Consider the following 144,179-nt stretch of genomic DNA (forward strand, 5'->3'; position numbering starts at 1 on the left):
TGGTAGAACAAGGAAACAAAGCCCCAGTTCTTGTGTTATAGTCCGCAAAACCTTTCTTCTGCTCATACATGTCCCCGCCCCACTGAACTGGACATGTCCCCCTCATTTTCCCATCACAGAAACTACATTTTTTAAAAATGAGAATTTATTTGTATCCCATGGCTGGAGAACAGGCCCCATTCTCCCATGAATATATCATATTTTATTTTTTCAGTAATAGCTATACCATGTCTATTGTCTGTCACAGTAAATATAATATTTTGGGATCAGATTCTTGTAACACAAAATTACTATTTTCTTTATAGCATTTTTTTCAGATAAATTGTAGATCTTTTTGTTTCTCGTGTCAGCTAATCACTCCTTCCACCAAAAAAATAATCACTAGTTTAAGAATTGGGGGCCTTGCCTTGCTCAAGGTTCTCAAAGTCCAGCCAAAAAAAAAAAAGCAACACATTGTCCGTAGAATATTAACATACGGCTTCTCCCTGTGTCATGCTGTTCTTGAAAGAAAACCAGCCTCAGAAGTGAGGTGCTGTAGCAAAGCCATTTCCAAAGTTTTCACTGGTGCAGAGCAGAATGGGGACATGGGTTCTATTTCCAATACCCCACGCATTCTGTGAGGATGGGCATTAATTACTTCCTCATTTATTTACAGGCATTTCTACTGTGCTCATCACCTTCTCTGAGCTTCTCATGAGTGAGAATGAATAGGTGTCCCATCATCACAGGATGTTGTGAAGTATCATTAACCCCATTTTACAGCTAGGGAAAGCGAGGCAGAGAGGTGAATAGACTAAAATGTATTTCTAAAAATGTATAGATACAGTGAGTTTTTCCTTCTGGATTAACTTCCGTAGCCTTTCTAAAATAATTAATTCTGATCCCAAATGAGTTATTTAGTACTTAATGACAAATGAGTTAATTAGTCCTTAATGAACCCCTGCAATGCTTAAAATTAAAGGGTTGGCAGGATCAAAGCCCTAGATTGTGTAGATGGCAACTGCCTCTCATATAACCTGAGAGACAAGGTGGGTGAGATGATATCTTTTAATAGATCAGTCTCTGTTGGTGAGAGAAAAGCTTTTGGGCTATATAACCTGTCACTTCTCCTTGCAGTCCCTCAGTATTTCCTGCCATTTCTGATCATAGCTTCCCACCGTCATTTAAATAAATCAGCAACCTTTTCTGAGCCCCCTTTCTCCCAGCAGGACAGTGGGGTCTTGCCGCCTATTAAATCAGAGCCAAGCCCAGTAGCAATTTTGCTGGAATGGTGGGTCCTACTTTCCCCTGCCCTCTGGAGGCTGCAGGGAGAATTTCCGCCAGTGGGTGGCGCAGCAGAGCTTCTCCCCAAACTTGGAGGTAGGCGCAGGAGGAAGCAGCCACCGCTGTCGCTTTGAAAGCCTTGAAAGCCCGCACAATGCTTCGGCTGGGGAGAGCTGCAGCTGGGTGCAGGGCGCTCGCCGCGCCGCACCCCGGCGGGGCCGGCGGCCACAGCAAGAGATCCTCGTCCGGGGGGAAGGAGATCCTGGTCAACGTGCACGGCGGGGAAAGCAGCGGTGAGTCCAGACCCGCCCCTCCAGTCCCATGGGAGGGAGAAGTAGAAAGTCTGGTGCGGGCCAGGCAACTTCCTCCTCTAGAATGGAGGTAGCTGCAGGGGGGAATCAGCTCTCTTCCCCTCCCTTTCCCCCTGCTCTACTCAAGTCTTGGCCCACAAAAATGACTCCGTTTTCCGAGCTACACGAAATAACTCTGGAGAGGTGCTTTCTCGCCTCCCTACTCCAAAATCGCAGCTGGCAAATACTCTCCTGAAATGTGCAGACTGTGAAACTGCGGCAGGGAAGTTGCAACAACCCAGAAACAGAAAGCCCCCGCCTGAGCTACAGAGCACACAGTGCATCCGATGAAGTGAGCTGTTGCTTATGCTTTGAGCTTATGCTCAAATAAATTCGTGAGTCCAGTTTACCAGCTGATAATAATCATGTGCCCAATCATGATTTGACCCTGCCAGGTCTGTATAGGCAGGAGTAAGCTGTACAATAGCCAGACAATAACGACTAGCATTAGGCCAGCTAGAGACTTGGGCCCTGGAATTTATTTTAAACCCACTTCTAATGCACTCTGGGCGTATCCACACAGTTCATATGGGCAGTATGTTGTTGTGTAACAAAGCAGAACCAGGAATATTGCACCAGAACTGTTGTCAAACTGTATATATGTTTTTAGATATATATAGATGAGATGGGGCAAAAAACAATTCCTATCTACTGCCTGAAAAGCAACCATGTTGGAGGATCTGGTTACAGCTCTGATAGTGTGTATCTACATGTGTATCAAGGATCTACAACCTATCCTGAAGGACGACCCATCACTCTCACAGATCTTGGGAGACAGGCCAGTCCTTACTTACAGACAGCCCCGCAACCTGAAGCAAATACTCACCAGCAACCACACAACAAAACCACTAACCCAGGAACCTATCCTTGCAACAAAGCCTGTTGCCAACTGTGTCCACATATCTATTCAGGGGACACCATCATAGGGCCTAATCACATCAGCCCACTATCAGAGGCTCGTTCACCTGCACATCTACCAATGTGATATATGCCATCATGTGCCAGCAATGCCCCCTGCCATGTACATTGGCCAAACTGGACAGTCTCTACGTAAAAGAATAAATGGACACAAATCAGACGTCAACAATTATAACATTCAAAAACCAGTCGGAGAACACCTCAATCTCTTTGGTCACTCGATTACAGACCTAAAAGTGCCAATTCTTCAACAAAAAAACTTCAAAAACAGACTCCAACGAGAGACTGCTGAATTGGAATTAATTTGCACACTAGATACAATTAACTTAGGCTTGAATAAAGACTGGTAGTGGATGTGTCATTACACAAAGTAAAACTATTTCCCCATTTTTATCCCCCCCCCTACCCCCCACTGTTCCTCACACGTTCTTGTCAACTGCTGGAAATGGCCCACCTTGATTATCACCACAAAAGGTTCCCCTCCCCCACCCCCACTCTCCTGCTGGTAATAGCTCACCTTACCTGATCACTCTCCTTACAGTGTGTATGGTAACACCCATTGGTTCATGTTCTCTGTGTATATAAATCTCCCCACTGTATTTTCCACTGCATGCATCTGATGAAGTGAGCTGTAGCTCACGAAAGCTTATGGACAAATAAATTTGTTAGTCTCTAAGGTGCCACAAGTACTCCTGTTCTTTTTGCAGATACAGACTAACATGGCTACTACTCTGAAACATGATAGGTTAGTTTTTCCATAGTGCAGCTGGAACACGAATGATTTGTGCTTGGGCTGAAACACCTGCTAGGTGATTACTTAGGTTGCAAATTTCATAAAGTTTTCTACAATCGTTTTGTCCTTTATTTGGTCCACATCTGGCTGACAGGTACAACTACAAAGACCCAAAACAGATGGGCACTAGGAAAAAGCTTTGCAGGAAGCATGCAATGAACTTGAATATAAATAATCTGTTCTCTAAATTCACTCTGTTAATTTTTTTTCTGATGTCAGTAATGTACAGTAATAAAAGTAGGATAACCTTAGGGTTGGAGGAGAAGAGTTGCAGGTCAATTTAAGGATAAGGTAAGATTTCCACAAAACAAGCTTTCAAGGAGGTTAACTTATTCTGGGATTTGCAAAACAGGTTCTCTAGCTTCTTCTGCAATTTTTTGGTTTTGTACAATTGTCCTAGTGCTAGCTCCCATTGTAGCCCTATGCCAGCTGTTGTACAAGCCTTTATTGCTAGTTGACTTTTCTCTTCCATTTGGTCGATGGTGATCCCTCACCAGCTAGCCAGTCACAAACCAGTGGTTTAAATGTAAAGATCCTCTAGCAGTAGTAGAAAATACTAACATTGTATATTTTGTTGTGCATCTTCATGTACAACAGCAACAGGATCATAGAGCAAATTTGGAGCTGGACAGGACTAGAGAAATTAGGAGTAAGAGTCCAACCAGGAAAAAAGGAATTTGTACACATTCACAACGGTCAGTCACTTGGAGACAGGAGATCTGGGTTCCATTTCTTGCTCTGCTACAAGTTTCCTGTGTGACCTCGGGCAAGTCAATTCACCTCTCTGCCTCACTTTCCCTAGCTGTAAAATGGGGATAATGATACTTCATAACATCCTGTGATGATGGGACACCTATTCATTCTCACTCAAGAGAAGCTCAGAGAAGGTGATGAGCACAATAGAAATGCATGTAAATAAATGAGGAAGTAATTAATGCCCATCCTCACAGAATGCGTGGGGTATTGGAAATAGAACCCATGTCCCCTTCTGCTTTGCACCAGTGAAAACTTTGGAAATGGCTTCACTACAGCACCTCACTTCTGAGGCTGGATTTCTTTCAAGAACAGCATGACACAGGGAGAAGCCGTATGTTAATATTCTACGGACAATGTGTTGCTTTTTTTTTTTTTTTTGGCTGGACTTTTAGAATCTTGAGCAAGGCAAGGCCCCTGATTCTTAAACTAGTGATTACACAAAAGACTTAGTTGTGAGAAATGGATTTGCAGTTTCCAGATGGCTCTAGACAGTGAATCATTACTGATGTTGTCCAGTTTGCACTGTTCTTCTCCTGTAAGCAGTCGGTGTGGGAAGAAGGTTTTCTCCATTAAGGAAAATACCTGAACAGCTAATCCAAGCAGGAAGACCGTATGAGGAAAACAAAACAGCATGCAAAATGGAACTGTTACATGGATCCATTCTGTTCTTAGGTTTAAAAAAATGCAAAGAACACCTGGAACTGCCAAGTTGGACAAGAGGTCCACTTTTAAGTTAAAGGATTATTTATCTACATTTTTGCAGTATTATGTAACCTCGCAATGATTCTGTAGTGCTGACTTTCACAAATGTGGTCTGGCGTGTTCCATTTAAAACTCACTCACTTAAGCAGCCTACTTTATATTTTAAAAAATCTTTATACAAAGTCTCAAGAAAGAAGAGTTACAGTACTTGGGGCTATTGTTCCAAGAAGACTGGCCATGTCAAATATAAATTGTATCTTTAAACAAAATGTAACTGAAATTCTCTCTTTTTTACTAAAGGAATTGCTGAAATCCTGATGAACAGAGCCCATGCCAAAAATTCACTGGGAAAAGTACTTGTTAATGAAGTAAGTATATCTGCTTCTCTATCTCTAGACTGTAAACATTGTTTAGAATTGTGATCAGTATCTAAATGTATCCTGTAGAAGTAAAATGGCCATAGTAATTGCAGAAGAGAAAACTTAAGCACCCAATCACTTTTATTTTGGCTTTATTTTATTTTTTTAATGTGTAAGACTTTACACATACAAACTAATTCTCACCACTCTAAAGAGGCTGGAAAATAGGTTAAGTATAGTTGCTTCCATTTCAAAGATGGGGACACTGCTACATTTTTGTTGGATGTGCCTTCCAGAGCTGCAGTGTCTCCTTTTCCCCCCATCTTGGGGCACTAGTAGCTCCTGGCCATTCATAATCTGATTTCCACTATCAAAGAGGAAAAACTTAGAGCATATTGTGTTGTCAGCTAGGGAAAATGAACTCACAGATCAGAGATGCACCAAAGAAAGAAGCAAGAATTTATTGTTGTTAATCTCCTAACAGAGGAGAACTTTGAACTATCAAAAATATTCTGGATAGGGAGCATGATTTGACTGGCTTTTATAACAACACTAAATGATTCCACTTAAAGAGGTGTTGCTATGATTGTTACACGAAAAAATACGTGCGCCTTATGAATGGTCCCATCTTGCTTACTTTCAGAAATCTCCCTGGTATTTACTTTTGGCAATCTAATCCTTGTTGTATCCAGTACATTATTTTATTTTAATCAAATTTACAATTTACTGTTAGTGAATGAACCTGTGTAAATTCATTGTTAGACTAACAAGTGTGTTTGGTTTGCTTAATGTCTACCCTGCAGTAGGACTGGGTTTCAAAATCAACAAATGGAAGGGGTCTGGAAGGTATCAGAACTTCACCCCAAAGTAACTCTCCATGTAGATCCATCGTTTGGGCCTAACAACTTGGGCTGGGTTCAGCTTGATGGTCTAGACCTGCTGCAGCGAGGTGCCATGTGTGAGATCCAAGTTTGAGACTAGAGCTATGTCCTTTGTTCCTAGGCCAGCAGGGGCTGGGAGTAGTCAAAAAGCAGCTTAGTCCCTGGGAAAAGGAGACTTTGTGTTGGGCATAAGCAGCCTCTCTGATCAAATTGGGGACTGACCTGTTTCAGCGGAAGCCTTGCTCAACTCTGAAGAGGAAGGACAGTCAGGGATGCAGAAAAACCTCTGTGGATGGGATTGAGAAGAGGGGAATCCTAAGAGTTTCAGGAGGGGGTTGTAGAAACCATGTGTGGAGCATGGGCCATCCTTGAGGCTGGCTTTCTAAGAGATCCCTATGCCCACAGAGAAGAAGGAAATGAAACTTTTACCAAAATATAGGAGTCTTCAGTCATTTAAACATGCATAGTAATTTATATGCTTGACACATTCAGTTTTTCTTAACTCCTCTTCTTGATTAAACTCTTAGCTATTCAGAGCTCTAGAAAGTCTCCGTTGTGATGAAAGGATCCGTGTGGTAGTGTTTAAAAGTGAAGTAAAAGGCGTATTTTGTGCAGGTATGTAACAAATGTTCTGTCACTTGATATTAAATATAGATACCTTCAAATTATGTTGTACAGATTAGACTATGCTGAGCAATAGATGTAAAAACAAACTTAAGAAACCAGTTTGACTTTGCAGGGGTAATAAGGAACAAACCATTCCCTTGTCCTGGCTAGGCATATGTAACTCCCTGCTTTAGAAGTTGAGACCTCAGCAGGCAGAGCAAGCTACACCTGAAGACTAGCCCTTCTCTCTTTATTTTACCATTTCTTTCCACTTAGACCCATGGGCTGCTCACAGCAGGGCCCCACTCTGCAGTTTTGAGATTTAACCTCCTTAGACACAGAAATTGGTGCTGCTCTATGAACTATCTAACAAAGACAGCAACAGAGCAGAGCACTCCACAACCATTCTTAAAGCCTGAATGCTTGAATTCCAGCGATACTGCACCTAAGCTCTGGTAGTTTAGAGTTGGCATCCCAAGATTGCTTTTGAACTTGACTCTCCTGCATAGCCACGTCAAGCACTGCTGCTCAACTGCCTGTGTTACCTTTCTTCTATCACTGAATTCTTTGTTTTCCTCCACGCTTTAGGCGCTGACTTAAAGGAGCGGGCACAAATGAATGATACTGAAGTTGGACACTTTGTTCACAGGCTGAGAAGTTTAATGGATGAAATTGGTAAATGATGAGTTATAAAACATATATCTCTATATATGCCCACACCATGGGGGCAGTCAGTGGTGCTATATCAGGGAAACTTTATAAGGATACCTACCCCAAAAGGGTAAAACTCATCCATGCAAGAGATGGTTCTTGGGGCCTGGTCTGAGACTGCAGAATGAACTTCTGTCTAAGGAACTAAGGACCATCACAGACCTTCTAAGGACCACCTTCTGCTCCAAGTGCAAGGTGCACTTCTTAGAGCTACCTTGCTCTAGGAGAAATGAGCACAGCAAATACACTCTTTAAAAAAAACAACACCACTTCATAGCACACACAATTCTCCCCCTGTGGGAGAGGATATGGAAGAATGAACCAGACATGACAGATGTTAGTCATGTCACTTAATGCGTGATACTGGAAGGTGCTCAGATACTACAGAGATGGGTGTGATACAAGAACCTATATAGAATAGTAAAGGAGCTTGGATCATTGAGTCAATTTCTAGTTGGACTAGCCTCTGAAGATTTTACCTCTTTTTAAGCAAGAAGTGTGAATCTGAACAATCAATTCTATTCTTGTATTAATGAATTGTTCTGTTGTCCCTGGAGGGAGATATTTTAGCTAGATGTTTAAAAGACAAATGAATCTGACTAGAATATCAATCACAGTAACAGTAAGAATAATATAAATGTATTATACAAAGTACGTGTACCCAAATGGGACTTTCATGTTACAAAGCACCAAAGGATGTTTGAGGGAGTGTTGTTTAGTAGTTAGAGCCAGGAACTTCAAGATAACACTTCTGGATTCTGTTCCCAACTTTTCTATTCACTCAATGTGATTTGTTTCAGAGTAACAGCCGTGTTAGTCTGTATTCGCAAAAAGAAAAGGAGGACTTGTGGCACCTTAGAGACTAACCAATTTATTTGCGCATAAGCTTTCGTGAGCTACAGCTCACTTCATCGGATGTCAAATAAATTGGTTAGTCTCTAAGGTGCCACAAGTACTCCTTTTCTTTCAATGTGATTTGTTTGTTTTTTTTCTTTGCAAGAGATGCTTGACAACTAGGTGCCTTGATTTCCCCAGCTTTAAAATGGGAGAGATACTCACCTAGCTCACAAGTGTAGGGAGGCTTATGTAATGTTCATAAACATACTAAATGCAGTATGTAATATTCAGCTGAATTGGACAGCAGTGGGGACTGACCATTTGTAGCCATATAAAATGGAACGTGGAGAGTGCCTCAATGTGTAGAATCTGTTCATTGACTGTTTCATTGTAACAATTGGATGTTCACATTTAATGTATCTCCATTTTTAAAGAGGAGGAAGGAAAAAAAGCACAACTTTTTTTATCATTTGAAATTATTGTAGCATCATACCAAACTTGGAACATTTGAGATGTAATTACATGAAACACTCATTGAAAAACCGCTTCTGTAATTAAACTTTCAAATCTGTTTTGTCTTTAATAGCTGCACTGCCTATGCCCACAATAGCTGCAATAGAAGGCTATGCATTGGGTGGGGGATTGGAATTGGCATTAGCGTGTGATCTTCGAATAGCAGGTATGTGCACTGCCAAATATGGGATATTTAATCACTGGTTTTAGTTAAATAACATTTGAAAGTAAGCTAAAGGCTGTTTGGTTCCCTTTCTGATAAGCTAAGACAGGAACTTGTGTGATGTATGAAATTAATAGACACTTGCCTAAAATTTTGGTGACGTTTAACTATTTGAGAAAGCTGTATGTCCTTTTTTTAAAAAAGGAAAACAATTTTAGATGAGGTGTCAATATGAGTGACACTAAAATTTTTTTGAAGGGGTTAATCTCTGGTTGGTGGTAGGGGTATATGGCTAATGCCCACTAACAGCAGGTGTATTGGGCATTAACCATATGCCCCTTATCAGCCCTGGTTTGGTCTAACCTACTTTTGGCAGTGAGGTCCCTGCACACTGATGAGAGAGAACAGACCCTTTAGAAAGTACATCAACAGAGGGACTGGGCCATCCCTATGAACTTGTAACTTGCACAAGATCAGAGAGCTATTTCTTTTCAGAACAGCTCCATTATCTCAGATCATGCGGCAAGCTGAATTATGACAGTTTTACTTTATCACCTAGTGACCTGGTGTGCACAAGTCTGATCTCAGGCTAATTCCAAGACTAAGTCAGAGAGAACCAAAACCTCCACCCCACTTGCATCCATTTCAGGGGGAGTAAGAATCTCTTCTAGAGGCTCCCAGCCCAGTGAGGTACTGCAACTTCTTCAGTGCACCCTGCCTTTGGAATAAGTGTCCCCACATAACTCTCATAGTGCTACCGGATTTCCTCCTTATTGCTTAATATGAAAATGCTTAATATCTCTAGTAAACATGGCATATAAATTAATGGGTGAGGTTTTTTAAAAAAGTTAGCAAAATGCTTTAATTCCTCCCTCCCTTCTGAATCTTCATATCACACCCTTAGCTCCCTTTTTCCTGGGAAAATAATGCCAGATTTCCTGGAAGCAGTCAGCTACAAAGGATATTTAAGTCCAGGCTCATCTCCACCTAACTTGTAGTTGGGGTTGGTTGATTGTAGCACCCATCCTCTCTGGCTACCTGAAGATAATGTAGTAACCTGGCCCATCTTATTCCTGAAATCTCCCAAGATGGCAGTTTGGTAACTTAATGCTGCTTTAAAAGAGAAATGTTCTGATTGTATAACAGACACCTCAAAGCAATAAGAAATAATATTTGAGGCTAATCTGCAATTGAGAATGGAGTCTAGCTGCAAGATGCCCAGAATGAATGAATGCTAAAGATCCACTCTGCACAGAGGTCACTTTCCAGCTGGTGCTAAGGTGGTAGATAAGCAGAAACACTTTTATTCAGCAAAAGCTGGAATCAATTTACCTTTTCTTTTTGTGGAACAAACGCGTGTGTCAGAAAAGTGTTTACGCCAAGATCCATAGCTCTAGTTTGCTTAGCAAATGGTATGCCCCAGTCATAAGCATGTCCACAGAAATCGCAGAATGTGACTAATCACTGCAGGCACACTCATTTTAGTTACATTTTTGATACCTTTCAATACAAAATGATGTATGTTTAGTGTGAAAGGAATTTAGCCACTTGACACCATTGACTCTAGTGGGATTCAGCCACTGGCATTCTTGGAGAGAAAATGATCTTAGTGTAATGTTAACAGCTATCTTCTGTTGTGAGAAAATAACTTTTTTTAAAAAATTTATTTAAAAATAGCTTCATCAGCTAAAATGGGCCTGATTGAGACCACGAGAGGACTTCTTCCTGGTGCAGGTAACCTAGCTTCATTAAATCTTCTGGTATTTTTACAGCTAACTGTGAATTTTACTGTAGGGCTGTACTTGATGAAAATCCTTTTATAACAAAGGAAGTGTTATCTAGTAGTCAGAGCAAGGAGCTGGGAGTCTCAATTGCAGTTTGTCTGAGCTCTGCTACTGACTTCCAGTGATCTTAGGTAGACCATTTCACCCTTTATACAATGTGTGAATACTTGTTCACTCCACCAAGGTGCTGTGACCTAATGTGTAAAATCTTGAGCTTCTCAGATGACAGGGGCTATAGTGCATGTTACTACTAGTACTATTAAAACACCATGTTTTTCACATGTATAAACAAGTAAAATATATTGGAGTGGTTTTCGCTATTTGTTTCTCAGAAAAGCATAATGTGGTATATTGTCTTAAGGTGGAACCCAACGCCTGCCCCGCTGTATTGGAATAGGTCTTGCTAAGGAACTCATTTTCACTGGCAGACAGATTGATGGACAACAAGCACTCTCAATAGGATTAGTAAACCACACAGTGCCACAGAATGATGAAGGGGATGCTGCTTACCAGAGAGCATTAACCTTAGCTAAAGAAATTGTTCCTCAGGTCAGTATTATTTGGCTCATGTGTTTCATGTATAGAAGGTGTTTTGGCTACTTTGTGGGACATGGCTAGCTTCTTAACTTTTTCCATGAAATACTGAAATCTTGGGGGACTTATTTTTCTTAAAGCATCTTCAGCCCACTCTCTCTCTTAGCAGATTCAATTCGGTGCAAGTGCAAATGATGCAATGTAGACATCTACTAGCTGACTTGTGGGCACAATCAGACCTCTAGGTGTCATCGCTTACAGCAGCAAAAAGGAGGCAAGCTTTGAAAATCAGATCTTTGAAATTCAGTGTGAGAAACGGAACTTATTTTTGTTTCCTCTTCATGAATGGGATCTGAATGACTACATCAAAATAGCCTTAATGTTCTCCCACTGCATTAGCTGTTGTATTTTACTTCTATGAGGAATGGTAGGAGACATAGCTAATGGTTCCTTAGCATTAGGACATTATTGTTCTGTGCATCAAACACGTATGACCATCATACACTGTTTGAAGTAAGTGTACTGGGACTACTCTCTCTAAAGTGGTGGCACTGCACACATCCAGCCCTAAAAGTGATAACTTTCAATCTGCTGATTTTTGTCTTGCTAATTTGTCTTGCGGTGGTACTTAGCACTACCGCTGTTTCAGTGCAAGCTGTGGGTGCTCAGCACCTCTGAAAATCAGGCCATGTATTTAGGCAAGAATGCATATTTAGGCACTGAAGTCTGAAAACTTTGGCTTGAATACTTAAAAGTACATTCTATTATGAACTGTAGACAGTCTTAGCTTTTTTGGCTATATATAGTATTAGCTTTACTGCAAACTCCTGAAGACAAGAGACTGCCTTTGGAAAAAGCTGGGTGAATAACTGACTTTTAAGTTTGTTGACTTCAGTTATCTTTTTTCTTTTAAAGGCTCCCATAGCTGTGAAAATGGGTAAACTGGCAATAAACAGAGGGATAGAGGTAACTTTTTTTTTTTTTGCCAAGAGAATGTTTATGAAATATTCAGTGAAGCAAAAAATTTAACAGCCATTCATAAAACTGCAATAAAAATGTTTAGAACAGTCGAAGAAAGTTCTGTAAACAGATTCTAATCGCTGTTTTCAATAAGGGATCAGTCTCTTTGTAAGGTTGGCTCCTGAGGCCAGAACAAAATTAACAGTGTGGTAGAGCAGGATTCGGACTCTGTGTTCACTGTAAATACTAGAACAGTAATGCTAGGGTTAGAATTAGTAATTTAATACTAACTCTGACATTTAATCATGGAAAATACTCAAAAGTGTACTGCAGTTTGAATGCTGTGTACTTCAGAGATCACTTCTTCCCTTCAGGTGGATATTGCATCGGGGATGGCTATTGAGGGAATGTGTTATGCACAGGTATGTTGTGGTGTTTTTTTTTTTTTACATCACACTGTACGTTTCCTAAGTACTGTAATAGCCTCACAACTTCCATGAGATAAGAAGTTTAATGGCTAAAACTCATACAAACATTTGAAAACTTACTGAAAAGTCCCTTAGCGCTTGTCTATATTGTAGCTATTACAGAATAACTTTCCTGCAATAACCTCATCTATGGACACTTACTCTGAATCAGTTCAACTAATTCAGAAGTGGATTAATCTTAAATCACAAAAAGGCACACACTTACTCTGGAATAAGAGTGTCCACACAGTCTTTGCAGAATAACTGTTCTGTTTTAAATTCACACCCTGACTTATTCCACAATAACTTTCTTGTACAGGCAAGACCTTAAACATGGATCTAAGTTTTACATTCCCATTAACAGGGTTCCTGTGAATGCTAGTTGGACTCCTGCACCTACCTCAGACTGAACTTGATCCACCAAGGCCCTAACTTGATCATCTTACTGAATAAGAATTGCATGTTTAACTAAATTTAGCCATATGTACCCACATATACAATTTCTAGCATGGGCCCTTACATTGTGATGGTTTGGGGCTGGTTGAGTTGGACACTAGATTCCTGTTGCCTGTATGTTTTTTCTGGTTAGGTTGAAAACAATATTTCAGGAGCATGCAAGACTTCTCTTCCAGTGGAATATTTTCTTTGTATCCTCACAATGAGTTATTTTGGGCTTATGGATCTTACTATACGTAATAGAGGACAGTTCCCTTAAATTCAATGGCATTGTCCACTGGACTGCATCCGGTACTCATGTGCTGTGCCCTACACTGAAAGTTATTTAACCTTTTCCTCTTTGTAAGATGTGGCAGTTGACCTCCTTACTTCTGAGATGTTGATTTAATATCCATAAAAGCTTTTACGTCTAAGTATATTGACAGTGATTTTAATTCAGTATTGGCTGCCTACCTTTACAAAAGAAACTGCTTTTTTATTTTAATGCAGAATATTCCTACAAGAGACCGCCAGGAAGGGATGGCTGCCTTCAGAGAGAAACGCCCACCCCAGTTTATTGGGGAATAGCCCTCCAAGGATTTCCTTATTCCAGGGCATGATTCTTTAGGAAGTAAAATGGAGGTGCAGAACCTTAAACTTATTTAAATTGTTAAATATTGAATTCTATAAGCTTAATTCTTTGCCATGGACACTGCTACATTCCTGGACACTCCATAGGAGACAGTTTTACAAGGATAATTAAGGTATTGAATAGTTTCATTAACAAAAAAACAAGGCTTTTTAGACTGGTAAGGCTATGAATGACTAAAGTCATGTGAGAGACTGGGATTGTACACTACACTGTCAGGAGAGAGAGCCCTTTGCTACAGGTCCAAATCCAGAACAGGTACACAGTGAATGAAAGACCAGTACAGTGGTCCAGCTGAAAGAATTTGATCTCCGTTCATTTTAAGTGGGCACTACACCTGCTTGTAATTACAACAGATAAACTTATTTGGCCTAGTACATTAGGTGTTCAGGCCTGAAAGGGAAAGCATATACTGCTATTGGTCATGGGATCTGGCCTAAATTAATTTCAGAACTCATTATCAATTTTTGGAATGCAAAGTTATTTTATGTTTCCTCTTTGTATTGTATGTAAACCATAAATAAACTCTGTGCCTTTATTTGTGTGGTTTGCTGTGACTACTTGGTGCTGGCAAGGACCAGTAACTTGCTGTAATATTATAACCAGAAGTTTCCATGTAAATACTTCCCTTTTTAAAAAAAAAAACGAACAAAATATTTCCACTAACATTTTTCTACTTTAAAAAAATATCAACTTGGCAGGGGCAGGAGTAGTACCTGAAACTACTTTACTCAGTTTGAAGTAGCCAACGAGAAATATAGTGTACACCCATGTCACTAAATTCTAGGAGTACGAGACAAAAGCTGGAATACATAGTTAATAATAGGCAGCTAGCTGCACTGCTTTAAAAAAAGTTCACAAATTGATAGTTCCCTGGTTCCTAGCTAGGTGTTTGAAATTGCTACAGTAGCTTCTAGGAGCAGAGCTCTGGAATTTTAAAAACCATGCCCCCAAATAAATTTAATTAAAGACTCTTAACAATTGAAAGACTTAAATCATTTCAATTAAACCAGTTAAAGAATGTCCTATACTACTAAAGTTGTAATACTTAGATTTCTAACACTCTGAAAATGAAAGTTGACTCACCTGAAATATGAACAGCGGGACAAGTAAATCTGATAAAATTCACTTAACTACCTTGGATAAAGATAAATATGTAAAACATCCAGCATCACCATGTAAGTGTGATGGATTTTTACTGTACTTTGATGTGAATTAAAAAAAAAAGGGGGAGGGGGTGAGATGAGTTGATTAAGGGAAGGGAAACCACACTGGAATTTCCCAGTACTCAAACAGTGCAGAGCAACCTCACCCACATATTCTTTCCAGAAAGTTGACACTTATGGAACAATAAAACAATAGAAACCTGAATTCATGGCACCATTTACTTCAACGATTACACTTAAATCAAGACGCTTGCATGTTGCACAGTCTCCATTTCTTTCAACAGAACTATTTCCATACATGTGTAAGTGCTAGTCTTAGACCTGCTTTTTATATTTTATTATATGAAAACTTAAAAAAGCCTTTGGAAGACTCCCATTATAGTTAAATTTTAAATTTACAATTTCATAGCAATAAGATTTACACAGAACGTTGGTGATATTTTCAACTATAATTCTTTGGGGATATAATTCACTGCACAACACAGTCAAATTCTACCCTCCCATGACCTGTATTTTACTCCCACTAAAGTCAGTGGGAAAGCATGTGCACTGCTAAAGACAGAATTTGGAAACACTAAAGCAATAGTTAGTCTGCCTGTAAACAGACCAAATATTCTGCGTACTATATTAGAAACAGGTAATCTCAGGTATTTTCTTACCACTGAGTTTCATGTTTGGTTTGTTTTTGGTTTTTTGGTGAGGGTGTGCAGAAGCTCTCTACTCCTAACTTTTGATTAATTTTTAAAGTTTTCTCCTGCCGTTCCTATTGCATACCTCTAGTGGAGCTGATCCAGTTATTCCTTTCTACACCACAGATATCATTCCAAACATTGTTGATGCGGCATGGAAAGAATAGGATAGTGGTCCAGTGTTGGCAAGACTAGAAAAGGGACACAGCTTACGAGAAACAGAACAAGTGACTTTGAAGATTCAGTTGGGGATGGCCCTTGGCACACTTTGGTCACAGTGAAAAGTGAGCACAAAGACTTGAGTGTAAAAATGCTGACTTGCAAGCACATAGCATTCTGCTCAAGCCCTGCCTGACTAACCAAATGGGAGCAGTTTCCAAACAGTAACTGAAGGGTGTGAAGGGCCAGATTTTCAAATGTATTTAGGCAACTGAGGATGCAGATAAGCATCTGGTGGGATTTTCAGAAGAATCTACACACCTATCTACATCTTTAGGCACCTAAATACCTTTAAAAATCTATCCCAAAGCCTCATGATGTCCCACCTCAAAAGTCAAGTCACAAAATGAGCCATTCCTAGAGGATTCTGGCTGTACAAGCCCTCAACGCAAGCAGCAGTACTCTTATAGGAATGCCCATCTTAAGCAGTGATCAGCCGTACCAGATATTCTCAGTACAGTTTGTGAAGGATTTTAACAAAGGAAAAAATTAGAGTTATACCTACAACTATCCATTTGATTTGGTTTGTGGCTTCTTTAAACCTTTAGGTCTCCCATAGTACATCATGTGTGTCTCTACAGTGTCTAGTATCTCACTGTTGATTCGCAGGACATCTGGATCAGTCTGATTGTTTTCTTTGATGTCATACAAGTGCTGCAAGCCACCTTCTTCAATTAACATGCTACAGTACCTGGCAGCTGAAATGAAACAGAGTGTGTGCATCTTTATTAGGGACTTTGCCAAGAGAGTGTCAAAATTACATTAGGAGAAAGTGTTAACTAATCCAGTTATCCTGCCTCTGACTTCAGCCAATATTTAGACTACATAATTAGTGATGCAGTTAAATTGACATGCACAATATTAGATAGGATTTTAAATAGTACTCAGCATTGGATTGACTGTTCCCATTTATGATGGCAGAATAATGCTAACAGCAAGTGCTTTTGGAAATACCACCCTTAGAATAATAACATTGTTAAGTATAGAGGGGAGGGTCAACATTTCTCAGATTACCTGGAACAGGATTTTGAATCAAACTAGTTTTATTAAAAACAGCTTGTTACAATGTTTTGAGTCATTGAATGTAATGGGACTACTGTTTAATATCCAAAATGAACCCTATACGAATAAGAGATCAGCAAAGAATGACTTAAACTTTGATGTACTTATCCAACAGGCTTATGAGTGAAAATGAGAACCATCCAATTTCATATTAAAAGATTAAACTGTAAAGTTGAATACATACGAGTTTTACAGCAGACATGCTGCATGGCCCACACTGCCCACAGCTGAACCCCCGATATCGTGAAGCAGTCAAGTAATGGATAGAAAGGACTAAGGGATCTATGGGTTAAAAAGAGAAATATATTTGGCAAAGTCATGGTGATACTGGATACCTTTATTTCAGAGTAACTATGCTGTCTCTGCACATTAAGCTTCAGGTATTCTCATACACATTGTTGGATTCTGCATTAAATATTAAAACACCCCAGAAATCAAGTGTGGCAGTCAAAAAAGTGACTAAAGAGGGAGGCTGTGTATCAAGAGGGATAGGAAAGTACTACTAAAGACACTGTAATACCATTATGGAAGTCAATGGTAGACCCTCCTCTGGAATACTGTGGCTAGTTCTAGTCACTCTCTAATAGCAGCAGCAATAAAAGTATTTCATAAGCAATTATCTTCCAGAACTCATGGAGGATGGGTGAGGACCCAGGGAATTACAGAACAGTCAGCCTAACTTTGACACCTGGAAAGATACTGGAATTAATTATTAAACAATAGATTTGTAAACACAGAGGGAACAACAGGGTAAGTAAATGCCCTGTAAAAGTAAATTTGACAAGAACAAAGTGTGCCAAACCAATCTAATTTCCCTGTTTGACATAATTTCTGGTGTAGCGGATATGGGGCGAAGCAGACATGATACATCTTGATTTTATATTAAGGCTTTTGACACAGTCCCATGTGACATTCTCATAAAAAAAAGCTAAGGAAATGTGATCTAGATGTGGTCACAGTTGCAAAAAAGACTAATATTCTGGGCTGAATTAATGGAAGTGTCACACAGACTCAGACTTTAAGGCCAGAAGGGATTATCATGATCATCTACTCTGACATCCTGCAGGCCACAGAACCTCACCCATCCACTCCTGTAATAGACTTCTAACCTCCGGTTGAGTTACTGAAGTCTTCAAATCATGAGGTAAAGACTGAGTTACAGAGAACGTAGGCCATATGTAGGACACAGGAGGTAACTGTCCTATTACACTTAGGACTGGTGAGGCCTCAGTTGCAGTACTGTGTTCAGTTTTAGGCACCACACTTTAGAAAGATATGGACTATTTGGAGAGTGTCAAGAGAAGAGCAACAAAAATTATGTAAGGTTTAGAAAATCTGACCTATGAGGAAAGGTTAAAAAAAACTGGACATATTTAGTCTTGAGAAAAGAAGACAGAGGAGGGACCTGAGAATAGTCTTCCAATATGTTAAAGGCTGTTATAATGAGGACGGTGATCAGTTGTTCTACATGTCCATGAAGGTAGGATAATAAGTATTGGACTTAATCTACAGTAAAAGATATTTAGGTTAGATAGGAAAAAATTGGATAGTTCAAGCTCTGGAATAGGCTTTCAAGGGAGGTTGTAGAATCCCCATCATCAGAGGTCTTTAAGAACAGATTAGACAAACATCTGTTGGGGTGGTCTAGTTTATTTGGTCCTACCTCAGCACACGGGGCTGGACTAGATGACTGCTCAAGGTCCCTTCTAGCCATACATTTATATGATTCTGTAAATAGGTAAGAAGTGATGATAGGCATGGAAAGACTTCCATACAGAAAGAGATTGGGATTGTTTAGTTTAGATCATAGATGAACAAGAAGGGATAAAGATATATAAAATAATTAATAGAATATGGGAAAAAAAAAAATCACATTCCCATGTATACTCTAAATAAGAAAAAAGGGGACAAAACTGAAAGCCATTAATACTAATTCAAGGAAAATTTAAAAAAAAAACAAACACCTCAACAAGAGTTACCTATGGAACTCATTCATGAGAGGCTAACGCCTTGGCAGGATTTATAAAGCTTTAAGACAGCCTTATGGCTAATGGGAGCAGCCACAATTACATTAGGTTGTGGTTGTTTTTATTATTTTAAAAAGAGAAAACCACATGCTTCAGGATTTAAGCCAATTTCTAACGGACAGAAGTTAGGCAAAAACATCCTTTAACAGCCCAATTATTCTATAAATTTTCAGCTCGGGGGTATCTTGCAACTTCCTCTAAAACATCTGGAAGTACTGGGCACTCTCACAGAGGATACTAGACTATAAACCACCAGTGTAATGCAGCATAGCAATTTATATGCTCCTAAAAAAAAGGCTTGGGATGTTGAAGTCATAGGTGCAGGACCCAAATCTGGTTCCAGTGAATGGTATTTGTTATTTTAGCTGGTTAGAACTACTCAGAACAGTATTTCAGCAGGCTCCAAAATGGCTTTTCTCCCCTACACAAACGTGTCCAAGAGATCTGCCACAAAAGCAGTGTTCCATACAGGAGAACATTTAGGGTGAAGAGGTTGGCGGCAGCAGCAGCAGGAATACAATAAGTACACAAACTTCAGAAACAGTACAAGAGTTAATATCGTCAAGACATTATTCCAAATTCATTACCTGTAGGCAACCAATGCTATCATCTTACATTTTGGTGCTGGCCACTTCAAAATGGTTGAATGCTGTAAAGAGACAAAACTAAATATTATAATATTTACAGTAAACAGTGCAAGCACTGTACTAGAATAAAACTAGGGTATCAGTTTTAGCCAGCGTACCAGTTGTTCAATCAGAGATTTTCTTTGGGTTTGACTCAGTGTCCAGGCCTGCTCTCCTCTAGATAGTAAATTAGCAATAATCCCAGCTGAAAAGAAACTGACTTCTATCTCAGCACTACACAATAATTCACTAAGACAGTCTATGAAGTCCTTCCACATTAGTTTAGACTGAAGCTCTCTCACTTCTGCTACATTGTTCTGTAAGACAGAATAGGTGAAAAAAAATCAGTGTGCACAAGATAAACAGCCTATACAACGTTAATAAGCATTACGATAAGTAAATAAATTTTTTCTGAAGGATTATGGGCCTTATACCTCCCATTTTCTATCACAACACCGTTGTTTCTCTGAAAGCTTCAATACCTGAAAATCAAACTGAAGCAAAAAAACCACGCACCACCAAACCCTGACCTACAGTTCATATTTTATTACATAACTTAATTTTGAGTCCAATCCAGAATTTAAGAAGAGTTTTGCCATCGGGTGCAGGAGTAGCAGAATTGGACCTTTATCTTCTTTTGGGTACTTGTACTCATTTCACTTGCCCCCCTAACCTCTGCGGAAGTATTGAGGGAAATGCCTTGACTACTGAATGGTTGTTCCTATTTTAATCCATGTACTGTAAAATGGTTTTCAGAAAATCAGTGTAATGTAAAAGTGATGCTGAGAAACTTAGTGCCTAAGGATACAAGCTGATACTCTTAAATTTTAAGGGAGAAAATCTCTTTTTACTAAACGAAGTTAACATGCCCTCCAGGTATTTCCTAACTATGTTAAATAGAAGAAAGCAATAGAAAACTAATGTTTCTTTTGAAACAGAGCTTGATTTTGGTCTTACCAGAAGGCCAAGAACTTTATGTTGTATAGCTGAATCAGATGGAAAACACTGTGAAGACAAACAAAGGTAATCATTAAATAGAGTTTCAATGTATGCTAGCAATCTACCACAATCAGTCACACGCTCACCTCTAAAACTCTCATGAAGAGTTCTAACCCTTGGTTGTCAATGAAGTGCCTACACGTGGTAGGGGATTCATCAGTGAGATTCCAAAGCGCACTAAGGGTAAACATGAAAGTAGTATCTACTTCATTCAAATTTGTTTTCTGTTCAACTATTTCAAGAAGTTCCTGTAAAGGAAAAAGCAAAAAATGAGGTGTTAGATTTTGGCTTTGAGTCTCATTGCAGACATTAGTAATTATTCGTATTGATATTGTGAAAGCACCAAAAGACCGTAAGCCCCATCACGCTCTGTGCTGTACAAATGTGGGTTGCTCAGAACTGAGTCATTTCTCACATGATGTTGGTTTAATACCTGGTAATAAAGAATGTCACAGAGATGTGCAACTCACCCCCACAACGACGTAGAGCTCTGCACTAAGTTGGGCTGTTTGCTCAGATGAAAGCTGCAAGTAAATAATGTCACATGAGTATCTGAAATATCTGTTGGAAATTAGGAAACAGAAGTTTTAACATTTCCAAATTTAAGTCACATACCTTCAAAGCTAGAATAGAGCTTATATTCACCGCCATCCTCTGCATATTTTGATTTTCATGGTTACACAGCCACTGCATAACAAGTTTGGCAGCTTCAAACCTAGATTATGACAGCAGAGTGTAAGTTATACAAAATTTAAATTTCATCTTGCATCTCAGACTCTAGGGTTCTCATACTGACCTCTGGAAACTGAAGGAAACATGCTTAGTTTCCAAAGGATAGAAAAGCACAAGCTTGTTTTTTGCATATTTCCCCCCCCCAAAACGGGCAATAACAAAGACTAATTTAGAGCAACCTTTGATCAGGCAACAAGCAAGATGCTAAGAAGGATCCAATAGTTTTAAAAGGTTATCTAAAAAATGAGTAAGTGAGCAACAGTAAATAACTCATTATTAATGCATGAGTGAGGCCTTTTGTTACTAAGAGGAGAACTACCAGCAAACCCCCTCTCCCCATCTGAAGAAAGGTTTCCCTTTCTTCCTGTCAGAGAAAAGAATCCTCCACTTGCACCTTCTGCTTCCTTCACCCATTCCTCCCTCCAGGCAGTCAATTGCCAATGTCATCCATGGAGAGACAAGGTGGGTGAAGTAATATTTTATAGGACCAACTTCTGCTGGTGAGAGACAACAGCTTTCGAGCTACACAGAACTCTTTTTCAGGAAGACATGAGAAAGAGCTCTGTGTAGTTCGAAAGCTGGTCTCTCGCACCAACAGTTGTTCCAATAAAAGATATTACCTCGCTCACCTTGTCTCTCTACTGTCCTGGGACCACCATGGCTACCAAAACGCTGCACACAACGTCATCAATAGTGTATTAACACCATTGCCAGATAAGAAAGATCACTGAAGTCAAATACAAGACAACTGCCTATCATAGAATCATAGAATATCAGGGTTGGAAGGGACCTCAGGAGGTCATCTAGTCCAACCCCCTGCTCAAAGCAGGACCAATCCCCAATTTTTGCCCCAGATCCCTAAATGGCCCCCTCAAGGATTGAACTCACTGGCTTTAGCAGGCCAATGCTCAAACCACTGAGCTATCCCTCCCCCAGCCTCCAGCAGATGAACATGTCCAGGGAGCTAGAAACCTTGAAGTGTTGGCCCTTCCAAAGTCAACAGGATTTTTGCCATTGACGTCAATTGGGCCAAGATTTTACTGCCAGTCTGATCTCTCACCAGCTTTGTACAAATGTAACACCATCAGCTTCAGTGGAGTTACTTGCAGTTTATGAGACTGTAAGCAAAAATCAGGCCCTAGGAAGCAAATCTAAAATTTCTGAATGACAATTCAGAAGTCTAGTTAATTGAGGAGCCCCAAAAGAAAGTTTAAAGATGAAAGTTATGATAAAAAAAAAAAAAGAGAGAAAAATCAAACTTTTGTTCCAAATATTTGATATGCTGCTTGACATCCTATTTCAATTTACTGGGTTGTCAGTTACCTGTTAAATGGAACATCTTGAAGGATCCTGACACTAGATAGTAGAAGGAGGCAATTCTTCTGCAGCTGTTTGTGGGGGGAGGAAAAGATTCTATGAAGTTAAAGAAGCTCTCTCTTATATTTTATTTTATAATAATTTTGCAGTTCACTAATTATTAGGGAACCATGTATTGTATTATTAGACACAAATAATTAAACAAGCAACGGATGGACTTGAGATACCATAAACAAAATCTTAAACAATGTAAAGGCTTCTGCAGTACAGATAATGCAATCTCCCCTACAAGTATGATATTAATGAGTCCAGTTTTGTTTCTTAACTTTATCATATAAGGAGGTTTTTGGAGTGGGGAGGATGTTAATTGTATCTTGCTGTGAAATTTTTTTAATCAGTATTCAAAGAAGTCTAAGAATTGGACCTCTTTGTAAAATCTCAATCCAAGTCCCCACTACCAGCTTTAACCTCTCTCCTCAAGGGTCAGGATCAGCTGCATGAATCAGTGCTGCAAGAAAGGCAGACTATTACCATCCTACAAGATTACAGTTGGCTGTATCACAGCTTTGGATCTAAAGCATTTCCTTAACAGCCTTTGCTATCAGCATGGACTGGATTCAAGGAAAGCACATGAATATTGCTGCCACTAACCATTACTCAGTGTGTGCTATCTCATAATAATGTAAGAGGGGCATACAGGTCAGACCAATTATCCATCTAGCCCAGCATCCTGTCTTCTGACAGTGGCCAATGCCAGTGGCTTCAAAGAGACAACAGAAAAAACAATTATTGCGTGATCCATCCCCTTTCATCCAGTTCCAGCTTCTGGCAGTCAGAGGTTTAGGGATGCCAAGAGCATGAGGTTGTGACCATGATCTTGGCTAATAGCCAGTTATAGACTTATCCTCCATGGACTTATCGAATTCTTTTTTAACCCAATCAGACTTTTGGGTTTCACAATGTCCCCTGGCAATGAGTTCCACAGGTTGACTGCGTGTTATGTGAAGAAGTACTTCCATTTGTTTGTTTTAAAACTACTGCCTATTAATTCATTGGTTATGTGAAAGGGTAAATAATTCCCTATTCAAACCATTTATAGACCTCTACCATATCCCCTCTTAGTCATCTCTTTTCCAAGCTGAACAATCTCAGTCTTTTAAATTTCTCCTCATACGGAAGCTGTTTCATACCTGTAATCATTTTTGTTGCCCTTTTCCACTTCTAATATATCTTTTTTTGAGAGGGGGCAACCAGAACTGCACACAGTACTCAAGGTGTGGGTGTACCATCGATTTATATTGTGGCATTATGATATTTGCTCTCTTATTAGCTATCCCTTTCCTAATGGTTACTAGCATTGTTAGCTTTTTTGACTTCTGAGAGGATAGGAGTAAGTCGGAGATCTCAAGCTACCACAATTCAGTTACCCACACAGAGCGCACTACCCATCAGTCCTGGATGTGGAATGACAAGTATTGGAAACTGCTATTTCTTGTCTCTGAACAGAAACTAAAAAAATCAAATTGCTGTGGAGGAAATAATGACTGAATTTGTGCCAGACCAATTTCACCTGCTTGCTCAAAGACAAGCTTCTAATAATTCTCTTTAAGTTATGCCAATACTAAAATGCATCTCAAGCCTCATGACAGCAAGAATACTGCAAGACTCTTTATACAGCAAGAGAGATTTCTACATTGTACAGAGGACAGCTAGCTTGAAAGGTAACTTTGATTAGTAAATATCTACTAATTATACCTGTTTCCAATACAGTACTTAAAATGCCTGTCACTGCTTCAATATTTCCCTAGCTGTGAATGATGCCCATGTCTCAAAGAGAATTGAGATTTTAGTTATGATGTAGCTCCACATTTGATTGCATAGAAAAGCAGGAGACTTTCAGCGGTGATGCAAGCAGAGTTTTTTGTTGTTTGTTCTTCTTCAAAATTCAGGAGTAATTTTACGGCACTTTACCACTTACACCAATTCACAAATATTGGTTAAGAATAATAGAACATGCTTTATAACACACCTGTCAGTATCCTGACTTTCCCAGGAGTCCAACCTGCATTTCCTGTATTTTCATACAAGCAAGGTGACAGTTTTCTATGTATTTCAGACTACTTATTCTCGATTTACTCTTCTGTGTAATTAAGTGTACTCATTATACTATATTGACATATAAGAAGTCTGCTAATACAGAGCAAAGATGAAACATGTCAAGGCAAGATTAACACTGTAGAGGAATCTGAATGTTAAAATTAATGCCATACATAATTTATAAATAGTAAAACAAAAAAGAAAATTGTTAAGCTGCACGAGAGTAGAGAGAGCACCAGTCGTCCAACCTTAGTGTTGGCCTCTACTGATGCAAACCAGAAGAGAGAAATTAGGGGAAAAACCCCACAGATTCTACAAATCTGGTCTTTTCTGCTAATCATGGCATTTCATTTAATTTGAACAAAACCTTAGTACATCAATACTGATGAAGCCCTCTCAGAGCAGAAACATACTTGTTCTGTCTTCATAATATAGCCCTCCTGGTCAGGAGAAGCGAATTAAAATTGTGCTCCCTGCCCTTTTACCTGTTGTTGTTCAGGAAAGTTTTCCACAGCTTTGAGTAGTAAATGGATCACATCGGACAGCAGACGAACAGGCATGCCAGCAGACAGACCCTGTCTAGTTAAGTTAAGAGAACACGCACTAGCAGTTAACTGCACTGCCAAGTCCAAGGGGTGATTTCTCATTCCAATAATCACAAGCTGAAATAGAAAAGTTATGTTCACGTAATAAGATCTCATATTTCTAATTTTGTAAGCCAGCCACAATACTGCATTGTACAAGTTATGATGCACTTCTGATTATGATTACAGAATCTTTTAAATGGTTTTTAACCAAAAGCAACAAGTATACCCAGCAGTGCACCCTCTTAGCAGCACAGTAGGATTGTAATAGCGATCAACAATTCTATTCTGTAATCATACCATCTAGAGAAGGGTGTGAGTTTTTCCTATTTCATGATATGTCCTACTATCCACAGGATGTGAAAGGACGGTGACCCAAACTAAATTTGGGGGGAGTTGGAGGTGATATTATTGTGAACAGGGGGAACACTTTGGGGAAGAGGCAGAATCTATAACTGCACCTGATAGCATCTGACCTCCAATAGCCAATAGAGAATGAGTATTGGGGATGGCAAGAGGGCAGTCCTTCACTGCTTCTCCAGGACACCTATGAAGTGTCCAGGAATGTCTTCTGTGATCTTTGATTAACCACAAAATTGCACCAGATGCAGTCCCACCCATACTTTCATAGCTACCAGGCTGGACTAGTCAACATGTTCTACCTAGAATTGACTGAAAAAGCTACAGCCAGTCCATCATGTAGCAGTCACAATCCTAAATGGAGGAAACAAACAAAGCATGTCTTCATCAACTCCCCATTTAAATCCAAATCCATGTAAGGGTATTGGCCCTAATCTCTAAAGTTCTGGAAGGGAGAAGCATGAACTCTCTTCAAATCCATCTCTTCCTTTGTTCCCTGCTGCGAAAGTTATGATCAACAGGAAAGGAGATTATGGCACCTGGGTTACTCCTGCAAGTGTACTTCTGAAATAACCCCACTCAGCATACTAGCTAACTCAAGGGAAGGGAGAAGAGTCTGGGATGTGTACCTGATGAGTTACAGGTTTTTATACACATATACCTAGATACAACAAATATGCTGATATTTACTCTCACCAGCAATTCATTTTTACCTTTAAGATTTCAGGCTTAGTTATTCTCATAAAACACGTCTGGGTGAAGAGACGAAAGAAAGCCTCCTTCACAAAGTATGACCGTTCACTGTAACGCTTCAAAGCTTCAGAAATCTGAATCTCATTTGCTCCTCCCGATACCTGGGGGCATAAAACAGTTAATACACTGATGTTTAATTGGAAAATTTCACCTTACCTTTGACAAGTTGGATCTTTTGGATCTTTTGAAATGGTGCAAATAAATTAGTCTTATCCAAAACCCTTCAAAATATAACGTTACAATGAGCAAGCTGTCATCTAGCTATAACAGGGGTGGGTAAACTTTTTGGCCTGAGGGACACATCTGGGTTTGGAGTGCAGGAGGGGGCTCCAGGCTCGATCAGGGGGTTGAGATGCAGGGGGGTGCAGGCTCTGGGATGGGGCTAGGGATGAAGGGTTTGGGGTGCATGACGGTGCTCTGGGCTGGGACTGAGGGGTTCAGAGGGTGGGAGAGGGATCAGGGCTGGGGCAGGGGATTGGGACGCAGGCTCCGGGTGGCACTTATCTCAAGCAGCTGGCACTTGGGCCGGGGGCAGCATATGGAGTCCCTGGTTGCCCCTACACGTAGGAGATGGAGCGGGGACAGGCCACTGCTTCCAGGAGCTGTACAGAGCCTGGCTTCTGGGAGCCGCCCAGCGGGAGCTTGAAGGCCGGATTAAAAGATCTGATGGACCATAGTTTGCCCACCCCCGAGCTATAACTCACATGTAGTAATCTAAGAATATACTTTGAAAATTTTCCAGATAAATTCTTTGCATTGTGACAGTGCCTTCTGTTCAAAGATCTCAATCCTGAGCTCTGTCCAGAGCCAGAGAAATAGTTCAGATACAACACAGCAGTTTGTTAGTGCTCCATATTGGTGACAAATGCATCTAGGCAAGACCACTAAACAAAACTGATCCCACCTCAGCTCAGTTGCCTGTCTCAATTCAATTTTTTACTCATTTTAACTTTGGGTGGCAGAACAGAGCTGGGCAATCACTAGTAATGTTAATCTACAACTTCTTTTGTCTTTTTCATTGAATTAATCAACTTTGTTTTAATTTTTGTTTTTTTCCATCCCTGATATTCAACAAGCTCAACTGTTAACTGCACAAACTGTTTTGACCTTTATTAGATTTAGTCTCAAAGTTACTTTCATTAGGAGGACAGGATTAGTCAGAGAGAAGTGGGGCAAAGAAGAGCCAAATAACGTATCTTTGCTCCTCTTCCTGTACTCTTTCTTTGCCCCAATGGGAGTAGGATTCAGAGTTCCTGGCTCTACTTCCTACACTCAACACAGTAGATCACAGTCCCTTTGCATGCAAATGTGTAATTTTTATTTTTATTTTTTTAAACTCAAACCTTCAAGTTTCCTTCTCCAGAAAGGAAATCAGAGTAGCCAGCATCAGTAGCAAGTAGTCCCACAAACTGCATTGCAGGTCGCTGTTTGACAAATGCTTCTACAGCTTCATCAGTAATGTATTTACTGCCAGAAATGTCCAAAGACACTAGGTGAGGTAGGATGTCTTTCTGCTCTAGTAAAGAGACTGGTATGTCAGATGTAAACTGCTGATCGTCCGAAATATCAAGGTGGTTCAAATACTTTAGTTCTCTTATGACATCCAAGACTTGGGGCGTAGTCATTGTTAAACACTTCAAATAATGCATAGAGAGAGACTTAAGTCGATCCTTACAGGCAAGAAGTGGAGTTATGTCAGTGACAGAAGTGTTGGATATATCCAAACTTTCCAGCCTTGGAAGTGAAGCAATCTCCACTAAATCCTCATTGTGGAAGCGAACATTGGTAATGCTCAAAGTACGAAGACCAGACAATCGATTGAAGCACCTTTCATATGGATTTGTCAGGGAAAGTCTTAAGGAGTCCAGTACAAGGCACTGAAGATTTTGCTGGATCCACTTATTGCTACCAAGTCCGCTTACAATATCCGCAATAGAAATGTCTGCATTCATCCCTGTAGCATCAAGTTCTATTAGCTTATGATGGCAGAATGCTTTTCTGAAAGATAGTGCAGATATTTTTGCTTTCCGGATGCAAGCTTGTTTCAAGCGCATTTGGTTACCTCGGAAAATGCCCACAGTTCCATCATTCAGCAGCTCTATTGGGAAACAGCAATAAGTCTGTTACAGCAGACAGCAACATAATGGAACAATAGAAAGTGCTCCTATTTCGTCCCTCATGTTCAGTACACTTTAGCTAATTGAGAAGAAAAAATGGAAGAAATTGAGAACGTAAAACAATTCTGGAATCCCCACATACTGTACATACGAGCCTCAATTTAAAATTATGCAGCAAGTCCCTGTCACTGCTGCCAGGACACTAGTGAGAACTGACCCAGCCTGTCCTAAATGTAAAGCTGCAGTTGCCAGCTGTGCCCACTGCTGGTGGACTCTTTCTGCATTAGGATTTTGAAAGGAGCCGTTTCTCCTTCCTCATGTTTTTAATCCTCAAACAGGCTTATGGCAGTGAACTGATGAAGTGTTATAGCCTTCCTCACAATAAACACACGTATTACATCCTGAACATGTATGTGGCAAGGAATACATTCTTTTACATTGGACGCAGGGGAGCTCACCTTTGTGGGCTTGGTGGAAACACGGTTATTAAATATATTAAAATGTGCTAAACTCTCTATTCTGACTAAAAATCTTCATTATGTTCTATACTGTTCATTATACAATAAGTATTTCAGAGTAAAAACATACTATAACTTGAAGTACAAACTCCCTGATGCTCTACTTTCACGTTAAATGGTATTTATATACACACTGACATTCCACCTTGTTAGAGACCTAACAGAACCATAAAAATTCCTCCTTAAAGTCACAACTGTGTACTTGTGAGAAGAGCAAGAGAAATGGGAAAGAATAAGATAACGGTCCTTTAGCTGTTCCTCAAATTCAAGCATCCACCGGTGGTTAGCTTTTCAATCACATCTTTCCAAGAGTTCCTTTACAAATACAGCATACGTAGATTTTCAACCCTATACTTATATCCTAGTAAATCAGGACACCATTTCTACAGGAAAACAGATTATGGGTACAGTCAGGACTATGTTAAAAATGTGAGAATTATCATGTATGGTACATATTTTAACATGACCATTTTAAAATGATCAGGCAGCATTTAAATCCACAAGCCTCAGTTATTTGTGAAAGGGGAGAAAAGGTTTGTTAAGATTAGTTTAAGTTGTTCTTTAAATTAGGAAGTACGGTATAACATTTAAACATTTGTTGGAATGCGTTTCTTATCATTTCAACCATGGTGTGCACTTTATCCATGATGTTAACCAATGAAACATCAAGAAAAAACACAACCAGCAAGCAAAAGCAAAGATGAGACAGAATTCTCAGGGTTAGTCTGGAAGAGATGATGTTGGGATTTTTAATTACAGATTTGTTGCGTAAATCCTACTTGATTAGAGTATAAACAGCTAAATACCGGAATGTTTTGTGCACTACTTTTTCCTAGTGCTTTCCTCAATCTAGCTTTAATTGTCCCAACTGAAGGGCCTTCCACCCTTAAAAGATGATTCCACATCCTATGTTTTCATTTTCTTAATTTCATCCTATTACTTCTAAGTATTTAATGTCACAAAACCTATGACAAGAAGTACCTGGGAACTGTATGAAGGTTATTAAATCATACAAAACCCCCCCCCCCGCAATGTCCTCCTTTTGTAAGATAATTGTCTTTCCTAAAACATCTAAACCAAAAATAATTTAACAGTCAAAAATCTCCATCTCAATCAGCAGGCTGACATACACTGTGAACAACGATGACAAGACCGAACCCTGTCGTACATTACACTTTTGTGCTACCTTAAATAATTCCCTTCCATCCTTGGTAGCTGCTGTCTTTAGATGTGTACTGTGACACTCTGGGAGATAAAATGGAATGTACAATTTGACACAAATTTGTTTTGTGAACCCCAATTTGATTATAACCTCACAATAGCATTGTACATTGATAGACTCAAAACCAAGGAGTATGGTTGAGAGACCCAGCGCTAGGAACAATGATCAGTTCCTACCCAAACCCAGAGGCCTTAGAAGCACATGGGACTCACTGACTGGCTCCAGACACCATACACAGGGGTCTGTTCAGAGAGGAGGACTAGGCTAGATTGTGACATATTTTACCTGAACTTTGCCAACAGGGAAAAATATACAAGTGTAACTATAAATTAGTTAACCTGAAATGAACCAGTTCATCAGTAAGTCACAGGGTGACAATATAACTTGCTTTCCTTACTGCAGTCAATATACAATACTTAAATATACCAAATCTGGTAATTATTCCCAAGCTTTTATACATAAATCCTATTCCCATGACTTCTCATTCAAGAGAAATGAGTTTGGGGGCAAGGTAAAAAGAACAAACTTTCTGAAGGTGGTGGTGATTAGATTGCCAGATGAAATATGAGGTGAAAAAGAAAGTGTGAGATGGTATTATTCCAAGATTTCAGATGTTAAAAATACAACTCAAATGACTAAAGTGCCCGACATCCAACTTTTCCACCAGATCTACACTTGCTGATCCCAAGTCTTACCATGAAATGCCATAGTCTGCAGCAATCGATCAGCTACTTCTTGGGGAAGTCTTTCAGATTCTTTCAAGCATAGTGTTCCATCTTGCCTCTCAGTACAAAACTTCTCTAGGTCAGCAGTCAGCGCTTTCAAAGAGATGTCAAGTAAAGAGTATGGAGATGCCTCAGCCTGTTATGAGCAAATAAAAAACCCTGCACGTATTAATAAGACATTAATCAAATTACAACCAACCAAAACACTTTCACAATGATTAACTGAGGTTAAAGCAAAGTATTCCAGCTCCACTATCAACTTGATATAGCTCAATACATATCACAATGGGCGAGCATTACAGAGATTGAGACAGCCACCTATTATGGTAGACCTCAGACTCCAAGGAACCAAACCTGCAAGCCCTCCACACCTTGACATCAATAGAAATTTTATGAAAAGGTCCTGCTCAGACTCCAAACTGAAAATTCTCTTGCTGCGTAGCCATGAAAGCATCCAGTCAGGCGTACGTTGTGATTGTGGATGCTCCTCCAGATAAGTTGTCAGACAGAATAAACTGCATATTAATACAGGCCAGAGACATCCTCATTCCACCCCTATTTCAAATGCATGGATCTTCCATCCTGAACAGTCTACTTCAACTTAGTTTAGTTTGATAGGAATGTGTAAGGCGCAGAAGTCAGGATTTAAAGGGACGGCTGCCGTGGGCACACGTGTAACAGCTCCGACTCACCCCACACTTTAGCAGAGTCAATGATCCCCTTTTTTAAAGGGTGGCAATCAGCGCGGGTGCTTTAGTCCAGCTACACCCCCGAATCTCCCAGAGGCCTGATTCCCAGGGGAGGAGTTTGATTCAGACAGAAACGGACCAGCCTCGAATCCAGTGACTCTGGGGCACGTTCGCGCTCCACAGCCCTACGCAGAGCGACCCCCGCGGGGATCCCCGGCCCCCTCCGCGGGGGGACTCGGACCCGAAAGGAGAGCGCCCCCCTCCCGCAGTGCCCCCCACGCAGCCCCGCACCTGGACGGCGGGGCAGTCGCTGCAGATGGGCGGCGGCGCCCGCTGCCGGTTCTGGACGTGCAGGAACCGCACCATGGCGGGCCGGGCAGGCGGCGGCGCCCGCGCGACGGGCTCGGGCCTGCGCAGCAGAGACACCCGCCGCCCCAGCCCTCTTCGCGCCTCTTCCTCTGCCCAGCGGGGCGCTCGGGGCCGCCAGCCTCGCTGCCGGGAAAGCCGGGAGCCCAGCCGGGCCACAGCGCAGGCGCCGAGCCGCTCGCTTCCGGGGCGGGGCTGCCCGAGCTCGGGGCAGGGAACACGGTCGAGCTCAGAGCTATGGATGGGGCGAACCCAGCAGGGGCTCAGCTCCCCTTCCCGCCCGATGCCGCGTGGCCCCAGGAACTCGCCTCGTCCCTGCCCTTCCCTTCCACTTCCCACGCTCGTACGGGCCTTCTTTTGGGAGGAAGCAGGGGGGTTATGGCCTCCTTGAGTCCTAACTTCCTGGTACCTGTCTGGTCACTTACAGATGCGGAGCGTGGTCTTCACTGAGGGATAACTTCAAACCCCTAACGGCGCTGCGTGCTAAAATACACCACCCAAGCCCTTACCTTTATGACAGGTTTCAGAGTAGCAGCCCTGTTCGTCTGTATCCGCAAAAAGGAGTACTTGTTAGTCGCTAAGGTGCTACAAAAAAAGAAAAGGAGTACTTGTGGCACCTTAGAGACTAACCAGTTTATTTGAGCATGAGCTTTCATGAGCTACAGCTCACTTCATCGGATGCATAGCAGTTACTCCTTTTCTTTGTGCTAACTTTATATTTCTTTCTCCCTGATTTCTGTTTTTCCAACCTAACGAGCTCAGTATTGCCAACGCTCATGATTTTGGCTTGATGGTCATAATTACTGTTTTCCTTAAAATGCCTCAGCTCCTAAAGCCAAGGGGACAGGTGATGATTTCAACTTTTAGTGTTAAAGAAAAGTAAGTTTTGAGCCTGTGTGACTGTAGAGAAAGCTTCAAAATGTGACCCTAGTGCCACAAGGGCTCAAAAAGCAGAAGGCAAATAAAAAGAACACTATTATTTTTACATAATCTTATGATTTTAAAGCCCATTTCATGATTTTGAAGAGCTTGACTCATGATTTTTTAACATACTACGAGCTTAATTTAAAATATAGTTTTATAACGACCACATCTACAAGGGAAGATGGATTCTTCCCATTCTGCACCTGTAACACCTGCCCCGTAAAAAGATTTTACAGATAAAATTATGCCCTTAGTGAGTCATGCATCCTCATTGCCTTGAGGTTGCCTGGACTGGTACAAATAAATAGAACTTCCTAAACAATTCTGTTGATAAAGCACATGAGGGAATAGAATTGAGCTCACTGTACCTTAGCTGTATCAGGTCTAGAGGACTAAATAGGAATAAAAAGAAGAAAAGCTTATCAACACAGTGACTAGATAAAAGTCTCATTACACACAAACAGTAGATGTAGTGGGCTCAAATTCTCCTCCTACATAGACTTGTGTAAAACAAAAGATTACTGTGAGCCCTTAGAGTTAACAGTTTACAAAAAGGAAAAACTCCATTATAAAGAAGTAGAATCAAATCCACAGAGTAAGAAATCCATAATCACTTACCTGAAACATAGCAGAACAGAGTCACACTTAAAATAAGCATACCTTTGGGCACCAGACTAAAAGCTAAATATTTTGGGCATCTGAGAAGGACATATATGAAAACCACACAATCTAGAGCAGGGGTGGTTCTCAAACTTATTTGATTGGGGCCCCCTCTTCATGTCATCACTTTTCATAGCAGATAACATCCCATTGCCACCCTTACTTCTGCACTGCTGCTGCCACCCTGTGGCTGACAGCCAGAGTCCCACCAACTCCAAGTGAGGGACTGAGGGCAGGGAAGAAGGCTGAGCAGCAGGACTCCAGCTGTCCCCATCTCCCAGCTGCGCGTCGCCTTCCTGCACAAGCCCCAGCCACCCAGGGCTGACAGCCAGAGCTCTTTAAAAAACAAACAAAAAAACCCTACACAGCTCAGACCTCCCTTGACACATTCCCGCTCCTCCCTTGGAAACCATTCCCTAGTTTGAGAACCAGTGATCTACAGCATATGGTTATCGTACTTGAAAAACAATTGTTGCAATGTTTGGTTTAGGCTTTTATGGCATCAGCCCCCAGGGCAGCTGGGTGCAGAGGATAAACCAACAGATTCCAGTCTGAGGTCCATATTAACATCGATTCTAAATGACTTTATGAAAATTGAAGACCATCTGAAATTAGGCTTGCACAGTAAGTATGACCAGTCTCTTTACAATGATTCTGTTAAAAGAAAAGGAGTACTTGTGGCACCTTAGAGACTAACAAATTTATTTGAGCATAAGCTTTCGTGAGCTACAGCTCACTTCATCGGATGCATGAAGTGAGCTGTAGCTCCCGAAAGCTTATGCTCAAATAAATTTGTTAGTCTCTAAGGTGCCACAAGTACTCCTTTTCTTTTTGCGAATACAGACCAACACGGCTGCTACTCTGAAACCTGTCATAATGATTCTGTTGTGTCTGTCATCATCATAGTGTTTAAGCATTATGAAAACCAAAGAGCATGACTTTGCTGTCACCCTAAGGTAAGTGAGTAGCCCCTCCGAAATCAGTCTGCCTATCAATGTACAAAGCTACTGTGAGATTAGAATCAGGCCCAAAGTGAGGAATACTGAGAAGGACTCAGTTCTCCATCATTCTTTAGGTATCACTGAAGTTTGAGTGTGAGGGAGGCTGTCCTTCTAGACCATTTCCCCTACATCAGAGCACAGTTCTTCATTCAGTCTCCCAACAGTTGAGTCTCAGTAGAGAAGCTGAAGTTTTACACTGCTATTTAGTACAAGTTGCAGTGGCTTTTGGTAATGGACAAACTGGGGTGGAAGTTGTTCTGAGACCACAAAATTAATTTCACAAAGGCCATAGAGCCAGCCACCACATAGCAATACTTTGATTGCGATCAACCACACAAGTCAAGCTGTGAAAGGCTCGCTATATGTCCCATTTCCAAATACAAACCATCCACTGGGCTTACTCGGTTCATTAGTGTTTGTAAAATGTCTGTTTCTTAATCTGTATCAATTATTTTTCCCCACCTCCTTTCCATATCCTATTTTATATATTACCACAGTGAGAACAAAAGAAACATGGTTTTTCATTTCTGCTTTAACCATTTTTAAAAAGTTGGAAACTGAGCAATCTCCAGTTTAGATACACGTCGACCCCGATATAACGTGACCCAATATAACACGAATTCGGATATAACGCGGTAAAGCAGTGCTCTGGGGGAGCAGGGCTGCATGCACCGGTGGATCAAAGCAAGTTCGATATAAGGTGGTTTCACCTATAATGTGGTAAGATTTTTTCGCTCCCGAGGACAGCGTTATATCGGGGTAGAGGTGTACTTCAGTGTTCATAAGAAAACATGGAAAGAACTTTTACAGAAAGTTTTACTTGTCTAGAACCATTTTCCCGAATAATCAAATTTAGTAAAATCAGAAAAAAAATATCACAAAAGCTCTACAAAAGCAAGAGAAACATTAGCTAAAATTCCCCCTATGGAAGGAAATGGGTCAGGTAGCACATTTCTGGTCTAGTCCAAAGATTTGACAGAGATTATTACTCTGTTAATGGAAACAAAAAAAGTTGTTGACTCACATCGTAACATAAGATTGTAATGCACTTTGTTTTTCATTTTAAGACAGTCACACTGTCAAAGGGAAATAAGTGTTTTGCTACATTCATAGATGGTGGCAACTTGTATTAATATTTACTAGTAAATAATAATACACCTTTAAACAGATATATAGTCCATTTTGTATGGACTCGTTTTGGCTCAATGCAGCCTCTCTCATTTCTGTCAAACAGCATGGATCATATTCATTATTCTAAAAGAAAAAAAGTGTACATACACATTTATTTAGGCAAAGCCTATAGTTAACATACAACATTAACACCCAAATAAAGCACTGGTTAGAAATTTGTGTTACAATCCATATGCAGCATGCCCCACTCATCTGGACCCTGTGGGGAAATAGTGTTTTGTATCTGGATAATTGAAAGTACCTTAAAAACACAACCATTACATTTACTGAACAATTTGTCACATTTTACAGAACTATGCTGCTGTATCACAGTGTAAACAGAAGAAAGGCGGATGATCTTTGACACTTAGCATGCAGTTTAAAAAAAACTATTTTCTGTTTAAAAGGTTGTAGTACACGTAGGGAAACAATTATGGTTTCTTAGTAAATCTTGCATAAGCTTTTGTGCAAGTAAGTAGTGTTGTCCTACTCTTTTCACTGTCCAACAGAATGCATGTTGCAATCTTATGTCCCCCTTTCTTCAGAAATTCACACCATTGTGGCATAAGGACCTGTTGCTCTGTTACTTTGTCCATTACCATAAGCCACCTGCTAACACAAATGCCAGATTTTGCCAATAAAAATAATCATCTTTGTTCATAATTTGAATGAGAACTCAATTTTCCACAAATTAATTCTCATACAATAACCATCTGAGCTGCTGATCCCTATGGTTTGTTTTTTTGTTATCAATCCATCAACGGATTTAGTGCACTGTCATTTTAGTCAGATTGTGCTTTATGGCAACAATATATTTGCTTTGCAAAAAGGTGCCAAAAAACTAAACAGAAAGGCTTTGTAACAGGTTATTTGTGAAGAAGTTGAGTGGTCTCCCTCTTTTTAAATACGACTGACAATCATTTCTCATTGCCTAACTTTGATCCAATAATTTAAGAATGCTTAAGAAGGAATGAATAGCATCATATAAAGACACAAGACTAAATGTACATCATTCATTCAATGAATATTAAAAGAAGTTTTCCTATACAACTCAACTCTGAATGAAGACAGATCTGACACCATTCCCACATGGAACAGTTTTCCTGTTTAAGTACATTTAATCTTGAAAATTACAGTAGTTGGTAAGCGTTGCTGGGGTAACATTCTGAGATTGTTCAGAAAGCTTTTAGGGAGAAAGCTGTGCAATTAAAAGGTTACCTCTGTTTGTATACCATCCTAACAGCCCAGAACCGTCACACAGCAGGAGCCCAGCTGAAATACTGATAGCAAAGGAAAAGCCATGGAAATCATCATAGCTATGGGAAAAGATGGTTTTTAAAACACAGTTCTTTGCATTCTACTCTTCAACTTAAACTTGGACATTTCAAAAAGAAAAAAACAAACCAACAAAAAAACCTCTCACACAATAGTGACAGAAAATAAGTTTTGACTCACCAGTGATGTGAGCTCCAGGCAGAATTTGGCCCAGGAGTTTCACAGACTAAACAAGGTAAATGTATAGCATGAGCTGTATCATTTCATTTAAAACATGTACAGCAGAATATTTAAGTTATATAACTTTCAAAACCTTTTTTAAAACACTTAGAAAGCCTCATCTCACGTTAGAGAAGGCATTAGGGATAAATGCTAAGTATAACTATCACCTTCCCATCACAGCAGTTTCAGAATATTATGAAATCCTATTAGATAGGCAGACAAGCTAATTATTTGTCCTTTAGCTTCTAATAAAGGGTACTTAAAACAGCTGAATGCTGTCAGCTAAACCAGAACTGGTTTCTCTATTAGAAGGAATGTATTTTTTGGTAAACATGTTTTTGTTTTGTTTTATGAATGTAGTTTATAAACTGATAAAACATCTATACTGGAATAAGGAGACACTTCCTCAGGAACAATCAGTCTTTGGGCAAAAAATTCAGTTTCACTATTCTTTAGATTGCTTGAACTACTTAATTGTAAATCATCTCATTTAATTTCAATAAAGGTAACCTCACCAGTTCATACATTTACAGAAACATTTAAGTTAGAGTAGAGGCATTAACCGATTATTCATTCATAATATGGCAAATATCACAAGTGAAATAGACATCTTAGTGTAGTAGTCACCTCCACAATCAATATACCATCAGTGACTTCTGAAGAGTAGCCTGGAATGGGCTATGTTAAAGATCATGAAAGAGTGCATTAGTGACAGCTCTGTGTGGCTGCATTATCCTTGTTCCATAATCTCATGAAGTGGTGTCCTAGCTAGCCAGACTGGTGCCCCAGTTTCCATTTTGGGTCATATACCGTTATAGACTTTGTATAGTTTAATCTAATGTGTTTAGAATAGCCATCTTACTGGGGGGAAAACAGCATTCCAGATGGTTAATATGTTCATTTAAAAACCTCTCAGTACCAAGTGATACAAAGTTTCCATAAACTCTGATATTGGTGGATTGTGTGTTCCATTTCCTGCAATGGACTTTTCACAGCAGACGTCAAGACTTCTCTAGTCTAAAAGGTAAAAGTAACTGCCCATAAAACACAATTCTTCGGAACTTTTTTAAAAAATAAGTCCCATAATTTTACATTTCTGACAATTTTCACTTCTTTTTGGGTCAAGGAAACTACATACATTCAGGTGTATGTAGAGGAATGAAGCTACCCAGATGATACCTTTGTACAAAACAAAGCATTATGCAATGTGGTAATGGTAACATTACTAAAGCAGTCTGTTAATGTTTCTAACACACACACTGTAATGAAACTATTCCAGATTGTAGATGGTGTGTTAACTCTATTATAGTGAAGTAAAGTGGTGTTGCGTCAGCTGTCCCTTCCCATAAGGTAAACAGTACAGTGATTTTCACTTCAGGAATTGGAACTAAAATGCCAATAAAGTTCAACAATAGTAGAATCCTGTTCCATTGTTTGGCAGGGAGATGTGAAGACAGCCATTTGACAGTACAAGAAGAATTAGTAAACAATGCTTTGAAATAAAGGGAATTTGAGCTCACGTTGTAGCTTGCTTCCATCACTTGTATTTAATCAAGCATCTGTATGCTGTGGAATCTCCATTTCATTCAACACCTCTTTTAAACTCAAACAACAGGAAGAAATACGTTTTTACCATTGACAGCTTTATGTAAAATTTCACACTCTGCACAACAATGCAATTTACAAAGGACCTTATATATGATGTTGGGTGATATTTTGTACTGTAATGCATTGGGAATACAAATCACTGCACAATACTGACAAAATATATACAAGAAATGGCAAGGCAATCAATAATCGGTTATAAAAAGATGACCAAATATCTTGGTTCTCCCATCAAGACATGCACCTCCATGTGATGGGAAGGGCTACTCTACTTCAACTAACATTTTGAGCTCTGATGTGGAGTTCCCTCCTTCTCCTACCACTTCTTTTTTTAAAAAAACAACAACTTAGTTTTAAGTTTTGAACCTCAAACTCAGTTTATCCTTTTAGTATTTCAAGCTTTCCCCTGCCCCCACTTCCACCTGTACCTGTTCCTCCAGAGCAGCCAATTCAGTGTTTCCCATTTGCACCCAAGCAGTGCTGATCCTAACCTTGCTGAGGCAGCATAGATGAGTCAAGGGAAGCCAACAGCTGGAAAAGACAACAGTCTAGTGCTGGAGAGACAAAGGACAGAGGTTGCAGGTCCCAAGACGAGGTGTTTTGAAGACTCAGTTGGGCTTATGGAGGGCCCATAAACAATGGGACATTCTGGTTACCTTAGTTACAAGTGGTACAGTGTTTTTAATGTGTGCATGCGTGAATTTTTGTTTAAAGCTGTGATTGTGAGATTCACCACTCTTGCAGACAGTTCTATTGAAACACTGAGTTGGTAAACAGTTCTATATTCAACAATGAGATGGATGAAACAAGCTTTCTGTCCCACAATTAAGTCACAAAACAAGATATTCCTAGAGGTTTGTTTTTGGATGTGCATTCCAAACTATTCAAGTCCCACCTTGCTGTAGTCATCAGTAATCCTACAGGTATGACTAGATCAAGCATTGATCATAGATCCCCTTAGAAGTTGTCATTGAAGTAGACATTTGCCCAAGAGTTACCACAAGTGGTATCCAGTACCACAATTGTTAGCAAATAACTTCACTGGTGACCACTGTAGTACAAGTCACTCCAACTACACGTGTGATAAAGGATTATTACAGAGAGGATGGTTTACACACTTATACCTTCAGCTTTCAGTTTGGTTTGGCTTGGCTTGTGGCTGCTTTTTACATGGAGGCGGTCTCCCATGACGTACAATATGTTTTTCTAAGCTATCTAGAATGGCAATTGCAATTCGCTGGACATCTGGATCAGTTTGGCCATTTTCCTTGATGTTGTATAAGTGCTGCAATCCACCTTCTTCAATTAACATGTTGCAATACCTGGCAGCTGAAATGAGATATAAGAAAAAATGTAACTGTCTATAGAGAAGAAAAACAGTTGTGAAATACACTCAGGTGTTGGAGTTAACTCTGATCTATCTATTATTCCAGTCAACATTTAGGACATTTGAAAAAGTGTCTATAAAATTGCATTGTCATTCCATAAAATTTTATTGTAATAGGAAAGAAGGTTCTTGTGGTTAAGATCTTTGACTAGACCTCATATCATCTGGGTTCAATTCCCAGCTCTGCCGCTGACTTCCTGTGACACCCTATCAAATGTGAATAATACTTTTTTCTCTCTCATTTGTGTTGCAATGATACGCTCTAATATTTTTGGCACTCACATGCCAATGTGATCTAAGTAAGTACCTAAACAGACACACTGCTGTAATTGGTGACTGCAGTATGTATCAGTTAGCATGACATGGTATCAGAGATATCACAATATTAATATTGCCCTATTCAGTGAACAGGAAAAAATTTCACAGAAACCCAATGCACTGACCATTGATAAATGTGACTTTTAAAAATGGTACCTAGTGTAAGTTGCCAGGAATGCACCTCTCCTCTCGATACAAAACTTCACATTTCTGACCATTTGTATTATTGATTTAAAAAGGTATGTAACACACATTTCAACTATACGTGACTTCAGCACTCTTACATACAGGAGCACTGATCATATCTGGAGCCAAGTGTATAATGCAAAAATGCACAATTAAACTGGAGCACAGCTTAGCTTGAGAATCTAAGTTTTCATTTTTAGAAAATTAAGTCTCTCATGGTTGTAAAGATAGCTTTCAAATCATGAGCCTAATGTAACTTAATGGAGTGATAGTTGCCTACAAATATCTGTCAACAAATCTATCCACAAATAACAGCTCGGAGACGTTTGAACTGTCCCCAGTTACCTCAGTGGGGGGACACTGAGGTTAACAATTTAAGCACGGACACTAAATATTTCACTGCTGATCAAATTTAGCAGAATGAAGTCAATATACTTAGTTGTCAATTTTGGATGTTGTGTGGGATATTGGAGCGTGGTTCAGATGGGCAGCTAGTTCTTAACAAGGGTTGTCAATGTGTGTGTGGGGGAATGACAAAAGGGGAACACCTCCCACCCCCAGGAATTTAAACCCTACTCCTCCCAACCTTAAAGTTCTCTGTCCTTGCCCAACAGAGAGTTGGCGAGGAAATAAATGCCTGCCCTCCCCAGTACCAAGAGCCCCACCACCTCCTGCATATCAATAACCAAAAGCTCCCATGCTTCCCCAACTGAACAGTCATGCTTAAGGGCACAGGGAAATCTCTAAATAATGCATTAGGAAGATTCCCCTAAAAGAAGGTTACTCTATAGCTATCTACCATGGGGTTTCCTCACACCTTCCTCTGGGAGCATTTGATACTGGACACTGTTGGAGACAGCATAGAGGAACAGGTGGACCACTGGTCTGATCCTGTATGGTAATTCCAAGGTTTGTTACCTAGCTACCAATTTCTCCAGCTTCCCCTATGCTGACAATTTCTATCAGGCCATTACTCATTGTCAATTCAAATATCTATAGCACGTGTAACATTTAGAATTTAGGTCAGTATAACATATATACCGAAATTAATAAGTTATATAACAGGCACTATACTGATCTGACAGTGGGGGGTCGGGGGAGGGAGAGGGAATACACAAAGGAGAAAAGGGCTTGGGATAGGCTGGAGTCCCTGCTGTGCAATTTCAGTTTAATGTTGCCACATAGGTTACATTGTCCTAGTTATACACACTCCACTATCTTTAGGCTGGTCAATAATACAGCTTTGTCAGCTCATCTCTCAATTTGGGAATGGTCACCCTGGACCTAGGACCAGTATACCCCTAGAAGAAGATCCCTACGGAACATTTATACAGCACTACACATATGACCAAAAAGCTAAGAAATGGAGTTTTCCCTTCCCGTGGTAATCTGTTACGCACTGTTACTGTGTGCTGTTGTATACATGCATTTCTGTTATGGAAGAAGTGATTTGGGCCCTGATATAAGCAGGCACAAAACCATTGCTGTCAATGGCATTACATACCAGCACTGAAAGTAACTCATTGATCTCTGGGAGGAAAGCTGCTATACACATACACTATGGAGAGTAGTGAGGGCACATGCACTTAAATCACGTGAGAAATAGACACAATGAGCATTGAAAGTAGTGAATTTGTTCAGTCATGTTGCATTTATGTACTCTAAAAGGGAATTAATACTTTTCACTTACCGCACCTTTCATCAGATCTCAAATAGGGCATTGAGATTAAGAAACCCACTTCATGTTACACAGCAAGTCATTGCAGAATGGAGATTAGAATAAAATGTTTAGCTACCTTTCATAATTTTTGTTCTTCGAGATGTGTTGCTCATGTCCATTCCATTCTAGATGTGTGTGCACCCACGTCCACAGTCGGAGACTTTTGCCTTAGCAATATCCGTAGGGTCGGCCGCGGCACCCCTTTGAGTGCTGTGCTCATGAGCTGGTATTTCAGGAGCTGCCAACTCTATACTCTCAGTTCCTTCTTGCCGGCAACTCTGACGGGGGGCAGAAGGGTGGTAATGGAATGGACATGAGCAACACATCTCGAAGAACAACAGTTATGAAAGGTAGGTAACTTTTTTTTCTTCTTCGAATCCTTGCTCATGTTGATTCCGTTCTAGGTGACTCACAAATATCCTCGGACGTGAGCTTGGAGTTCACAGCCTACGGGCTTGCAGTACTGTTCTACCGAAGCCAGCATCATCTCGGGCCTGCTGGGTAAGTGCATAATAGGATGTGAACGTGTGGACAGACAACCAGGTGGCCGCCCTACAGACGTCCTGGATAGGCACTTGGCTAGGAAAGCTGCTGAAGAGGCTTGCGCCCTGGTTGAGTAGGCGGCAACACTCACCGGAGGTGGCACCTCTGCCTGGTCTTAGCAGTAGCAAAGAGGGTGGTGATCCAAGAAGAAATGGATTTGAGCAGAAACCAGATGACCTTTCATTCTGTCGGCCACTGCGACGAACAGCTGCGTAGATTTGCGGAATGGCTTGGTCTGTTCGATGTAGAAGGCTAGCACCCTTCTAACATCTAGGGAATGCAGCCAACGCTGGTCCTCCAACTTATGGGGTTCTGAAAAAAGGCGGGCAGATAAATGTCCTGGCCCACATGAAACTGGGAGACCACCTTGGGCAGGAAATCTGGGTGTAGACACAGTTGGACCTTTTCCTTGTAAAAGCTGTATAGGGCGGGTCCAAAGTAAGTACCCTAATCTCAGAGACCCTGCGGGCCAAGGTTATTGCAACCAAGAACACAACCTTCCAAGAAAGGAGGAGGAGAGAACAGAAAGCCAGAGGCTCGAAGGGCAGGGTAGGGTGCCATGAGCCGGGATAACATGAGATTTAGGTCCCACAGTGGTACTGGGTCCCTGATGTGCAGTTAGATGCACTCAAGGCCCTTGACAGTCATTCCGTAGGTGAAAACCAACCTGCCTTCTAATGGCAGGTGGAAAGCCGAAATAGCAGTCAGATGGACCTTAATGGATGACAGGGACAGGCCTTGGAGCTTGAGGTGTAGAAGGTAGTCCAGGATTAACTACAGTGAAGCCTGCTCAGGCCAAATGCCTTTATTAGAGGATCAGCACATAAACCACCTCCACTTGGCCGTGTAGGTCACTCTAGCGGAGGGCTTTCTGCTGCTCAGCAAGACTTACTGGACTCCGGCCAAGCACTCCTGCTCCTCTGCATTTAGCCATGCGGCAGCCAAGCCATCAGGCGCAATGTTACCAGGTTTGGGTGCAGGAGAGTGCCAAGGTTTTGTGGCAGCAAATCCGTCCGGAGCGGTAGCCGAAATGGAGCAGCCACCTAGGTGAGGGGCTGAACTCTCCCTCCATCTCGGACCACTGCCCTTCTGGCTACCAAGGCAGAGCCGTAGATGCCCGAGTCTGGCAGCTGACCCTTGTTGGCGACCGGTAAGGAAAGGGTGAGGAACAGTGCCTGCCTGAATAGTGGTATCGGGGAGTCAGAGACTGGTGCCACGACTAGGAACGATCCCGCACCAAGAGGGATCAATGCCAGCGGGACTGCCTAGGTGATGAGGATCTGCACTGCAGCGATCTCTGGCGGGAGACCTGGTGGTACCGCAGGTACAGGGATGGGCGTCGCAACTCGGACATCACATGTCTCAAAGGTGGCAATCTTGATGTTAGAGACCTGGATCTTCTACCCAGAGATGGAGGCTGCAGCACTGGGACCCTACTCCGTGGTGACAGGGATCAATGTCTGCAGTCCGGGGACCAGGGATGCTCCATTGCTTCGGAGGGAGGTCCCATAACTGGCTTGCCTTTAGAGGTCTGGGCCTTAACTGGGTCCATCGCCTGTCTTGGCATCTGAGGTGCTGGCCGGCCTACTTGGTCCTTGATTGCCAGGGCTGCCTCAGGCACAGGTGGCACTATGAGGGGCCGGGATCCCCTGCTGCTCCCGGGAGTTGGAGGTGGATCCCTAGCTGGGCTTGGGGGTCCAACCACAGCAGCTCCGGGGCGGGCATGTGGCCTAGCACAGATCCTTTGCCCAAAGCCCCCTTGTCCTGCAATGCTGATGGGCCTTTGGGCTTCAGCCACTTCTTGGGCACCGGCGAAGGGGAACGGTGCCAGGCAGGTTCTGGTGCCGGCAGTGTGCTGCACGCTGACACTGAAGTACTCGGCATGGACTCCAATCGGAAGGGCTCCAAGCCAGGATGAAGTGCAGCCTCCATGAGGAGGGCCCTCAAGCGGCTATCCCACTCCTTTTGAGTTCAAAGGTGAAAGTTCTTGCAGATCCTTCACTTGTCTTTTCTGTGTGATTCCCCCAGATGCTTCAAACAGCTATCGTGGGGGTCACTGATAGGCATCGGCTTGGTACACGATGAACATGGCTAAAAGCCTGGGGAACAGGACATGCCCTGCTCTGCAGTGAAGTCCCAGTCGGGACTCTAACTACTAAAACTATCTAACACTTAACTTAATGGTCAAACTAAAGTACCTAAAAACTAACCACAAAGGAGACAGAATAATGGGCTGAAAGAACCGCTAACACTCTTGCAATGCAAGACAAGGCACTTCGACCAACCATCATGGGCGGTAAGAAGGAACTGAGAGGGCGTAGGGTCGGCGACGCCTGATATACCGCCACATGAGCGCGGCACTCAAGGGGGTGCCACAGCCGACCCTCCGGATACCGCTAAGGCAAAAGTCTCCAACGACTGTTCACATGGGTGCACACACACCTAGAATGGAATTGACATGAACAAGCACTCGAAGAACCACCAGGATGACCCCAAAACCCCAGGAGATTACTGCTTGCTATACTCTCTGCTCCTCTTTAAATAGAATGAGAATTTATGTTGTCCATAACTTTGTATTTTATTTATTGCTGAAATTTCTGAACAAAATGCATTTCTAGAAAGCCCAATAAAGTATCTGTTTTTAATTTAATGTGCATATCAAAAATAAAATCCATGTAGACAAAATAGTATAGTTTAAAAAAAAAGAGTTTCTGCCCCTATTTTAAGCAAAACCTTAACATGCCTTTTCCCATCAGAGTTAAAGATGAAGACCATGAGAACTTCCTAGATTCTTTTAGTTATCCTGGTAGACTATATGTTAAGAGAGGTGAATTTAAATGTAGTTTTAATCTTAGTACATACGGTTTTTGCTGCAGACATGCTGCATAGCCCACACTGCCCACAGCTGAACCCCAGGTGTCATGAAGCAGCCAAGTAGGGGGAAAAAAGGGTTGAAAGACCTACAGATAAAAAACAGAAACAGATGCTCTGCAATTCATTTGGATACCATAACTACTGAGACCATACCTTCACTACATATTTAGTTAAGGATATAGGTAAGAAAGACAATTGTGATATGTTAGAGCAGGGGTTCTCAAACTTCATTGCACCACAACCCCCATCTGACAACAAAAATTACTACATGACCCCAGGAAGGGACACCAAAGCCTGAGCCTGCCTGAGCCCCACCGCCCGGGACAGGGATGCCAAAGTCCAAGCTCCACTGCCCAGGCAGGGGGGCCAAAGCCTGAGCCTTGCTATCCAGGGCTGAAGCCCTCAGGCTTTGGCCCTGGGCAGTGGGGGTCGGGCCCTGGGTTCAATCAAGTCTAATGCCAGCCTTGGCAACCCCATTAAAATGGGGTCCCGACCCACAGTTTGAAAACCAGTGTATTAGAGTTTTGGATGCAGTATTTGACTTTTGTTCCCAGTGCTTAAGATAGTTTACATATGTTATTTACCAATAAATCACTACTCTAAGCCATAGCATCTGGTGTCTCATATTACTTACAGGCAGGCGTACCTGGCCTGTGTTACAGAACAGGTCATATAAGATGATCTAATGGTCCCTTCCAGCCTTAAAACCCAGGAATCTATGGCATACAAAACCACCCTATATTACTGTAACTCCAATAGCTAATATGCTGTTTAGTTTCTTCATAGGGTCCTTTGAACATTAATCCGAAAGCCTACCTAAAGAGGTAAGGCTGGTTGTAGGAGGAGACAGGAAAAGAACAGCCCTATATCCGCCTCTGAAAGGAGACCCAGGCTGACTCATTTCTCCCATCACTCCCAAAGGCGAAGCCACCTTGTCCAAGGTAAGATACTAGAGGGTACCGTCCAGAAGCATGGTTTTGTTCATAGGGACAATGTTTGGCAGGCAGCCTACAATGCTTCAGGCAGAGACCTGTAATTTTTAGAGCAAGTTGAAGGGTGCTAGAGTTAGTATGTTCCAAACTTTAAATCAAGGCAGTAGTTACCTGTAGGCAACCATCTCGCACTCTGGCGTTGGCCAATTCAAAATGGCTGAGTGCTGCAAGATAGAGAACCAAGTGCTGTAATTCTTAATGCTAATTACAGGCAATTAACATTAATATAACACAAAAGCAGGGAATAAATTTAGCTATTTCTGTACCAGTTGTTCAAGAAGAGATGTCCTCTGAGTGTGACTCAATGTCCAGGCCTGCTCTCCTCGAGATATCAAATGAGCAATAATCCCAGCTGCAAAGTAACTGACTTCTACCTCAACACTGTGCAATAGTTTACTGATGTGGTCTATGAAGTCCTTCCACATTAGCTCAGAATGTAGCTCTTTCACTTCTGCTATGTTGTTCTGTAGAAAAACAGAATTGAGAAAATATCAATAGAAATAATGATGTATTAGTGGGCGTATAACTTCAACTCAGTCATATGTATGGATATTAGAGGCAAATTTCAAAGTCATAGATGGGAGCTAGCCATCTATTTTGCCTTTGAAAATTTCCCCATTTTACTCTGAATTTGTCTAAAAGTTAACGGCGTTCACTTCCTACCTCAACACATTCCCTTCCATGAAAGACTCCCTCAAACCATTAAGACATATATCACTAAGTTATTTACGCTCTTTTTTTAAAAAAGAATAAAAACTTCTAAACAGATCCTTTTGAGAATTTACCCAGAGTGATGTAGGACCCTAAAGTCCCATTGACTTTTAACCTTTAACCTTCTTTTGAGTCCTTGAAGTCATTTGAGGACTTACTCCCTGCTCTTTCCTGAATGCTCAGACTGTCCATAATAACTATTAAATAGCCACGCCTACATAAGGTCATGCTTTGGAAACGCTGACATCATGATTTTTAAACTACATTGCCAAACGCATAGCTCCCAAGAACCCAATATGTAAGATTAAAGGTTAAGAAAATAAAGTATAATTCACAGTGTACCATCTAAGCCAGGGGTGGGAAAACTTTTTGGCCCGAGGGCCACATCTGGGTGGGGAAATTGTATGCAGGGCCATGAATGTAGGGCTGGGGCAGGGGGCTGGAGGGAGTGTGGGAAAGGGTGCAGTGTGCAGGAAGGGGCTCAGGGCAAGGGGTTGGGGTGCAGGAGGGCTGCGGAATGCAGCAGGGGGCTCAGGGCAGGGCACTGGGGTGCGGGAGGGGGCTCGGGGTGCGGGAGGGGGCTCAGGGCTGGGGGGTTGAGGTGCAGGGGGGATTTGGGGTCCAGGCGCCAGCCCGGCACTACTTACCTCAAGCGGCTCTGGGATGGCAGTGGCACGCAGCGGGACTAAGGCAATGCCTGCCCTGGCCCTGCGCCACTCCTGGAAGTGGCCAGCATGTCTGGCAGTGGCTCCTGGGGGTGGGGTAGGGCAGGCGGCTCCACCGCGTGCTGCCCTCGCCTGCGGTTACCAGCCCCGAAGCTCCCATTGGCCACGGTTCCCCTTTCCCAGCCAATGGGAGCTCCAGGGGGCGCTGCCTGCGGGTGAGGGCGGTGCATGGAGCCCTCTGCTCTCCCACCCCCTCGGACTGCTGGGACATGGTGCCAGCCGCTCCCGGGAGCGGCGTGGGGCCAGGGCACGCAGGGAGCCTGCCTTAGCCCCGCTGCGCCAGAGGCTGGCAATCCTGCGGGCCAAACTGAAAGCCCTGATGGGCCAGATCCAGACCGCGGGCCGTAGTTTGCCCTCCCCTGATCTAAACCAATTCTCAAACAGAAATTAAATATGGACACAATTAAGAACAACTGGTATTTCTGTAAAATTTATAATTTTTCTATTCTTACCAGAAGGCCAAGAACTTTCTGTTGGATAGATGACTCAGATGGGAAGGACTGTAAAGTGAAGCATAGCTTATGTAAGACACAAAATAATTGTTTGTTAATGCAGAAATTTTAGAACCAAGGAATGAAATCCACTGCATAAACCATAGTCCTCACCTCTAAGACTCTCATGAAGAGTTCTAGCCCTTGATTTTCAATAAAGTGCCTACATGTGGTTGGAGATTCATCAGTGAGATTCCAAAGCGCACTCAGTGTAAACTTGAGTGTAGTATCCACTAGATTCTGATTTGTTTTCTGCTTAACTATTTGTAGAAGTTGCTGAAAAAGGAAGAACAAAAAGGAAAATTAACTTTGAAGTTGTGTGCGCTATACCTATATCATCTTTGTTTACTTATGCACAGACTAGGCAATAAGTAACTGCATCTCTGATTAGAATGGAGATTAATATACTTAGCAATTAACACAGTCAGTTTTTCCATATATGTCAACTAATTATTTTTCTATACACCCTCATGCTTGTATTCTTTTATAAGAGAGCAAGTATATTCATAGCATCATAGAAATGTAGTACTGAAAGAGATTTTGATAGGTCATCTACTCCAGTTCCCTCTATTGAGACAGGACTAAGTATTATCTTGACCATCACTGACATGTGTTTGTCTACCATATTCTTAAATGAAAGAACATGTTAGATGATGAAAGAACATCTCCAATGATGGACATTCCACCACCACTTAGGTAATTTTTTCCAGTGCTCAACTATCCTTACTGTTAGGAAGTTTTTGCTAATGTCTAACCTAAATTTCCTTTGCTGCAATTTAAGCCCATTGCTTCTTGTCCTGTCATCACTGGATAGGGAGAACAATTTATCACCCTCCTCTTTGTAACAACCTTTTACATACTCGAAGACTTATGTCCCCTCTCAATCTTCTTTTCTCCAGACTAAACAAACCTACTTTTTTTTTTTCCAATCTTTCCTTGTAGATCATGTTTTCTACACCTATAATGATTTTTGTTGCTCTTCTCTGGACTTTTTCAAATTTGTTCAGATCTTTCCTAAAGTGTGGTGCCCAGAACTGGACATAATACTCCAGAGGAAGCTGTAGCAGTGCTGAGTAGAGTGGAAGAATTCCTTTCATGCCTTGCTTACAACACTTCCGCTAATATATCCCAGAATGAAGTTAGCGTTTTTGGCAATAGTATTACATTGTTGATTCTCATTTAGTTTGTGATCCACTATAACCTCCAGATCCTTTTCTACAACACTCCATCCTACGCAGTCATTTACCATTTTGTATTTATGCAATTGATTATTCCTTCCTAAAAGTAGTACTTTGCATTTGTTCTTATTGAATTTCATCCTATTTCAGACCATTTTTCCAGTTTGCCAAGATCATTTTGAATTCTAATCCTGTCCTCCAAAGTGCTTGCAACCCCTCCCCACTTGGTATTGTCCACAAACTTTGTAAGTGTACTTTCTATGCCATTATCCAAATCATTTATGAAGATATTGAATAGTACCAGTCTCAGGACAGATCCCTGTGGGACCCCCACTCAATATGCCCTTCCAGCTTGACTATGGACCATTAATAACTACTCTCTGAGTTCAGTTTTCCAACCACTTGTGCATCCACTTTATAGTAGGTTCATCTAGGGTATATATTTCCCTAGTTTGCTTATGAGACAGTATCAAAAAACCTTACTGAAGTCGAGATTCACATCTACTACTTTCCTCCCCCATCCACCAGGCTTGCTACCCTGTCAAAAGTAGTATGTTAGGTTGGTTAGACATGATTTTTTTTTTTTTGACAAATCTATGTTGACTGTCACTTATCACCTTATTATCTTCTAGGTGCTTACAAGCTGATTGTTTGATTATTTGCTCTATTATCTTTTCTGGTACCAAAGATAAGATGACTGATCTATAATTCTATGGGTTATCCTTATTCCCTTTTTTATAGATAGGTACTATATGTTCCCTTTTCCAGTCCTCTGGGATCTTTCCCTTCCACCATGAGTTCTCAAAGATAATCACTAGTGGCTCAGAGATCTCTTCAGCCAGTTCCTTAAATATACTGGATGTATTTCATCAGGTCCTGCCAACTTTAAGGTATCTAATTTGCCCAGATAATTCTTAACTTGTTCTTTCCCTATTTTAGCCTCAGATCCTACCCCATTTAAACTGATGTTCACTGTGTTAAACGTCCAATCACTGCTAACCTTTTTGGTGAAAAAGGAGGCAAAAAAGACATTTAATACTTCACTCATTGCTGTGTTTTCTGTTATTGCCTTTCCCTCCTTGTTAAGTGGGAACAAGGGGCCTACCTGTCCTTGATCTTCCTTTTGCTTTTAATGTATTTGTAAAGGGTAACAAGAAAACATTTTATGTTCCTAGCTAGTTTAATCTTGTTTTGTAAGTTGGCCTTTTTAATTTTGTTCCTACATGCTTGTGGGTTGGTTTTTTTCCATCTCTCTACCTCTTAAACCTCTTGCAGGATTGTTATGGGCCAACTGTACAAGACCACCACCTCCGTTTGATTGTTGCAAGCAATGACAATTTTTCCTAAATATTCTATTGTACATTTTTAAAAAGAGAAAAACATTAAACTAAGGTTGGTAGGGGAAAATATTAAATACTAATTTAAGCCTCCATTTGGTTTTAATAGCTAGTACCCACTACTTTTAGTGACTTGCATCAAATAAGCTGGATCAAGATTCTGACTTTTTTGGTTCTGCAATGAACTCCACTAAGACACCTAATTTATTCTGAAGACAATTAAGGTTTATAACTGACCAATAGCTTTCACTTGAACATCTATCCTGCACAGACATTAAGGAAATGTAGTTTGGTATACTGGTTGGCCATAAGTAAGGCCATCAGAGATGTGTTTTGCATCATAGTCTCTCTCCAGAAATTGAGAGAGACATGTCTGAAATCTGTATTTCCACTGCCCTGGAGCTGAAGCCATCAGACTGCTCCTGAAACCAGATCCCACGAACAATGACTTCTGATAGTTTGTTCTGTGTCTCAATTTTATTCCAAACTCCAGTAAAAACATGATGAACTTTTTTAAAAGATGTGAGATACCTAGTTTAACCTCTATGTATTGCTCCAGCCAGCTGACACCACAGTGGCCCCATGTACTGTACCTGCATGCCAATGTAAACATGTCCATGGGAGCTTGTTTTCAAGGTAAAGTTCATTGCAAACAACAAAAAGTTTGAGTCAGAGTTGAGTTTTCCATCCATACTGCAGTCATTTAAGTCCTGACACAATCAAGTTATTTACTTTGGCTTCTATTTACTGGGCCCACAGGCCACCCTCATTAACATGGTGAGTGAGTGCCCTCCTGACAGTCTGGAGTGCCAATCTTTTCCTGGTAGCAGTACTAGCGGAAGGTAAAATATAACTGCTTATTTTTAATTTGATAGAATACACCTAACTGTAGCCAATTTCAAAATGATTTAAAATAGAAGATCCAGGGTAGCAATTTGTAAGAGACAGCACTGGACTTACCCTAACAATGAAGAGCTCTGCACCAAGTTGAGCTGTTTGCTCAGTTGAAAGCTATAAACAAAAATATTAGGGAATATCAGAAAAATCATCAGGACTCAGTAAATTATACTTCAGCACTTCTACATTTGTAAGTCTTGTACCTTTGCAGCTAGAATGGAGATTATAGCCACTGCCATCCTCTGCATATTTTGATCTTCATGGTTACACAGCCACTGCATAACAAGCTTAGCTGCTTCAAACCTGAAAGTTAACAGTTTTTATTTTCAGAACAGAAGTCACATAAGCCTTTAAAAAGGAAAATACACACCACACTTCAGACCAGGATGCCCCCAGGCGGTTGAAATTGGAAGCACTGTGCTTTGTCCCAAGATGGTGGAAGTGAACAGTGGAATTAAGAGCAAGCAAAGCTAGTCTCAAGCCCACTCAATGAGTGAAATTTACAGAGCAACACTCAGAAAAGTTTCAACATCAACTCTTACAACAACCTTTAGGTAAGCCAAGGAAAACCACCAACAGAAATCTGTCTACTGAAAACATGAAGCGCTTACAGTCTGCCAGCCTGCTACAGAAAATATAAAATCTTCAATTAGGCCAAGATCACAGGGATTACTCAGATTTCATGATCTGCTCCCCCAGTGTCTCTTTTACTAGAGGTTTAATATAAAAGCACAAGGTCCTCTTCTGTAAAGAGCTGAAGGAGAATTGGCCTAAAACCAGAGATAACCCCTCACTTTCTCTACCCTTCATCATCTGACCTAGGCATGTTGGATGCAAACCCTCCAAAGCCTTCCAAAGTTTTTAAATAAGGGGACCACTGCAAAATGACAAAACTCACTTCCACAATTCCAGAGAGTCAGCAAACTGGGGATTAAATTCTGATCTCTGTTGCATCAGTGTAGAGCTAGAGTAATTTAACTGAAGTCAATTGCCTTGTCTAGACAAGGATTTTTTCAGACCCATAAGCCATATAATTGTGAATTATGGGCCCAAAAATTTCTCACGTATACACAAGTGAGTTACTATGGGATCCGAGATCAGAATCTAACCCTATGAATCAAAATCAGGTCTCCAAAATGGCAGAGTTCTCTTTTCCTGAGACTAGGCCAACAATTAGCATATTTCAAAGATAAATGCTACTATCCAGGAGATTAAAAAATAACAACCAAACCCCATTGATACGTTATTCTACATCCCATTTTAATTAATAGGATTAAATTTACCTGTTAAATGGAACATCCTGAAGGATCCTGTCACTGCATAGTGAAAGAAGGCAGTTCTTCTGCAGCTGTAGGAGATCAAAAAAGTGTTCAGCAGAAAAATACAAAAATTTCAAAGTGCTTCCTTGTTACACCAGAATTGTGGAAGTTTGGTGGATCATGCACTGTACTGTAAATGGTTATATTTCTAAACAAGAGAAGGGTCAAATCAAAAACACAAATAATTTTTCTAGAACAAAGCAAAGTCCTTTACATAACAACAACACCCTCTTCACTACAGAATGTGCCATACCATACTGGGGAGTCAAGTTTCACATGGTCTCTTTACCCAATACAAAGTATAAAGGCTTTTTGGGGGAAAGTGGTGTCAAATTGTACAATGCCAATTTCTTATTGTTAATTAAGGTTTCTAGAATGACTATTCATAATTGACCTTCAAATGGGTAGGGTCAACAACTTAAGAGCCAGGTAGACATGGCTACAAAGATATAATTGGCTGTACTATAGTCTTGCACCTAGAACATTTCTTCCTCTTATTATTAAGCTCAACGGTCCAATGAAGTGGGAGAAAGAGTTTTTAAAAATCCACAACTTTCTCCAAAGCTATATCCCAATACACAGAGCACTCTAGGCCAGTTAGCCTATCACAATTAATGAAATCTGCAAATCATTCATGATCTCTGAAATCCAGACTACAAAAATGATTAATTTGTTGCCAACGGAGGAAAATACTAGAAAACCTTTGGAAGTGGACTTGGGTAAAGAAATACCCCCAAAATATTTGGAAAAACAGGTCTGTATCAAAACTGTCTAGACCTCAGTGGTTCAGGAGCCAAATTAGCGATCAACATTACCCAAAAGAGCCACAGTAGTGTGAATGACAGGAGAAATATATATATCAACTAAATATTATTCTCACAGCAAATAAGTTAATAACTTAGTGCAAGTTGATATTTTAATTAGTTAATAACATAGTAAAAGAATCCTGACTGGTTAATAATTAAATCAGAGAGTGTTTTAATATCATGTGCTACAAAGAGCCGCAGGAGACACATTAAAGAGCCAGTTGCAGCTTGAAAGCCAGGCTGATTATCACTGCTCTAGACCCATGGTGGAAGAGAAACACTGTACCAGATATTAAAAACAGGACTTATTTGCCCCCAGTACACAGTCTTTAAAGTTGACATTTTAGACTGAGAATTGCCCAAAATATACTGCTGAGAATGGCAGCCTCTATCGTTATATCAGGCATTTGCTAACTTTTGGGAAAAGGTAGGCATTCATTCCTCACAGCCTGTGGAATGTGATATAACCCCCACACCTTTCAACTAGCTTGACCTCTTTGAAACAACTCACAAGCAAATCCTGCCAGGCCTGCTGCTACTTTGCTGCTTATCATCCAAAATGAGTTTTGTAATTAGGGACTACACAAGAAGTTTCCACATTTCTCTTTGGAGGGAAGCTTTCCTCCAATACATTACATTAGTCATGCTTTACTGAGCAATAACCCACAGACAACATGTAGAGAGACGTTGCACCCGAATATCCAAAATTCTCTACCATAAACTTTTGGGCTGTTTTTGTAAAGGACAACATAATCAGTTCTGGACTTTTACTTAACTCAATCCTGCCTGGATAATGATAATATCATGGTGATAATCATTGGGGCATAGCTGTCAGATATCTAATGGTGGTATCTCTCCTGTTTTGTGTCTCTCTTTTCTGTTCTGGTTCTTTGTTTTTTGCTGTGTGAGGAAATGTTTAGCACAGTTACTGAGTTTTGTGCATACAATGGTTGATAGAGATGACAATAGGCATTATTCTTTTATTTACCTCTTATTGTCCTAGTTTGTTGATTAGTTTGATTTCAGTAAAATAAAGGCTTTAAAAAAGCCATGCTAGAGGAACATTGCTTCTACACACTGCACTCCTATGAGGCAGAGAGTTTAACAGGGAAGGGACTCCAGAGAATGCATAGATCAAGGACAGAAAGGCACCAGACATTCCTTGCCCATGTGTTTATCAGTGGGAAAATGCAGCTACTATTAGTGCCTGTTAGGTGGAATCTCACTGTACAGTGATGCCATTCGTAGCAATAGCACAACCACAGATCCTTAACTCTACTAAGTTAACTATCAAACTGCACCGCTACAAGTTTGGTCATGCATCATGATTATATTAATGAACTGCAATCTAAGAATAAAACTGTCACAAAGATGAGCCTTTCAAGTTACAATAGATCAAGTGTGCATACCGTACACAAACATATTTGGGTATATCTGTTCAAAGCCAACGTTGAGGTGGAGTCAAGACCTTGTCTCTTCTCTGTTAAGTTCCTATTGTTTTGCAATATCTACAGGGATGGTTAGACCCCCAGCAAGCTTACAAGATAGCTGAGGCTCTATTTAGCTTACAGTCAATACGTCATAACATTAAAATATTCTGAAAGCAGAAACACTTCACAGCACCTGGGCTGTATTTCTATTATTAGGCCTCCTGTTAGGATGAGAAATCCACAGAAAAACAAAACCTAATATTTTTACCTGTTGATGGTTTGGAAAATGTTCCATGGCCTTAAGGAGTAAGTGAGTGACACCAGCCAGTAGTCGAACAGGCATGCCTGCTGCTAAATCTTGCTTGGTTAAGTTAAACACACATGCACTTGCTGCTAACTGCACAGGCAAGTTCAGAGGGTGATTTCGCATTCCAATAACCACAAGCTGAAAGACAAAAAAAATCATATTCACATTATGTACAAATCCACATACTGAAGAGCAACCCTGGATCCACTGGTGCCAGAAGCAGATGTGATTTTGTGCACCACAGTTCCTCTCTACCTCTCACTCAATTCAGCAACCCAGTGAATGAAATTTCAGCATCCCGAAAGAGCGTCTCTGCTTTTGCTCAGTCATTTAAAGCAAATAACTTACATTGCCCAGAGTGCTTTGCACCAGTTGCAGCAATCTCTCAAAGGAGATGTTGCACAAGATTCTGAGGCAGTTCTGACACCCCAAGCTGCTGCACACACTGCATAGAAACAGAAACACCCTTCACGAGCAGGAATGAGATGGACAAAGTCTGCAGCATAGAAAAGGTACAGTACTGGTCTATTGTAAGTAACCACAGTAATCTTAGTGCTACTACAGCAAGGCGGCTGCCAATTTACCATAGGCCTATAGCCATCCCTTATCAGGTTATGTTTTTGGCTTTGTAAACTTGTCACAAATACTTATACGCAGGGAAATGGAAGAGTAATCTTTGCTGGTGATTGAATATCCAAACTCTCTTTGCAATTGACACTAACATGATCGAGCCGCAATATCTCCTGCTAACACAGTAGGGGTGGAAGAATCATGATGTTTTCTTAAAGTCACTTGTTTAACTTGAACGATGTTGATCAATTATCTTTTTTGTTAGAAAACTGAACCTCTCTGATCTCTCCTTCCATTGGAATGATAAAGATTGAACTACCTCTGGGGCGCCAATGATACAAAGTTAGTGTCCTAGGGACAGGCTTTTAGTCTAATAACTCCTACAGGTAACTCAATAGCCTGTCTATCTTTAAGCAATACTTGTTCAATAGTTAGCATGTCATAATGCAATACTAGGAGACTATTCTAAGCCATATTCAGAAGTATTTATTTGTAAAATGAATTCATACTGCTGCTGAATTAGCCTGGTCCCTCTTTTCAGAGGAAAATCAACTATTTTGCACCTTCCACACCATTACCACATAAATCACTTTCACATGAACATTAACAAAACCTTAATGATTTCTACTAAACCTCTTAAGCAATAATCAAGTAACTAAACAGGCAGAAGAAAGCTACATAACATACACTAAGTTTTCAGTATATTATAAGCTTTCCAGATGTTCATCTGAAGTTAAATTTACAGAACAGAGCAAGATTTTCTCATCTGAAGTGTTTTTTTTTTTACCTTTAAAATTTCAGGCTTCGTTTTTTCCATAATGTGTGTAAGGCTGAATAGATGAAAGAGTGCTTCCCTCACAAAGAATGCCCGCTCACTATACCGCTTCAGTGCTTCAGAAATTTGAGTTTCATTTGCTTCTCCAGACACCTTTGAACAGACAAAGAAGTTTATATTACCATTTTTTAAAAGCTGTCATTACTGTATTTCAGAATTTGATTTTTCTTAATTGTGCAAAACTGTTGTTCCAAAGCTGGCGGCATTTTATCCAAATCCCTGTGTTTTTAACATTTCATCTACCTCATACATGATCTGCCGGCAGTAGCCCAGGACTGTTGTTCCAAAGCTGGCGGCATTTTATCCAAATCCCTGCGTTTTTAACATTTCATCTACCTCGTACATGATCTGCCTGCAGTAGCCCAGGACTAGACACACTAACATTCCCCATCGAAATAAGGTAACATTGTACAATATAAATAGGGCCCTACCAAATTCGCAGTCCATTTTGGTCAATTTCATGGTCATAGGATTTTAAAAAATCGTAAATTTCATGATTTCAGATATTTAAATCTGAAATTTCATGGTGTTGTAACTGTAGGGGTCCTGACCCAACTCTGAAGGCAGCAGGATGGAAGTAAGGGTGGCACTGTATGGTACTGCCACCCTTACTTCTGCACTGCTTCTGGCAGGGTGCTGCCTTCAGAGCTGGATGCCTGGACAGCAGTCACCACTCTCCGGCCACCCAGCTCTGAAGGCGGCACAGAAGTAAGGGTGGTAATACTGCATCCACCCTACAATAACCTTGTGACCCCGCTCCACAGCCCTCTTTTGGGTCAGGACCCCAGTTTGAAAAACGCTGGTTTCCCGCGTGAAATCTGCATAGTATAGGGTAAAAGTAGACAAAAGGGGGAGACCAGGGGGAGACCAGATTTCACGGTCCGTGACGCATTTTTCATGGCTGTGAATTTGGTAAGGCCCTAAGTATAAACCAAAACTCAGCTTCAATCCAATCTTTGACCAGAGCTCCCTGTAACCAATCAGGCAGGAGGCGTGTCACTCCATAACCAATTAATGTTGCTTGTGTCAATTTTTGCCTTATAAGCAAGATTCACAGCTGCATGATCCGTCATAAACGGGCACACACTGCTGCTGAAGCAATATACTTGATGCAATTTTCTCAGCTGGAGGAGGTGCTTTGATTCAGCCACACCAATGAGAGAAAGCTTCCCTGTTTTTTGCAGGTTACTAATTAGTTCAATCAGTAGCTATAGCTTCCCAAAACTCTATTAACGAGAAGTATCATAGGTCCTATATTCACTTAAAAAAAAAAAGAAAGAAATGTATTCTTAAAGCCTAGACTAACTCAACTTGCTAACTCGTGAAAAATTAGGGTGGATAAAAATCAATGATTTAAAAAAAAATTGGATGTTTTTATTTAAATTGGATTCTTTTTTATAAAATGCTTTTTGAGGGAAAAAACCTATCTAAAGATAGTTTTAATTAAGATACATTATAGCTCAAAGATATCTCATCATGGAATAGGGATTATAACTTCTAATTCTATAGTATGAGACAATATATTCATGTAATGTTTAAGAAAAGTTTTGTAAATGAGTTCCAATAGTTCATGGATTAGGGACCCAATTTTATGGGGGTCTACAGGCTTCTGTATAGATTATTTAGGTTAATCTTTCTATCTACCCAATGGGACTCAGTGCTCAGCCTAGGAGATACCACCAGAGATGCTTAGTTTTGCAGTTCTCAAACTGTGGATTTGTGTCTCCAGAGGTAACATGCTTGTTAACAGCAACAATATTTTTAAATAAATAAATATATAAAGGTGAGAAATAACAGACCTCAGCCCTATTGTCCCTCTGCAAATTTGTACACAGAGTCAATCCCTTACCTCTCTCTAAAAGTGCAAAGTTTCAAAAAGTTGAATGAATAGAAGATAGTTGGGGACGGAATAGATCCGGACAAGGAGAAGTCTGGAGATAAATGTGAGAAGCGGAGTACATATAATATTTTAACAAAAAAGTATATGTTTGCTGTTGAAGAAAAAAATCCAGAATACCTAACGTTGTTGTTTTAGTTAAATAAAACAATTTAAACGTCTGTCTGGTGATGTTCTCCTCCTAATACAACATGGCAAGGAAATCCTCCAAATATTAATGATTAACCTGTTGAATTAGAGATAGTTCACCTCCCAATGACTTCATAAATATCTGCTTCAATTACCTTTGGTAAATGAAATAACCAAACAATCATTCATTTTCTGATAACACACCTCTACCCTGCTATAACGCTGTCCTCGGGAGCCAAAAAATCTTACTGCGTTATATCGAACTTGCTTTGATCCACCAGAGCGCGCAGTCCCGCCCCCCACCGGAGCACTGCTTTACCGCGTTATATCCGAATTCATGTTATATCGGGTTCACGTTATATCGGGGTAGAGGTGTAGCTGTAAAACTAATCTGAAAAGTTTTCAAAATAAATCACTGTTTAAAAATGTATCGTGTGTACCTTCTAAAAATGAAACCTACATCTACCACTGAGTTGTGAAGAATATGTATTAAGGTTATAACAACCAACAAGAATGTATTTTTATGTAGCAAACCATGATTAAATCAAGTCTTCCTGACTAGTGATTCAAATCATGATTTAAATCAATTTGATTTCAATCAAATCCCTGTGTGAAAAATCACAATTGCCTTCACTAGAATTTACCTTGAGTTAATTAACTTAAGCACTGGAACAAATTGCCTCGGAAGGTTGTGGAATCTCTGTCATTGGACGTTTTAAGAGCAGGTTAGACAAATATCTGTCAGGAATGGTTTAGTTCAGCGGTTCTCAAACTGTGGGTCAGGACCCCAAAGTGGGTTGTGACCCCATTTAATGGGATCACCAGGGCTGGAGTTAGACTTGCTGGGGCCCAGGGATGAAGCTCGAGCCCCACCACCCAAGGCAGAAGCCAAAGCCTGAGCCTCACTGCCCAGGGCCAAAGCCTGAGACCCAGTGCACAGGGCCAAAACTAAAGCCCAAGGGCTTCAGCCTGGATGACAGTTCTCAGGCTTTTGGCAGTGGAGCTCGGGCGGGCTCAGGCTTCGGTCCCCCCTTCTGGGTTTTGTAGTAATTTTTGTTGTCAGAAGGGGGTTGCAGTGCAATGAAGTTTGAGAACCCCTGGTCTAGTTATTACTTAGTCCTACCTTGAAGGAAGGGGACTGGACGAGATAACCTATTGAGATCCGTTCCAGTCTTACACTTCTATGAGTTCATAAAACTCAGGTTAAGAACACACTTATTTATTTATTTATTTATTTGCAGTCAAGACAAAAGAACTTAGGCTTTGGAGAGTACCTTTAAAAACTTTCCCTTGCTCACCTGGTATCTTTTTCACCCCTGTTACAGTGAGCACTCCCATTATCTAATGTCATTGCTTTTTAAATCTCTTTATTCATAAGCAATATGCTATGGTACTTCATGTGTTTCCTACGGGCAAGTAAATGGTTCACTGACTGCAGTTGGTGAATTGTTATACACATTAAAAAAAAGTTTAATTAATTCACCTCAGAATATCTGAAGGGATACATGTTGCCAGGAGACTTTTCATTTAATGTGTTTATTTAAAATAGTTTACAGTGAACAAGTCCACAATCAATCAATGTTCTGCATACCATATTGCTTGGGCCAAACTAATCTCTCATATCTTGCTGCCAGACCGGGAAATAATCTTTCATACTACACTGTTCTGAGAGATGCGGTTGTCATGTTTTTACTTCCCCTATTGATAAAATACAGTGTTGATTATCACTAAACTATGATGCATTTTGCGAGTAAAAAAACCCACACCATTTGGAACTCATGTCCAGCTTCATGTCTGTTTCACATGCTATATTACCTAGGGTTATCAGTTTATCTTCACAAGATATTTCATAGAGAAGTTTTACTGTACTGTTATACAACTGTTCTAATCTCACAGGAAATTACAGTGGGTGCCTACTGTTTATTCTTAAGTGGTATCAGTACAAAAATCAGCTGCTCACACATATTAGCAGACATTTCAATATAACTGAATTTGTATCTAAATTCATGGCAGAGCTAAAACCATTATGGAGCTGGTACAGCATAATATTGAAGAAAGCCAAGCTATACAAAAAGCATGCTATGACAAGAAGACAAGTGAAAGAGTTTTAATCTAGGTGTTTTGGTATTTGCCCCTACAAAAAGCATGAAATACTCTCATGGGAAGGTCCATTTGAGGCGACAGAGAAACTAAATGAACTCACTTATCAAGTACAGAAACCCTATAGTCAGGATGTATCACAACTGTACATATTAACAGAGTGAAAGCTCACCATAACGGAGGTGCTATAGTCAACATGATATGCTATGCAGATGAGGAACACAAAGTATTGCCTCTCTTAGACTTAATGTCTGAAAGTAACGGAGAGAACCCTTTAGAGAGCATTAATTAAGTTAAGAGCTAATCCCCGTAAAAAAAATAAAGGGAGAGAAGTAATGGCTGTGTTACAAAGTCAAAAAATGGTATTTTCTAACAAACCTGGTTTCACTTACCAGAGAGACCACCACATTAACACCAGTGATGCACACCTAGTAAACAGAAGGGCTTACAGGGCTATAGGGACAATGAGGGAACAGATCAAGGGGGAGATGCACACCCATTTTGGCCAGTCCAGATTTTAAGAAAGTATTTGAATTGAATTGAACTGATGCATCCAACACAAGCCTAGGAGATGTACTGATGCAGACCAGGAAGAAACACCCCATTGCAGTGCTGAGCAAAAACCTGTCTCTCACTGAACAGAATTACCCGGTAATAGAAAAGGAATGTTACGCTATAGTGTGGGGTGTAAAACAGCCCAGATCCTTCCAACAGGTGGTTCAGGCTGTTAACGGATCACTCACCATTAATATGGTTCCAGAGAACAAAATGAACCAACTCCAGATTCTACACTGTAGTTTTGCAGGAGCATTAAACATATTCAGGGGTTTGAGAACAAGGTGGCCGATGCCCTATCCAGAAAAGAGGGGGCAGAGGTGAGGCTCACATCTGATGTAATAAAAGGGCCGGGTGACAGGCAGAAACATCAATCTGAAAAACAGATGTTGAGCTGGAGTACAAAAGCAGTTCCTGAATATAAAGTTTTATTGCATCTACTGTGTTAAGTAGAACTGCTCAAAGCTGTATTCAAATGCCAATGCATCAATATGAATCAGGCTCTGAAATATTGATGCTTTATGCTAGAGGTCATGCCGAGGAACCAGAGTTTATTATGCCAATAAATAGTTTCAGACTATCCATTGCTAACATCCTGTTCCGATAGGTTTGATATCTTAAAGTAGTACTTCAAGACTCATTGACTGGTATGGAAAAATAGACAATTTTACACTAAATATCACCCAAATTTTGGCTCCAGGACAGTTACATGAAGGCCTAAGCCACAGTTATTAGCAATTGCCATTAATGGATAAAAATACTATGATGGGAGGTGAACCTATAATTTCATTCTGGAAGAACCACGTTTGTTGTCACAACCTTAAATAGACTTAAACTTAAAAAGTCGAACCTTTAAGTTTCCTTCTCCTGTAAGGAATTCTGAGTAGCCAGCATCAGTAGCTAGCAGTCCCACAAACTGCATTGTTGGCCGTTGCTGAATAAATGCTTCTACAGCTTCATCTGTAACATGCTTTCTTCCAGAAATGTCCAAAGACACAAGGTTAGGTAGGATATCTTTCTGTTCTAATAAACGAAGTGCTATATCTGATGTGAATTGTTTGTCATCTGAAATATCAAGATGATTCAGATATTTTAGTTCTCTTAGAACATCCAAAATCTGTGTGGTCGTCATTTTCAAGCATTTCAGGTGGTGCATGGTCAGAGACTTAAGTTGATCCTTGCAGGTGAGGAGTGCAGTTATGTCAGTGACAGAGGTATTGGATATATCTAGACTTTCTAACCTTGGAAGTGATGCAACATCTGCTAAGTCTTCATTGTAGAACAGAACATTGGTAATGCTCAAAGCACGAAGACCAGACAACTGACTGAAGCATCTTTCGTATGGGTCCTCCAAGGAGAGAGTTAATGAGTTCAGCACAAGGCACTGAAGGTTTTGTTGAATCCATTTATTGCTGCCAAGTCCACTTATGATATCTGTGATTGTAATATCTGCATTCACCCCCGTAGCATCAAGTTCTACCAGCTTGTGATGGCAAAATGCTTTCCGGAAAGCCACTGCAGAGATTTTTGCTTTCCGGATACAAGCTCGTTTCAAGCGCATCTGGTTGCCTCGGAAGATGCCCACAGTTCCATCATTCAGCAGCCCTGTTGAAAGACAGCAATAAGTTTATGTTATATTACAGATTTTTTTTGAAACCTATGGGGGAAAACCGACAAGGGTTAACAAGAATAACTGGTTCAGTTTACTGTTTGCAGTCAATGTAGTTATAATTAGGGGTCTACCAAATGCACAGTCATGAAAATCATCTCACAGACCATGAAATCTGGTCTCTGGCTGCCCAGCTCTTAAGGCAGTGCTGCCACAGCACAGAAGTAAGGATGGCATGCCACCCTTCTTTCTCCACTGTTGCTAGCAGGCAGCATTACCTTCAGAGATGGACACCCGGCCAGCAGCCACCACTCTGCCTTCAGACCTGGATGGTGGGAGAGTGGCAACTGCTGGCCAAGTGGTCAGCTCTGAAGGCAGTGCTGCCTACCAGCAGCAGCGGAGAAGTAAGAGTGGCATGGTATTTCCATCCCGCCACCCAGCTTCAAGAAGCACTGCTGCCAGCAGTAGTGAAGAAGTAAGAGTGGCAAAACTGTGACACCCTAACAGGCTTGTGACTGACCCCCTTTTGGGTCTGGGCCCCTAGTTTGAGAAACACTGCAGAGAAATCACATATTTTTCACGGGTTGATCACGGCATAAATAGCAAATTTCACAGATGTGTTAACGTGTAATTTTGCCATAATTTAAGCAGACCCCTAGTTATAATACAACATATATAAAACCTAGTCTGCTTCGTATAAAGCTGAAAATTTCAACTGGTAATTAACCTGTCTTTAAAAAAACCTTGAATTATGTTTGAGATGGACATTTTAGATTAAAACCTGCATTTATATGGACCTACCACAAACTTATGAGAACTGGTTAGAAATTTGACAAAAATTCAAAACATTTTGCTGAGATTCCTCCCACCCTCCATTTCCTGGCCGGTCCATATTGAAGGCTTGGAGTCTGATATTAGAAATTAAGAACCAGTTTCCAACCTGCTTTAACTATTTAAACAAAATAAAAAACAAAACAGAAAAGCAGAACTCTGTTACTTTTGCAAGTGGGACCAATACACTAAACAAAGCGAACAAAGCTCTTTTATGCATTCCTCATGCTCAGAATGTAGCAGTTGCTCAGAAAGAGATTCAATGTGAAAAAGACATTATCTGTGGGAAATGAAGGGGGATATGGTGGGAGATGAGGAAGCAAGAGAACAACAAATTTGGTAGCATGTGCAGTGTAACATGGCAGTAAAAAGAATAAATAAATAAATAAAAAGGAAGAGGACAATCCAGTTTTGAACTACATATGCAGACGTCGGAAGGCCACAGTCCCCTGCAACACCCTGGTGAGACCATACCCAAATATCATGTTTACTTCAAGGGCCCTTATTACCTGAAATATATTGACTGATTGGAAGGAGTTCAGAGATTTCCTATTTGTATAATTCCAGAAGCATGCTTATTGCTTTACAGGAAGCTTTCAAGAGCTCAGTTCCATTCCATTAGACCTGCACTTAATATATAGTTAGAAGAAGAAAATAATGGTTTTGACAGTTTTTCGTAGTGCATTCCCTGGTTTGGTTTGTCTTTTCAGCAAGGAAATACATTTTACGCACACTGCTTACTGTGTAAAATGAAATGAATGAAGGTGTTATAGCCAGGTGATTTTAGATGTAATTATGCAGATGCAGGGTGGAACAGACAGACTTCAGTTAATTACTCCATGAAAGATACTATTAACTTTCTAATTAAATATCTGAGCATCTCCAGAAAGAGAGAGGATTAAAGGAATCTGATGAACTGACAGAAATAAGAACCGCAGCGAAAAGTGCTGACATCTAATTGAAAAGAAACATTAAACTGAGGTCATAAACATGGGACAAAGGACATTTTATCCACGAGGGCAGCTATCTATCCATCCATGATACATTCAGCAGAAGTTGTAACAAAGCCAGAAGAGCAAAAATCCTTCATTGGAGATTAAGGAAAAGGGTTCATGTGGCTCCAGTGCCAGATTCTACTAGATTATAAAGTAGGGGCTGCAATGTCATATTCTAGTGGAAAACCTACAGCTACTGCCTTCAAAAATAAAGATTTTACCATGAAATGCCATAGTCTGCAGCAGTCGATCAGCCACTTCTTGTGGAAATATTCCAGGCTCCTGCAAGCACAGTGTTCCATCTTGCCTTTCTGTACAAAACTTCTCTAGGTCAGCAGTCAGAAAATTCAAGCAGATATCAAGTAAAGTATATGGAGATGCCTCCTCCTGTCATAAGCAAAACACAACCAAATTACTGAAACATTAGAGTTAAATCAAAAATATTGGCCTTGAATGATCAAGCCCATTTATAAACATAGCATTTTGGTTCCAGTCAGTGTTTTGTTAGCACAATCCTCATCACTAAAAGAAAGGGCAGCATTACAAAATCTGCTGAGGGGACACCCTATTACAAGGGTGGCCAACCTGTGGCTCTGGAGCCACGGGCGGCTCTTCAGAAGTTAATATGCGGCTCCTTGCATAGGCACCGACTCCGGGGCTGGAGCTACAGGCACCAACTTTCCAATGTGCCAGGGGGTGCTCACTGCTCGACTCCTGGCTCTGCCACAGGCCCTGCCCCCATTCCACCCCTTTCTGACCCCTCCTCTGAGCCTGCCGTGCCCTCGCTTGTCCCCCTCTCCCCAAGAGCCTCCTGCATACCACGAAACAGGAGGTGATCAGGAGGTGGGGGAAGGGAGGGGGAGGTACTGATCCGCGGGGCTGCCGGTGGGTGGAAGGCACTGGGAGCGGGGGAGCTTATGGGGAGCTGCTGACATATTACTGTGGCTCTTTGGCAATGTACATTGGTAAATTCTGGCTCCTTCTCAGGCTCAGGGTGGCCACCCCTGCCCTATTATCATAGATTCAATTTTAACTATTAAATCTCTCACTTTGCATCCAAAGAAAAACATCCTTTTAAATGTAGTTAATATATTAAATATGATCCTACAGTAATTTAATGGAACAGCAACATCATCATAATGCAGTATGTTTTCATTCCCCTACTCCAAACAAAAGAGAGGATGTTTAAAAAGCATTATATTCAAAAGAAACACCAAGCTCCCACCATGGTGGGAGTCTGGTGTAGAAACTATGCTTTTGTTGGATACTGGTATATCATCTGCTTAAGTGCAAATCTGAAGTGCTGATTAGTTTATAGTAAGGTGGATTAAAACAGAATAATTCATTTATAAAAAATCAGATTTTTAATTTAAATATATTTTTCTTTTTATAAATAAATCTGTTTAAATTTAAAATTTGAAATTATAACAACCAATGTTAATGCCTAAGCATCATATAATCTTAAAATCATTTAAATAAACAACAAAAAATAATACACTGCAATAATGAGCTCTCTTCAAATTTTTAATCAGTGTTGCTTTTTTAAATATATACAAACTCGTGAGGAAAACATCTTTAACTGTGAAGGTCAACTCAAGTTTTATAAATGTGTTACAATTTCATGCACTCCATTAAGTACCTGTATTACTCTCAATCTTTATAATGGAGCAAACGTTGACATTTCACAAATGCATGTACTTTCAATTTCTGTTCTGTACAAAAGCTTTTGCCTTCACCACTTTTAGTTTAGCAGCAGATGCAGAGGGAATACTTTGTTAGTTTGGATTAGTTCATTCAAAGTTGAGAAACTACTTGGCATCTGAGAAAGCAGGAAAGCTTGTTTTCCTCTTCCAATATATAAATAAAAACCAGGTAGGAGACAATGAGATCTACTAATTCTAAAATCCGGAAGGAGATTAGATGCCAAAATACCTTTGAAAATCTGACCCAAGGATGCAGATAATTCCCTAATTATACTTAACACTACTTTTGTTTTATAATCAGTTTGTTCTAAAAGAAAAATATGTATTGACAAACTTGTTTCTTATGTAACCAGCATATTTAAGGCAGTTATATTTAACTAATACAAATAATTTTAAAAATGTTTGTTTATTTTTAGTTTAATCCCGATTTCCATCCAAACGCAGCTTGACACAAACCAAAAGTAGAAAATTATCTAGTGAATAAGAAATGCATCATTCACCATTTCCTAATGTGATAAAAAATAAGAATCTGAATAATGTATGTGGAGCTAGATCTATCTACGCATTAAAGCAGTTAGTGTGTCCTCCTGATTAGCAAAAATTTATTCAAAATTTAGAGTAAAGGCTATATTTAGATGCAAGTCAACATGTTTTAATAGTTATACCAACCAATGAGACTTAAATTTTCTTTAGGAAAATTACAAAAAAGTACAAATGCAAAACGAGATTAAAATAAATGCTTTAAAACAAGGTTTCCTGATTGCGGATTTAAATCAACCCACGCTGCTTCAAACTTATGAGAAATGAAGAGCTACAAGTTTAAAATAACCTCAAAGGAAGGGGCAACATTCTATTAAAACAAACTGATAAATGACAAACGGTATTTAAGTACAAGATTAAAAAGGACTGAAGATCTGTTCATTACTGTACAAAGCTGGGACCAAGTGACAATTTTTATAGTCTTCTTTTAAATCATAGCCAACATTTTTTCACCTTGTATTGGAATTATTATTATTATTGCAGAGTACTACCATGACATTAATTTAACCCTAAATTCCTTTATTAAATCCAAAGGCCAAATGGTATTTATACAATTGCGCTAAACATGCCTAAAAAGCCTAAATAATAAGCAATTTACTACATCCAAACAGTAGCAAAGTTTATAAGCATTTGATCAAGATACTTACAAACAGGCTAAACCTGGAATGCTTAGACCTATACTGGTTGGCTTCAACATGATCAGGCAGGTATTAACAATGAACCCTTTAAGAGTTTACTTTTTATACCCTTCAACAAACAAGTGATATTATTGCCAGTTACTAACTTCAGCTAAAAACCAATTTAAGACAGTTCACCCTTATTTCCAGTCTTAATCCAGATAAGATTTACAACTGCCTTTCCTTTCAAGGCCTTTGCTCCCCTCCTTCTTGCTGACCAACGGTTTTTCCATTGCACCTTGGTTCCCAGAGGCTTCAGTGCTGGTATGTGGGTTGGGAAGGGTCATGGTAACTCATTTTAAGACAGATTCTTTTTGTCTTATTTAAAACTATCCGCAGCCACCCCAGTTGTCAGAGGCTTTAAAAAAGCTTTCCCTTATCTCATTAGTTATTCTTTGAACCAGACAGACATTCTCTCTGCTTTATTCCTTCTGTCCTTATAACTCAGTATTTTCAAGGTCTTCCTTCTACTGGCTAGTCAAGGTCCTTCTTTACAACACACACACACACTCACCCCCACACCCACCCGCTCTCTCTTCCTTAACCAAACTAGCCCTAACTGTTTAATTTTATCTTTATCCTGCACATAGTGCTACGGTATTGCAAAACATATGCTTGGGTATATCAGTACAAACGGCAAGACAAGGAATAATCATGAGAAACCTCTGAACTTCTCTTAATAATACATAATCTTAATCTTTTAATATAGTTTTTCTGTTCAGTCTTCCAGTGCCCAATAACTGCCTACTGTTTTTAATCAACCAGATTCCATCATCATAAGGAGTGACTCTCAAACATTATGAATGATTCTCAACACTAACAACAAATAATGCTGAGTGACTAGTACATGCTCCCCTACGCTATTTTGAAAATAATGGTGTCAATTTTTGATACATCTCAAACTCCAAAAGCAATGTTATTTTGCCTTTAAATTGAATGTTCTGGCTATATTTGTCTTTTATTTCTACTTTATGTGGCTTCCATTCTGTTACTTCATCTGCCTCATGTAATCCTCTTGGTTAAGTCATTAAGATGTATCTTTTTATAAACGAACTGTTCCATGTAACACTGCATACTTTCAGGAACTTCACCATACTTTGTCCCATCTTTAACCAATCCCATGTAGTCAGCTAAAAGATATTTTAGTTTAACACAGTTGAGAGTTGCAAGCACAGGGCTGGGAACCAGAAACTCCAAATTATAATTCCTACTCAGACAAACTTCCTCTACTACCTTTGATTAGTAGCTCAAAATTATCTGCCGCAGTTTCCCCATCTGTAAAAGGAAAACAATTCTTACTTGCCTCACAGGGGACTTGTAGTGCTTAGAATTTACAAAAATGCTTTGAAGTATTGTTATTGCACTTTATTGCTAATTAACTAGTTTTCTTCTAAGATTTGTTGGACATCACCAGTAAGCAATACATTTTGGCTACATCTGTACTCAAAGATATGGGGGGGGATGGGTTGTCTAGACTCTTTTGCTTCTTTATGATATATAAAGGATGTCTGAAAGTCTTCTGAACAGAATTTTGGCTAACCAATTAAAAATCACTTCTCTTTAAAAGTAGAGGGAGAAAAAATTGTCTCTTTATTCTGAAATTACTTAACACATTGAAGAGCATATGAGGATTGTTGATTTTCAATCAAGAATCAGCATATCAACAGCATATGAAATCTACTCCCATTTAATATAAAGTCCCTTGCTCATGTCAACTCCAGTGCTTGTAATTTGCTGCTTCAACATCTGACAGAGGCAAAACATTGGTGATATTAATTGCTTTTGGCACCTTTCCATTCTTTTTGCAAGAAAAGCTAAGTACTTCTGTGTATCAGTGATTAAAGTTCAATGATGTTATTAGGCTTTGCTGATGGACCAGTAACTGAAATAAATTGGGAAGATAGGGCTGCAGATTAAAGAACAGTCTGTGATCAGAGATGAGCCCAGACCAATACCCTAGATCTAAACACCCCTGAATTTTAGGGGAAGTTCAAATAAAAATATCAAAACTTCAGCCCATCTCTAGTCTGATTCCATTCAAAATGCTTATTCTTCATGCCAGAAGGGCATCCAACAATATCCATTAACTAGGATTAATTATACAGACACACACACCAGTAACACCACACATCTTTCATGAACTTCACTGATTCCTGTAGTGGTGGGCATTAGGCTGTGTGCACTGCTTCTGTAAATCTGTGGCAAGATGGGAGGGAGCTTGGGAAAGTTTTAGGGACAATACTGTTTTCAGTGTTCTAATGAAGTTCCTCAATAAGTGTCGGGGGAAAAAAAGTGACTCTTCCTGGAATTCTCTACTGTTGTAATGTGACAATGGGGACATGTCCTATAACTATTTTATCAGAGCTAGAAGCATTTCTAATCTTCTAATGTATTGTCCTTTTCCTTAAAAGGGACATGGACATGTTCAAGATCTTCTGCTAAAAAGTAATAGAGTCTTTACCTGTGTTTACGAACACATGAAGTTAGAAGTGAAATAATTTTCAAAATTTTACTTTTCTATTTATGCTGTTAAGTTTTTGCATTTCACTCAACTTGGAAAATGGAAATGAACTAGTTTCCCTTTTGTTTCCAATTAATTTCACTTTCCAGCTCTCATGCATTAACATAGTGCTGCCATGTTCAAGTTGTAAACACTGCCTAGGACTGTTTAAATCTGAACAACAGCTGTTTTATATAGAAATACACGTAAACATTTTTATTGAAATGTGTGATTAGACTTTTGTATACACCACCTAAATTATCTATCTAAACTACTTGACAGAGTCCCTTCAATCTCAGTGCTTTTCCATCCTGTCAAGTTCATATACATAAAAGTCACAAGGCAGGCAGTCAAAGAGATAAGCAGACCTCATGTGTCTTCTATGATGTACATCTGAAAGAGTGATATATTTATTACCCAAGATACACAACAGCATTATACTGATGCAACCAAGAGTGACTGTAGTTTTGCCTTGTAAAGTAGAATAGTTTTCTTTAGCTTTTTAAAAGCTTTTGTTTAAAAACAATGAATGACTATTTTAATAGATTTTTTTAAGCATAACTATGAAAAACTATGAAAAATTAAATTTTAATTAGTAGTGTACATTATAAGTTAATAAAATAAACGGCATAGATTTCAGCATCTAACAAGCAACCAAATGAACGTGGCAGCCTTAAGCATAATGCCTCCTTTAATCCAAGTTCCTCTGATTATAAGCATGTAACTGAGCATCTTGGGCAGGTTTGTCACACGCAGCAAAGAATTCTCACCTCCACAAATAAAAATACAATTTTTTTAAAAAGGAATATTTAAAATTTCTGCTTCCCACCCTATCCTAATAAGTTGTTGTTTACAGCGAGAAAATGTTTTGCCGCATATAAAGTTTCAATATTTAGAGACAGTTTACAAAGGGCCACTTTGCATTCTTGAACTACAGAATCCTAAATCCAGCAAGTCCTGTACTAGTTTAAAATTAATGAAGAGGATTACTTTATCAAGAACTTCAACCATGTTTTTCCTGAATTTCTTCTGAAACAGCATAGTGTGAACTACAATCACATACACCTATGTACTGTTTACTAAACCAACAAGTATATCTGACATCTTCTGTCAGGCTGGTGTAGCCTACTCCAGCAGAAAAGCTAGCTTCACTATCCTCAATAATGACCTCATCTGCTCCTTTCCAAGCCCTCATATCTCAGACTTATTTAAAAATAAAATCTTCTGCACAAATAAAAAGTAGCCTTTGCATAATTAGCTTTTATTTGATGAACCAGTGTAAAAGCTCTGAAGATTTTTCCAGAATATTGATAGCTCCTTATCTTTCCATTAAACTCTTTCTGAGAACCTATATCAACTTTGACAGCAAAATGTGTTTGTTCTCACCACAAATGCCCTATGATTGCTGCTTCATTTTGATCTCCATTACAGAAGGGGATATGCTCCATGTTTGTCATTTGTTATAAATATAAATAGCACAGTGCTTTTTAAAATAGAAGATACAAATGCCAACTTTCCAACACAGCAGAACCACCTTGATTCAGTACTGTTGATCCAAAGACACAGATTTACTAAAAACCAAGTATTCCCTTCTTTGTTTTCAATGGCCATACTGTCAAAAACTTAAGAGCAGTCACAACTGTAACAGTAAGAGTTTTTTCTTCCTAATAAGAGCTATGTAGAGAGGATCTTGAGCATCCTATCTAAAAAGAGAAGAAGTTCTTTTCCTCTCCATTTCAAATTAAAGGTGACCTTACATTTGGTTTCTTTAAGAGCTCTTAATGTGGGACTTGTGGGAGAGGAGGTGTGCCCTGATACATTCACATCAGAACATAGTTGCACCCGAAAGCAGAGTCTACATGCATAACTAGTTTCAGAGTAACAGCCGTGTTAGTCTGTATTCGCAAAAAGAAAAGGAGTACTTGTGGCACCTTAGAGACTAACCAATTTATTTGAGCATACGCTTTCGTGAGAAGTGAGCTGTAGCTCACGAAAGCTTATGCTCAAATAAATTGGTTATGCATAACTAGGTTGATGCAAGTGTACTTATCCGAACCTAACTTTGTAGCGTAGACCAGGCCTAAGTGAGGGCTTAATACCACGTTAATGTGTACTAGGGAACTTTCAGCATGCATCAGCAGGATCCACATGAGCTAGTAAGTGTGCAAAATGCTGGTGTGAACTAGAATTTACACCCCAGCTAGTATGCACTAAAGCACCATGTAAACAAGCCCTGAAAGTCACCCAACATTTTAAAATAAGTGTTCTTAACGATCTGTATATCTAACATAGAAACAAAGGGAAGTAGAGTATAACCATACATCTGAAATTGTGAACTAGAGCTACATTTTAACAGTACATTAGTTCATTGACCACGGATCTAATTGTATTTTACAGAGTTGGCAATTTAGGCCTAACACTATAACTAAATTACTCTTTATGAAGATTTAATTAAAAGATATTTAACTTTAAATTACAAGGATATTAGAAGCGGTCTCACTTCCAGTCCCCAAAAACTAGAATTTCATATAAAAAATGCACTGCATTTTAAAACTCCCCCTCCAAAACTCCAAATCATTTTAATACTAAGGTGTTTCTTTTAGCCTATAAAGACTTAAGCTCTTCAGACATGATATACCCAGGCAGCTGAAGAAATGAAGTAGACAGACCTCTGGTATAACTGTAAGTGGGCTGCTGGCAGAGCGTTTTCAGTAAATGACCCTCAATTTTGGAACCAGTTTCCTACCTTGGTATAACAGAACCTGAATCTGTTAGCTTTCTGGACACTCTGCAAGGCCCATCTGTTTTCCCAGGCTTTCAAGATGATGAGCTAGAGAGAACGTATGGGGTGGGAGGGAGGAACTTTATGTGACAGTGGTATTACTCCTGATGGGTTGGCAGGGAAAGAAGAGTCAGTAACTGGTTTAATTTGTAAGATTTGTTATTGGTTTTGAATGTACAGAGCATTTAATAGGTAAATTTCCTCAGAATTACTTAAAAATTACATCTCAGCATGGCCATAAACATCATATGACCTATATTCATTACTTCCTTAATTAATCCTGTTTACTATCTTCTAAATACATATTCTACCGAGTTACAAGGCCAACACCCACATTTTCCACTCCAGTCTCCAACACCTGCTCTTAAAGGGCAAAAAGTGTGGTTACTTTGTTTATTTTTTTTTAAATCTCAGACCAAACTCTTTGTCTACACTAATTTTTACCTTCAGTTAGTTGATTAACAATTAATTTGAAGTATTAACATATTTGTAAAGACTCCCCAAACATTCGTCCCAGTCTATAAACATTTGTGTTGAAGGAAAGATCTCCACACAGGACAATTTTACTAATTATATGGGTATAATTCCCTGTGTGGTCACTCTTATTCCAGAATAAGAGGAACTTTTTAGGGGAAGTGGGAATTAGTTTAAACCTCTTTCAAATGGATGAACTAAACTGAAAAAGTATATAACTTTCAGTTTAGAGACACCCCTTAGTCCATGAGTACACCAGGAGATCTTTACCCATATAGGAATACTGTAATACTATACTTGCAAAGCATTCCTATTGTGGACGCATGTATTCTGGCAAAGTTGCACTTTTACTAGTGTAACTTATTCCACCACACATCCCCAAGAGTAGAACAAACTATACCAGTAAAACTGCTGTTTTTGTCAATAAACCTGCACCTCCATTAGGGGCTTCTGCCAACACAGCTATGTCAGTCAGGTGTCACACCTTTTCATACCACTGACCAACATAACTGTGCTGGCAGAAAACATGGCCTTATCTTACACTGGTGTAACTTCCTTAGTACGCTGGTGTAACTTCCTTAGATTAATTGTGCACAACAAAACTAGCTCAAACAAGCATTAAGACTGTGACACTAACCAATAAATCTAAAGAATAATGATACTGCAATAGGAATTTAGATTCATAGACTATAAAGCAAGAAAGGACCAATAGGATTATCCAGTCTAACCTCCTGCATAGTAGCTTAACTCTTCCTGCAAAAAAGTTAAGAAACAAAATATATCCAACCCCCTTGCCAGCTAAGATGGATCAATTCCTCCCCCGACCCCCATCATGTTTTCACACAACAATGTATATTTAAACTTTATTAAATATAAAGGAGTAAAGTGTACAGTTTGGGGGTTTGTTTTAAAAAAACACAGTCATTCCCATCTGAGGATGAATCATGACTCTTTACAAAGAGACAACAAGGTAACAAACAAAATGTATTTCTTTCCCAACCATCTCTCCCTCTGTAATGCTTTAGTAGTGACAGAGAGAATATGCCTCATCCTACTGTTAAATATCTGTAAAGCACTAATTCAGTGCGTCTCAAACTTTTGTACTGGTGATCCCTTTCACATCACAAGCCTCTGAGTGTGACCCCCCCCATATAAATTAAACACGCTATTAAATATATTTAACACCATTATAAATGCTGGAGGCAAGCAGGGTTTGGGGTGGAGGTTGACAGCTCATGACCCCCCATGTAACGACTTTGTGACCCCCTCAGGGGTCCTGACCCCCAGTTTGAGAACCCTTGCACTCATTATTATTAGTGTAGCTGTTGCTGCTCTACAAAAGCTTGACTTGTGGGATTCAAGATGCGGGGCTGTAGATGTTTAGGCTCAGACTGGAGCCCAAGCTCTGGGACCCAAAAAGAAGCTTACAAGAAGTGGAAGGTTGGACATATGACCAGGGAAGAGTATAAAAATATTGCTCGGGCATGTAGGAAAGATATCAGGAGGGCCAAATCGCACCTGGAGCTACAGCTAGCAAGAGATGTCAAGAGTAACAAGAAGGGTTTCTTCAGGTATGTTGGCAACAAGAAGAAAGCCAAGGAAAGTGTGGGCCCCTTACTGAATGAGGGAGGCAACCTAGTGACAGAGGATGTGGAAAAAGCTAATGTACTCAATGCTTTTTTTGCCTCTGTTTTCACTAACAAGGTCAGCTCCCAGACTGCTGCGCTGGGCATCACAAAATGGGGAAGAGATGGCCAGCCCTCTGTGGAGATAGAGGTGGTTAGGGACTATTTAGAAAAGCGGGACGTGCACAAGTCCATGGGGCCGGACGAGTTGCATCCGAGAGTGCTGAAGGAATTGGCGGCTGTGATTGCAGAGCCCTTGGCCATTATCTTTGAAAACTCGTGGCGAACGGGGGAAGTCCCGGATGACTGGAAAAAGGCTAATGTAGTGCCAATCTTTAAAAAAGGGAAGAAGGAGGATCCTGGGAACTACAGGCCAGTCAGCCTCACCTCAGTCCCTGGAAAAATCATGGAGCAGGTCCTCAAAGAATCAATCCTGAAGCACTTACATGAGAGGAAAGTGATCAGGAACAGTCAGCATGGATTCACCAAGGGAAGGTCATGCCTGACTAATCTAATTGCCTTTTATGATGAGATTACTGGTTCTGTGGATGAAGGGAAAGCAGTGGATGTATTGTTTCTTGACTTTAGCAAAGCTTTTGACACGGTCTCCCACAGTATTCTTGTCAGCAAGTTAAGGAAGTATGGGCTGGATGAATGCACTATAAGGTGGGTAGAAAGCTGGCTAGATTGTCGGGCTCAACGGGTAGTGATCAATGGCTCCATGTCTAGTTGGCAGCCGGTGTCAAGTGGAGTGCCCCAGGGGTCGGTCCTGGGGCCGGTTTTGTTCAATATCTTCATAAATGATCTGGAGGATGGTGTGGATTGCACTCTCAGCAAATTTGCGGATGATACTAAACTGGGAGGAGTGGTAGATACGCTGGAGGGGAGGGATAGGATACAGAAGGACCTAGACAAATTGGAGGATTGGGCCAAAAGAAATCTGATGAGGTTCAATAAGGATCAGTGCAGGGTCCTGCACTTAGGATGGAAGAATCCAATGCACCGCTACAGACTAGGGACCGAATGGCTAGGCAGCAGTTCTGCGGAAAAGGACCCAGGGGTGACAGTGGACGAGAAGCTGGATATGAGTCAGCAGTGTGCCCTTGTTGCCAAGAAGGCCAATGGCATTTTGGGATGTATAAGTAGGGGCATAGCGAGCAGATCGAGGGACGTGATCGTTCCCCTCTATTCGACACTGGTGAGGCCTCATCTGGAGTACTGTGTCCAGTTTTGGGCCCCACACTACAAGAAGGATGTGGATAAATTGGAGAGAGTCCAGCGAAGGGCAACAAAAATGATTAGGGGTCTAGAGCACATGACTTATGAGGAGAGGCTGAGGGAGCTGGGATTGTTTAGTCTGCAGAAGAGAAGAATGAGGGGGGATTTGATAGCTGCTTTCAACTACCTGAAAGGGGGTTCCAAAGAGGATGGCTCTAGACTGTTCTCAATGGTAGCAGATGACAGAACGAGGAGTAATGGTCTCAAGTTGCAATGGGGGAGGTTTAGATTGGATATTAGGAAAAACTTTTTCACTAAGAGGGTGGTGAAACACTGGAATGCGTTACCTAGGGAGGTGGTAGAATCTCCTTCCTTAGAGGTTTTTAAGGTCAGGCTTGACAAAGCCCTGGCTGGGATGATTTAACTGGGAATTGGTCCTGCTTCGAGCAGGGGGTTGGACTAGATGACCTTCTGGGGTCCCTTCCAACCCTGATATTCTATGATTCTATGACCCCCCAAGGGGGAAGCGTCCCAGAACCCAAGCTCCAGCGCAAGCACCACAAGCCTTAGTCAGATGACCCAGGCCAATCACAGGTCTTTTATTCTAGTGTCAACACACCCTCAGAGACTGAGCTCCAGCCTAAGCTCCAACCCAAGCTAGCATCGCAGAGTGAGCCAAAGTTAGAGTAGACTGAAGCCCTGTGGGTGTATCTACCTGGCAATCAAACATCAATGGCTGGCCCATGTCAGCTGACTTGGGCTCACGGGGCTAGAGCTGTGGGGGCTATAAAAAAATGCAGTGTAGTCATTTAGGAGCAGACTGGAGCCTGGGCTCCAGGACCTGATAAGTCTTTTTTGCAATATAGACATGAGTGACTCAGAAGCACAAGTCTGTAACCCACACACCTTCTGGGTGTGGTGTTCTATCCCATCTAGTAGCACCAAGACCACTTAAAGAGAAAGATAAAAGGAGTCTGCTCTATAGCCTTAGCTAACACCCAGGCCAAGTTGCCTTTTAGCTCGTAGAATCATAGAATATCAGGGTTGGAAGGGACCTCAGGAGGTCATCTAGTCTAACCCCCTGCTCAAAGCAGGACCAATCCCCAATTTTTGCCCCAAATGGCCCCCTCAAGGATTAAACTCACAAACCTAGGTTTAGCAGGCCAATGCTCAAACCACTGAGCTATCCCTCCCCCCCTGCTGTTGCAGAGGCTTATGCACTAAGCGCCAGAGGTCCCCGATTCAGTTACACATCTACCCTGCAATCAAACATCAATGGCTGGCCCATGTCAGCTGACTTGGGCTCACTGGGCTACAGCTGTGGGGTTATAAAAAATGCAGTGTAGACTTTTGGGCTGAGGGACCTGGTGAATCTTTTTTTGCAGTGTAGACATGAGTGACTCAGAAGCACAAGTCCCCCTGATGATTTTTTTTGCGGGAACCTGTGCTCCTTAATTAGGTAGGCCTGATCGACACACAGGTTTTGTACCCATTTAACTATTCCAGTTAAGAGCAGGGGTTTTGTTTCGCCTGAAACGAAACTAGTTAAAGATCAGTACAACCCCGACAGCGGACACAGCTGGATTGGTAGAAGAAGGGTGCCTGATACCAGCAGACCATGTTCCCCGGAAGGCAGGCGCACAGGCGACCCGGGTCTAAGGGGCCGGGCCGCCCCCTGTGCCAGCAGGTGACACGGCACAGGTCGCGCGCCCCGCTGAGCCCTGGGGCGGTTCTGAAAGGGCCACCCCACATGGGGTGGTTTGGAAGCTTCTCGAGGCGAGCGGCTGCCAGGGGCCACAACTGGCCCTCACACGGCGCGGACCTGCCGCCCGGCCCCTGCGGCCTCGGTCCCTGTTTATGTAACACGCCGCTCAGCAGCTCGTTGCTCAACCACCCGCTCCCCAGGCTGGTGGCCGCAGTGGACGCGGACTGTCCCGCTCCCCCCCGCGTCGAGGAGCCGCGGCGACTTGCTGTCAGTACCGCGCCGGGCCGGGCCGGCTGGCAGCGAGCGCCGGGGCCTCACCGCCCGCCTCTAACAGCCCCCGAGGCAGCCTGAGGGGAATTTACCTCAGCCGAGCCAACCAGGGGCTGTGCCCGGGGGAGGCAGCCCCGGCCCCCCCGCGTGGGACCCCTGCCCTTGGCGGGCTGCAAACCCCCTGCGAGGCGGGAAGAGAAGGACTCACCATCGCTGCGCCGGGTCCCCAGGCTCCGTCACCCAGCAGCGAGTCGGGGCACAGGGCCGCCCCGTCGACCTGGAAGTGAATCCGCCTCAGCCGGCTAGGGGTGGCCGGGCCCGGTTCCCGCCTCCCTTAAAGGGGCCGCGTTAGCCGTCGGGGCGCAGCCGCGCAGGGGGCTGCTGGGGTCTTTGGAAAATCAGCCCCATTATACAAAAATCTCGTCAAGCTGGCCAATAATAATAGCGTTGCGGAGTGCACTGAGCTCCTTTTTCTGTCCATCTTACCATGGTTTCCTGTTTCCCCTGGGGAGGAGTTTGAGTGTCATTACTGATTTTATTTTATTAACATCTATTGAACCCCTGGTGATATTAAGTGGTGTATAGAAGCTATGGGGTGACCCTGTGCACTGGTATAACTCAAACAGTAATTCCCCACAACCACACATGTAAATGGAATGGGGATGACAAGGACTAGGTAAGCATGTTTTATTAAAAAGAAACCAAGAATTAAAATAATCAATTATCTCATTAAGTTAAGTGATATACAAAATTCTCAGTTCTGCATTGCTGATGGTAGAGCTGGTCACTGATCAAGTTCAGGAACAGGTATTTGTGCAGAGGCTCCAGCACAAAGTAATTTCAAGTCTCTAGTGTAAAAGGCCTCATCCTACTTCCACTGAAGTCAATGAGGGCTTTGCAATTGACTTTAATGGGAGCAGATTTGGACCATAGTTGTAGGTGGTAGTGAACACTTCTCTCCCATGGACGTACACTACAGTTTCTTGTCAACACAGAGTGCACCAGTCTCAGTTATTTCAGTTCCAGGACACACTTTACAGTGTAATAATACCACCCTAAGCAGCTAAAATGAAAACATAAAGAGCTTGAATTTAAGCTTCTTGACTACTCCAGGTACAGCCACATGAACAGTAATTTATTCCTAAACCAGAAAAACAAATAATAAATCAGAAGACACAAATTTCTAAATTAATTTATACTTCCTTTCATTAGAGAATGTCAAATTTACAAACATTGGCCTCCACAATGCAGTCCTTATGCAGGCAAAATCTTAACTGAAGCCAATAGGATTTTTGCTTATGTAGAGACTGTAAAAAAGGACCATTAAATTGTTAGTTATCGCACCACCAGTTTAAAGAAGGTAAATAAGTATTAACCCCATTTTTGAAAGGACGACATTGAGACATGCAAGTTGTCTGGACTGCCCAGGATCATATGGTGAAGCCAGGAATAGAACCAAGAATTTTGACTCCCAATTTCCTGATAAAAGGCATGGTATTCCATAGTAAGTCATGCTATTTATTCCCCTAAACTATCTAAGCTAATTTCTGTTTTAATTTATTTATTAAATTAGATTTTAATCTATTTTTAGTCTATGGATTTTAAGTCTATTTTTGTTACTTATGCAACTACTCTGTACAAATTCCTTTCTCTTGTAATAAATAATAAAGTAGCTAATAATAAACTTGTAACACTTTCTCCTGTTTTTCAGGATCAAGAGCTCTTCCACTCTATACAGGCATGCTACATCTCCCACAATCTATTCTCAAAAAGAAAAGGAGTACTTGTGGCACCTTAGAGACTAACCAATTTATTTGAGCATAAGCTTTCCTTTTTCAAACAAACCCTGTGATACATGCTCCACCCTTTTCTTAACAGGACAGGTGTCATTAACTAAAATACAAATACAAAAAAACCAAAACAAATATTAACACAGGCATCCAAATTAATCTCTGTATCATTTAAACAAAAAAATTCTGTTATAGTTAAGGTTGCTTACAAACACATTTAATACTTTAAATGTTAAGGTTTTTCACATCAATGTAATTAGTCATTTGAAAAAAGAATTCTAAGGAATTAAGTAATAGATATTATCACATTTACCTATTTAGTAGAGAATTTACTTAATTTCTCAAGTAGGATGCTAAAATTGTCCTTCAGCGTCTTAACTGTGACCACATATTTATTGAAATGCAAAACAAATTTTAATCAATATGTAACAACCTCAACTTTAATCAATGTAAAAAGAAAAGGAGTACTTGTGGCACCTTAGAGACTAACCAGTTTATTTGAGCATGAGCTTTCGTGAGCTACAGCTCACTTCATCGGATGCATAACGATATGCTATGCATCCGATGAAGTGAGCTGTAGCTCACGAAAGCTCATGCTCAAATAAACTGGTTAGTCTCTAAGGTGCCACAAGTACTCCTTTTCTTTTTACGAATACAGACTAACACGGCTGTTACTCTGAAACCTTTAATCAATGTGTTTATGTAACATTACAGATAATGGAAAAATACTATGTAATCATGTAATTAAAGACTTACCATAATGCTAAAATAATCATAACTTAACATACAACCTATTTTTTTCATATGTAGTACAAGGGTTAGTTGAGTTTTATCTATACAGAAAGTTTGAAGAGTTTGCATTTTTTAATGTTACTGAGATCATTGGGGGGGAGGGAGAGCCAGATAATTTGCTAAAAAAATTTAAAAAGACCTATTTTAAAATTTGATTTAATCTCAAATTATTTAGTTACTTGTAATTTTTCAGGAAATTCAGTTTGTACTCAGAGTAAAGTGCTGAAATATTGGGGAGATATAGGAACACTCCCTGCTTTAAGTGCAAAATTGAACCATACCTAGAGACCTACAGCTGATGCCTCCATAAGTTTGTGTCTCTTTCAGGCATGTCCTTTTTGTATGTGTGTGTTACTGAATTTTATAACTGATATTTTAACAAAAAAATTACTTCATTAATTTTTGTTGTTGTTCCTCAGTCCTCTTTTTCTAGACCCCACACTATCAGGGCATGATTCTGGGACACATTACTTTGGATTTTTCAAGATCAATTCCAACTGTCTGTAGACCCTTCCCAATTCATTATTATTTTCTCACGCACTCTCTGTACTTCCAATTTGTCAGTCAATGCAGCCCCTGGGCCCCCAACGATTTAGGATTCGCAGTTGTTCAGATGGCATTAAAAGATTTGTCTATACTTGGAAAATGAACAGTTGCTGACAGTAGTTATCAACAACCCCTTCTCCCTTTAAAATGGTGTTGAACACTATGTAGCTGTTAGTCCAGATAGACTAAAAAAAAAAAAAAAAGTGTTGCCAACTCACCATTTTATCACAAGTCATGACATTTGATGTTTTTCTTAAAGCCCCAGCTCCTGGAATCGCATAATTACACAACATTCTCAGCTTTAATTTTTTTTAAACTAAGTTTCTAGCCCTTATAGTTGAAAAGAACAACTTGAAAACATGATCTCTGTAGGCTCAAAACCCAGAAGGCAAAAAAAACAAAATCCAAATTTATTATTTTTTAAATCTCATAATTTGTAAACCAATCTCTTTTTATTGGGGAGGGGAGGCAGGCTGACTCACTAGTGAACATTTGGGTCTGGCAATGCCCAAAACATTGTCAATATCAGTATGGGAAGTGACCTGGAGCCATGGTGCAACAGGCGTCTCTCATGCTTTTGTAACAGTGTTGTAAAGCCATGTTGGTCCCAGGATATTAGAGAGACAAGGTAGGTGAGGTAATATCTTTTATTGGACCAACCTCTGTTGTTACTAGGGACAAGTTTTCAAGCTACACAGACCTCTTCTTTAGGTCAGGTAAAGAGTTTGTTTCAGCTACTAGTAGTTAGGCCATTTTCAAAGCTGGCTGAAGGGAAAGTGAGCTCATTCTCAACAAAGTAAGGGCTTAACTGCACCAGGAAAGTGACCTATTGCTCAAAATGGTTGCCAGCAACACGAGATGTTTGGGTCATTTTCCTTGTGCAGCTGGCCCCTTATTTCGTTGAGACTGTCATGTTGAAGCAGCTCAGAGCAAGCACGGTATCTCAAAAATAGATTTTACCCAAAGAAACAGGAGAAGTAGAAAGAGAAAGAAGCAGGAGAATAGAAAGTAAAACAAGCCCTTTTGCTTTTCAATGGAAATATTCCCCATTTTCATATAAATATGCCTCAAAAACTAGTTAACATTTGTAAAGTGCCTGGGTAACTTTGGGTGCAAAATATTATTGTGCTTGTAAGTATATTCGGAGGTGTAATTCAGTAAGATCAATTCAATGGCTCTTGGACAAAAAGCACCAGAAGGCATAACCTATTGAGCCAACTTACTGGATGCATCTAGAGCAATAAAATGATCCAAGGCTGGTTTCAGAAGGGGTGGAATGGGGAAAAAAGGTTTAGAGAAAAAGTGAAAGTGATCAGACAAAAGGAGAGCGAAAGAGAATAGCCTAGAAAGCCCCGCTGCTAGAGCCCCGTATCCCTGGCTTGCCCTCCTGCCCTGGAGCCTGGCCAGGGAGGGTAGCCTGCAAGGGATACCATCCAGGAGCGGCTGGTCCAACCACAGCTTCCACGTTCCTCGCCCGCCCGCTCCGCTTCTGCAAATGGGCTGACGCCGCGCATCGATTCTTCGACGCTCTGCTCCGCCCACTGGCCGTGTGCGGTACCTATTCCCTTCCGGGTGCGGGCGGGCCCTGCAGGAGGGGACAGGCGCTTCCGCTGGCGGCCGAGTCACCTTGCAGCGCGGACCCGGGTGCGGTTCTCCCGGCGCCCCCGCCCCCCGTGGAAGGGCGATGGCCGGGCTGGTCAACCTGGAGGACGAGGAGGAGGTGAAGGGCTACCTGGAGAACCTGGGCATCGAGTACAGCTACCAGTGCTACAAGGAGGGCGATCCGGACGGTAACTGGACAACGCGGCGCAGCGCCCGGCTGCGGGCTGCACCTGGCCCCCGGGCGGCGCGCCTGGTCCCCGGCCTCTCCTAGCCGCTGCCTTCATGCACGAGTGGCGAGATGCTTCCAAGGTCACTGGGCCCCACCGCTCTGGGAAGAGCCTGGAGCTCGGGGGCCTGGTGCTGTCTTTTAAGCCAGCCCTACTTGCAGAAAGGACGCTGCGAGGTGTCTCTTGCAAAGCAGCGCTGCCAGGTCTAGGGTGTTGGGTTTTAGTCCGCGCCTGCAGTGTAGGCCCGGGGTGCAGCCCTGCACAGAAACTGGGATGGGGGGAGGAATTCAGAGCTGACGTTAAAGCTTCCAGGGGGGTTGTAGTATGGAAAGATGAGACTAAAAATGGATGAGCAAACTATATTAGAAAGACCCATCGTCTTCCCTTCTTGGGTTGTGGTGAAACACCCAAATGGCCTAGCCTGAGCCTAGTTTGTAAACCGTTTAATCCCTAAAAAGAAAAGGAGTACTTGTGGCACCTTCGAGACTAACCAATTTATTTGAGCATAAGCTTTCGTGAGCTACAGCTGTAGCTCACGAAAGCTTATGCTCAAATAAATTGGTTAGTCTCGAAGGTGCCACAAGTACTCCTTTTCTTTTTGCGAATACAGACTAACACGGCTGTTACTCTGAAACCGTTTAATCCCTGTCTTCCTCGCAGGTTGCCATCGATTGGCTGATTATTTGGAGGGGGTGAAGAAGGACTTTGAAGCAGCTGCCAAGGTGCTAAAAGAAAACTGTGAAAAGAATCAGAACAGTGAGAGTTGCTATAAACTTGGAGCTTATTATGCAACTGGGAAAGGTGAGGAATAGCTGTTGGTCCTGTCCCGCCTTCTGCCTGTTGGAAGAAAGGGTAGTGTTGAGCATGAGCAGCGGGTGAACCCCTGGCTTGGGGAGGCTAGCCCCCCAGGCCTGCCCCTTTTGCACCCATTGGAGCCCAGCCCCCACTGGTGTTGAGGCTGTTCTTGTGAGCTAGTTCTCTTCTTGTGACAAGGTGCTTCAGGATTTCTAGCTAACATTTTATTAGGGGTTAACCTTTCAGTGCTAGGAGGCACAGATTTCTTGTCATTCTCATTGCTGTTCATGTTTTTGGTGGCCTGTCTAGGTATGTCTACACCGCAAAGTAAGCTGAAGGTTAGTAGAACTCAGGTTAGCAGACCCTGGGTTTGTTAACCTCAGGCTTGAATGTCAACACTTGTCTGTAACCCTCATGTTAGGAATTGTTGAACCCTGGGTCCCAACCTGGGGCTCTAGCATCTGCACTGAATTGTGTAGGCCTGAGACTAGTGACCGATATCCCAGACTTCCTAGTATTCCCCCCAAAAATATGGCTGCTGTAGCCCTTTGTTCATAGTGCAGTGTGGGAAAACTTGGCTGTCCAGAGAACAAAGAAAATCTGCCTGTGACATTGTGGGATGCTTTTGCCAGACTCCCAGATCATGAGCACAGTGGGGCTGCGTCTACACTGCAAAGCAATAGAACTTGAACTCTGGGTTCTGTCTTGACTCAAGCTCAAGGTATGTCTACACAGCAAAGAAAAACCTGTGGCTAGCTTGTGCCAGCCAACTCAGGGATAGGTGCTGGAACTAGGGGTGCTGCTGCAACCCCTGGCTATGATGGAAACCACTTCAATACAGGGTTTACAGTTTCGCAAAAAGAAAAGGAATACTTGTGGCACCTTAGAGACTAACCAATTTATTTGAGCATAAGCTTTCGTGAGCTACAGCTCACTTCATCGGAGCTGTAGCTCACGAAAGCTTATGCTCAAATAAATTGGTTAGTCTCTAAGGTGCCACAAGTACTCCTTTTTCCGAATACAGACTAACATGGCTGCTACTCTGAAACCGGTTTACAGTTTGTTTCAATGGCTCACATCTCCAGTTATCACTGCAGGGGAAACCTTGTATTAGGAATTTTAAGAAAGAAAACATTTTTCCTGTAGATTGAGTTTTGGTTACTCTTCCAAATAACCAGATAGTCTCTTTGAGAGTTGTATACATTTCCTTTGTGTATATTATTTGGAGATATGCTTGAAACTCATTTTGTTGAGAAATTAAGCGTCCTATGCTGCTGTAGTAGACTTGAGTAGAGCAGGATGAGGCCTTAAGCAATAGTTGGAATTATTTATGCTAATACCAACTGGCTACAAAACAGGAGGAGTTGGAGGATTTAAATTTTTATATATAAAAAAATATATAAAAATAAAATGGAAGACACCCCTCTTCAGCAAACTAATATTTTTATCTATTATAGTCAACCATGGTCGTATCTTCTGCCTTGCATCAAATGCTTAGGCTAAGTTTTCCTTTTACCTGAAACCCATTTTGTTTAGATTATGTTGTCTTTAGATAAACTTGGTTTGGCTATATATGGAAAAAATAAATTTGGTTACATTTCTTCTTCATTTAGTGTAGATAGTTATACTGACAAAAAAATGCTTTGGCTGGTATAACTCATTTCTTTCAGGGAACTAGCATAAACTATCACAACAGAGGTCTTCTGCTGCGAAAAGCTGCATCTACACTAGGAGGGTTTGCTGGTATAGCTATACTGGCAAATCTTGTTTAATGTAGACTAGGTCTTGACTCTCTGAAGAGTAGTCCACATTTACAACTATCTTTGTATTGAGTTATATTCTTCCAAATAGTAGTCAAAAATTTGTGAAAGAAAAATGTTCTTCTCACTACCTCACAATTATAGTATGTTCTTCACACAAACTAGTATTTGATTGTGTTTTTGGGGGGGCTGCAGGTGGATTCACCCAAGATTTGAAAGCTGCCTACAACTGTTTTCTGAAGTCTTGCGAAAAAGGTGGGAAGAAATCAATAAATGCTTGCCACAACGTTGGACTTTTAGCACACGATGGGCAAGTAAATGACGACAAACCTGACCCAGTCCTTGCCAGGGACTACTACAGTAAAGCATGTGATGGCAGTTTTGCTCCTAGTTGCTTCAATCTTAGTGCGATATATCTTCAAGGAGCACCTGGGATACCAAAGGACATGAACCTAGCTTTGAAGTACTCTTTGAAAGCATGTGACATGGGTCATGTGTGGGCATGTGCCAATGCCAGTCGAATGTACAAACTAGGAGATGGAATTGATAAGAATGATGCCAAGGCAGAGGCTCTGAAAAACAGGGCAAGAGACCTACATAAAGAACAGCAGGAAGCTTCTAGAGCCTTAACATTTGGGGAGTAAACCCACTTAAATCATTCACAGACTTCTAGGACAGCACTTTTAAATGGTGCATAAACTTTAGCTGCAAACAAAAAACCCATACCTGTTGCACTCACAAAAGAGGCATCTGTGTGTGTTTGCATGTGCAAACTTTTGGATGTGCAACTGATGATTGTACAACTCTGGTGTGCCATTATCTGAAAACTTGGCCCCTTAGAACAATTGTTCAGGCGAACAAACGTCTAGGGCCAAATTTTCAAAGGCCCAGAGGACCCAGCTTTTAAAGTTGAAGGCACAGTTTTATGTGCTGACTTGTGACTGCAATCTTCCACATCCACACAAAATTGTATGTGCATAATTACTCAAACCTGAGTATGCAAAACTGTCTAATTTTAGAAACTACTTTGGATAATATTACTGGGACCCTAAGGGATGCTATATAGAAGAATGTACATACTCTTGAGCACTCTTTTCCAAAGACAAGCTCTCTCAAGTTTAGGTTTTCAGCGTATCACAGGACATACTCCTTCCATTGATGCTGAAATATACTGATCACTGAAGGTGGTATTTATTTTGTCTTCTAAATGTAGTTTCTTTAGCTGCACTTCTGTTTACCAAGGTTACAAAAGGGATATAACTTAGCTGACATGGTGATGAGTGAAGTTTTAAAACTCAGATGCACATATATAAAATCTTGATTTCTTGAAAGTCCAGTAAATCTTATCTAGATACTTCTGAATGTCATTAAGTATCCTTTGTGTAAATTGTTTTTAGCCTATTTCAGATGGGTTCACTATTTTATTGAACAATTCTTGGACATAATTTGACTATTTTAAACATGAATGTGTGTGTGCGCGCGCGTGCCCAAATCAAGAAATCCTTACACAGGCTAAACTTGAATATTAGTCATTGGGCATTTTTGACTGAGCAAAGACTTCAGGATGTGATTTTTTTTATCATTAAAAACAAACCTACAGTAAACTATGGTGGAATGTTTCTGTATCTTACCACTAAGGGGCGCTTGTGTTCAAAAAGCCACACAATGCTTTCTTCTTTTTAACTTAAACAAGGCATCGGTATTATAGTGCATTTTTGTATGGCGGAGCTACATTTCATTTTTATTTCCCTTAAGTGGTACCAATTTCAAAACAGATCTGTCCCCCATAAAATGTAGAGTTTACTGTACAGTAATTTCTGCACTGACGCTATCTTAAATTACCTGTCTTAATATGTTCCCCATCCTGTATTTTTGGATGTCCATGTGTTAGGTAAATGCTATAGGTTAACTAAGGATTTGATCCTGTGGTCCTTATGCACTCAGCTCCCTTGTTCACTTGATTTGGTTGCGGGACCTGGCTAAACGAGGACTGCAGGAGTAAATCCTCACTCTCATTAGTCTCTTCTACTTAACTTCATGCTTCTACCATCACCCTCAAGCTAGTGGCTCCCCTTTAGTTGCCTTCCTAAATTTCTTATTTTTCATGTAAAGTTTTCATGATCTGCAGAATGAATTCCCCCCTGCCCCCAATCAAAAAGAAGGACAAATATTTTCATTTGGGATCTTGGGCTCACAAGTGGGGTATACATCCTCTTAAAAGCTGAAAACAGTACAAAATTCTATTTCACTCTTCAAGAAAACAAAATGAGAGAATAAAATATGCTAGGAGTGGAGAACACTTCCTCTGTTCTTGCTAACAGGACAGAACGGAATCAGCATGCAAATAAGCGTCCCATTAATTTATCACCTGGACTATAATGTGTGGGTACTCCAATTGGCTGTGGTAGGACACTGCTTCAGAGTTGTGATTGTGCTACTGCAATGTGAATACAGAGGTTTCAGGAACTCGGGACATGGGACGACAGTCACTTTCCTCACAAGAAATCTGAATAAGTCACATTTGGCACAATGGTTCCTGATGCTCCTGCCTAGTTCAGACAATGGCTGGTAGATCTACAAGCCCCACCTCACTGCATGCCCAGCCCTGCAAAACTTACTGCATATGGACAAGCTGGAAGGCCATGCCCTGTGCAGTGCACAACCACACTAGTGTGCTGTCTGGGGATTGAGGAATTTTGTACTTTACATGTACTGTGTTTTCAGGAGGCTTTGATTTACTAAACAAAACAGTCAAGCTATTGTCATTATTTGTACTGCTGTAGTATCTAGAGGTCCCAATGAGGACTAAGGCCCCATTGCGTGAGGTGCTGTACATACATGAAGTCAGAGGGGGCCTCTTCCTTGAAGAGCTTGCAATCGAAATCAGCAAGACAGACAAAGAATGAGAACAGTAGGAGTATCCCCATTGTATAGACAGAGAATGGGGGTGCAAAGAGATTGCCTTCCTGTATAATTTGGTCAAATCACTCAGTGTAGAGGCAGAAATTGAACCCAGCTCTCCTTAGTATAAATCTAGTGCCTTGTATACCTGACCAACCTCTCTCTCAGCCATAGGTCATTGTTTTATTTTTATACTGTTTGTAATCAAAGATGTTACTTTGCCACTTTTCCATCCTTTATCATGTATGCACTGGTTACTATAAGGTTCTCATGCACGCACAAGCAGAAATCACCCCTCCAGGTAGAAAACAACAACCACCTATTAGCAATAGATTTCCTGCTTTTCTGTCAGCTTCTGAACCAGGACTTTATTCGCATAGATTTAAGGAAAAGTGGCCCAAGCTAATTTAACTCATTGGGTTCTAATTAAGCAAAAAAGTCTCCTTACCCTGCCTCATTTATTTTGCTGATTCAGAGCCTGAAGGCTTGGTTAAAGACACTGAATCAAATTCATCCCTAGAGTAAATTGCATGGATGTCAATAGAGTAACACCAAAAATGAATTTGGCTTATTGCCATCATTACAAAATGTGTGCAGTGAAATCTGTTCTTGCGATAATTCACAGTGTTCTAAATCAGCTAGAGAATTTATTGATTAAAATGGTCTGTCACCAGGCTCATTGAACTTTTAAGTGAATGGCCCATATTACAAACTCCTTTCAAGGGGGATGTTTAATACAGGAATAAAAAAGCCACACAGGCACATAGAGATGCAGATAAAATGTGCATGTTGTGACAACAGATGGCAGTGCAGGTCAAAAACTCTTATTTACGCTGGAGTAGGGGCATGTTATGCCTCCTTGGCCTGGTCTACACTATGAGTTTGTCGAATTTAGCAGCGTTAAATCGAATTAACCCTGCACCCGTCCACACAATGAAGCCATTTTTGTCAGCATAAAGAGCTCTTAAAATTGATTTCTGTACTCTTCCCCGATAAGGGGATTAGCACTGAAATAGACATCGCCGTTTCGATTTAGGGTTAGTGTGGATACAATTCGACGGTATTGGCCTCCGGGAGCTATCCCACAGTGCACCATTGTGACCACTCTGGATGGCACTCTGAACTTGGATGCACTGGCCTGGTGTACAGGAAAAGCCCCGGGAACTTTTGAATCTCATTTCCTGTTTGGCCAGGTGAGCTCATCAGCACAGGTAGCCATGCAGTTCCAGAATTGAAAAAGAGCTCCAGCATGGACTGAACAGGAGGTATTGGATCTGATTGCTATATGGGGAAGACATATCCGTGCTATCAGAACTACATTCCAAAGTTGAAATGCCAAAACGTTTCAAAAAAAATCTCCAAGGCCATGATGGACAGAGGCCAGAGCAGGGACGCAACACAATGCCGCGTGAAACTTAAAAAGTTCAGAAAAGCGTACCAGAAAACCAAAGAATCAAACGGATGCCACTTCTACACTGAGCTGCATGCAATTCTTGGGGGGGGCCCCCCCACCACCACTACCCCACCTCTGTCCGTGGACTCCGATGATGGGGTACTCTCCGCCATGCCTGAGGATTTTGTGGACAGGGAACATGAGGACGACAAGCTTGAGGAGAGCACACAGCACACCGTTCTCCCCGACAGCCAGGATCTTTTTATCACCCTGACTGAAATACCCTCCCAACCCAAACAAGCTGGAGAAGGGACCTCTGGTGAGTGTATTGTATTTAAAAAGGTACATGTTTTAAAAGCAAGCGTTGAATGATTAATTTGCCCTGAGGACTTGGGATGTATTCGTGGCCAGTACAGCTACTGGAAGAGTCTGTTAACATGTCTGGGGATGGAGTGGAAATCCTCTAAGGACATCTCCATGAAGCTCTCCTGGAGGTACTCTAAAAGCCTTTGCAGAAGGTTTCTGGGGAGAGCAGCCTTATTCTGTCCTCTTTGGTAGGACACTTTCCCGCACCACGCTAGTAGCAAATAATCTGGTATCATTGCATGACAAAGCCTGGCAGCATATGGTCCCGGTGTTTGCTGGCATTCAAGCAACATCTGTTCTTTATTTCTCTGTTATCCTCAGGAGAGTGAGATCGTTCATAGTAACCTGGTTGAAATAGGGGAATTTAATTAAGGGGACATTCAGAGGTGGCCGTTCCTACTGGGCTGTTTGCCTGTGGCTGAAAAGAAATTCTCCCCGCAGAGCTCAGCAGAATGTGTGGAGGGACAATAGCACAGTACAGGAAAGTGGCCAATGAATGTGAGGAAAGGAGGGACAATTGAGATGAGAGGTGGCGGCAGGAGGATCAGAAGAGGCAGGATGCAACGCTGGGGCTACTGCGGGATCAAACTGACACACTCCGGCATCTGGTGGAAGTTCGGGAATGGTAGTAGGATCACAGACAGTTACTGCAGCCCATTTAACCGCCTTCCCTCCTCCTCAAGTTCCATAGCCTCCTCACCCAGATGCCCAAGAACTTGGGGGTGGGGGGAGGCTCCGGGCACCCAACCACTCCATCCCAGTGGACAGCCCAAGCAACAGAAGGCTGTCATTCAACAAGTTTTGAAGTGGCCTTTTCCTTCCCTCCTACCACACCCCACCCAGGCTACCTTGTGAGTTCTCCCTATTTTTATAATCCATTATTAAAGAATACATGTTTTTTTAAACAATAGTGACTACTTCCTTTGCAAAACAAGCTGTGATCAGAGGGCAGGTGGCTTACAGGGAATTAGAGTCAACCAAGGGGGTGGGTTTTCATCAAGGAGAAACAGAAGTGTCACACGATACCCTGGCCAGTCATGAAACTGGTTTTCAAAGCTTCTCTGATGTGCAGCGCTTCCTGCTGTGCTCTTCTAATCGCCCTGGTGTCTGGCTGCGCGTAACCAGCAGCCAGGCGATTTGCCTCAACCTCCCACCCTGCCATAAATGTCTCCCCCTTACTCTCAGAGATTGTGGAGCACACAGCAAGCAGCAATAACAATGGGAATATTGGTTTTGCTGAGGTCTGAGTGAGTCAGTAAACTCGCTCAGTAAACTGTGCTTTTGGATGTTTAAAGGGTTGCTGGCACACTCTACTGCCATTCTGCACTTGCTCAGCCTGTAGTTGAACAGCTCCTGACTACTGTCCAGGGTGCCTGTGTACAGCTTCATGAGCCAAGGCATTAAAGGGTAGGCTGGGTCCCCAAGGATAACTATAGGCATTTCAACATCCAACAGTTATTTTCTGTTCTGGGAAATAAATCCCTTCCTGCAGCCATTAAACAGACCAGAGTTCCTGAAGATGCGAGCGTCATGAACCTTTCCTGGCCATCCCACATTGATATTGGTGAAACATCCCTTGTGATCCACCAGTGCTTGCAGCACCATTGAAAAGTACCCCTTGTGGTTTATGTACTGGCTGCCCTGGTGGTCTGGTCCCAAGATAGGGATATGCGTTCCGTCTATAGCCCCACCAGTTAGGGAATCCCATTGCAGCAAAGCCATGTACTATGACCTGCACATTTTCCAGAGTCACTATCTTTATAGCAGCAGCTCAATGATTGCGTTGATTACTTGCATCACAGCAACCCCCACAGTAGATTTGCCCACTCCAAATTGATTACCGACTGACCAGTAGCTGTCTGGCATTGCAAGCTTCCACAGGGCTATTGCCACTCGCTTCTCAACTGTGACGGCTGCTCTCATCTTGGTATTCTTGCGCTTCAGGGCAGGGGAAAGCAAGTCAAAGTTCCATGAAAGTGTCCTTATGCATGCAAAAGTTTCAGAGCCACTGGAAATCATCCCAAACCTGCAACACTATGCAGTCCCACCACTCTGGGCCTGGGAAACAAGCACAGAATTGGTGTTCCATGGCATGAGCCTGGCCCATTAACACCATGATCTCCAAATTGCCGGGGACTGCAGTTTTAGAGAAATCGGTGTCCATGTCCTCATCACTCTTGTTACTGCGCTGCTGTCACTTCCTTGCCTGGTTTTTCAGGTTCTGCATGAACTGCATGATAATGCATGAGGTGTTTACAATGGTCATAACTGCTGCAGTGAGCTGAATGGGCTACATGCTTGCCGTGCTATGGCGTCTGCTCGGGTAATCCAGGGAAAAGGGAGCTAAATGATTGTCTGCCATTGCTTTCAGAGGGAGGGAGGGAGCGAGCGTTGACTGAAGACATTTACCCATAATCACCCATGACAAATTTTTGGCCCAGTCAGGCTTTGGGAGCTCAGCCCATAATTCCAATGGGCAGTGGGGACTGCAGGAACTGTGGGATAGCTACCCACAGTACACTGCTTGGAATGTCAACACTTGCCATGGTACTGTGGACACACACTGCCGAATTAATGTGCTTAGCGTGGACAATGCACTCGACTTTATACAATCTGTACCCCAAAAATCAACTTCTGTAAAATCAGAGTCATTTCATAGTGTAGACATACCCCAGTCCAGTTTCCAGCAATTTACAATGTATCATTGTTAACAAAAAAGAAAGATTTGTGTTACTGTAATTAGTATTTTAAGGGTCAGCTATAGAAAATAAAAGCAAGCCCTCTTTCAGGGTAAGCAGAGCAAAAGCTTCATGGCCAGATTCTTCACTGGTTTGCACCTCACGTAATCATTTATGCACAGACAAAATAGGTGTAAAATCCTACCTCTGGTGTAAGAGTAGAGTGCTCTGGTAAAGTTTTACACCCACAGTGTACAGGATAAGGGACTATATGAGGTTCAAGGCAGTGGAGAATCAGGCCCATCAAACAAAATGTTGGCCCTGATCGCCTTCACTTGTATGAGCAGGTTGGCCCTGCTCATGTAAAATGGGCTGCTCAGACCCTTTATTTATCCATCAACCATATACTGAAGCTGCCTCACGGATATACACTTCTAGCAGAATCAGTGGCTAAAGTAGTTACTCCTCAAGGCACACAAGCAACTTAAAAACAGATGAACATCTGTGTGAAATTTACATGGAACATCCCTGGGATAACATCAGAATGGTTCAGTCCATTTTTTATTTCAGCAGCACAGGTGTTTTATGTATAGTCAGTGTATCAATAAGAATCAGTCTTCAACCTAGCTTTTAGGATCAGAGTCCTCTTGATGGATTTCACGATTGCACTATATCTTAGCTTATATTAACAAGCTTGCTTTGATACTAGGAGTCCTTATTGTACTGCTGCAAGGCTAATTTCTGCATCTTTCCTTTTTATCTGACACTACAAAGACATAATTTAGCATTTTTGGGACAGAAATTGTCTCAAAGGCCATTAAGATTTTGTACCGGTAGAGCAACTGACATATCAGATTTCAGAGTAGCAGCCATGTTAGTCTGTATTTGCAAAAAGAAAGGCGTACTTGTGGCATCTTAGAGACTAACCAATTTATCTGAGCATAAGCTTTCGTGAGCTACAGCTCACTTCATCGGATGCATTCAGTGGAAAATACAGTGGGGAGATTTATATACACAGAGAACATGAAACAATGGGCGTTACCATACACACTGTAATAAGAGTGATCACTTAAGGTGAGCTATTACCAGCAGGAGAGCGGGGTGGGGGGGAGGAAACCTTTTGTAGTGATAATCAAGGTGGGCCATTTCCAGCAGGTGACAAGAACGTCTGAGGAACAGTGGGGGTATGGGGGTGGAATAAACATGGGGAAATAGTTTTACTTTGTGTAATGACCCATCCACTGCCGGTCTTTATTCAAGCCTAAGTTAATGGTATCCACCACACAACAGAACCACTAACCCAGGAACCTATCCTTGCAACAAAGCCCGTTGCCAACTGTGTCCACATACCTATTCCGGGGACAACATCAAAGGGCCTAATCATATCAGCCACACTATCAGAGGCTTGTTCACCTGCACATCTACCAATGTGATATATGCCATCATGTGCCAGCAATGCCCCTCTGCCATGTACATTGGTCAAACTGGACAGTCTCTACATAAAAGAATAAATGGACACAAATCAGATGTCAAGAATTATAACATTCAAAAGCCAGTTGGAGAACACCTCAATCTCTTTGGTCACTCGATTACAGACCTAAAAGTTGCAATTCTTCAAGAAAAAAAGCTTCAAAAACAGATTGGGTTGGAGGATACTAGGTATAGCACCTGCTGATCCCTGACATTACTGCAGCACAGAAAAGGCTGCAGGCTCAGGTGGGAGCAATTAAACACTTTCTGATTGGGGATTATGAGCACTTGAGTAGTAATTTCTAGGATATTAATACAATTGGGAGGAGCTTTAAGGGTGATCTATGTGGAAAGCACTTGCTGCAATATGCCTGTGTCTTGTTCTGTTCGTAAAAAAACTATAGAATAAAAGGTCTGTGTGGTGAAGTGAAAACAGCCTGGGTGTACTTAGGATTGTGAGGGGATGGAAACAGGCAAGGTACTGCAGCAGTACACCAGGTAGCGGATAGAACACCCTGTGAGATTGATGAATAAAGGGATCCATTTAAAAAACTTGGCAATTTACTGAAGCGTTTTCTTTCTCTTAAAAAGTTTGTGTTTATCTCAGCAGGCAGCCAAGGGGTTTTTTGTGACACAGTAATCTACTTTAAAGGGAGAGCTGATAAAGACTAATTAATGAAATCAATATGTGACTATCTGGCTGTAGATGCTGAAAGTGCTGATAGGAAGTATTTCCCCATCTCCAGCAACTGTGATAGGATTGTTAATGGAGCACTGCTCTTGAGGTGAAATGTAAAATGCTTTGGCACTGTAGTAAAGTCTCCTGGATTCATTTCAAACAGAATATGGTCTTGGGTAAAACTGCACTAACTACTGTAACAATGTTTAAAAACAAAACAAAACCACCACCACCAAAACCTCTGCTGAGGATATTTTAGTTTCTTACCATATTATGATGGGAGGTGGTAGGGGAAATCACCTACAGTATTTATTTTATCTTCTTGGGATTTTAAGCATCCCCACTGATGGTACACATGAAAGGTATGAGGCTGTATGTGCTTTTTTTTAAGCTGGAGCACAAATCCACATAAGCGGTTGTGGAAAATGTTCCAAGCAGAAGCTCTACAATGAGACCACAAGAGAGTTTAGAAATAATGCTGTTTTGGTTGTTCTAATAAAGTGTCTTAATCAGTGTTTGAAGACTGAGTCTTTACATTGTCAAATGACAGAGGGCACTTGCCTGGACAGATCTTTTCCTGCCTTTGTGGAAGAGTAGGGAAAATGCCACCTCCCCCACAGGGCCCGATACAGAAAGGGTTCGGTTTGGCTCGCTCACATCAAAATCAGGTGACAAACCACTCTCTGTGGTAGTGTTATTTCTATAGCAGATGTACCAAGTATTCAAGTAGGGCCCCTTGCTCTAGGCAGCATACAAACACACACCCTGATAGTAATTATGCCAGAGAGCTCACAAACTAAGATTTGCCAAAGTTTCTAAAGACTTAAGTGCCTCATTCATTTTTGAAAAGGGGGTTTAGACTCTTAGGAGTCCAAGTCTTACAGGGATGTAGGTTACCAAGTCACTTAGGTGACTTTGAGACTATTACCCTTAGACAAAATGCAACAGCTGAAAAAAGAAAATGAGGGAGCAGGGTCTGTTGCCTGCAGATCACTGGATTTCCATATAGCAATCTGGCCAGGAGTTAAACGAGTGTAGATGCGTATCTCAGCAGTCACAGAAGGACCTAGCCACTAGCAGCGTGACATGTCCTGTCACTGGGAAGGAGAGGGCATGGGGCAGCAGAGCTGGGTGGAAGGCAGCTGTTCCTTTATGAAATAGCTTGTGGAAAATAAGACTTTACTTAGAACATAGGACTTTTCAAATTTAAAAATAAGTTTTACTGTCAATGAGTTATAAAAGAAACTTTGAAGACAACAAGTCTTCAGTCTTCTGACAGGATTCAGTCACAAATAGCCTGACTTTTAGCTGTGATCTACTGGCATTATCAAGGAATTAAAAGTTAGATTAGATAGATATCCTTGCAGAAGAACACACCAATATCTTCATTCCCAACTGCAGTGACGGGCCTGATGCTCCAGGCTTTGCACCCTGTGTGGTAGTTTACATCTGTGGAAAGAGGCTGTAAAACACCCAGAGCTGAACTTCCCATTTGTTTATATGGATTGTACCATTTTACAACCACTTTGCACAGATGTAGATTACTACAAAGGAGTAAGGCAATCTAGAATCAGGTCCTTTGTAAACATATCAAGAATTATGTACCAATCCCATATGTTAAGATTTAGTATTCTTCTGATTAATTTTAGTGACCTTGGAAGGAATAAAGGGACTAAAGATTTTATGGACAGCTTCTGAAGCCATGAATTGTCAGAAACATTTAATTCTATAAAATGTACTGTATTTTCCATTCTCAGTTGATACCCTTTGAAGTTCTTTTCAAAATGCTGATTGACAATAGATTTCTCTAGTATCTTGCAGAGTCTGTCTTAATACTTAATGTTCCCAGAATCAATAGAATATGGATTTTTCAAAGATTTTAAAGACTTAATGGTCTAATTCTAAATCAGAATTTAGAAGCCTAAGTCATGTCTCAGCTTTAGTTCTCCAGTACTTTGATTTTTTCCATATCTGCTCTTTAAACAAACACAGTAGTATACAGTAATTATATTAACATTCAGAATGTATCTGGTGTCTAATTAGTCATTCCCTTCCACTATAGCCTGATTAGAATTACCAAGTGCTCACCACTTCCAAACACTGTGTGGTGAATAAAATGTAGTGTTTCATATCCTTTCCCCCGCCCCACAAATCAACTGGGAAGAAATCTGTGAGATATGGAATGCGGGACTGTAGGTGGTCATGGCTGTCCCTCCACATCCACCTCTCAGGGAGGTCACACCTCAGTTTGGTCTGCCAGAGTATGCTCAAAACAAAGACAGGTGGAAATCAGCAGTACTTGATGGGCCCCACCTTCAAGCAGGGTAGGGCTGCAAACAGTCTGGGCTCCAGCCTGCTGTCAGGACAGAGCAGTACCAATTTATAAGCCCAGCCCCCATGCAGGACAGGGTAGTGAACAGTCAGAGCTCTGGCCTGCAGTCAAGCAGAGCTGTCGTAGTTCATACACCCAGCCTTCAAGCAGGGTGGGGCAGCAAGCTACCAGGGCTCTGACTTGCAGTTAGGGCAGAGCACCTGCAATATATGATCCCAAGTCCTCAGTCAGAGCAGAGCAGCAAGTCATTAGGGCTCTGGCAGGGGTCCAGCACCCAAACACAGTCTAGGGGGCTCAGGCAGGGTTCATGGAGTCTTGTGTCCTAGCTCAGCAGACTGTAGGCTGATGCAGGCCTCCTGGACTAAGGAGGGGGAGTACTGCTACTCTTGGGGTAGCAGGCAGGAGGGCCCCCACAGGCCTAGCCAACTCCATGTCCTAGCCCAGGGCCCTAACAATGGTAGAGTGGCCTGCCACTGGGTCAACAGGGATCCACCTGCAACACACTGACGTTGTACAGGCCAGCTCTTAACCAGACTGTTGTCTAGTTTCCCTGGACTTCTTCCTACTCACCCCCTTGGGCATACCTGCTCTCAGGGGTTGTCCTCCATCTCCCAGGGATATACCACCAAGGGTAGCGGTAGCAGCTCCTCAGCATCAGGAAGCTCATGCAAGCCCTCAGGGCAGCCGCAATTCTCCTCAGCATCCCACTCCAGCAGCAGTAAAGATACATCTGTCTCCCTCAGCAGCTCTACCCTCAACTGAGCTGGCCTTTTATACTTCCCCTTCCTGTCCCACCCTTCTGCTATGCAGGGTGTGGTCCTCCTGGCTCCGCCCACCAGGCAGCTTGCGGTGTTCCCTCCATGTTGGTCCCTGAGTGAGGCCACACCTCCTTGCTACAGGAACATTCTGAAGTGGTGATTTCAAATGGTGATTTTTATGAATGATTTAATAATAACAGATACTCTATTGTTTACTTGTATGGTGGAATTTCTCTACCAGAACTGCATTTTCCCTATGGGAAAACTCAAGTATGGTGCTGAATATGTATCCTAGAAGGTTTTACTTAGCAACTTCTAAGACTTTCTGTAAATTAAAACAAAGAAATCAAAAGAAAACCCTGTACATTTCTGTATCAGTCGGGAGTCCTTTGGGCTGAAGATCACTTCACAAACTGAATGCAAACTGTACTCAGAATACATTTATCACTGAAGTGCAGCCTAGTGTTTCTAGGGTGGAACACTATTTAAGCACATACACAACAGTTTAGGACAGGAAATGGAAAAACACATCCAGTGGAAACCAAGAAGAATTTAGGTAGTGGGCAACTACATCATGCTCAGACTTTAATTAAGGCTAGCCCTAGTCTTGCAAAATGTTCCCTTTTTATGGAGTCTCTCTAATAACCACAAAAAGTCAGCTCAGGTTTATGTCCATCCTCTCCACCCGAAAAGACAGCATCTCAGTGCCACCTCTAGCCCCAGGCTAGAGCACTGGTTCTATAATGACAGAAGGGAAAACATTATCTACCACTTGCCCATGGAGAGCACCAGTGCTAGCCCCACTACTTGAACGTGCACCAAATGCCATGATTGGGCCTATATTTTTTCAAGTACGAGTGGACCCCAGACTTACTCATACTGTTCATAGATTACTTGTTCCAGTGGCCTAGACTCTTCCAACAGATAGTCCTTTACATCCACACTATGCCATGGCAAGAGCATGTGAGTGTGTTTACATGAATTAGATATAGCCTGGGTTACATTCCCATATTCCTGCTCCCTGGATCCTTGATAGATCAGGCAGTTAGAGCATTCAAATTCATTTTTTTCAGCTCTCCTACCACTAGAGCCTTTTATAATAATAAAATATTTTGAGTTTCTTGAATGGAAGGCACTGCAGAAGTACAAAGTGCTTTACAAAAATCTTGGAGCACTTCTGAAAGGGAAATAAATATTGTCTTCATTATCTAGATGTGGAAATTAAGGTTCTGGGAGATTGAGTTACTTATCCAAGGTCATACAACATATCAATGTGGGAGCCCGATATGAGAGTCTTACGTTCCAGGCTACAACTACAAGACCCCGATCTCTGTTTACCACCTAGAAAACACCAAAAGAAAAACTGGCTTTGGATGATTTTTCTGACATTTATTTAGTATATTAGTGGGGAGATGTGGTAGCCACATCATGGCCCAGGAGGTATTAGTAGTAAAAGTTGAATGGGATAAGAAAAATTAAAACTGTTTATACTGTAGAGTAATGCACAATCTTTCTTTGATGTGTTGTCTTCCGATCATTTATTTCCCTCTAATAATCAAACAGCTCTTGATAAGTAGCAATACCTTCTCTGCTGCATTGTGCCACTTCACTCATTCTGCACTTGTTCGGTTAATTGAATACACAACATTAGCCTCAATCATGTTAAGAATAAATTAGAGTGACACCTGCTGCATCACTGCCCCCTGAAACTGCTATCGATCATTAGGTCACAAATGGGTATCAAATAGACTGTAGTCCTTAGCAAGATTATATCTGGAGGTAAATTTTTCAGCTTGTTTTGGTGAAGTTCTTTTTTGACCTTGCCAATTCCATATGAGCATCAAAATAAAGGGCTTGAAAGCAGATGAAGCTAAGGAGTCATGCCACTGAAGTGTATATGAAAGGCACAGAATAAGCTTACATTTCAAAAAATTACATTGAGAGTACATTTTATATCAATGTCCCAAATGCTTTGCTATAATAGAGTAAAAGCTTTCTGCAACATGAAAAGTTAACACAATGAAACAAATTACACTACGGTGTATTTAGCCATGTAGCTTTTATTCCTTTTTCCCCCCCCGCAGCATACCTTACCTTTAAATCTAAGGACTCTGCAAGTTGCTGAGACAAGCAGCCATTTTGGGTTCATTTTATTATACCATCGGGGGGGGGGGGGGAGGACGAGGACGTACAGGATGCAATCTCTCATGGAGTCTTTACTTGTGTTCTTTCTTGTTTTAGAGGAACAGAGCAAAAAAACCCAAGGGGTCTTTCAGACTAAAAGTACTTAGTTGCTGGTTGTGCCTGGAAATACAGAAGACTCAAACATCCGTTAAAGCATAGAATACTTTGTTAAATTGGTAGGTCTGCAAAATAGACTTTAAACATGTACAGTTTTGGCAAAACCACCAACTTAGTTGGTTCTTAAGGTGGAAGGACAATGAAATGAACAAAAAAGAATAGGTTTTGTGGAATGTAAATGGCAACCAAGTATTGAAAAGAACAGCACCTGGATTAGGGTGACCAGATAGCAGTGTGAAAAATTGGGACACTCTTTTTTCGGGCAGGGTTGGTGGGTTAGGGATATATAGTTTCCTATAAGACAAAGCCCCTAATACTGACACGGTCTTGTCATCCTAAGCTGGATCATCAACTCCCTACAAAAGAGTAGAAAATTAACCACTAGGTCCACAACTCTGAACCTTAGACTCTCACTGCAAGAGTTGGACTGTCACTGCCCCATTAACAAAACAGATTCATCACTCAAGGGGATGGAAATTCCCAAATCTACCCAGGCTCCAAGACTGAATCACTGAAGGTTTAAACTATAACACGAATGAGAAGCTAGTCAATAAGACAAGAAACAGCCATATAAACTATGTGGAAAATGGGATCCCTGCAATGACCAACCTGAATGTTCTATAAATGTTTTTCCCTATTCTAAAAATATCCCAACGTATGTGTCAAACGAATGTCCTTGGGATAGATATAATTTTGTGTTGTATTTGTAGGTCTATTTTATTGTGTTGTATAAATGACTTACTGTAGCCAGTAGATAAATTTGTACAGTAGATAAGCAACACAAAGGCAGACAGATACTGCCTTAGACACTGTGCAGGTATGAAAAGCAATATACACAGATACATTAACTAGAATATAGCAATAATTACACATCTTGCAGCTGATTATCTCTCTTTCCACAGTGGTTCTGGGATGCATTTACGAACAAGGGTCTTGATCTTGGACTCAAGCAAATCTCCCATTTACTTCAGTTGGAGTTTCGCCTTAGTCAAACCTCCAGGACTGGATCCAAGATGCTTTCATTTTAGCCATTTTTCCCTGTAGACCCATCACGCACATACATTATGGCACTTTAATGAGATCACACCTAACTAAGAAGCTTAGTCAAGGAAGTTACACTTTTCAGAGTCAACTAAGTTTTGCTCTCTGGGAAAGCCCAAGACAACTTCCTTTATCAGAATGCAGAACAGCCTTGTGCAGTCTGTCCACTGCAATGGCAACATAACAAGGGAAATAAATGCTATCCAGCAGTAAGCAAAGACATCTGACTCAACAGGAAACAGCCAACAATATTGCACAGAGGTGAAATCCAAGCTTCACACTTGGCTTGCCTTCCTTGGAAGGCACTATGTACAGAAGCAGCAGTGTTGTCTTGGGGAATATGGCGGTAAAGATAAGGTTCTTTTACTTGTCTTTTGATGTTTAAGAATGAGAGCAACGCTTATTTCTCTGATTCAGTAACTGTTCACTAAGCTGAATCCAAGATAGTATAAGACTGGAAAGCAGATATAACCTGGAAGACTAACTGTAGACCTTTAGCATAACAACTCTGGGGAATTTTCTTTCAGAAAGTTGCTTGTAGTCTGTGGAGCGTGGAACACTTCTCATCTACTTGGTCATGTTACTGAGAATGACAGATGAATTTCTGGCAATGGGGATTTATGATGTTCTTTCTATTCATGGATTATTGAATTATAAAGCAGCAAATACAGATGCCTATTTCTTGCTGTAAATTGCAAAGGGAAAGCGCAGCATGCTGCACTGCTCAGCCTGGGAATAGGATTAAAAGCAAAGCAACTTTACTCACTTTTTATCACACAGTGGGTCACATTCTGCCCTCCTCAGCTGTAGCCTGGTGATTGCCTCACAGTGAAAGAGTTTGCATGGGTGTAAATCAAAGGAGAAGGTCCATGGTAGAGCTGTTTGAGAAAAATATGATCAAACTGTACCTGAAGGTTGAGGGGTCAGAAAAGAATGGGTGACTGGATAAAAACAAACAGAAGAAATTATATAGTGGGATCCCCCCTCTATTTATCCATCCATTTATCTAGTCTGGGCTGAGTAAATTATGCACAGTGAATTATATTCACACCCATTTAAACTGTTGTAGTGCCTTAACACATTTTAGTGCAATGAGAATCAGGCCCTAAGGCTTCATTCAATTTTTACAGAGCCTAGCACAATGAGGGCCCAATCCTGAGCAGGGCCTCTGGGCACTGCAATATAAATATGTACCGTGGAAATGTTCAGCTCTGTATGGCAAAGACTGAATCTTACTTTATTTTGTGGCTTGCAGCCTTTAGTCCTGTAAAATTCCCACTGAAATCAACAGTTTTGCCCAAGTAAAGACAGTAGGACTAAGTTCTCAGGTAGAAGCAATAATGTTCCTAAATCTTTGAGGACATGTTCCTGTGGGACGTTCTATCCCCATAGGTCAAGTAGGTCATCTGCACTCAACTCTTTTACTTAGGTTTTGCATGGGTGTAATGGGGGGGTACTTTTTAACCCACACACCTCCTGGATGTGGTGTTCTGTCCCATCTAGTGGCACCATGACCACATAGAGAGAGATAAAATGAATCTTCTCTACAGCCTTAGCTAACAGCCAGCTGGCTTTTAGGTCATGCAGTAGAGGCTCATGCACTAAGCTCCAGAGGTCCCCAGTTCAATCCCACCTGCTGACAACCAGGGTCTGTTGGCATTACACACTCATCTCTCACAAGCACCCCCTTGGCTGAGTGTGTGCCTGCACTGTCTCTCCAGCATTTGTGGTGAGTCTTCAGAGACCCAGCCAAGTCACACAGTCTGTACTGGAGATAAAAATCAAACCGCTTCAGGCATACAAGTCCAACCAGGCTTATGTCTCTTTCCGCAGCCCTATCCCTGGGCTCACTCCTCAATCAGTCCAACAGGGCCTATTGCTATACCCAATCTGAATTGCCTCTCAGCCCCTTCTGGGCTCCCTTGAATTGTCCCTGCTCATCAAGCAGTCCCAGCCCTGGCATAGGGCCACATCCTCCAGAGCTCCCTTCCTGGAGACTCTTCACATCTCTGGCATCAGCTCTTCAGCTGGGCCACTAAAAGAGTTCAGTTCCCTTTCTGGAACGTATCAAAATCCAGGCCACTTTCCTGGTGGAGGGAACCCAGGTCCACCCTCTACTCCATGTCCCAGCCCATGGACCCTATAGATAGCAGCCATCTGCCACAACTCTTTACATAAACTACATCACTGCTACAATTTCCTGGGCCACTTCCCCATGGCTCCAGCACATTCTTCACCCTTACTTTAGGGCCTTGTCCTGGTTGAGTCCCAGCAACCAGCCCAGAGTGCCTCCACGTTCCCCCAGCCTTTGCCAGCACCACTCTGTCTGAGGTCCTGAAACTCCCTCAGCCTGCCATCTGCCTCCCTCACCCACTCTCTTACAGCTCTAGCAAGAAACTGATCACACTCTAGCCCTACAGCTCTTCTTATATTAGCATGCAGGGCCCTGATTGGCTGCTCCCTGCACCCCTTTCTGATTGGCTGGGTCCCATACAGCCACTCTAGGCAGCTTGGAGGACCTCTCCATTGCCCTTTTTGGAGGCAGGGTATGGCAGGGTCATGAGACCTCCAGCAGGGGGCCTTTGGACCTAGTCCACCCCATCACAATGGGTGATAAACGTTCAAATTATTTTAAAAACTGTTTTTATTTGTTGACATTTACAGACAATGCATTTGCCAACAATACCAAGTGCAGGCCTTCAAGCACCAGAGCTCCACACCAATTTATAAAACAATCTAGATGCAATGATCCTTGGCTGTAGAGAACACCTGTACTTTAAGAAGCTCCTCTTCCCAAGCTCGAAGATGCACCCCCTGACTCACCTCAGCAGGTGGTCTGCAAAGAAAGCAGTGGGAAACACTGAGACTCCAGCAGCTGGGAAGGAGATGCCACCCCATGGAGCAGGGTGGGGGAACTCAGCCCACAGTCAGCACCCTGCTGCTTCCTCCCTCCCCGTACTGCATGAACACACATTGAGTGCCGCTGCCATGGGGAGCTGCTGCCTCCTTGCTGTTGGACATCTTGGCAAGAGGTGGCCCAAGAAATCTGGGGTGGCACGTGACCATGTGTGCTCCCGCCATGGGTCACCTCCATTGTGGTGGATTCTCCATTGCTGGGAATTTTAAAATCAAGACTGGGATGTTTTTCTAAAAGATATGCTCTAGTTCCAATAGGAATTAAATTCGGGGGAAATCCTAAGGTCTGCATTAGGCAAGAATCCAACTAGATTATCATAATGATCCTTTCTGGCTTTATCATTTATAAATCATGCAGGTTTGGGCCTTTAAGGCTGTAGAAATATCAGCCTTCCCAGAACTTCATAGTGGGAAGGGGTTTGTGGTGATGAAAGTGGAGAACTGAATTAATATTAGAGGGAAGATTCAAGCGTTTATATCCATCCTATAAGCAGCAGCTGAAAGCATTTAAAGAAAAAAGAATATAAAATAATAGGTATGTTCTAGTTATAAATCATGTCCATTTTTTTCTGAAATATGCGTACGTGGTGTAAATATTTGGACTTGCTGTGCCACAGAATTTATAGGTCACCGTTGGGGAACTGACCAGCAAACAGGAATCATCACTATGGTATTAGTGGTCCAACTTTCAGCATTTCGTCATCTTGCCAAATGTTCTGGCATGTATTCTGAGCATTCTCCTCAGATCCTATAATGATTGCTCAGTATATGGGCCTGCCCTCATGCTTCTGTGTCAATCCTTTCATCACGCTGTTATTAAGTTTCTATGGAAATTGTAAACCCCATCTTTCCCTCTGAATCAGGGTCCCTTTGTTGTGTTTCATGAATGTGGGAGAACATTACTTTGCTGTAGACATTTGACTAGAGAAAGAGAACTGCACTCAGTTTCCTCAATGCAATATTAATTTAAACTGTCGTTTACTCAGGCTCTATGGCAGGACTGCAAAGAGCAGGGCAAACAAATGTCATTTTGAAAAGACTTTCCTGAAATGGTACTTCATGGGACATTTGATAGCAAATGAAAAAGATCTCAAGAGGAGACCAAACCATTCTCATTCCAAAAATGAAAAAAATTATTGAAATTCCTTAATACAAAAAGAAGTGGGATGCTCTGATCTGGCAGCCAAAAGAATTATTGAGAGATACTGATTATATCTAACAAATGTCTGCAGAGTATGCTGTGACCTGCCCTTCATGTTAGCACTAGATTGACCATTCACTGGTGTGGCTGAAGGAACAGCTGTTGGGCTTGATCCATACGGATGGAAAAAAAAACATTTGTCTTGATCATTTGGAGATAAAGCGTGTTATTTTCATGTGTAAGAGGGCAGGAGAGTATATCCAGAAACCAGGGTGCTGTCATGATCCCATGAAAGGTTAGTGGCATGCAGGAGCAGAAATTCAGGTGGCACATAAGTAGAAAGGCTGTAAGAAAAGATGACATGGTGAAAGGAAAGGGAGACATGTTTAGAGCAAAAATGGTCCTGCTAAAAACATGCATAAGAAAAGACAATAAAGAGAGCGCAAAATCGAACAAGCCATAGTGGGAAAAGCAGGCGCAGCTCTCTTGACTCAGCAGTTCTAACTTGTTCTGTTCTCCATGGGCCCATATATACACTGGTCCCACGGTTGAAATGAATTGGATGGTGATTACTGGTGAAACAAGCACCTTTGAGGGGGGAGGGATAGCTCAGTGGTTTGAGCATTGGCCTATTAATTCCAGGGTTGTGAGTTCAATCCTTGAGGGGACCATTTAGGGATATGGGGCTGTCATAAATATAAAGGGAAGGGTAACCATCTTTCTGTATACAGTGCTATAAAATCTCTCCTGGCCAGAAGCAAAACCCTTTTACCTTTAAAGGGTTAAGACGCTAAGGTAACCTAGCTGGCACGTGACCCAAAATGACCAACGAGAGGACAAGATACTTTCAAATCTGGAGGGGGGGAACAAAGGGTTGGTCTGTCAGTGGGATGCTTTTGCGGGAACAGATCAGGAATGCAGACTTACAACTCCTGTTAAGTTAGTAAGTAATCTAGCTAAAAATGTGTTAGATTTCCTTTTGTTTAATGGTTGGTAAAATAAGCTGTGCTGGATGGAATGTATATTCCTGTTTTTGTGTCTTTTTGTAACTTAAGGTTTTGCCTAGAGGGATTCTCTATGTTTTGAATCTGATTACCCTGTAAGGTATTTACCATCCTGATTTTACAGAGGTGATTCTTTTACCTTTTCTTTAATTAAAATTCTTCTTTTAAGAACCTGATTGATTTTTCATTGTTCTTAAGATCCAAGGGTTTGGGTCTGTTCACCTGTACAATTTGGTGAGGATTCTTATCAAGCCTTCCCCAGGAAAGGGGGTGTAGGGCTTGGGGGGATATTTTGGGGGAAGACATCTCCAAGTGGGCTCTTTCCCTATTGTTTGTTTAAAACGCTTGGTGGTGGCAGCATACGGTTCAAGGCCAAGGCAAAGTTTGTATCTTGGGGATGTTTTTAACCTAAGCTGGTAAGAATAAGCTTAGGGGGTCTTTCATGCAGGTCCCCACATCTGTACCCTAGAGTTCAGAGTGAAGAAGGAACCTTGACAGGGCCAAAAATTGGGGATTGGTCCTGCTTTGAGCAGGGAGTTGGACTAGATGATCTCCTGAGGTCCCTTCCAACCCTGATATTCTATGATTCTATGAGGCTGGGGAACAAACAGCAAAGCTGACCACCTTGTTACCATAGCGTAAGAGTAACAGTGGTACCCACATTTCAAGACAAAGCCTGAAATTGGCACCAAATGCAAGTTTGTGTCATTGGACTGGATATCCCTATTTTACCCCTTTTCACTGGAGCAGTTAGCCAAAGTTTGGGCTCTGCACGTTGTTTCTGTTAGGAGGAGAGATTGAAGGCGTCAGTATCTTTGGTGTAATCCTGTTTATTCACAAAGAAGGTACGAAGTCCTGTTCAGCTGAACACAGCAGGAATCAAACCGCAGGAGACAGTTTCTTTACTCACAGCTCCAAGCCTCTTTTAGCCAGCACTCTGCCCAAAGACTCTCTCTAGATTTCTCTCAGGGCCACGCTCCTGATGCTTGTTCAGGCTCTGTGTGGCTTTCAGTTATCTTCCCTGTGTTTTCTCTTTGGTGTTCCTTCTACTCTCTCTTTCATATACATTTTCTACTCAAAACAGTACCCAGTAAAACCCCTTTGCCCATATAATTCATATTCCTGAACAGACATGCAGGCCTTCATTTGGGGCAGTGTCTTGGTTTGATGCCCCTATTGTTTCTTACATTTATGCCCAGGGTGGCTGTTACACTCACCAGTTTCAATGATGTTTCACCCAACTCACAACATTAAGATTGTTATGGCCCTTAATTGGTGAACCCACTTTCTCCAATGGGCATCTATCTGCAATTGGGCATGTGGATATTTTGAGGCACTAAATTATTTGCTATTAAAATATAGAATTGTGCAGCTCTGCAAACTTGGCCAGGTTATTTTCCACCAGCGCTGCAGCTTCCTGCACAGTTTTGCTGTGTTTAGCTGCCCTCTGAATATGTTCATCTGAGCCATGAGGCTGAAGGATAGCTATATAGCTATTTACCTGTAGGAGGGCACAGTGACTAATCACAACCATTCCTAGCAGCTGAAAGAACATCCATTTCAAAAACAGTAAACAACTGACCAAACTTTGTTACTATGGGACATCACAGATGAGGTCTCCACAGCCCCCAGAAACCAAATGTGACTGCTCCTATGTCTCTGGCGCCAGTGCTTCGGATCCTTTATTTTGGAATCATGCACTTCCTGTTGTCACACCTACTATGTCACGCCAGTCCCATTAGGGTGTATCCTGGGCTCCACTTTTCTTGCACAGTGTTTAGCACATCTGTTTTTCACCGTGCATACTCTGCACAACAAAAGATAGTCAAGCTCATTGATTCCTCCTATTGACTGATAGTCAGTGAAAGTGTGGATAGGCTAAGATGTGCCTAGATACTGCAAGGATTGGCAGTAAATAGATGCCTGTTATAGATATAAGCATATATGGCAGTTATATTTTACACAAAACAGCACTCTGGCAGTGATCAGCTTTCTCTCTTGCTTCACATTTTAACGGAGCATGAAGTGGTGAACATATAACTTACTATAAGCTCCAAGTTTCCTCTCTAAAGGTGTTTTCCATATTCCAGTCAATCAGAAATGAGGAGTGCTGTATCTAACTGAAATTGCGGAGGGAATGTAGTTAGGTTGAATGTAATTACACAAAATAACCATTTGCCCAGGACTGTGTGGGTATCATCCTTAGTTTTGTAAACAATACCCTGCGATCTTTAATGGCCTTTCCACAGCTTCTGAACAATGCCCCTCCCTCAACCCCTCCCACATACATCAACTCAAGGAAATCTAAATTATACTAAAATAAAAAAACAAGACCAAAAATGAGAAAGTAAGCCCAGGCCTCACTCCTCTCACTCCTGTGATGTCATCTCTCTCTGTACCATGTTGTATACAACCTAAAGAAGAGTTCTTTGGGGCTTTGACTTTATCCTCTCTGGAAAGCACCAGTACAGATATTAAATAACAGCAGTAATGAGCCATCAGGACATTGGTTTCAATGCTGGTCTTATATATTTTTAAAGGACATGCAAGAATTGCCCAGTGGGTGCATTTCTTCAATCCCTCCTCCCCTCTTCCCAATAAGGAATCTACTGTTGCTCACCTCTCTCTTCACAATGCTCTCATCCCTGCTGTCTTATTGTTTAAAAAAGAAAAATGTATTTTATTGCTGATGCTCCCAGCTCTGACACTTTGGTCACCATGGGGTCTCTACAAGCAGGTAGGATCCATATCTGACCACACTGTTCTCACACCCATCCCTAAGCTTGCCCTGGCCGATTTAATACTCGACAGAAAGACAGAACTTCCACTTGCACATACCTCCTCACATCTATGCCAGTGTATCAGTTCAGTACCAAATCAGAGAGAGTGAGTTACCACCTGCTCAGATTCTTGGTGGACTCCAGTAGATCAGAACCTAAGATTTAGTCTCTGAGGTAGGCTTAAGAATTAATCTTACTGTCCTAAGAGGCTATGTTGGGTAGAGGCTTCATGATTAAACTGGATGTCAGGGCTATGAAGAATAGGGATGAATGTATTAAAAAAGCATCTCTATGTGTGTGCAGAGAGGCACACTCACTGCACCAAAAAATCATTATTCTGCTTCACTGGATCCAGTCTAGGATGTATATAGTGGAGCTGACAGATGCTAGTATGTGCGGGTGTTGCCAATTTCATCAGGAGACCCCCAAGGTTGTATTTAGGGAATGCTCATCTCTCAGGTCAGAAAAGAGGCATCACAATTGACAGGGTATTTAAAACTGCTGTTGAACTGAAACCAGATGTCTTTATCTTAATGATTATAACTGTATGCCCAGATAAACCAGGTACAATGGGGCATGGCCTAATGGCCAAGGATATGCTCCTCACATGCTAGAAGTCAGAAAAAACTGCTAGAATGGTAGAGCAGCATGTCAAAAGGGCAGCATATAAAAGTCTTCCTGGACTATAAGGTCAGGAGAACATTTGGTCTTTATTGTTGAACACATATGGATAATTCTAACTTTTTATCCATTCTGAGCACTTTACCTTAGACAGCCTTCAACCCAATGTACCTGTCAGCCTTTAATGGATTCTGGGAATGCTTCAGACAGCTACAACAACCCTGTCAGATAATAGTACAATTGAGCCTGAGTTGCAAAACTTGGATCCAGATGATAAACTTAGATGGTGAGGGTTGGTTCAGCACCTTATACAGGTAGGTGATAGCAGTGAAATTTGGATTTGAGTTTGAATTCCAGCCCCATTCCCTTTATCCCAAAACTCTGGGATATTCAGAACTAGGTTTTTAGTACAAGCCCATCACTAATTAATAATCAATATCCTTGTCGTTAAAAATAATGGCCCAAATCCTGAGGCCCTTACTCCTGTTGATAGGAGTTTGCCTGAAGAAGGAATATGCGTAAGCAGCTCATCATGTCAGAGTGTGAACTTGTATGGTTACTTCCACCTGAGGATCTCCACTTTATGAGCATTAATGAGTTAATTTTCCACATCTGGTTGGGATATGGCCTAAGACAGGAAAGATCTCACAAGAACAGCTGACCTTGTGATATTGCCATGAATCAGTTCTAGTCTCTTAATCAATATGTAATAGATTTCTCAAGCCTAGTGCTTTTCTACAGGAGCACATACAGTCAGGAGACAAGTTGGGTAAGTGTTATTATAGGCTGGGTTAAACCTTACTGTTGAAACTGTTGAATGTCGCAGCTGCCCTTTCTCAGGATAAATATCAGAAACAAAAGGGGCCTCAAACTAAAACACAGGCACATGTCACCCTCCAAAAGAAAGACATGTGTGAGTCCATTCAGGAATTAGAACTCTTCGGGTGAAGGTTTTTGCTGCGTATTGTTTGAGTGCCTGTGTGGGAGAAAGAAGTTAAAAATAAACCTGAACATCTTGACACTGCCTAAACAGGAACCGGCAGAATGGCCCTGAGAAAAGCTTGGAGAGAGAACTTTTTGTGTCAAGTGCTGATTGAAAGAAGCTTTGAGCTGTGGGCAAAGAAACCTTCTCCTGCTGTTTGATTCCTGCAGTGTTCAGAGGACCAGGACTTGGTATACTCTTTGCAAATTAACAAGATTGAATCAAAGATGCCAGACTCCATCCTCAATTTCTCCCCCTAATGGAAATAACCCAAACTTTGGCTAACCACTTTGGTCAAAAGAGGTAACAGTATTTTTAAACAACTCAACAGATGTCAAACGCTTCTAGATACAATATTTTTCATCTGGATTCAGGATTATTATAGGCTCCTGTCTAGTTTTATGCTGCAAACATTATTGCATTAATTCTTCTGCAGTCTAGGGGAAGTAGAGGTGAAGCTCAGTTTGATTGAATGTCTCCCTGGGAACAGGAGATCTTTGCTGTGACAAACAATCACTTGCCCATTCCTTTTACCTATTGAATAAAGACTTTCTAGAACTGTGCATGAAAATGTCAAGGATAAACATTACTTCTTCACTTCTCTGATCTTAAACTACAGCAAGATTTATGATAACTTTGCAAACCAGTGGTTGGTTTTCATTTTTAATTTTTTATCTGTACAGCTTGATAAATGAGAGAATTTAAAAAACGTTCTATGTTCCTTACTCTGATTTCAGGAGAACTTTTAATGTCTTTTCTGCTCTGGAAATTCACTTAACTGAAAAGGCAAAAGAGCAAACTCTGGGCCCAATTCTGCCATCCTAACATTCGGTAGGACTTAAGGTATTATTTAGTGTGAATACAAGGGGCAGAATCTGGTATACAGGAAAAAGACCAGTGACAGAGATCTCTTCTCACACAGCCAGGTCTTTCTAATAGTTTTTCCATTCTCCTCGCCTTATATATTTTCTCCAAAGCTTCAAATACTTATGAAAATACATATGTCAAGCTCCAAAAATCAATTGCAAAGGAAAATACAAAAGTGCACTCAAACTTCTTCCATCCAATTCCAATACCCACAAAGTAAGAGTTATGTAGAGTGACTGACTGAATTTAAGTGTTGCTCTTAGAAACTGTCTTCCTTTTGTAGCAATTCATAAAAAAATCCCTCTCACAGACAGGCATAGATAGAGTGAGCAAAGTCTTAATAGAAAATGCTGGCTAATGGAAGAGATGGGCTGGTGAGAAATGAGTGCTTGAAGAACTGGTGCAAATCAGAGACACAAAGGAAAGAGCAGTTACAGAAAAATGGAGTAACCTTTGTTGTATCCTTGGGGTCAGCAATTTTAGGAAGAAATCACTTGAGACACAGAGAGCTGTAATCAGGGCCAGCTCTACGTTTTTGCCACCCCAAGCAGCAAAAAAAAACCCCAAACTGCCGAATACGCCGCCGCGGGAGACAACGGAGAGGTGCTGCCGCCGAATTGCCGCCAGGGCTGCTGCTGGAGTGCCACCCCAAGAGCAGCCGGACTGCCGCCCCTTCAGCAGCGCCACCCCAGGCACCAGCTTCCTTAGCTGGTGCCGAGAGCTGGCCCTGGCTGTAACCCTTAAAAGCAGCCATTTATTGCCACACACTGAACTGACCAAAACCAGCCAAAACTGGCTGGGCTATCCCCTAATAATCTAACTCAGTTGCCATAGCAACAACAACATTCTATTACCACGACAACCAAATACACAACAACCTTCCCTCCCTCCACAAAACCCCACAGGTGAAGAAGAAAAGGTGCACACTATTTAAGATCCATACAAACCAGGGGCAATCAGAATGGAAGCTAGTGTTAAAAAGAACAGTTTGCAAATGTCTGTCCTCCCAAAGATCCATTGATGATACCAAGTATTTTACATCAGAAAGCAAGAAATATCCTGAAAATTATTAAAGTCACTAATTATTTCTTCTTAGTTAAATCCAAGGGACATTTCTCTATCCTCTGTCTGCTACCTGGAAAATGCTGATTACTCTCCCTTTCACTTTTTTACTTCTCTGGCTTACATACATGATAATATTTATCCTCACAGTATGTTAAGAGTGAAGGTTTTGTTTGTGTGCATTGACTTTTGTTACTACACCTGTACTCATTTTCTTTTCATCGAATGAATTAAAAAAAAAAAAAGAAAGTCCAACAGCCATTCTACTGATGCATCCCATACCGGCAAATGTAATAAGATTATGTGCATGTTGGTAGGATGCATGAAATTAATGCATGAAACTAGGCATGATCTTTGCATTAAACTACACCGGACCCTTGCTAGAACGCGCATCTATACAACGTGAATTCGGATATAACACGGTCACAGCCATGGATCCCAAATTTAAGTACAGTACAATTTTTTTGAGTATAGACGTGATAAATCGACCGCCTAGCGCTCTCTTGTTGACTCTAGTATGCCACCAGAACGAGGAGCACAAGCGCAGTCGATGAGAGAGCGTCAGCTTTTCACGTAGCTGAAGTTGCGTATCTTAGATCGACCCCGTGCGGTAGCGTAGACAAGCCCTAAGACGATTCCTATAGGCCTAGAACACCATACAAATGTAATGTAATAAAAATTTACAGGTACAGTACTGTATTTATCTTTAGAAAGATGTCAAAAAGGTTGGGCAAAAGGAAGGCTTACTCGGTGCAGGAGAAATTGGACGTTATCGAACGACTTCTGACTGTTGTGGGGACAGTTTGGCAGTTTGACCGTGTGCTTGATTGGTTGTTTGAAAAGTGTGAATTGGGAGTGCTTTTTTCCAGGTGAGCCTTGAGTGGGCCTGACTGTTATAAAAAGCCAGTAAGCTGCGAACCAGCTGAGCGGTGAACAGCAGAGTGGCTAACAGAGGGAGTTTGCCTGGGAGTTCGCCTGGGGAGAGCCCACTGAGGCTTACATCTTGCCAGCTTCTCTGAGTAGTTACTACAACTCCTGAGGAAGCTCGTAGAAGGAAGGTAATATGGATGGGGAGCATTCAGCTGTTGTGACCTGCACTGGATGTGCCATGTTTGTCTTTCTTCCTCAGGACAGAAGCGGCTTTGTCTGTACAAAGTGCAAGCTGGTCTCCATAGTGGAAGAGAAGGTTCAAGGTCTAGAGAAACAAGTATCGACCCTGCATTGCATAAGAGAAACTGAAGATTTCCTGGACAGATGTCAGGATATGTTTCTACGGACACAATGTTCTGAAGATTCAGAGCAGGCTGCGCAGCGGGGACAGGAGGACGGTGAAGAAATTGGGCAGCATGTGACCTCCAGAAGAAGAAAGGGGAGCGTCCATGTACCAGCAGTGCAGACACAGGTAAGCAACCGTTTTCATGTTCTCTCCATAGGTACTAATGTGGAGAGTGGACTAGATGATACATCTGAGGGAAGGGAACAGAAGGAGACTCCGCCGATTGGAAGGCATGAGATGCACTGTCCTAGGGATGGGGGTTCCATGACCACCACTCTAAGAGGAGGAGGCGGGTGGTGGTGGTCGGCGACTCTCTCCTCAGGGGGACTGAGTCATCTATCTGCCGCCCCGACCGGGAAAACCGAGAAGTCTGCTCTTGCCAGGAGCTAGGATTCACGATGTGACGGAGAGACTGCCGAGACTCATCAAGCCCTCAGATCACTACCCCTTCCTGCTTCTCCACGTGGGCACCAATGATACTGCCAAGAATGACCTTGAGCGGATCACTGCAGACTACGTGGCTCTGGGAAGAAGGATAAAGGAGTTTGAAAAGGAGTACTTGTGGCACCTTAGAGACTAACCAGTTTATTTGAACATGAGCTTTCATGTTCAAATATGCTATGCATCCGATGAAGTGAGCTGTAGCTCACGAAAGCTCATGTTCAAATAAACTGGTTAGTCTCTAAGGTGCCACAAGTACTCCTTTTCTTTTTACGAATACAGACTAACACGGCTGTTACTCTGAAAGGAGTTTGAGGCGCAAGTGGTGTTTTCGTCCATCCTCCCCGTAGAAGGAAAAGGCCTGGGTAGAGACTGTCGAATTGTGGAAGTCAACGAATGGCTACGCAGGTGGTGTCGGAGAGAAGGCTTTGGATTCTTTGATCATGGGATGGTGTTCCAAGAAGGAGGAATGCTAGGCAGAGATGGGCTCCACCTAACAAAGAGAGGGAAGAGCATCTTCAGAAGCAGGCTGGCTAACCTAGTGAGGAGGTGTCAAGGTTCCTTCCCCACTCTGACCTCTAGGGTACAGATGTGGAGACCTGCATGAAAAACCCCCTAAGCTTATTTTTACCAGCTTAGGTTAAAACTTCCCCAAGGTACAAACTATTTTACCTTTTGCCCTTGGACTTTATTGCTGCCACCACCAAGCGTCTAATAAATATATAACAGGGAAAGAGCCTGCTTGGAAACATCTTCTGCCCCCACCAAAATCCTCCCAAATCCTACACCCCCTTTCCTGGGAAAGGCTTGATAAAAACCCTCACCAATTTGCATAGGTGAACACAGACCCAAACCCTTGGATCTTAAGAACAAGGAAAAAGCAATCAGGTTCTTAAAAGAAGAATTTTAATTGAAGAAAAAGTAAAAGAATCACCTCTGTAAAATCAGGATGGTAAATACCTTACGGGGTAATCAGATTCAAAACAAAGAGAATCCCTCTAGGCAAAACCTTAAGTTACAAAAAGACACAAAAGCAGGAATATACATTCCATTCAGCACAACTTATTTTATCAGCCATTTAAACAAAACAGAATCTAACACATATCTAACTAGATTGCTTATTAGCCCTTTACAAGAGTTCTAACCTGCATTCCTGCTCTGGTCCGGGCAAAAAAAAAACACAGACAGAGAGAACCCTTTGTCCCCCTCCCCCCCGCCACCTCCAGCTTTGAAAGTATCTTATCTCCTCATTGGTCATTTTGGTCAGGTGCCAGCGAGGTTATCTTTAGCTTCTTAACCCTTTACAGGTGAAATTGTTTTTTCCTCTGGCCAGGAGGGATTTAAAGGTGGTTAGCCTTCCCTTTATATTTATGACAGGAGGACTTTAAACTAGGTTCACCGAGGGAAGGAGACCAAAGCCCTGGGTAAGTGGGGACGTGGGGAGGAAGCACGAGCAGGAGAACGTGAAAGGGGAGGGCTCCTGCCTCATACTAAGAAAGCAGGACAAACAGAAAGTTATCTCAAGTGCCTATATACAAATGCAAGAAGCCTGGGAAACAAGCAGGGAGAACTGGAAGTCCTGGCACAGTCAAGGAATTATGATGTGATTGGACTAACAGAGACTTGGTGGGATAACTCACATGACTGGAGTACTGTTATGGATGGATATAAACTGTTCAGGAAGGACAGGCAGGGCAGAAGGTGGGGGAGTTGCATTGTATGTAAGAGAGCAGTATGACTGCTCAGAGCTCCGGTATGAAACTGCAGAAAAACCTGAGTGTCTCTGGATTAAGTTTAGAAGTGTGAGCAACAAGGGTGATGTCGTTGTGGGAGTCTGCTATAGATCACCGGATCAGGGGGATGAGGTGGACGAGGCTTTCTTCCAGCAACTAATGGAAATTACTAGATCGCAGGCTCTGGTTCTTATGGGAGACTTCAATCACCCTGATATCTGCTGGGAGAGCAATACAGCGGTACACAGACAATCCAGGAAGTTTTTGGAAAGTATAGGGGACAATTTCCTGATGCAAGTGCTGGAGGAACCAACTAGGGGCAGAGCTCTTCTTGACCTGCCGCTCACAAATTGGGAAGAATTAGTAGGGGAAGCAAAAGTGGATAGGAACCTGGGAAGCAGTGACCATGAGATGGTCGAGTTCAGGATCCTGACACAGGGAAGAAAGGAGAGCAGCAGAATACGGACCCTGGACTTCAGAAAAGCAGACTTTAACAATCTCAGGGAACTGATGGGCAGGATCCCCTGGGAGAATAAACATGAGGGGGGAAGGAGTCCAGGAGAGCTGGCTGTATTTTAAAGAATCCTTATTGAGGTTACAGGGACAAACCATCCTGATGTGTAGAAAGAATAGTAAATATGGCAGGCAAGCAGCTTGGCTTAACAGTGAAATCCTTGCTGATCTTAAACACAAAAAAGAAGCTTACAAGAAGTGGAAGATTGGACAAATGACCAGGGAAGAGTATAAAAATATTGCTCAGGCATGCAGGAGTGAAATCAGGAAGGCCAAATCACACCTGGAGGTGCAACTAGCAAGAGATGTTAAGAGTAACAAGAAGGGTTTCTTCAGGTATGTTAGCAACAAGAAGAAAGTTGAGGAAAGTGTGGGCCCCTTACTGAATGAGGGAGGCAACCTAGTGACAGAGGATGTGGAAAAAGCTAATGTACTCCATGCTTTTTTTGCCTCTGTCTTCACGAACAAGGTCAGCTCCCAGACTGCTGCACTGGGCAGCACAGCATGGGGAGGAGGTGACCAGCTCTCTGTGAAGAAAGACTATTTAGAAAATCTGGACAAGCACAAGTCCATGGGGCCAGATGCGCTGCATCCAAGAGTGCTAAAGAAGTTGGTGGATGTGATTGCAGAGCCATTGGCCATTATCTTTGAAAACTCATGGCGATCGGGGGAAGTCCCGGACGACTGGAAAAAGGCTAATGTAGTGCCCATCTTTAAAAAAGGGAAGAAGGAGGATCCTGGGAACTACAGGCCAGTCAGCCTCACCTCAGTCCCTGGAAAAATCATGGAGCAAGTCCTCAAGGAATCAATTCTGAAGCATTTAGAAGAGAGGAAAGTGATCAGGAACAGTCAGCATGGATTCACCAACGGCAAGTCATGCCTGACTAATCTAATTGCCTTCTATGATGAGATAACTGGCTCTGTGGATGAGGGGAAAGCAGTGGACATGTTGTTCCTTGACTTTAGCAAAGCTTTTGACACCGTCTCCCACAGTATTCTTGCCAGTAAGTTAAAGAAGTATGGGATGGATGAATGGACAATAAGGTGGACAGAAAGCTGGCTAGATTGTCGGACTCAACGGGTAGTGATCAATGGCTCCATGTCTAGCTGGCAGCCAGTATCAAGTGGAGTGCCCCAAGGGTCGGTCCTCGGGCCGGTTTTGTTCAATATCTTCATTAATGATCTGGAGGATGGTGTGGATTGCACCCTCAGCGAGTTTGCAGATGACACTAAACTGGGAGGAGAGGTAGATACTCTGGAGGGTAGGGATAGGATACAGAGGATTGGGCCAAAAGAAATCTGATGAGGTTCAACAAGGACAAGTGCAGAGTCCTGCACTTAGGACGGAAGAATCCCATGCACCACTACAGACTAGGGACTGAATGGCTAGGCAGCAGTTCTGCAGAAAAGGACCTAGGGGTTACAGTGGACGAGAAGCTGGATATGAGTCAACAGTGTGCCCTTGTTGCCAAGAAGGCCAATGGCATTTTGGGACGTATAAGTAAGGGCATTGCCAGCAGATCGAGGGACGTGATCGTTCCCCTCTATTCGACATTGGGGAATGTGTACTGTGTACTGTGTCCAGTTTTGGGCCCCACACTACAAGAAGGAAGTGGAAAAATTGGAAAACGTCCAGCGGAGGGCAACAAAAATGATTAGGGGACTGGAACACATGACTTATGAGGAGAGGCTGAGGGAACTGGGATTGTTTAGTCTGCGGAAGAGAAGAATGAGGGGGGATTTGATAGGTGCTTTCAGCTACCTGAAAGGGGGTTCCAAAGAGGATGGATCTAGACTGTTCTCAGTGGTAGCAGATGACAGAACAAGGAGTAATGTTCTCAAGTTGCAGTGGGGGAGGTTTAGGTTGGATATTAGGAAAAACTTTTTCACTAGGAGGGTGGTGAAACACTGGAATGTGTTACCTAGGGAGGTGGTGGAATCTCCTTCCTTAGAAGTTTTTAAGGTCAAGCTTGACAAAGCCCTGGCTGGGATGATTTAGTTGGAGATTGGTCCTGCTTTGAGCAGGGGGTTGGACTAGATGACCTCCTGAGGTCCCTTCGAACCCTGATATTCTATGATTCTATGACTTAGAAATGGCGAAACCTAGGCAAAGATTAGCCGCGATATTGGCATAAACGAGTCCACCTTTCGTGGATGGCTAAAGAATGCTGACAAGCTCGGAATTTACATTCATAAACTGGATGAAGAGCATGGCCTTCAAAGAAAACGAGCCTGTTTAGCGAATGATGCCGATCTTGATTCTGCGGCGTACACATGGTTTGTGCAAGAACAGCAGAAAGGCATTCCGATCTCTGGTCTGCTTATAGCCATGCAAGTGGAAAAATTCGACCGGGAACTTAATGGCAAATTCAGCAATTTTAAGGCGACTATGGGCTGGCTATGGCGATTTCAGAAAAGACACGGAATCTCTCAGATTGCAGTTTCGGGAGAAAAACGCTCTGCTGACTCCGATGCCCCGCAATCGTACCCTGCAAAGCTGAGGGAAATTTTACAGGCAGAGGTTTACTCAGAGGAACAGGTTTACAATGCAGACGAAACAGGAATTTATTATAAAATGTTGCCTGATAAAACCCTGGCTGTCAGAACAGATGAACGTAAGAAAAAAGGCTATAAACACGCAAAAGATCGCTTTACTTTATTGTTTTGTGTGAATGCAACAGGCAAGCATAAATTGAAACCGTTGTGCACTGGAAAGTCTCGCATGCTTCGGTGCTTTCATCACGTAAATGTGAATTGCCTGCCGTTTTTGTACAAGAACTCCAAAAATTCCTGGATGACAAGAGAGATTTTTGAACAATGGTTCTTCACCAAATTTGCTTCTGTGCGAAAGCGTTTGCAGGCAAAACGCTTAGAAGAAAAGGCCGTTCTTTTGCTAGACAACTGGCAAGTGCATCCTCCAGCTGAAAGACTCAGAACCCGTGACGGTAAAATGTGGGTTGAATACTTACCTAAAAACATGACTTCCAAAATCCAGTCGCTTGATCAAGGTGCTATTGCCATTTTTAAGCAGCATTATTGACGGAACTTGGAACAACAAATGATAGAAAGTGAGTTGTCTGTCACCAATTTTCTGAAGAAGTTGACTATAAAAGACTTCTTTTACATTGGTGGCGATTCCTGGAATTTATTACACACTGAAACGATAAACCGCTGTTGGATGGTGAGACAGAGAGAGTCGTTTGGCCACCAGCTCCTGGAAGAAAATGAAGAAAGCAGATCATAGTCTGATGGGGAATTTAACTTTGAGGCATTTACAGAGGAGGAAGTTGGAAGAACAGACATGGAGTGGATGCAGGAGCTGTGCCAGCACCTGTCCGGGCTCGGGGTAACTGTTCTACCACAAAATATTGAGTCCTGGATAAGAGGCGACGATGAAGCAGAAGAATTTTGTCTTGTTGCTGAAAGTCTAACGGATGACCAAATTCTTCAGGCAGTATGACCAAACAACATTCCAGAAGCTGAAGAATTGGCCTTCGCCGTGGAAGAAGAAGAGGAAGATGAAGTGGACGTCGTTCCAACGTCAACTGCGACCGTAGCCGGCTTAGAGACTGCTTTGAGATGGTTTGAGATGCAAGACATTGAGCCTACAAAAATTATGCAGATACATAGTCTTTTGCGGTTTGCTAAGCAGAAGCAGCACAGCAGCAAGAAGCAAAAGCAACTCACCGACTTTTTAAAGAAAAACTAGACTAGTTTATTGTAATGTCTATTTTAAATCTCGAATAAAGCAACACTTCTTTTCTTGTTTATTGTTTCCTTCAAGGAATTTATTTTCTAAGGTTTTCTATACTTTATGGATGTGACATTTACTGTATACAGTAATTTCATTTTAACATGGTCCCCGCTAAAATACGGTACTTGGCATGGATCCCAAATCCCGCGTTCTAGCGAGGATCCGGTGTATGACTAACTGACCTTTGCACACTGTGCATCATCGAGGGATAACACTTACATTTTTGCTGAAAGTGGATGGATGGACTCTAAGGACACGGGATGAGTGACTTGCATGGTCTATTGAAGGGGTTTCAGTGAAAGTGAGGGTGGGGTAAAGAGAGATTAAAAGAATGAACACAAAAAGCACTTTAAAGAGATTTGGGCATTTTAGAGACAAATCACTAAAGACAGTTTCTCAGATTTTGACCTCAATGGAAAGACGATCATGTCTATATGTTGGGGGGATATGTGAAATAAAGAATAATTATCCATACACATAATTGATTTTGTGAATAATTTTCTGTATCATCTTTATCCTGCTTGCAGGTTATGGTGTTGTAATGGGAGCTTTCTCCTTCTCAGCATTCCACCAGTTGGGGTCTGGGCAAATTCAGCTCTGTGAATTCACATAGCAGACTCAAGAAGAGGCCTCAGGGGTGGAGGGACCACACCCATTTCTATTTAATCATTTAGCCAGTGTTGCAAGGAATGTTGTAGGTCAAGGTAAGAAAGAGTGAGGTAAACTAATTTCTGTCCCTGATACACTTGAAAGTTCTATCCAGCTTGAAAGTCACTGTGTGCCTCTTAATTGTTACAGGGACAAAGCAGTGCGTTTTCAGAGGTCAGGTAAGAGGCCCTGCTTTGTCTTTCATTTACTGTTCTTGGATTGCAAAAAGAAAAGGAGTACTTGTGGCACCTTAGAGACTAACCAATTTATTTGAGCATGAGCTTTCGTGAGCTACAGCTCACTTCATCGGATGCTGTAGCTCACGAAAGCTCATGCTCAAATAAATTGGTTAGTCTCTAAGGTGCCACAAGTACTCCTTTTCTTTTTGCGAATACAGACTAACACGGCTGTTACTCTGAAACCTGTTCTTGGATTGGTGTGTCTCTGTCTAATTTTAAACCAGTTACGCGAGTATCTAGATGAAAGTGAAAAGGAGTACTTCTGGCACCTTAGAGACTAACAAATTTATTTGAGCATAAGCTTTCGTGAGCTACAGCTCACTTCATCGTAGCTCACGAAAGCTTATGCGCAAATAAATTTGTTAGTCTCTAAGGTGCCATAAGTACTCCTTTTCTTTTTGCGAATACAGACTAACACGGCTGCTACTCTGAAATCTGTCATAGATGAAAGTGAGTGTTACCCAGCAAATGTGGGGATCTGCCTAAGAGCTGCATAGTGTTTAATGGCATTGGCATTCCAATTTATCAGCCTCTGCAAATGAGGAAACAAGAACCTAAAAGCCCTTAGATGGACTAGGAGAGATATAACTTTAATGGGCTGAGTACTTGTGTAGACACTTCATTCATTACACTTTGAAAATAAGAGTATCTCTGGGTTAGAATGGTATAATTGGTATAATTGTCTCCCTCCATGAGAGACTTTCTGGCCTCTCATGTGGCTCTAGAGAAGGGGAGTGTAGCATTATGATTACTGAGATGTAACAATTTTTTATGAACCCTGTAGCTGACTGGGTCAATGAGGGGAAGTTATTACATATTGAGTTATTAGAATTTTCTGTGTGAATATATTGATCTAATTTACAGTGGAGGCAGTGGAATATTTATGATATGCCTATAATACTTGTATTCAATGTGTCTGTCCATGAATGTGACAATGGCTTCCCAGATAAGAACACCTTCGCGCACACGTGAAGGACAACATGGCAGACTGTTCGATGCAAGGATCCTCCTGTCTCCAAGCAGATGATAACTTTGTTTTGCCAGAGTTGTGAGATACCAAATCGAAGGACTATAAACAGTTTAAAAGTGGCTTGATTCCTGTGAAGGAGAGTGAGTTGCCAGGGTCTGTCCAGGACGTTGTCCATGAGTTCTGACAAGAAAAATATGACACTGAGAGAGGCTCTGAGGAACAGCCTCCAGGGAGTTAGTTCATCCAGGGTCTCCACATGGATGATGGTTAGACACTTGGTAAGTTATACATGCATATAGTCTGTTATTGTTTTAAAGATATGTTTTCTCAGAAATGCTTTTGTTCTAAATAAATGCTACTTTGCTTTAAGGAGGCTGTTTGGTCACCAGTTACTACTCTCATTGCCCTGAATGGAACAGAATTGCAGGGTCTGGATGTAAATGACACCTGCTGTGGCAAATCACAGTTACTATACAGGCATCTGCAACCCAGGGCCCAGTCTGAGTGTTGGAGAATCATGTGATTCCTCCCCAAGGACAGGTGACAGCTAGATGTCTGACGCCTACAGGGGCTGTGCTCAGGAACTAGAAGGGGTTAGAGGTGCAGTTCACCCAATAACTGTGACAATGAGACTTGGATAACAACTTGAAGTGTTAGCTATTATTTAGCTAAATAATGACCTGCAGCTGGAATTTAAGACTCCTGATTCCCCTCCATGGAACTTCTTTACACAACAGAAAATAACCAGCCCTGTTGTGAATGTGGAAGTGCCTGGCCTTGATATGCAGAATTTCCTTTTCTCAAATGAAGTCAGTGCTTCCCTGGTAATCAGTTTCATAGGAAACAGGTGCTCCCTTTTGGCGTATACAATAAGGCCAGGTTTCAGAGTAGCAGCCATGTTAGTCTGTATCCGCAAAAAGAAAAGGAGTACTTGTGGCACCTTAGAGACTAACCAATTTATTTGAGCATAAGCTTTCGTGAGCTACAGCTCACTTCATCGGATGCATTCAGTGGAAAATACAGTGAGGAGATTTATATACACACAGAACATGAAAAAATGGGTGTTACCATACACACTGTAAGGAGAGGTTTCAGAGTAACAGCCGTGTTAGTCTGTATTCGCAAAGAGAAAAGGAGTACTTGTGGCACCTTAGAGAGTGATCACTTAAGATGAGCTATTACTATGCTCAGCGCTTCACAGAAAACATAGAAAGAAATGATCGCACCCAAAAGTGTTAACAGTGTAAACTATAGGAAAGACACAATAAGTGGGGCTGACTAACAATAGGGAGAGAATAGGCTGAGGAAAGATGAGGACTACAGTAAAAAGATCATCAGGAGTAGGTGTGTAGACATCTTGGTGATTCAGTTAAGTTTTGCGTGTGTATGGATGGATACGTAGATGAATGAAATGACTTTTCTATTCTGATCTATCAAGCCATTCTTCTCATTTAAACCCTTTCCAAAAATGCAGTTCTACTGCAACACCCTAAATAAATTAGTCAATAATATCCATTCTCCTTATCTTCTTTACTTTCTGTACATAGAGGCAGAGTGGCGATCACAGAAGCACTCCCCATGGCCCCTTATCCAAGCAAAGTCAAGTAGACAGCACTGGATAGATTGTCAATATGGGAGCCTTATCTGCTACAGGCAGAGCAGGAGGAGAGAGAAGCTTCCTCTTACACCCATCTTTCAACAGCAACAGGGATAGGGGAGAAAAGACCCCTCGAGTAGCATTTGGCCTGTCACACCCAGGATACTCAGACAGCTCTGAAAATGAACGCTGTGATGGGATGTAAAGGCCCCACACAGATGAGGAAGGGGCCAGAGGAAAAGTTAACCCCATCCCTCTGACCCTGTCAATCATGTGTAAGCAGGGGAATAGTCCCGCTATTGTGGGGAACTTTCTTGGCTTCTGCACTACCCCAGTGAAGTGGGCTAGCGAAAGGATCTGAGTCCTTGCTCCCATTTCCTTTACCCAGTGGTCTCCCTGCCGTTGAGGACTCCCCTTCCACTCTCCTGTCTGGCAGTCCTCATAACCCCAACAAGGCTGGGCCCAGGATTCCTGTGGGGCTCGACCCCCAACCTTGCTGCGGTCACCTAGGATAGGGGCTAGGGTGTCCCCACTCCAGGGTACTCTCTCTGCACTGGGCATTTCTCTGACCCACTGATTATTACATACAATTTGAAGCAAATGCAAATTATTTAATCAACATTTAATTTTAAAAAGAATAAGGGGAAATGGGAAAGGTTAAGGGAAACACATCAACCCGCTCTGTGGCAGGGAACATCACAAACAGTGTCTCTGGAATGTCAGGGCAGTTCACAGGCTGTTCCTTGTAAGTCCCAGGCCTCCTTCTCAGGCTCTGGCTGTGCTGCAGGGATGCTGTGGGTTGGACACTCGCTTTGGTGATGGCCACAGGCTCTAGGTGTGCCCAGGGTCCCCCCTCGCTCTCCCCAGCTGCTCATGACACCAGGCTCTGGACTGCTCCAGCCCCAGCTCCAGCTCCACTCTGTCTTAGCTCCAGCTCCACTCTGTCTTAGCTCCAGCTCCACTCTACCTCAGCACGGCTGCTGCTCTGCCTCCAGCTCTCTGGGCTGCTTCTCTGGCCCTGGTTGCTGCAGCTCTCGTCCCAGAACAGGTCTGCTCTGCAGGCTGCTTCTGTGACTCTGCCCCCAGCACTGACATGCTTCGTGGGCTGCTTTTCTGGACCCTCTGGCTCTGGTTGCTGCAGCTCTCCTCCCAGGGCAAGTCTGCTCTCTCTGGGCTGTGCCTCTGGCTTTGGGGCTGCAGCTCTGCTCCCAGCACAGGGTCTGCTCTCTCTGGGCTGCTTTTCTGGTCCCTCTGGCTCTGGCACTGCTCTGCTCCTCAGCTTAGCTCGGGCCCCTGCTTTCTCCTTAGCTCGGCCCCACTCTGTCTGACCCAGGTAATTCCATCTCAAACGAACACGGGACCTCCCTGGCCTCCTGACTCCCTGATTAGCCTGCCCGCCCTGTCATTCAGGCTGACCTGGAGCATTGGCCTCTCTCCATTGTACCTGAGGACTGTCAGTCTCAGGGTCCTGATTCCCTCTCGACCCTTCCCCTTTGAGTACTGGGAGCTAGCAACTAAAACACCCCCACTGAATGTTAGTAAGGGGGCAACAAACAGTCCCTTTACACATGCATGATAGGGAGGAGGCCTTTAAAGGGCCACTAGGGGGCACTAGGGGTGGGAGAGATTGTCCTAGTTCTAATCAGCAGATGGCAGGAGTGACTCCTGATGCCATGGAGGGAACGCCTCGGCAGGAGACCTTCACCCTGATGCTGAGGGAAGCACAGCAGATTCCCAGGGTAAGACAGGCCGAGTCTGTCTCAGAGACCCAGCCAGTGTGATTTCCCCCAAACCCAGTATGTTGTAGCTGGATTGTTGGCAGCACTGTAGACTTTTTGCTAGTACCACAAGGAGGGAGTATCCCTGAAGGTGTGGGGGTTTATGACTTACTTTGATCCCCCAGCTAGAGAGACTTAAGGAGGTCCACAAAGGGCAGACTTCCCCTTGGAAATAATAGGGAAGTGGGGCTGGTGGCGTGACCATCCAGTGTAGATAACTGGGTATGGCCAGGTTTCCCCCACTCCCTGTGGGAGGAACCACCAAGGACTCAGTTACAGTTACATTTTTTTGAACTTCAAGAAAGGTTCAGGCCAGTTGCACCAAAGTTTGGGCCTAGGACTTGCCTTAGGGAGGTACCAAGTGTTCATCGGTAGAGGGTATGGCTTTTCTGGAAATCTTGCTGTGTCAGCTCCCTTCCCAGCACATACCCACAGCCTCTCTGTGCCTGGTCTCTCACCATGTCCCCACCATCCTTTCCACACTTGGGGGCCCTGCTGTCTCTGTGGGAGCTCTGCAATGGCCTCTGCCTTTGAAATTCGACACATTATGCTTCTAACACCTCATTAGCACCAAGCCCTGACACCCTCATGTTATCCAAATCCTCCCAAATCTCATAAGGAAAAGATCATCACCTCAATTTGCCAAACCTTCCTATTCCCCAAGATGTGCTACTGTGTTATGGAGTCTGCCTGACATCTCTCAGTTCTTATTTTGGAAAACCCAGGGCTGTCCCTGTTCAAGTCATTTCTGACTTTATCAGCCCTCCCAAGAAGGCTTGATATAACACTGATAATTTACCATTAATTTAATTCCCCTGTTTCTGAGGCTCTTAACCTAGCATCCAAACCTTATTGTACGCTTTAGCAAATAATTGGGAAGGATTTCCAGAATTTATTGCTGCTTGGTTGCTTTGAGACCCTGTTTGCTTTTTGCTTTTGACCTTTCAAGTAAAGATTACAGAGGTATTCCTGGTGAGTGTATTAGATCTCTGGTTATGTTAAAAGAATGTAATAGACTGATGTCCCATAAGCATCCTCAAAATTAACAAACATCATCCAGACAATGGCTTTTGTTTAGCTCAACACCATGACTGAATGACGCAAGTAGCCAATATTGCCTAATTAGAAGAAAAGCAGCCGGGATATATCTTAATATTAACAAAAAACAGAAATCAATATATGCACATATAGTGTAGGGAAAAAATCTCCATTGAAAGGAAGAGGGACAGAATTACTTAGTCTTTCCCACCGTGTTATGACTCCGATTTAAAAGATGCTTTTGTGGTTATGGCACAGGACTGAGTGTCAGAAGACTGGGTTCTATTATTGATTTTGCCCCAAACTTCCTCTGTGACCTTGGAATAGTCCTTAGATCTCTCCGTGCCTCAGTTTCCCTATCTGTAAAATGGAGATCATATTATTTACATGCTTCCCATTGGTATTTTGAGATTTAATTCATTAATGTTTACAAAATGCTTTGAGATCTTGACGTTGAAGGAGTTATAGAAATAAAAAGTATCATTAACAAAATATGTTTTTTGCAACTTTTTTCAAGACAAGAAATTTAGTGGAGTTAGTGGTTCCTCTGATTTCGGAAACATTGAGCTGGATTGATCCAAGTCAAATGGACAACTTAACAAATGGCAGCACACAAGCCTTGAGAAATCAAAGGAAATGCTGTGTTGTATTAACAGGATTTGTCTTTTGTGAAGACTGTCTTATTTTACTGAAACTCCTGCTGACATCATTTAAGTGATTACTCTGTTTTCTGCCTGGAGGATACAGTAGGAAGCACTTAATAGAAGTAAACAAAAACTCCATCAAATGAGAAAACAGATATTGTAGGCTATCCTCTAAAAGATAAAAGGCAACTTGTAGTGTGTTCTAAGTTTGATAGGGTCCAGGGATGGATTAGACTCATACTGCTTACCAGTGTAATGGACCTGGGGTTTCTATTCCTTTTTCAAACTAAATGGTTGTTGTTCTGAGAAGCTGATTTTAACAAAACTCCATGCCAAATTTCTGCTTATCAGGGGAATCTGAAACGTTCCTCTAAACTTCTGTAAACGTGCAATGAGCTCTATGGTGTTTTGGAATAATTCCTAGGCTAGTTTACTCATCTCTGAATCCATCCTTTTGCAAGAGCTCTCAGATAGGAGTTCAGAAATGGTTTCCAGGCCTAGGGGAAATGATCATTTTCATTGTGCATTTTTTCATTTCTCTCACTCTTCACAGGATTTTATCATTCATTTATGATAGTGCATCTTAAATGTGTATATTTTGTGGACTAGTTTATGCCAATAAAATAGTATTTCAAAAACAATAACAAAATCCACTACATGACTAATGCTACAATCCTGTCTGGCTTGTTGGCAGAAAACCTGGGCCAATGCAGCACACATTTTTCCACAAATTTTCTTACAGATTTGAAAATTCCCTGTGGCTGTGTTCATGCCCCTTTTCTGTTTGTTTCCATTCACACAACATTTTTTTGACACTTGACAGCCTAAAATATCATGATCTATCCAAATTGTTTCAGACTGTTCCTGCCAAAGGGTATCTGGTCTTACCAGTATCTGCTGTTGCCCAAATACCAGTGGGTTTTGCATCTTATTCTCCCTACCACCCCTAGTCCTCTTCAGAATTACTTTCATTTGTGTGTTAGTGTCACTGCTTCACACAGCCTCTGTCTGAGTGACTCCCATGTTACCTGTGAGTAACTACTATTTTCCCCAAATCAGCTTGTCTACACTGAGATTTTGGCTGCTGGTGCAGCTGCACCCATGTAAACCCCTAGTGCAGACAATGTACAATGTTGCAGCATGATTTCCACTACTGCAGCTTATTCTGACTTGGAAAATTGCACTGATGCAAATTACATTCACAGATATAAATTGTGTTTACACTAGGTACAGGTATACCAGTTGCTAAAATCCTGGAGTAGACAAGGCCTTAAAACTTCAGGACAACACTGTCCTTCAGTCCAAGAGGCCATGGACCAAAATCAGCCTTTACTTACTGTCTGCAACCCCACTGAAGTCAAGACAAGTCCTTCTCTCCTGACTCCCCTGACACTGGTGTTTCTTCCACTTTTTCCTTAATAATAGTCAGTCATGTTCCTCCAATATTAGAAAGTGTCCAAATACTCCTGCAGCTGTACAGTACAGTAAGAGAAATGTCCCCACCAGTAGGTGGCCAGCACTGGGTTTGTAGTTTAAAAATTAATTTTTTTTATAACATAATGCCTCTGTGTCAAAAGAACAAATGTGTCTATCAAGGCCCATAGATTTTAACATTTGTTTACGGAATGATTGTTTCTCAAGGATAAGTATGCTATAGAAAAATTGGGTATTTTAATTGTTGCATGGATTTTGAAATTAACTTTGACATTTTCTGTAAATAAATCCTAAGGTTTTGGAGGGCAAGAACAATAAAACAGACAGTGTTTATCATCTGCTGAGAAAAATAGGTCAATTTTTCTTGTTTCCATAGAACAAGAAATTGAAAGGCAGCCTTGATTAACCCTTAACCACACTGAATGGGCTTCAGTTGATTTTCTGCTTGGGATAGGGTGTTCACCCCACACCAGCCCCTGAAGGGGTTAAGGTAGCTACATGAGCCAATTAACTGCCTAGGCTGCATCTGGAGGAGGAGCCAGGAACAGCGAGGACTAATTAAAGGATGAAGCTCAGTTGGACAGGAGCAGATGGGGCTTGTGTAAAGCCAGGTAGCTGAGGGCAGAAAGGGGTTGTAGGGAGGAGGCTTGCAGCCTCTCTCCCTGAGGCTAGGGAGAGAAGGGAGCTTGGGCTGTAGGGAAAGGCATACCTGGAGGAGGGTAGAGAAGGAGCTTGATAGAGGTAGCATTGGAAGCTGTCCAGGGAAACAGAAGCAAGGTGTGCACCACTGAGGAGGAATAAATTGCAAGACTGCCTGGAACAGTTGGTACAGAGACACTTTGGTTCTACCCCATGCCCGGGAAAGAGAAAACTACAATGACCTGGTCAGAGGGCCAAGCCATGAAGAGGGAGCCATCGAGTCCTGAGAGATGCAGAATGAACACCTGCAGGAAAAGGTGTCAGATTGGCAGAGCTAATCTCCAGACCTGACCACAAGGAGGCGCTCCTGTGGTGCGCAGAGCACACGGTGACACTACTCCTGCCAGCAGTGGAATTCTCTGAAATATATGACTTCAGTAGATTCACTGTACCATACTAGCTTTAGTGAATGGATGAGGTACCTACTAGGAACTGTGATACTAATAGCAAAAGAATACTCACGTTAACTGCACTTATATAGCATCTTAAAGCTGAGACTCTCGACACACTTTCCAAACATTACACATCATTTTCAAGCAGAGTTAAGTACCTAAATTCATATTTAGGCATCAAATCAGCCTGATTTTCAGAGGTGTTGGGCTCCCACAGCTCCCAGTGATTAATTCTTTTTAAAGATTTTTGATACATACAAAATTGGGTGGGACTGAGAGGGCAGAGGAGAGCACATGTGAACTGACTTTTAAAAACTGGAGTAGGAAAGCAGTTGGCGAAGGTTTTAGGCAGAAGCTCTGCACCAAAGCGGATAGTTCTAATAGTTTTAGGAAAACTGCTGCTTCTTACTCTAATAAAATTCCTTGTTCAGTACTAGAAGAAAGTGACTCTCTGAGGGCTTGTCTACACTGGCACGCTAAATTGGTGCTAGTGCCATAGATGCAGCAGCCTCAATTTAGCGGGTCTGGTGAAGACATGATAAGTTGATGGCAGAGCACTCTCCCATCAACTTCAGTACTCCACCTCCCCAAGAGGCGGAGTCTAAGTCTGCAGAAAGCGTCTCCCGCTGACGTAGCACAGTGTAGACACCCCCATAAGGTCGATGTAATCTATGTCACTCAGGGGGGTGATTTTTTTTCACACCCTTGAGCGACGTAACTTGCATCATCTTAAGCAGCAGTAGACCAGGCCTCAGTCTTTACTAGCTGACAGCACCATTTTATGTTTTAGTTCAGTTTGCTAGAGGAGAATCAGCTGTGATGAGTACAAATGAGATAACTGAAGAACTTGATAAGAACTCAGACACTTTTTCATTTTAGAAACATATGGGACCAGGTGAATCATTTTTTTTGTAATGACTCCAGGAAAGAATGAAGAAAGCTTACCTAAATGATTATTATATTAGAAAAAAACAAAAAACAAGGAGTCCTTGTGGCACCTTAGAGACTAACACATTTATCTGGGCATAAGCTTTCGTGGGCTAAAACCCACTTCATCAGATACATGCAGTGGAAAATACAGTAGGAATACACACACACACACACACACAGAGAACATGAAAAATGGGTGTTGCCATACCAACTGTAACGAGACCAATTAATTAAGGTGGGCTAATATCAGCAGGAGAAAAAAAACGTTTTGTAGTGATAATCAGGATGGCCCATTTCAAACAGTTGACAAGAAGGTGTGAGTAACAGCATTGCGGGGGCGGGAATTAGCATGGGGAAATAGTTTTTACTTTGCGTAATGACCCTGACACCACCTACTACAGCAGTGGTCTCCAAACTTTTTGGATTGCTCACCCCCAGGGCCAGCTTTAGGGAAGCGCAAAAAAAAAAGAAAGAAGAGCTGCCGCCAGCGTGCCGCCGAAGACGGAGCAAGGGGAGCCGAGCTGCCGCAGGCGTGCCAGCAGCGCTTCTTCGGCAGGGCTCCTCCTGCTGCGCACCCCCAGGGATGGTCTTGCGCACCCCCTGGGGTAAGCGCACCCCACTTTGGAGACAACTGTACTACAGTACATTACATTTCTTTTTGCCAGGGAGTAAATGGACCCCTGGAATGCTAATCTTGGCTCTTCCACTGACTCACTATATGAGTAGCCAGAGCACTTAGGGCTGATTCTGCTCTCTCCACTGAGAGTTTTGCCCATTGATGTCAATGTTAGGGAGACTGAGCCCTTAATGGTCATCTGGAAAGGGGAAAAAATGGAGTTGTGCCCTTTGATGCTTCTTTATGATGCACAAAGAAGGCCTGAAAGCTTGTCTAAAAATAAAGTGGAGGGGCGGGGCCACGATGGAGGGAATATTAGAAATTGAGCTCTTTTCTATCCAGGAAGGCTGTATGGATGCATAGAGAACCAGCAGGATTATTTATGACATCTAAGGAAGTGACACCTGATTAACTGAGAAAGGAAATGAATTTTTTATTCATAATGTGGTGAATCTGCTAATCAGGACTCTCCCATTCCCATCAACCCCCTCCCCACTGATGTAGGACTTTCTCGAGTGCACACACAGCAGGCACAGCCCCTCCCCCTTGGCCACCCCGCTCCACACGCTTTTTGTTCATTTTCACTGAGATTCTTCATTTTGGAGTTCACAATGTAACCATAAAATTTGTCATTTATTCTGCATTCTAGTTTCTTGTCTAGGTTGGACATCAGTTTGAACAATGAAGTTACTGAGAACAAGTTTGACTTCAGAGCTTTAATACTGTCCGTGAATATTTTTAGAGCACGGCTCAAGAAGAAATAGTACAATTCGGCAATTTCATTCTCGTTTCCTTCTCCAAAACTAAGGCCTTTTCAACACATTACCAGTTGGTTAACATCAGGTACAAGTGACAGCTACCGTGTGACTACATGATTTAGAATTTTGCAGTATTATATGCCATCAGATTTGTAAAACTCTAAGCAGTTGAACTCTCAGTGAATGAATGCTAAAATGGATGTAGACTTTTAAAACTAGGTTTTTTACATCAACTTTTAGTTTAGTCACCGCAAATCTTGTCCTGTTGTGTACATAGGTGCTGGAACTGGGGGTCCTGAGCGTGCGGCCGCACCCCCTGGCTTAAAGTAGTAATAACAACCCAAATACATGGTTTCTGTCTTTAGCACCCCCACTATAAAAAATAGTTTCAGCACCAATGGTCATATATGACATGAGCTAAATAATTGGTAGCAAGAAGGTCATTTTCAGATTTTGGAAAATGCTGCTAAATTTAAAATAATTAACACTCACATTATCTTCTGTGTATGCTGACAGTTCGATAACTTTAGACCACATTCGTCAATCCTATTGACTATATTGGTAGTGATTTCTTGAGACTTTTTCATGACAATCTTCATCAAAATCTAATCAACAATATTGAATGCCTGGAACATAATGATAATACCTTAAAACAAGTGGGAAGCATTTCATGGAACCTTTGTCGGAGTCATCAGTGGCTATCGACTTATAAATGTCATTCTGTTTATGGTAATCTATATGCTTATAAACAGAATATGGGGCTAGCACATTTTTCACAAAGTGCTTTTGATTTACTTTTTCCACAGGATAGACTTTTAGCCATTTTGGAATCGCTGAAAATACTTCTATTCACTTTTGCTGTGCAATCCACATTTCATAAGAGAGGTTGTGCTTAGCAGCATGAAATGTTCCGGTGAGTTCTGCTGCCATAACTCTGTCATCAAGGGCAGTACATGAACTTTTGAAAAAACTCTGAATGCTTGAACATTTTGTAACCTCTGTCGTGTTTGATTTATGTTTGGCAGTTTCAGTGTGATATTACATTACCTTTACCATGAATTGAAACATCAGTCACACTTACAGTAGGTGCAAAGTGTATAGTTAATCTCCTTTCCCACTTCTTTTAATGAATTTTATTTCTTCTTCCCAGCTGACTGAGAAAATACTTTTTCTTTTTGGCATGGTGATTCTCATGATAATAAAAATTTTACATTTAACAATCCTTCCTGTTACCTGGTGCAAGAGCAAGATGCATGAGAAATACCAGAAGGAACTACGTCAAATGGGCAGGGATGGTGAGTAGTGGTACCATATCCTGAAGTACAAAATATAGTGCACCAACACAGTATCAAACTGGCAGTGGCCACCAATGTTTTTATTTGTAACTCTGCTGGAGTTTCCAGCTCCTGAAGCCATCCCAGGGAGTTCCAGTGTGGTGGCTCCCACACCTGCACTACCCAGGGAGCTCAGGTATGGTGGCCACCAGACCTCAATAGACCCAGACCCAGCTGGGCTGAAGATAGGGGCAGGGGTACAAGGGAGCTGGAAGCGCTGGCAACTTGGGACCAATGAGGGAGGCTCCTGAAGCTAAATGGGGTGATGGGAGAGGAGTCAGTGTCTGACTTGGATTGCTCTACCCAGAGCAGGAGAGGAGGGGGAGCGAAGCCCACAGCCAGCCTGACCCTGAGCTGGGAAGAGAGAGAAGGCCTAGCCAGATAACACTGACACCAGAGAGGGTTCACTCAGAGACCAGAGTGGGGTCAGGGGCCCAGCAAGTCCTGTGACTGTGAAAACCCTTTTTATTTAAATATTGAGGAGAAAAGCCCTCTTTGTTAAATATTCAATTCTCGTACCCTTCAGTTAAGTTCTGAGGAAGCTCCTGGTCCTCATGTCATAGGCTTGTCCTCTCACAAAAACAGGGAAGTCAAGAATTGAGATTCCTGGTATTCCTAAATTTAAACTACAAGCAGAATTAAAAAAACAAACACACTTACAATCTTCATTACACATCAGAAGAAAGCTAAAAAGGGCAACAGTTCACTATTTTTTCATATTGCCTTTAACCTCTCTTCCTTAGTTTCCCTGAATGGCAAATAATGTGGATGACAATATTAACTTACCTCTCACTTGTGAGGATTATTCAGTTAATGTTTATACAGCACTCTAAAAATTTAAAGTACTAATCGGTATAATTATTCTCTCTCTTCATTAGTACGTGTACATCTTAAATAGGCCAGATGAATACTGAAATTAATTGTCTGTAACATGATGCAAAAGAGAAAGCTAATGCAAGGATATATATCCATTAACTAACAATTTGTATTAGATGACTTGTAAATTCTTTCAATGGGTGCTAGGTTTTGCTGAATGAAGTATTTGTTTCTTTTCTAATTGGAGCAAGGTCTCTGCAGGAAAGAAGCTGTAAAACAGAAATATTTCAAAGACTTACATGTTGCTCATTTAAATGTAAATTATGCTTTGAAAAATAAGAATAGTGTAGCAAACATGCAAAATGAGATCTGCAGTAAATCACTGAAGTTTCTGGATTTTCAGAATGCAGAATATGGTTGTCAAAACAAGCAAAAATTATTTGTATTGAGAAAAGAACCACTTGAAAATGTATTGTCTCCTGAACTCCACATTTGGAAAAAACATCAGACATGAGTAATCTCAGTTTGGTGGCTCTCAAAGGTGAAACACAGAGGTACTTGAATTCCTGATATCAAAATATGTGGACGTTACAGTGACAGAAATAACAACTTGACCTTCAATAGAGAACTGATGTAACTGTGGGCATGTCTAGACAGGGGGTTTAATCTGAAGGTTTTTGAAGTGCACCAGATAATGCGCAAGTACTCAATAGCATGCATGGAAAGCCTGTTCAGTCTTTCACTTTGCATTGTGTATGCACACAGCCATGGTGTGTTGTGTCGTGACTGGGACGTGGGTGGTCTGGCCTAGTGGTCAGCACAGGAGTCGGGAGTCAGCCTGGGTCTGATGCCAGGAGGTCAGCATCTGAGACAGGCCAAAGGACAAACCGAGAGTCAGGTGTCAGGAGAAGGGCAGGGTCAGGTTATCAGGAGCAGGTATCGTAGGGGAAGCAGTCTGAAGCAGGGAGAATCCAGTTGCATGAACAACTTCCTGTTCCTGTGCTGAGTTTGTATAGAAGCTGTAAACCAATCAGGAGCCCGATCACTCTGGCAGTTGGATTCCAGGACTGGAGTCCTCTGTCAGAGTTCAGTTCCTATTCTGATGACATTTAGCAGGTCACTGGGTAGCAGGCTGGAGATTACTAGTTCTGAAGAGCCTTGTGGACCAGCATTCTAGACCCGCTGTCTCTGACAGTTGTGAATTGAGGGCACGGTGTTCTCAGAGGATATCTCATGGTCCTTTGCTTTGCTGTTGAGCAGCATGCATCCTGGGGTAGCTTTCACTGTGAATTGTCGGAAGCCAGCTGTGTTGAGGGGTGGGGGTTGTGGTGGGTTGTTTTTTTTTTTTAAACGATGTTTCCACTGTCTTAGTCCTATGCTTCCTTTGTGTGTGCGCTAGCATCATTTTCAAATTGCTGTCCACCAGCATGGACCCAACAGAGCTTTGCTCTGCTATGATTGCAACCATAAATACACAGAGGCTACTTCGGCTGTATTTCAGCACTCCAAGCTAGACAAACTCGGCCTTGGACTTTGCCTGTCACATCACCGAGCAGTTGATGCAGTTGCAGGAGGACATTCTGTGGCAGCAAGAGGACTTTCTGTGGTGGTAGAAGCAGCAGGAGGAGGAGGAGGAAGAAGAGGACACCAAGCAGTTGGTATTAGAGGACCAGTGCCTGGAGAAGTTTCACACTATTCAGTGCTGTTTCTGGGCTCAAGAGATCAGCGTGGATTGGTAGGAAAGGATTGTTCTTTGGACCTGGGATGGCCATCAGTAGCAAGACAATTTCAGGATGGGGAAGGTTACTTTTTTTTTTTTTGGATATATGTACTGAAATGACTCAGAGCTGCAGCGACAACAAATCAACATGCAGTGCCCCATACCGGTAGAGAAGCAAGTCATCATTGCCATCAGGAAGCTGGCCACCCCAGAATGCGACCGGTCCATAGCCAACCAATTCCACATGGGATGATCAACTGTTGGGGCCATTGTCATGCGTGTCTGTCATGCCATGCATAAGGTACTATCTCACTGGGTTCTAACCCTGGGTAATGCTCAGAAAATTATTGATGATTTTGCATGCATGGGTTTCCCAAATTGTACTAGGGCAGTTGGAAAGCACACGGGTTCTATCACTTGTGCCCCCCTAACACCATTGCACAGAATTTATGATCAGAAAGTCGTATTGGTCTGGGTGCTCAAAGGGCCTGTTGACCATTGTGGCAGGTTTACAGACATAAATGCCTGAAAATATGCAGTCAGCACATGTAGCTGTTAATCCATGGGAGGATGGTAGTGAGTACTGCTGTCTTGTAAATGGGTGGCGCAGGTGGGAAAGTTGCCTAATTTGTTTTATTATAGGGATTTTCTGTGATAAATGCAGCAATGACTCATAGTGGATGAATTTTAAATGGGTCTTTATTGTGAAACAATCAGTTATGTAAGAAAATACAGTTTTAAGGGAACCAATAAAACAACTATTTTTAATATTCAGAAACACATTTAAAGCAACAGTAAAGCCAGAATGGAAAGTGCGTCAGTTCAGGGCAAAACAAAGTGCAGAGAGGGGGGTGTGTGTGTGTGTGCGCCCTGAAGTCACAGGTGCGTATAGGCCTTGGCTCTGCCTCTTGTCCGTGGGAATTCTGTGGTTGAGTGATGTGGCTCAAAATGATCAGGGTTGGGGGAAGGAGGTGGAGGGCTCAAAAGATCTGGGCTCCCAGACATAATTGTTCTCGGTGTCTGGAGGCTGGCTCTCAGAGGGGAATGACCTCTGGGAGCCCTGCTGTTGGGGCATAGTCATCTCTTTGTTTTAATGTAGGTCCTCCTGAGCTGCTTGCTCTTTAATCAGTACTACTTGGTGTCCCAATCATGACCCCTCATGGACACCTGCTTTGCAATGTCCACAAACACACATCTTTATTGCTGTGGACGGCCGTAAGAGCTACCTGCACCAACACTTCTCCGCAGCTGGTGAGGAGATGCAGGGTCTCAGCATGGCTCCAGGTAGCTGCGTGAGGCAAGTTGTGGAGCTTCTGGAGTGATATCTCAGTAATATTGCAGCAGTGCTGATACACTCAAAACCAGGAGCAAGTGGGCAAAATCTGGCCCCATGGCAGCTTTTTAACGGGGGAGTGGCCATTCTGGGAACTTGACACTAGAGCAAGGGAGGGCACACAAATAAACAGACAGGTCAGTAATGGCCAGCCACGGAGCAGCCTGGGGTAGCCATTGGAGGCACGCAAAAAGTGGTGCACACCCATTGCGTGCACACAAACAATAAGCTGAACTAATTTGATTCACAGCAAACCTGGTCCACTTTGCAAGAGTACTCCAGAGTGGGTGGCAAATGCAGAGCTAGTGCACTGTGATGGGTTATGTCATGTACACACAAGCATTTTCAAAATGGATTAACTCAAATTTGATCCAGTTTAAAAATTCCCTGTAGACAAGCTCTAAATGTGAGAGAGCTGGCAGCTCTGGAATCTGTGGCTTAAAGCAACGAGCAGTCCCAGTTCTCCACCATCTTGCATCACATGTAGGTCATTTACATCTATGCAAAGTGGGAATAAAACACTACATGTCTGATTGGGTAGCATTTCCATACTCCTTTTGCACAGGTGTCCATGATGACACATGGTGCAAAGCAGTGGAGAAGCAGGCCCTAATCTACAGAGCTGTGTGTGATCAACTGTGGCTCCGCACTACAGATGTCTGCTGTGTAATTCATTGCTTTGTAAATGCCTTTGGACACAGTTCATAAGAATGATACATATTCAAGAAGTAATGTCTAATGGTCACATGAAATGAACTAGTTCCCAATGGATAGGTGTCCCATCAAAAAGTTATTTTCACAACTGGCAACTCAGCATAAGCTAAGGATTGAACTGGTATGGAGAACAAGATTCTCTCTTAAATCTACAAATCTCTCCCCCACGCCCAGATCTGGTCAGGTTTGAGACAATTAGCTGGACAATATAAGGGAAAGCGCTGCTTATGCAGTGATTATTCTGCATAGACAGGACTTTTGATCATCAGGGCTCTCAAGATGCCACATTTTGAGTGCTAAATGTCAATAAATATACCACGCCTCTCCTGATGTGAGCAGGGTCTGAATGAATGCTTCCCTGCCAGCTAGCTGGGAGGGGGAGAGACTTGGGTGTATTTATGTAACTACAGTTTGCTCCTGCTCTGCTTACATATTCAGCAAAAAATGATCAACTTTGGCTGGTATTGGGTACAAATCACCTTAGTACCAAATGCAGGGGTAGTGAACTATGGTTACAAATTTCAGAGTAACAGCCGTGTTAGTCTGTATTCACAAAAAGAAAAGGAGTACTTGTGGCACCTTAGAGACTAACCAATTTATTTGAGCATGAGCTTTCGTGAGCTACAGCTCACTTCATCGGAAGTGAGCTGTAGCTCACGAAAGCTCATGCTCAAATAAATTGGTTAGTCTCTAAGGTGCCACAAGTACTCCTTTTCTTTTTATGGTTACAAATGTTGATGAATTATTGTAGGAATACAGGAAAGCAGGACTGTGCTTAACCTGTCCCAAATGACTGTGCTGAACCTGTCACCCTCAGTTGAAAGAATCTCGTTAAGTCAGGGGCTCGAAAGTCAGAGCCCTGTGAAAGTAAGAGGGGTAGGAACAGGGATCCCTAGCCAGGAGGGTGCCCACCTTCAAGGGGCCTCCCTAGGCTGGTTTAACCTGTTTTTCCCCACTGTTCAAAGAATAGAGCTAAATAGGCTTCATTAGGAGCCTCTTTGTTATGTTAAATGCCCAATCAAAGTGAAATCTGTTGTGGTAGGACTGTGTCTCTGCCCTGCCTGCTAAGAGCTTAAAAAATCCCTGAGAGCTGAAATCACTGGAGCTGGGGCAATGTTTCTGCCCAGCCTGCAAAGAGCTGAAAATTACTAAGAGACTGATGTGCAGAGGTCACAGTAGAGAGGCAGGTGGCAGCAGAAAGTGACTGACAGTCAGCTGGTGAACAATTGGTTGGTGTGGTGGAGAGGCATGATGCACAGCCAGCAGGGTGGCTGGTGGAGAGGCATGGTGAGCAGGTGGCCAGCAGGGTGACAGCGGAAGGCATGAGGAGCAGCCAGCAGGGCAGCCGGTGGAGAGGCGTGGCGAGAGCAGTGAGCAGGCAGTCGACAGGAGCGGCCAGTGAGTGACCAGCAGGGTGGCTGGCAGAGAGGGGTGAGCAAGTGCCCCAGCAGCGGAGCAAGTAAGGTACCTCTTTACACCACCCGGGGTGGGAGGTGAACTCTGCAGATGCACCTCTGGGTTGGCACTGACCAAGGACACCAACTGTCAGTGGGGTGCAGAGAAGGGATGGGCATGTGAAAGGCACTTTTGAGTTGCTGGACTTAAGAAAAGGACTCTGCCCAACCTACTTGGGGGTGGGTCTTTTGCTCATGGATTATGTTTATGAACCCTGTTTGCGGTGTTTTCCCAAATTAATGCTGAGTTACTTCCCTCCTTTTATTAAAAGTTTCTTTTCTACACTCAGACTCTGTGCTTGCGAGAAGGGAACTATTTCCTCTCAGAGGCACCCAGAGGTGGTGTGTAATTTTCCCAGGTTACTGGGTGGGGACTTGAGCCAGTTCTGTGTTGTATCAATGGAAAGGAACCCCTAGATATTGAACCCGGCCCTCGTTGCTGCTGGCTCCACCTGGCAGAAGGGTTAAATTTATATGATGTGAAAGGGGAAAAGGACAATGGAAATAAGTAGCATGATAGTGTCTTTCTTCCTCCACTAAACCACTTTAATGATGATGGGAACATGGTGACTCAGCCAAACTCAGTACTGAGACATCCGCATCACAAACCTTTGTGTCTTTCTTCTTCCAGTTTCTTGCATGATTCAAAGTAATTTCAGATAGGGCAGTGAGGGGTTTGTTGATGCTGCTGCTAATTGCCTTGCATTGCAGAAGGTTGCTTTTAACCAACACACCAGATGAGGTACAGCTTTACTTACATAAAAGCATTATGGAAGCATTTCAGATTAATTAGGCAATGGAATAACTTGCCAAGTGAGATCAATGAGCTGCCAGCTTTAGAAATATTCTCGAGTAGACTTATTTATAAATAGAAACTGAACCAGAATCCTTACTTTTACTCCTGTAGAGTGTTTACTTTGGACCACTTTAGTGCCTTGTACATTTCTATAAAAATATTTTGTGTAGGGAGGGGTTTTTTTGTATTGTGACTGCATAATTTGCACTGAAATAAGTTCTCCCACTCGTGCATACATTTTAAAAAATACTCCAAAGTTTTATTAACCAGTCTCATTTACTACTTGGATCCTACACTCACCCACCATGGGGAAAACACAGCAGAAAAGCCACCTCCCACAATGCTGCCATTTAAACTGAGAGAATGCTGAATGGAAGTGATGAAAGATGGGATTTACCATTGGTAATGTGAACAGAACATCAATTCTGCTGAAAATCCGTTTAAAGGAACTTTGTCGTTTTCTGGAGCTTTTCTCACCTTTTACATCTGATTATTGAAGAATTACAATTGTGTGTTTTTTATTGGTTTTGTTCTGTTTAAACTGAATACCTTTTTTATAAAGAGTCGGAACTTCAGTCTCCATTTTGTCCTTTGACAGGGCAGCTGTGGATTCCCTTTGTGTAGGGGAAGCTCCATGTGGCCTAAAGCCTGGGTAGCTTTACACCACCCTCCTTCCAGCTTCCCAGTATAGGGACCATTCTGAGGGTGTGGCCAGAGCAGACTGTACTTCAGTGATTCTGAGCTGGTGGAGCAGTCCCTAAGAAGCGCTTACTGATAGTATAAGTGACTGTAGCTTACACCAGCGTCCACACATCTCCCAGTTGCTCCCATGATTGGGGGAAGTACACAGGTAGCTTAAAGTCAACTTTGCCCACCCCTCTTGGGTCACCCATGACCATCAGTGGTAATCATGTTTCCACAGCAGGATAAATCAGAAACCTGCCTTCCAAAGTATTGCCTTGTGTCTTTTGTTTGTAGGGTCTTTGATCAATAGTCACATTCAATTCCAGCTCTGATAGTTTAAACTCACAGGCCAGATTCCTGGTCCATTCAAGGTGTACTAGGCATAGGACCCAGGAAGGGGTCTCTAAGCCTCTTTTCTACCTCCTTCAATCCTGGAGCTGGCCAAGGACTGCTCCAAATTACACCAGCTAAAGTGGACCCCTAGGGACTGCTCTACCACCTGAGGATTGGCAGAGCACATTGTGTACTGGCTTGCCTCTTTCTTCCCCCTACACCATCCTGGGATTCTTCTGAGGGCAGAGGAATCCCTGGCTTCCTGCTCAGTCAGCAGAAAAGGAATAGGTTCTTTTATGGTCTTCTTGGAAAGCAGTTCTCTGGTGGTTATCAAATGGCCTAATCCTCCTGCAGTCTCTGTGCATTCAAAACTCACTGAAGTCAGTTGGATCTTTGGGTGCACAAAGAATGCAACATCTAATGTAATTCAGCCATTACCTCTGTATGCAAATCTTTAAGTGTCAATTATCAGATATGCATGAAGAGGTTTTGCCTTCCTTAAAGGAAAAGTGAAGTCTAGTTGGAATATAATTACACAAATTTTCAAAAGCTGCCATTTTGAAAAACAAAGTGCTCAGTTGAAAGCAATGTCGTAAGCCTACCTTTTACAGCACATTTTCATCTAAAACTGGCAGCTCAGCTACTATTTCTAGACTTACATGAGTGATAGGGTGAATTTCCGGTAAATACTGTAGCTTAACTATTTTTCCCCATCAAAAGAAAAATGAAAGTCTCACTCCCTTGCTGTGTCCAAATATTGCAGCTGTCAGATTGTGAGTAATGTGCCACAAGCACCAGGCAGTCTGTCAAAGGGGCAGGAGGGAAAATGAAAAAACCATAAGAACACCAAAGTACGCAACTTAAAATGTAAAAGCTGAAATGGAGACAGATTCTTTCCTGAAACATACTAAAATCAATGAAGGGCAATGTAGTATATTCTTAGTTAAAAGAAGATGCTCCCAAAATAACTAATAACTGGCTTGCTTGAAGCCAGAAAAATTAATTCAGAGCAAATCCTACAGTCACTTACAGTGATTTAAATACAAGAAGTTTCCTTTTCTGCTTTTATTACATTTACTTATTTGGTTGTACTGTTACGAATTACACTTGATAGGACACGCACACAACTGCTGCGAATTACACCTGGTAGGACACGCGCACCAATGCTACGAATTACACCTGGTAGGACACGCACACCAGTGCTACGAATTACACCTGGTAGGACACGCACACCAGTGCTACGAATTACACCTGGTAGGACACGCACAGTTCGAATCTAGGCTGAGGCACATAAACAAAGTCCATAACTGCAGAGTTCCCAAAAAAACACCAAGTTTATTACGCTCGAGCGTGGTGCCCCCCTGCTAGCCAGGAGGGGACCCTGAATACAGATTATACAAAGGTTATATACTTTTTAGCAAAGCATGTTGCCCTCGTGCATTGGAAACCTTAGCCAATAAACAAACCCTTTTCTTATCTACCACCTATCCCTGCTTGGTGCATTCCTCGTGCTATACCAGTATGTTAATTATACAGCATGGTCCTAAAGCCATGCATCAGTAACCTTTATTATCAGGATGGGAGGCCTCACATCAAGGCCAAGAGACAGGGAGTTAGAGACTGACAAAAACCAGATACTGGGAGTCAAGGCAGGCTGGAGACAAGGAGGAGGATTTTCACAGGGATTCA

At 42.0% G+C, this 144,179-nt stretch overlaps 4 protein-coding genes and 2 long non-coding RNA genes across 10 annotated transcripts; 3 read left to right on the top strand and 3 right to left on the bottom strand.

The window, feature by feature from the left end:
- Positions 1 to 817: 817 nt before the first annotated feature.
- On the top strand, positions 818 to 14,219 carry ECHDC2 (enoyl-CoA hydratase domain containing 2). Of its 2 annotated transcripts, none has more exons than XM_027824630.3 (10): positions 818 to 1,556; positions 5,083 to 5,150; positions 6,550 to 6,637; positions 7,217 to 7,303; positions 8,763 to 8,855; positions 10,530 to 10,586; positions 10,998 to 11,185; positions 12,086 to 12,136; positions 12,505 to 12,552; positions 12,962 to 14,219. In XM_027824630.3, the coding sequence occupies exons 1-10, from the start codon at positions 1,418 to 1,420 to the stop codon at positions 12,977 to 12,979; spliced, it is 837 nt and encodes a 278-aa protein (XP_027680431.2). In that variant the 5' UTR covers positions 818 to 1,417; the 3' UTR covers positions 12,980 to 14,219. The 2 variants fall into 2 exon arrangements, with proteins under 2 accessions (XP_027680431.2, XP_007062237.2); XM_007062175.4 differs by having other exon boundaries at positions 824 to 1,556; positions 13,543 to 14,219.
- An 833-nt stretch (positions 14,220 to 15,052) lies between these two features.
- Positions 15,053 to 32,290, bottom strand: LOC102931615 (protein zyg-11 homolog B). The gene is made up of 14 exons (XM_037907528.2): positions 31,875 to 32,290; positions 30,865 to 31,030; positions 27,656 to 28,410; positions 26,273 to 26,413; positions 25,101 to 25,277; positions 22,525 to 22,589; positions 21,085 to 21,184; positions 20,940 to 20,993; positions 20,556 to 20,717; positions 20,428 to 20,475; positions 19,590 to 19,787; positions 19,432 to 19,493; positions 17,002 to 17,099; positions 15,053 to 16,453 (listed from the first exon to the last, which is right to left on the bottom strand). The coding sequence occupies exons 1-14, from the start codon at positions 31,947 to 31,949 to the stop codon at positions 16,263 to 16,265; spliced, it is 2,292 nt and encodes a 763-aa protein (XP_037763456.1). The 5' UTR covers positions 31,950 to 32,290; the 3' UTR covers positions 15,053 to 16,262.
- A 6,435-nt stretch (positions 32,291 to 38,725) lies between these two features.
- Positions 38,726 to 99,097, bottom strand: ZYG11B (zyg-11 family member B, cell cycle regulator). Of its 4 annotated transcripts, none has more exons than XM_043521099.1 (14): positions 98,958 to 99,097; positions 65,770 to 65,935; positions 62,964 to 63,718; positions 57,385 to 57,525; positions 55,989 to 56,165; positions 53,449 to 53,513; positions 52,369 to 52,468; positions 52,229 to 52,279; positions 48,868 to 49,029; positions 48,715 to 48,762; positions 47,093 to 47,290; positions 46,938 to 46,990; positions 45,823 to 45,920; positions 38,726 to 40,135 (listed from the first exon to the last, which is right to left on the bottom strand). In XM_043521099.1, the coding sequence occupies exons 2-14, from the start codon at positions 65,780 to 65,782 to the stop codon at positions 39,933 to 39,935; spliced, it is 2,064 nt and encodes a 687-aa protein (XP_043377034.1). In that variant the 5' UTR covers positions 65,783 to 65,935; positions 98,958 to 99,097; the 3' UTR covers positions 38,726 to 39,932. The 4 variants fall into 4 exon arrangements, with proteins under 4 accessions (XP_043377034.1, XP_043377033.1, XP_037762711.1 ...); XM_043521098.1 differs by lacking the exon at positions 98,958 to 99,097 and adding an exon at positions 82,389 to 82,421; XM_037906783.2 differs by lacking the exon at positions 98,958 to 99,097 and adding an exon at positions 79,251 to 79,406.
- LOC119566925 lies at positions 79,563 to 81,354 on the top strand. The gene is made up of 3 exons (XR_005226493.2): positions 79,563 to 79,718; positions 80,433 to 80,546; positions 80,754 to 81,354. It is a non-coding gene; the product is annotated as an uncharacterized LOC119566925 (long non-coding RNA).
- On the top strand, positions 83,700 to 88,158 carry LOC102944079 (cytochrome c oxidase assembly factor 7). Its single transcript, XM_037907355.2, has 3 exons — positions 83,700 to 83,960; positions 84,660 to 84,800; positions 86,750 to 88,158. The coding sequence occupies exons 1-3, from the start codon at positions 83,855 to 83,857 to the stop codon at positions 87,196 to 87,198; spliced, it is 696 nt and encodes a 231-aa protein (XP_037763283.1). The 5' UTR covers positions 83,700 to 83,854; the 3' UTR covers positions 87,199 to 88,158.
- Positions 99,098 to 102,127: 3,030 nt separating the features above from the next.
- LOC122461444 lies at positions 102,128 to 104,851 on the bottom strand. Its single transcript, XR_006283331.1, has 3 exons — positions 104,717 to 104,851; positions 103,240 to 103,351; positions 102,128 to 102,470 (listed from the first exon to the last, which is right to left on the bottom strand). It is a non-coding gene; the product is annotated as an uncharacterized LOC122461444 (long non-coding RNA).
- Positions 104,852 to 144,179: the final 39,328 nt, after the last annotated feature.

The sequence above is a fragment of the Chelonia mydas genome, chromosome 8 (assembly GCF_015237465.2).
Source record: "Chelonia mydas isolate rCheMyd1 chromosome 8, rCheMyd1.pri.v2, whole genome shotgun sequence".
Classification (NCBI taxonomy): Eukaryota; Metazoa; Chordata; order Testudines; family Cheloniidae; genus Chelonia; species Chelonia mydas.

Coding starts and splice junctions, on each gene's coding strand:
- LOC102944079 (XM_037907355.2), top strand. CDS start 83,855: ATGGCCGGGCTGGTCAACCTGGAGGACGAGGAGGAGGTGAAGGGCTAC. Junction 83,961..84,659: donor CAAGGAGGGCGATCCGGACG/GTAACTGGACAA, acceptor TCTTCCTCGCAG/GTTGCCATCGATTGGCTGAT. Junction 84,801..86,749: donor TTATTATGCAACTGGGAAAG/GTGAGGAATAGC, acceptor GGGGGGCTGCAG/GTGGATTCACCCAAGATTTG.
- LOC102931615 (XM_037907528.2), bottom strand. CDS start 31,949: ATGGTGCGGTTCCTGCACGTCCAGAACCGGCAGCGGGCGCCGCCGCCC. Junction 31,031..31,874: donor GCGACTGCCCCGCCGTCCAG/GTGCGGGGCTGC, acceptor TGCTCATAACAG/GCTGAGGCATCTCCATACTC. Junction 25,278..26,272: donor CTAAGCCTGAAATCTTAAAG/GTAAAAATGAAT, acceptor TTTCTATTTCAG/CTTGTGATTATTGGAATGAG.
- ECHDC2 (XM_007062175.4), top strand. CDS start 1,418: ATGCTTCGGCTGGGGAGAGCTGCAGCTGGGTGCAGGGCGCTCGCCGCG. Junction 6,638..7,216: donor AAAAGGCGTATTTTGTGCAG/GTATGTAACAAA, acceptor TCCACGCTTTAG/GCGCTGACTTAAAGGAGCGG. Junction 10,587..10,997: donor AGGACTTCTTCCTGGTGCAG/GTAACCTAGCTT, acceptor TATTGTCTTAAG/GTGGAACCCAACGCCTGCCC.
- ZYG11B (XM_043521098.1), bottom strand. Junction 47,291..48,714: donor AGAAAGTTCTTGGCCTTCTG/GTAAGAATAGAA, acceptor GTTTTTCTACAG/AACAACATAGCAGAAGTGAA. Junction 45,921..46,937: donor TGCGAGATGGTTGCCTACAG/GTAACTACTGCC, acceptor TTTTATCTGTAG/GTCTTTCAACCCTTTTTTCC.